Source organism: Calliopsis andreniformis, chromosome 3 (genome assembly GCF_051401765.1).
Source record: "Calliopsis andreniformis isolate RMS-2024a chromosome 3, iyCalAndr_principal, whole genome shotgun sequence".
NCBI lineage: Eukaryota > Metazoa > Arthropoda > Insecta > Hymenoptera > Andrenidae > Calliopsis > Calliopsis andreniformis.
In genome coordinates, this window is record NC_135064.1 from 7,942,484 (window position 1) to 8,086,662 (window position 144,179).

General features: G+C 34.8%; 6 protein-coding genes across 10 annotated transcripts in view; 2 read left to right on the top strand and 4 right to left on the bottom strand.

Annotated features, from left to right (window-relative positions):
- Positions 1-660: 660 nt before the first annotated feature.
- Positions 661-92,774, bottom strand: LOC143188962 (protein kinase C-binding protein NELL1). Its single transcript, XM_076393528.1, has 12 exons — positions 91,494-92,774; positions 28,988-29,206; positions 19,573-19,723; positions 15,657-15,939; positions 14,485-14,640; positions 13,923-14,145; positions 12,998-13,189; positions 11,592-11,852; positions 10,973-11,350; positions 10,450-10,709; positions 10,105-10,347; positions 661-2,614 (listed from the first exon to the last, which is right to left on the bottom strand). Exons 1-12 carry the CDS (start codon positions 91,813-91,815, stop codon positions 1,859-1,861), a joined length of 3,444 nt encoding a protein of 1,147 aa, XP_076249643.1. The 5' UTR covers positions 91,816-92,774; the 3' UTR covers positions 661-1,858.
- A 6,909-nt stretch (positions 92,775-99,683) lies between these two features.
- Positions 99,684-107,172, top strand: LOC143177268 (uncharacterized). Its single transcript, XM_076375132.1, has 8 exons — positions 99,684-99,725; positions 99,952-100,082; positions 102,305-102,360; positions 104,799-105,065; positions 105,898-106,100; positions 106,372-106,574; positions 106,641-106,818; positions 106,903-107,172. The coding sequence occupies exons 1-8, from the start codon at positions 99,684-99,686 to the stop codon at positions 107,170-107,172; spliced, it is 1,350 nt and encodes a 449-aa protein (XP_076231247.1).
- Positions 107,173-109,471: 2,299 nt separating this feature from the next.
- Positions 109,472-117,709, bottom strand: LOC143189052 (mitoferrin-1). The gene is made up of 6 exons (XM_076393682.1): positions 117,580-117,709; positions 115,252-115,534; positions 114,849-115,073; positions 114,172-114,379; positions 112,883-113,069; positions 109,472-109,602 (listed from the first exon to the last, which is right to left on the bottom strand). Exons 1-5 carry the CDS (start codon positions 117,694-117,696, stop codon positions 112,883-112,885), a joined length of 1,020 nt encoding a protein of 339 aa, XP_076249797.1. The 5' UTR covers positions 117,697-117,709; the 3' UTR covers positions 109,472-109,602.
- Positions 117,710-117,870: 161 nt separating this feature from the next.
- Positions 117,871-131,845, top strand: LOC143189051 (BTB/POZ domain-containing protein KCTD9). Of its 5 annotated transcripts, XM_076393678.1 has the most exons (8): positions 117,871-117,988; positions 118,115-118,892; positions 128,980-129,101; positions 129,230-129,406; positions 129,494-129,654; positions 129,761-129,990; positions 130,496-130,825; positions 130,904-131,845. In XM_076393678.1, exons 2-8 carry the CDS (start codon positions 118,872-118,874, stop codon positions 131,018-131,020), a joined length of 1,158 nt encoding a protein of 385 aa, XP_076249793.1. In that variant the 5' UTR covers positions 117,871-117,988; positions 118,115-118,871; the 3' UTR covers positions 131,021-131,845. The 5 variants fall into 5 exon arrangements, with proteins under 5 accessions (XP_076249793.1, XP_076249795.1, XP_076249792.1 ...); XM_076393680.1 differs by lacking the exons at positions 117,871-117,988; positions 118,115-118,892 and adding an exon at positions 127,541-127,791 and having other exon boundaries at positions 129,494-129,555; XM_076393677.1 differs by lacking the exons at positions 117,871-117,988; positions 118,115-118,892 and adding an exon at positions 127,543-127,791.
- On the bottom strand, positions 121,802-127,215 carry LOC143188868 (uncharacterized). The gene is made up of 3 exons (XM_076393361.1): positions 126,965-127,215; positions 122,906-126,738; positions 121,802-122,418 (listed from the first exon to the last, which is right to left on the bottom strand). Exons 1-3 carry the CDS (start codon positions 127,094-127,096, stop codon positions 122,316-122,318), a joined length of 4,068 nt encoding a protein of 1,355 aa, XP_076249476.1. The 5' UTR covers positions 127,097-127,215; the 3' UTR covers positions 121,802-122,315.
- Positions 131,846-144,002: 12,157 nt separating the features above from the next.
- LOC143177269 (uncharacterized) overlaps positions 144,003-144,179 on the bottom strand; it is a 3,801-nt gene continuing 3,624 nt past the window's right edge. The window contains exon 1 of the mRNA XM_076375133.1: positions 144,003-144,179. This exon is cut by the window's right edge and continues 3,624 nt beyond it. Coding sequence (XP_076231248.1) covers positions 144,003-144,179 — 177 coding nt within the window.

Below are 144,179 nucleotides of genomic sequence, written 5' to 3' on the forward strand. Positions count from 1 at the left end.
TTTTTGATCAGAATCTTGTATTCCATAATTGAAATCTAACTTAAATTATTCAATGATATAATATAACTTAAAATCGTTGAGCTTTGAATGGCTTTGACATTATAAGATAAGTGAGAGGGATGAATCTCAAATCAACAGACACGTCTGATTTTCACCGTGAAATTTGTAGATCAGAGTTTCGTTAACCTCGGAGGCACAAGTTGCGCGCGTTCGACGATTCGATGCTTGGATCAGGCATAAACCAGCCACAGTTCGGGAACCAGAGAAACTGAACCGCTCCATAGATCCCTAACGTCGTGATCGTGGTCTCCACGAGATCAGGTTCGATACCCTAATGATTCTTAATTTTACCTTGAAAGCGTAGACTATATTCGCCAGAAAAGACACGAGCTATAGATGATTGTATATAGCCTCTCATTAGTATCGCATCGTTTATCTATATTGTCACGAGATATGATCATCCATAGTAGAATACTTTATAAGTCGATAATGTCGTCCGATTTATCATACTCAACATCGATAGATTCGTTATGTTTCGCAAGTTACTCCGTTGAATATACATTATCATGTATATATAGATATTTTATATATATATAATGTATATATAGATTTGTATATATTATAAGTATATTACGGAACTCTCCTATGTATAACTTTGTCCTTTCTCGTTAGGATTAAGTTCAATTCCTTACGATAATTAGACGCCACGTTTTCTCGTCTGATCCGCCGGCTAGAAAGTACGATTATGAAGTTCTTCCATAACGGAACATCGACAATTTATATACTTTATAAGGCCCAAATATTGTGCGCTACCTGTTCAATGAAATTACGCCGAAAAAGGAATGGCAAAAGCATTATTTAGACTCAGACACGTCTTTGCTCTGTCCGGCTCAGTTTCTCGATTCTCTTGTTCTAAAACTATACGATCTACGCATTAGGCGCCTATCGTTACCGCTAATTTTATGCTTGACCCATCAGCCACGCGAAGGCTTCGTTCGACAGTCGGTGACAACGACGGACGCATAGAGAATTACTTTCGACTCAAGTTCAAATAAAAAGAGAGGAAGGAAACGTCGAATCCGTGCGTCTTAATCCTGGATCGTTCTCGTTCGTAAAGACGGAAGAAAAGCTGTTGGTGTTGGCTTGGCAGGTTCGCGTTTGGCACCTAATTCTCCGCTACGTTCACTGATAATGATCACGCGTGTCTCGCGATCTACCGCGGACATGAACACCAGGACTACTCCCAAATAGCGTGAGTAGACTCACCCGCGATGAATCTTAACGAACGACCGTGATATTTCGCTAAGTACCGTCCTCGAAAACCCTTGCTCGACGAAAGGGACGCGACTCTACAACGGACTAGAAGTTGAGGCCCCAGCTCACACCGATCGTCCTCTGAACTATTCATATCACCGCGTCTTGTCACCACTGTCAGCTCGTGCAGACCACGGGTGACCCTCTAAAGGTGCGTCTATGTTGTCGGACTGAACGATCATCCGTAGAAGATGGACGAGTGTCGAGGTGATCTATGATCACAACGAACCAACAGAGATGTCCTCCTCTTCTGCAGTGTCCACCGCAAACTGGACATTCATGGAGCGTTGTTATCGTTGGCCGTGATCGACTCAACGTTATCTAGCAGGCTTCCACCTAGTTCCTCTTTTTCTCCCGCTCATTCCCTTTTCTCTTTAGTTATGTTTCTCGACGAACCATCCATCGAATTGATCAAATGACCATAAAGAACGTTTCTCCGCTCGCTCCTACGAATCGGGCTACCCCTGTTCTGCTTCTACACCCTCTGGAATGCCTAGCCAATGCTGATTTCTGTCTCTTCTAACTATCCACCTGACCGTCAGGCTCAAGTAGCGCTATCTCGCGCAACAGATTTGGCGCTGTCGCTCCTTCGGTGTCGACTGGCCGAGGATTGGCGGTACGCCGCACCCATAACAACGTTACTAGGCGTGCTGCTGGTCGAATCGTGATCGTTTGAGTCCAGGTCTGTCCCAGAGGACACCAACATGGCGAGTGGAGACAAAGACGACGGGGACGAGGAAGAAGACACGTTGTTTCGATGATTCGCGAGGTTGTTCGAGGGCTTGGCGCGTTGACGATGCGACAACACTTGAGACTTGACTTCGTACTTGGCCGGAGTCTTGGCCGTCGTCGTCGACGGCGCCGTCGGCGATGGTGTAGCACGTTGAGGCGTCGACGACGACGTCGTCGTTCCTCCAGCGACCAATTGATACCTGGTCGTTGCCACGATTGACTGTTGTTGCGCTCTGGCACGACGATCGTCTTTCGGTTGCTGCTGAGGCTTCGGTTGGACTGCGTTCTGCAAGGTCCAGTGCACCTTCCTAAGGACGCTGCCGGCGCTGACGGAGGAGGAAGAAGACGAGGGCGACAAGAGGTAGCCGCTGGCGACTGTTGCACTACCGGTAGGTGCGGTAACCGCTGATAGAGCTGCTTCCTGTGCACCGTCAGCCATCGGTGACCCCGCAGCGTTCGGTAGACCGCGTACGAAATGGTCAGGAACAACGACTGGAGGACGTTGCTGCCCGTCGTCGCCCAGATCACCAGCACAGCCGTAATCGTAGCTGCAGCATAGTTGCCCGTCCTACGGAGAGGTTCGTTGGACATTGGGTTAGCCACCCATCAATAGAACGCGACATTCTTTCATCGTTCACGTTCATCCCGTTCATAATCCCCCTGTCGCCACGAAAAGTCTTGGCCAATTTTGCGAGCGTGTGCTTCCGAATGGTGCGATGTGCGATACAAGAGGATGGGCGGAGCCCTTAGGGTTGCTACGCGAATTCCCCCCTTGTGTATAGTGGAAGAAACCGCGGGTGTCCTATTGGTATAGGTCTGGTCCCTAGACCAGAGTAAAGCTTTAACAACATACCACAATAGGGCAGTCCTTATTTCTATCTCCGTTTCCCAATTTTATCCACTATACCCAAGAAGAGAATTCATGTGGCAATCTTGGGCCAAGATGAAGGTCTCTTTTACTATGAGGATAGAATTTCTTTGGATTGAAGTGCTTGTTTCTTTTTAACTGTTTGGCTAAGCTGACAAGTATTGGTGAATTGAATTTTACTACTTTTTTGCATGTTTACGTGAAATGGCTATATGTATGGTTTGCAACGAATGATGAAGTGTTTCCTGCAAGTGTGACAGAGTATTTGTTAAGCTAACTAAAGCTAAGAAAATATTGCTGTACTTGAGCTGTCCAATGTTTTGTATTACTCATTGATTAGATTATCATCAGTAAACAAATAACAATCGATAATTGGCTTACTGTGGGTCCCTTATCATACACTGATTATCTTAATTAATTATCATTTTCAAAATAAGGGTTTTTCGTAACTCGTACATCTTTCTTTAGCAACAAGATATGAAGTATTTTACATATTTTAAGTAAACCGATGTACAGTGGTGCTGGTGTATCGCTCTGCAATTCTCTCAGGTTTACGGTCCGTTTCTATCCCCACCAATTCTTGGAACTGGCATCTCCGAGTGACATACGACAAACTAAGTAGCGCATAACGAGTTTCAATAACCTCGTTACCCCCTGTTGGGAAATCTGTGTTTCACTTGCACTTAATGTTTCTTATTCTACCTTCCCCCATCTCGTGAAAGCGAAACTGAGGAAAAAACATTCGAGTATTCTTAGAACTAGGACTATCCTCATTAATGGTCCAGATATGGTCCCAACCTACAGATCGTTAATCCGGCACCACTGTACAATAATAAGAAAGGAAAAGCACAAAATTTAGAATTTCTTAATCTATTCTCAATTTTATCCACTATATCTACCTAATGTTTGGTGGAATCATCCTGTACAGCACTTTTCACACCAGATTAGCAATATCTCTCTAAATGATGTATATCTGATCGAGTGAAGGCAGTTGTTATATCGCACAATCGACGATTTGATGGATGGAGAAAATGGAAGCGATAAGGAAATGACGAATCCAAGACTTTTCGCATAGCGAAAGGTAAGGCTAGGTAATCCTCCACATAATATGTAATTCATTGTTTCATTGAACTAACACACGTTTCCACCGTGGAGATAGGAATATCGACGTGAACGTGAATATCTGCCCTGCTTACGGTCACGTGACCCCATCATGATGTCCGCATCTCGGTCTCCAACACCTTTCTCTCTCGATCGCACGTGACTCGATGAAACTTTGTTTTTCAATGCTTTACAGTTACAAATACAAAGACTTTTTAATGACAATCATGCTGTTGGTATTGTGGGAGACAAAACAATGAATTTCCATAGTATGTATTTGACACCTGACGACAACGTGTCTGGGCTTCTACTGTTTCGCTTCGATTCTGGCAAAGTGATTTTTTACGTAAGTGACGTTAGAGGAATATAAGTTTATAATAAATTTGAAAATGTAAACCAATTTAATCTTAGTTAGATTCATTGTATAAATTTGAATACCTTGGAACCGAAAATGGTAAATACAAAATACAGAAATCTTTGTCTAAAAGCGATCCTTTGTTCAGAAATGCATTTTTTCATATTTTTAATGTACATACTCACCCTCGCGAGGAAACAAAAATTTTGAATTTTCTATTCATTGTATACAGTACGCATTATACATAAATTTACCATCTATCATTTTAAATAGTAGGTATTTGAATAAATTTTAACCAATGTATATCTCATAACAATATTATACGAATATAAATTTCTATTTGATTGTTTTAAAAAATATTATGTTTTCAATGTGTGATAGTTTTATCACGAGGCTGCAGTATGTGTTATGTCACAACTCATGAAGTCATCATTTTTTCCTTTTCTCAAGAATTATGCCACAAATCGAGGATACAGGCAAATATAAACGTATAGTGTTCCATATCTTTTCTTGACCACATCATTAATTAAAACATTTTGCCAAAATCGTTGCCGTAAAACACTTGATAGACAGAGAGAAAGAGACTTTTGGTGCTTCTATCGAATCTCGAATGCAGTTCAGAGGAGGGTGCAAAAGAGGCTCAAGTGTAACGTAAAACATAATAAAAAAAGACATAGAAACGAGTCAAAATGTAATCTGTGTGTTTCCTTTTCTTTCCTTGTGTATACGTGTCTGTCACCACGTGTGCCGTGCGCCCCGACCGATACCAAGTAATAAAAACCGGTCAGAAAATGTTTTATATCACCGATCGATGTCAATAGACAGTGCGTCTCGAAGTGTGTGCGAGCTAAGTGAGAAGTTAGTCAAATCGTTTTGTCATGAGAGTGTGAAGTGAGTCGGTGCATGCGAGTTTCTTTAAACGTGCATTTCAGCCATTGTACCCAGAGTAAAAGTTCCATACAGTTCTTGATCGATCGTTCGAATTGCATCAAAATTATCAAATTAAACAAACATTAATACCAAAAAGTTTTAACTTCTTTCTCAGCGATAACTGAAAGAAGTTTGTGATTAGAATCATAGTCAATGGGAAAACGCATTTTAAAACTGAAATTTATTTTTTAGAGCTTAATGAAAATATTTAAATAAATAGAAAAATCTCCGATCCGTCGATCAAGAATATTTTTGTTAAGAGTCCAACGTATGAAACATGCGACGTGCTCGCGATTCACCCTTGGAGTTTCTATTTCTTGGACTTAATGTCATGTTTAGTCTATGCCACGTGGTATATACATATTTCTTTATAGAAATCTTTCAGTTAGTATACAAACGTATATTTATTAAATTTTTACATCTTCTTTTAAACATGTACCCTTCAACAGGTTCGCAGTCCAGCAAAAGCATACCGATTCGTCTCGAAATATAGAGTGGTGTTCGATAAAATATGTCAGAAATTTTAAAAAATGATCCCATATGTCAAAATACAAGGAAAATCAATAATATTAAAATTGCGTTTTAGGCTTCGTTTCCAAGTAATTAGCTATTCATAAAATGTCTAAAATACACGTAAAATTTGTCTGACTTGAGAACACATTCTACTGATAGCACTATATCTCACTTGGTTAAATGCGTATCGGCAGTACAATAGGTTTTCAGTCAGACACAATTCTAGGTGCCTACAATTTTAGGTCATTCTTAATTTTCGTCTTCTTTTGACATGTAAAATTACTCCTTAAAATTACTAACGCCTGTTATCGAACACCCTGTTTAGTAAAAATTATTAAAAATATCAAATGAGAAAAGTAAAGAACATGTATCATTACTAACAAAAACTACAAATTTTTAATTAGAAATTTAACAAGAAATTGATGGCAGTGTCGTCAGAAATTACCATTTAAATTGCTCTATTACACATATAGATTATAGATTGCGAACATGTTAATTTTATTCTTCGTGGTAAAAAATTACATTACTTAATCTCACAAACTCTGTATTGGTGTAAATACAGAAATTGTTGAGTCCCACGAACAGTTTCATCGCTAGTCAAACCCTGTTCTTTATTTGGAACAGTTGAAAATTAAATTTACTTGATATCAGACAGTTGCATTAGTCGCCAACAAAACCTCTAAGTCCAATAACTAATAAAACATTTTTCAAATGTAACTTCGGAGTCACGTGACATAGACGCTCCACCGATCCAACCTAATCCCAAAAAAACGTAATATAGGAAGCCTGGTGACCAGCGTGCGGCGATCAACGAACGAAAAGGTCTCTAAAGGGAGATACGCGATCTACTAGAATCTATAGAAACCAGTTGACATAGAGAAGGAAGAGAAACAGAAGGGTGAAAAGAAGCAAAAGGTTGTATGCGAAATGCAGTATTGGCTACTTAAGCAGGCAGGAAAAAACAAAAGCACTCGAGCTCGAAAATTAATCGTGAACAATAAACCATAACAGTAAAAGACATCAATAATAATTTTAAAAAAGGAAAAAGAACAGAAGAGGCGGGTAAAGAGATTATAGGTGAGGTAGAAGTGACGTGATTACCGATGCACACAACACGCGCTATTGCTCACCAATTGGGCGCAGTACGGCACCTGCAAGGATACCCATCGTTAGGCTATCAGGTTAGTCGTCACGGGCAATGTGGCGGGGTTAAAAGATTTCACAACATAGTTATCAGCACTTGTTATATACTTTCGTATTTGCTCAGCACATCAGCCCACCTCTCCACGTCTATCCGTTCATGGAGCTCAAACTATCAAATGTCTTCACTATTTGCCTCTTATGAAACTGCATCGATCATTGTATAAGCTTTACCTCTATTCCTTTTAGCACCTGTTGTTGCTTTGATGCTGTTTTACTCATTGTTACTCGTTTGCTTTCGTAAACGTGTCGATCATTTTTCATTTTGCATTAAAATTACAAGCTGCCATGAACAGATTGACGTGGTCCAGGTCATGCTACATCGTTCGCCACGAAGTCAGGGTCTGCTCTCGATTAATCGTCATCAGGCAGATATATATTGAACACGATCCATGCAGGGCCGACCCGAAGCAGTGAGATCGCCGATTCCATGTCTTTCGTTTTTTACTCGATCATGCGCGTCTCGTTTTTACACCTCGCGGCAGTGTTCGATCGATTTTCACTTTGTCAACTAACCCGACCATTGATAATATCGGAGGTATGGATTCGAATGCGCTTTCGATTCGTCAGATCACGATTGAGGAAAAATATTGTTCGAGATCGTTGCACTGTTTTCTTCCGAGATATTGAGCTTTTGGTCTACTTGGCAAGTGAGGATTAAACAAAAATGTGTTACGATTATTACTACGAAAAAAAATGAATGATAACAACAATATCTCTTGTAACTACGTTACGTGTCAACGAGAATACTCCGATTATTGGATAGACATGCAATACAAATGTTTAGATACGGTACCGAAATCTAGGATATCTCGTCTTCCTTTACTGTAGGTAAAAGACTAATTGTAATGAACACTGCCGCGTGCAAGGCAGCCAACGAAAGAAACGTACACATGTATGTCTAATTGAAGGCTAGCTTAGGGACGCCCCTGAACGTGTCTCGGACGCTAGTGTTTGCCATAAGAAATGGCTTGGAGTAATTTACAAGTGGTGAATACAGCTTGAGATCGCATAATGGCAAGACTAGCACGACGCAATGGTAGCTGACGCTGAGAGAACACATACCTAAACAATTTGTCTTGGGGTCTCTAAAAATGAATAATCTAGAGTAAACAATTTGTTTAGGATTAGGAACTTGGAGATTTCTATTTGACTACTTTTAAATTAACTAAATTTACATTCCTAGAACCTTGAATAATTGGAGAGGAGTTGGAGTGGATTTGTCATAAAAAGGATTAGGTTGAATAACATAAATACCTTTTAGTTCTGAACGAAATTACAGTTAACTGTTTTTTACTCATTTAAGTTAAGTCTATAATAGATTTGCTTGATATTTCTTTCTCTTTCTATGAAGTAAAATTAAGGTAGATTTCGAGTAAATCCAAAATATATCTAAATTAGCTCTCTTTTGAGTTTCACAAGTGACACTAGTGAGATATCTCATATCAATTTTGTTTTCTTTAGATTATGTCACATAAGTAGCACAAAAATCGATTAAAAGACAGAGCGGAAACAGCTCATTTGTTGAATGTACCATAACAGCCAAGAATTATAATTGATAGAAGTGAAAAATATATGAATTTTAGACTCTTCTCATGATTATCAACAAATGTAAAGGAGGAAAAAGTAGATTTGATTCTATTTATTGATTCAGAAAAGATACTTGTTTAATTATGGCCCTTCTATATTGAATCAGATTTAGTTTAAATATTAGAAATTCGGAAAACTTAGAATATGTTTCATTGTTTAGTTTAAGGTGACTTTTCTCTCAGCGTCTCAAATACCAAAAGTTTAGCGCACAGCTTTATAAAAATCGACTCGCGTTATACACATCGCAAAAACAAATGGCATACTAGAAAGAAATTACAGTCAGTATATAGGTACCTTGTATTATACGAGGGTTACCTACTGACACGATAAATAAATAAGAGAGACGGAAAGAGATAGATAGAAAGAGTGAAAGAACGAGAAGGTATAAATGCTCGTGTGTGTGACTTAGTTTCTTACACGTGGCGGACGTAATAAGTTCAATTAAAAAGCAATAAATACAATGGCGTGTAACAATTAAATGTGCAGCATTGTTTTTAGTTAAAAAGTGAAAAATGTTTTTCGAAGAAAATAGTTTTCTTTTTATTTTACAAAATTTTTGTACTTTTCTTTGAATAAAAAAAATGATCTTTCCTCTCTCTTTCTTTAAACTAAGAATATTGTAAAGTTCACTTTTAAGATAACAAATATAAATTAACCGTAAAATGATACTTATCGCGATTACTTACAGTTTTCGTGCATTTACAAGGTAACGTTAATTGAGGAGTTATATTTTAAGCAAGAGAAGTATATTACAGAGAGAAATCAAGAAAAAATAAGAATGATAGTCATCCGCCACATGTATCATGAACATTAATGTTTTTCTTTTCCGGACGCCTGCCGCACAGCAACTGGTCGTAACCTCGAATTAACATAATGAACGTAACTAGTTAGACACATGACAAATCCACGGTTAAATTGAGGCGGTATTTTCATTTACTGACCTTGAGCTCTTGATTTCGTGCGAAAAGAGAGCAAATCAAGAAGAATCGTTGATCGATATATAACTTACAGTTTTAATATTACATGTATTTACGATAATTACGAGGAAGAGTGTGATTTAAGAAGAACTAAAAGTCTGATATATACAGCTACTGCCGCGGTTATCCAACTGTCAAAGACACAAGTTTGTCTGCTCATAGACGTAAATTTATACAGATTACATTCGAAATAACCGCACATCACTTAGTAAAAGGATAGTTATAGTGAACATTATCTTTCAACCATGAACCTGGAAGTAAAATAGCTTACATGTAGGTACCGAGACAATCTTTCCAAGTCTCGAGGACAAATTAATAAATTTTGTAGTACACTCTTAACCACACTTTTAAATTTGAAGACATTGAATATTTAGTTAATGGATTACCTAGACCTTCGATTCTTCTCTACCCTTCGCCTCTCTTCTCCCACGAACCCCCCTATTCCTATTCTGCGGCCCTTACATGGATAAAGGACCGATGATTCGGCGTCCTTCGACGTGACTGAAGCCTGACGCCTTCCTTACCTTGCACTCGCACGTGGTGCACTTGTCATGGGGATCCTGCCAGGAACTGCCACTGTCATGGATAATCCCAGAGTAGCTGCATGGCCGCGGTCGGGTCAGGACCGACAGGGAGGTACCGTTTCCAGGCAATTCCCTTGCACAAGGATCGTCCTCGCAACGAGGACAACAGTCTCCCTCTTCTGTCACAGGATTAGAGCAGGTCACTGGTGGGCATTCCATTTGCCAGCAGTCTATTTCACCATACTGCAACAGAAAATAATTATGTTGTAAAATACAAAGTATGCTGACTAAGCTAATCCAATGTTACAATGTCTCTTCTTGACTTCAATTGGATAATACTATTACCAGGCATTCACAGGTTTGACATTGGTATATCCACCGTTCGCCGCTTCTGAAGACTAGGTGATGAAGTTCTTGATGTCTGCAGGACGCTGCAGGGTCACATTGTGGACAACATTTGTCCCTGTGACTTCCTGGAGCGCTGCAGTCGCAGATGGGATCCCTGCAGGTGATGACACCGTCCTTACACGTGCATCTTCTGCAAGGATTTCCAGCTGGTGAAAGTGTCTCTCCGTTTTCTACTTCTCGATTTTCGAACCAGCAACCTGTTAATAATAATTCCTAGTTTTGACTCAGTTTAAACATAAGATCTTTTATTGATAAGAAAAGATTTTTCTGTTAACCAAATATTGACACTATTAATTATTAATAGATTAAGTATAGTTTTTGATAGACGACACTGTGAGAATAGAAGGAAGAAGCATCTAAAGTAGGTACCCGACTCGTTATTTAAAGTTTCTAATTGACAGTCTATCAAATCAAATATTTGCTTACATAAAACGTGGCAGAACTATTACTCAGCACTTACTAAGTCTGCATTCTTCCACAGTATGATTATCTTCCTGTACTGGACAGACACACTCATATCCACCTTCAGTATTGACACATTTGGCGCTGGGATGACACGTGTGCCTCCTTTCGATAGTTTGATCGTTGCATTCATCGATGTCAAGGCATTGGGTACCTTGAGTGCTATCGTGGAGGGCGCTTCTGTAACCAGGCTTGCAGCGACAGTAGTACCAACCGGGCATGTTGAAACAGGTCGAGGACTGATGGCATCTGTGAAGATCGCTAGCGCATTCGTCCAGGTCGAGTTCGCAACTGTTGCCAATATAGCCACGTCGGCAAGAGCACCTTCCTGGCGCGACACATTCGCCACCGTTCTGACAAGTCTGATTGCAGACAGCTAAATCGAAAGATGATATAAAGTTGTTAGTGCTGACAGCAAGAAATATGTAAGACAGAGTCGTGTCAAAATGATCAGTAAAACTTGAAAATTTCAGTAACAACAGATAAAATCTGTGTACGAGCGAGTCAATTAGTCTGATTGAAGATATAAGATAGCATATTTATAAGATACTAAGAATACAAGAAGGACAATTCCTAGGATACTGTAACAAAGTTAAATATAAAATGTAATACTGTACGTTTGCAGTTATAGCCATCGCCAGTGTAGCCATCTTTGCAAATACAATAGTAGCTACCAGCGGTATTCACACAGGTTGCATGTTCGTCACAGGCATGGTGACCAGTTGCACACTCATCAAGTTCGGCACAATTGAACTTGTCGACTCTGTGATAACCCGGAAGACATTCACACGTGTAGGAGCCAATCACATTGACGCACTTGGTGTTAGCGTTGCAATGATGGCCCTCGGAACCACCTTGTTGCTTGCACTCGTCTATGTCTGAAGTACCAAGGAATTGTTTAAACTCATATCACTTCCAATTACACAAATAAGGAAAGTGGTGCCTTTTCCGACACGAAATAGGTAATTAGGTTACGAAGTCGCGTGTAGAACTGCAGTAAGCTAGTACAACTGACTAAGTGGATAGAATCCTCGACTGTTAAGAAATTCGGAGAATCTCTGTTCCAAAATAGGAACAGGTGCTGTCATTACCGCAACTTCGTAACCACGATCATCCCAACCGAATGACAATGCGGCTTTTCAATGCGTACACCGAAGAACCGTGTGTACAAACACGTGTCACGTTCTCCGCATGTCAACATCATCGTTTAAATATTTCACACGGCCAGGATCGATAGGAAATTGCACGTGGTCAGCGAAGAATTTCCCATTGACCCGTGGTCGACGCGTGCGCTTTTATCAGCACGGCGAGAGGTTAATACGCGAGAGCGAGTTAAGTTAGAGGAAAGCATTAGATACCGTGACAGTTATGACCGTCCCCCTGGAAACCGATATCGCAGTGGCAGGCGTAGGTTGTCTGAAGGTTCAGGCAGGACGCGTTAGCGTGACACTTGTGGCCCTTCGCGCAGTAGTCCACCCCTGGGTTAAATTGGGTTAGCCAGGCACAGATGAAGAAGAGAGATAGTTAGAAAATTCAATTATAACGTTCAGTTAATGTTTTAGCGGTAGATTGCCGCTGCCAGGGAATTGGATTGCCACTGTCCAGGGCTGAATTTTCTGTTAACTCGACATGCTAGCCATTCAAGGTACTTTAATGGTCAAACGATCATTCTGAATGACAGCAGGGGAAGGAGAAAGCTTGCCTAGGGATCTCCTGACGCGGCATGCATCGCTTTTCCATTTGGTACTTAATTAATTCTCTTAAATGGCGAATGAGTAGAACTCTAACAGTCTAATATTGCATGAATCGTGCGAGATGCCGCAATGATTTCTTGTTAAATAATTAAACAAGCAGTGGCAATGAATGTGATTAATTATTTGTTATTTGCTTTTTCAATGAAAACTGATGTTACTTTGTTACAAGTTATTTAAATACATTAGGCAAAAGGGACATCATTTGATACAAACGGTTCCATTTGCTGTAAAAGATTAGTGTTACGAGTTGCTCGCGTGTAGAAACTTACCTGGACAGAATTTGCAACACTCTTCAGCCACGCTTATTTGTTCACTTGGAGGACAAGGCAGTGGTGGACACCTCGTCTCTGTGTCGAACCTCTGACACGTAAAGCTACCGTCGAAACAGTCGCACTCGACACACTGTTTCGGCGAGACTTTCTCGCCGTGATCATAAATCACTCCGTGCAAATAACATTGCTCTGAAAGGAAACACGGTGCAATGTATATTAGATACGATTCACATACAAATTATAGACATATTAAACATATACTATCATCCATAAGTATTTAGTTATTTGTTGGAACTTGTTTAAGAAGTTCATATGTTTGTTTTAATGAGTGCCTCTTTAAAATTGTTACTTATGTTAGCAATGAATGTCATTGACATTTAAGAGAACTATTACGAATTACTTACTGAGAATTATATGAATAAATGAACAAAAATTATTGAATACTTTACTGATCTTATGTATACGCACTTCGCCAAACAATAATGGCATTGATTATTTAAGGCAATCTATTAAGGCAATTAATTTTTAAAATATTTTTTCTGGAATCTCCTTTTAGCCATTTTATAAAGAAATCCATAGTTGTTTTTCTGTGTTTGGATACTTGACTCGCATTTTACAACTTATTTCATCTCAAATTCTCGAACGGAATTGAATTAATAGTGAAGATCACTGCATACTTTTAAATTCCTTGCTAATTATCATGTTTCTGCTAAGATTTTGAAAATATATCCTGTATCATTTCTTCTAGATATTAGTTAACATTCATTGATGACTATTTATTTAGGAAAACTGGTTGAAATAAGGAAACGTACGTTTTAATCAGGTTTCACCCCAAGTGTCTAAATACTTATGAACGACATAATTTTGTCTTAATTCGGCAACAGACTCCGATACCCCCATATACATATATAAAAAAACTTACTTAGGCAAGTGGGACAACACTGTCCTTGAAGAATCACAGGGTTCTTGCAAGTGACAGGAGCGCAGGGTGTTGGTCTGCACTCGATTTCACCATGAACGCAAGAACACTGCTGACAGCCTTTCTCCCAGGTCGCACCGTCTTCATGAACAGTGCCATTAACCCTGCAGGACTTTTGGCACTCGCACTCCTCCACTTTGCTTATTCTACCCTCTGCAGCGGCTAGCTAAAAAGAAGGATGTCAATCAGCCAAAGTTTTTAACTATTGTTGAGTGTTAAGTACAACAAATACTGGTTCAAGTTCATTCGAAAATACTATCCCTGGAAAAAAGTTTGTGGCTAAACGCAACAATATGAAGTTATTTTAAAATATTGTAGTTTTTGAAATGTAAAATACTTTGGTATGAATATAAAATATATGAGAAAATTAAATGGATTTGGTACGATAGTATTTTACACTTGCAAAAATTACAATATTTTTAAAGAACTTCGTAGTCTTGCATCTGGTCGAAAACTGTTTGCCAGGGGTAGTATTATTGCATCGATATTTTGAATATTCACTCACCCTACGTGTCAGCTCGTTAAGATTATGCATCAGCTGTTCCACCGTGTTTTGTAGTATAGAAAATTGACCGCAAGTGGGACAGGATGAGTCGAGCTGAGGACATTGGGAAAGATAGCCATGGGGACCTGGTATCAGCTTCACATCCTGTAAAGCACCCTGTGGCGCGAAAATAGTGCCAACTTATCTCAGTTCGATGAAGTGTTTATTTGTCATATGAGTGATTTAACAACTTCATTCATTCATTACTCATAAGCTGCTCGTTTCTAATTAAGGGTAGGGACCCATTAGATTAAGGAACTCTACACTGAAGCTATTTATGTACGGTAGCGTATTTTAAGTTTCCATTTTAGGACACATACTGATCATTCTAGAGCATGGTGAACTATTTCCAAGTGTGTAATTTTACGATTCAAGAACATATCAGAGAAAGTGGATTAAGTCTTGTCATTTATTAGTGTTCTAGCTAATTAAGTGAAGAGTTTAGGTCAAGTGTATATTAGATATGTTTTAAATCTAGATTATCTGATGCCCGAATTCGATGTAAGATAGGGATCTTCAATATTAGTGGGATACAAAATTGCTAAAGCCTATATTAAAATATAGATTGGAGAAATACTGATTCTAAATCATCAGATTTCAGAAGATTCGGCTAATCATTGATTAAGTGGTTTTACAATCAGTAGCAATAAATCATAATACTCTAGAATTTAATTGACTTAAATCAAATTGTTTCTAAAAATACAAATGAATCACGCAAATTTAGCACTCATGCTTATCATGATCAATGTTAAACATTATGAAAGGAGCAATTTTATAGTATCATATGTTATATAATCGTTGCATTTGAAATAATCACGAATTCTTGTGAACGAGAATTTAAATATTTGAATGAATAATAGATTGATGACCAATACATTGATACCAAATTCCTCTCTAATTATGCCCAATCAAGGTAAGGTACTAAGGTCTCTTAACTTTGCGTGGTTAAGCAAATACAGTTGAGCCTCACGTATCGGAAGCCCCACTACCCGAATATTCTAATATCCACCACTTTACTATCTGAATATTCTGTAATCCAAACACTTATGTCACTTAATTAATTATTATACGGTAACCTGTACTGAATCTGCTTGGACCTGAATCAACAAAAGGTTTAAATGACCGACCCGTACCTTAAAGAGAAAGTGCCTGACGTTTCTCTGCCCTACCCAAAGCTGAAGCTGTGGCAAGGTAAAATTGGTGTCAGGTGGTCCAGGCCTAAGCAGCCGCCTGTACAAGGGATGACAGTCGACAAGCAGCTCGACCTGCGAGCCGCTTACACTCAGGGCGACCCTGTGCCAGGCGCCATCGGCCAGTCGGAAAGGAAACGCCTCCACGTGGACGGTACCGTCCCGGCGTGATACGTAGTGAAGTCGAAGCTCGTCCTTACGACCGCTGCTCTGCAGCTCCAAATATCTACATGCAACAGTAAATATTCGTTCCTTCTTAGTTTTCAAATATACGCTATTTTGGGGGTAGTATATCTTATCCATACTATTAGCCAGACTTTGCTGGAATAGGACGTGATAATCAACACACACTAATTTCAATAGTAGGTAACTGGTTTGAAAACTGATTAGTAGGATTAGATATGTAAATTTAATTCTTTGCCCTAGAAATACTGGACACTAAACCATCACATGGAAACTTAAAGGAAAGTGCCTCAAAGCCAAACTTCTTATGTACTTATCTTGAAGACATTAACATTAATTAGTCACTTTTGAATATTAAAATTAAAAGTATAAATATGATCATTTTTTACACAAAAGCTCATATTTAGAAATCTTCGAGGTTTGGACTACAGGAACTATCCGCCTTTCTTCTTCCTTCCATCAGTATTATTAGGGGTTAACTAATACACACAGAGTCTCATCACAGACTCCATATCGACGTGTGTTACAGAAACTAGCATGTCTTGTTTGCCTTACGAAAAAGAACACATCTGCTTTCCATGTAATCCAAAATATCATGTCTCCGTTTTCTCCATGAGAAACGTACATTTGTGTGACTTGATAAAGCATGAAAAAATCGTTATGTGCTATCCACTGCCCAAATGTGATCTTTATGGCGAAATGGTGAAATAGATTATGTACTTGTCAAGATAAAGCCGAAATACACTATTATTCATAAAAAGAGATAAAATGTATTTTTTTTCTTGAATGTAGTCAAAATATGCTACTTTTCGTAAGACAAATGAGACGTGCTACTTTTCGTAACACACGTCGACATGATATACCTACACTGTTGTCTCATTAGAAGCTCACTAGAACTCTCAGATTTCCTTACAATTACAGTGTTATATTGATATAAGCTCGATGGTACACTTGTATTTTTTGTAATTAACATTGTAAATGAGTCTTAGACAAAAATTTAATAAGCCAAAAAGATTCTCAATTTTTAACAATTCTTAATAGCAACTCGTGAGTTGCAAGTGAGTGTACTTCTTACTACTGACCTCACCACAAGTTCTTCTTTTTACGTAACTGCAAACTATTTTTGAATAAAAAAGTTTGATAGGTCTCGTTTTTATATAATGGGAATATAATATTACTTTGTAAATATTCTGTAGAATAAAATAATTATAATTGTGTAATATAATTGTAATTAAGGGTATGTATCTAGACAAACACAGATAACAGTAGCAGAACGTAATATAATAGTAACAGTAATACAGATCGACTAAACCTCGTTTCCAGTACGTAATTAAAACAAGGCACATGGAATAAATAGATCACGTGATTGAATTAGAAAGGAACGCTTAGCACGCGTGCAGAATCACGATTTGCATTCCCTGCTTTATCGTCGATTCTAATCTTGGTTAACGACGTTTGTATCTCGATTATGTATTTCGTTCAAGCGTCAAGTGTTTTTTATTGATCTGATAGATCTCATAGATAAGCCAAGAAATCACAGATCCATTATCTTCCGTGCAAATATCTATGATAAATCGGCAATTCGGGACGTTGAGTGAATTAACATTAAATTCCGCTTAAGCTGGCCGTGATTTCTGCTCGACGGGGCGTGTTAATTACCCGTTTAATACGCGGACACGTAGGTGCATGCATCCAATTTGTGTCAGCCGGGTCAAAACGACTAGACTGCACTCCTCACGTGCTAACAGGGGGTGCGACTACTTTGGGGTTAAGTGCTCTCCTACGTCCCGCCTCAACAATTGACACAGTAACTTCCTTCAAACTGGCTTTTCTACCTTTTTCAGTTCGTAGATTCCGTTTAAAGCCTTTCTACCTTCGGGTTACTGCCTGATCAAGCAACTTTATCCACGACATCGACGAAATTTCGGCTACTCTACTCAATAATTGAGAAACTCACAATCAGCACAAAATAGGCGTATGTCAGGATGTGATACATTTAGAGATAATAAATTTTAGAGAAGTAATTTTTCAGAAAAATTTGATATTAGCTTTTGATTTATCAGCTTATTAATATTATATTGCTACATGTGTCGCATGAATAATCAAACTATAAATATAATTTAGTTTTATCTAAAACTTAAATTTTAACTCTTTATTAAAAAGTTCAAAATCATGTCTTTTTTAATCTTTATCACGCCTCAATGATAGAAGAAGTAGAGACATGTGTATAATCATCAGAGTGTGGTGAAAATGAAGAGACCAGAATTTGAATGTATTAATGGAGAGTTGAATTAGAATTAGTAAGAATTTTCAGAAATAACATAACAGTAAATCATAACTAATCGAAACTATAATTACTTTGTTATTCATTAACTATAATAGGGTTGTTTGACAAATATCAAAAATTATAAAAAGTGATTCTACATACTAAAATAAGCCAAATTCAATAACAATGAAATTGCATTTGAGGTTTTATTTGCGATTTATTACTCATTGACAATGTACTTAAAATGAATGTGAAATATGTCTGACTTTACTTATTCTACTGTTTGAGTTTACTGGCATTGCTGTATCTGATCTAGCTAATACACGTCGGCAGTAGAATAAGTCCTGAACTATGCCAGACACATTTCACGCTGACTTCAGACGTTTTTGCAATAATTAATAATTCTGCAACAAAACTTCAAGTACAATTTTATTGTTCCTAATTTCTGCCCTATTTAAACATATAGGATTGCCCTTTAATATTTCTGATACTCCAGTAGCATAAGTAGTGTTTGCCAAATTTTCTTAGAAAATTAGTTTTTTTAACGTGTGACATTTATCACTATTTCACTGACGATGAATGCCTCAATCTTTATTCATCTGAAGTATCTATTATTTCCTATAGACTATAATTTGAAACCAGATAGAATAAATAATAAAACAAAAAATGATTGTCTGAAGTTATAATGATTGCAAATAGTTGGTACTTCCTATCGAGTCATATGAGGGTGCTCCACTGAAATTATTATACTTAATCATTTTTAAGTATAGATGTATATTATGAACAGTTTCGTTTTTGGTTATTTCGAACGTTTTTATATCTCTAAAACCGAAAAATCTCGCACAACACTGTATTTTATTGTACGATGATACTGAAACGTTTATTTTGTTTCAAAAAGCGCACTAATTATTCTGCAAATATGTATGCATTCATGTCCAAAAAATCCGCAGAATTATACAAAATATACAAAATAAAGTATGTATAATATTTAGAAAGAGAATCCAGTTTCTATTTAAACGTCATTTGTTGAGGAATGTTTATAAATATAACTCCTTTTAATTAAAATATTTTACAAGAACATACAACAAAATGATTCTAGTTTTACACAAACCTAATTTTAATACATCATTGATTCACTCTACAGTACTTCTTTTCGAATAATATTCCCCTGAAATATTTTTACAGTATTGTTCGAGATAACGTGAATCGATATTATTCACAATCATACAAACAAACGAGTTGCTCCTATGAAATTAAACAACAGTCGACGTATTCATAATAGTAAAGAAAGAGATAAAATGGGATTTTCTTTACGCATTGTTCGAGTTTTATTATATTGTTCCTGCGAATCATTTTCAAATCTGAAAACATGTTAAAAGACAGAATAAAACGAAATTACATGCTCCGTACCTATTGTTCCCATGTGAAAAGGCGACGATCGTCCCGGAATTGGCCTCCTCCTGTCGTAGAGCGGCAGCTATAGTGAATTCCGGAACCCGCCGGAGTAGCGTGGCCGCTCGTTCGAAGCTCGCCTCGTTCAGTCGGAGCTCCCTCTCCTCGCCTGCAGTAGTAAAACTCAATGATTCCTGCGGCTCAGCCTATTTTCGCGCTTAATGCTAATCAAAATTATCGCAATACCAGTATTACCACGTTATCTCCAGTAAAATGCAACAATAAATTATTTAAATAAAAATAAAACCTTCTAAATGAGTCACAATTAAATTACAGCAACATGATGGTTTTTCAGGTACGAAAAGTTTGTTGGAATTGAAAATTCAATAAATAGAAAAAATTGTGTAATTTCATTGAGACATAATGAAAGAGGAATCGTGTATCAAATTCTGCAGGATAAAATATCTAAGTATTGAATAATTTTGCTTGCACTGATGCTCAACTTTGTCTGTAAGCGAAATTGGACACATTTTAGACTGCTCTTCGAATTTTAACAATAACAAGCAACTGTCTAATATAGTAAAGACTTTGGTAAGCATCGCAGAATGTTTTTGAATTTTTCGGAAGCTTAGAACACTTAGAGAATTAGACTTAATTAAGTCCGACCAGTTTGTCTCTAAAATGTGAGAAATATGTATGCCTATAATAAATTAACTAGTCACAATTTTGTATTCTTGTTTTACAAGCGATATACTGCAAATCAAAAACGACAATGCCAGTGAAGAAAAGTTAGATCTTCAATGCCAACTGTGCTAAAATGACGAAATATATTTTTTGGAAAATTGTTTAGAAATTTTTCTCTTCTATTAATTTCCTCTTTACATTATTTCTGCATAGTTCAAAAGTGGCGAACACGCTCTGATATCGATAACAATTGTGAGCATATCCAGCAAAGTTTAGCAGAAGCTATACATCACCGAAACCGAGCCGATCCAGGGAAGTTCGGGAACGTAGTTCGGCTCGGTGGCTAAAGAATTTGCTGATCTTCGATGTAGGTCAGCCGAAATTTTTGGGGGGTCGCATCGATTTGTCTGAATCACGAGCACTCGCTTACGTAACTATGTTGCCGCGGAAATTTGATTGGCTCCACTAGTGAAAATTCGAGGGGATTCACACACTAACGAACGAAATCGTGGTACGCTTCTCATGCGAAAACATAGTATTTCTCCTTAAGCTTTTGAACTCGGTTGTTAAATCCTATCTCCCACGCGATGTGAAAAGAATATTCCATTTTAGAACATTTCCATTCCTTCCATGAATTATTTTAATCTTTGTTATTCATGGATGTTTTTTACATATCAATGGTTCAAATAATTCTTTAAGATTTCGAAGAAATTATTTAAAATTCCTTGCTACCTTTACTTTAATTATAAAGATATTACAGGATTCTTACTAGATGATTATATGCTTACATGTAATAGTTTTGTATCAGCCAATCTTTCTCGAGCACTTATGTCCTGTTAAAATTCAAACTTAATTTTCTCAAATGAAAGATACATATTTAAAAAATTTTATTTCACACGTGCATTCAAAATTTCCAGTTTTTCGATTGTTCAGTTCGCCCAGAAATATACATGATGTTCGAACTCAAGTGTAAAAAATTTTGTGAAGTGATTCTGAACGCTAAAATAAGACAAAAATGAAGGTAAACGAAATTGCTTTTGAGGTTTTATTTTCGAGTTATTAACTGTAGACGAAAAACCTAAAATATGCATAAAATGTGACTTGGGTCTTATTCTACTGCCAATGTGGTTCAGGTCGGACATGCAGTGAAGTTAGTAGAATAAGTCTAAAAAAAATCCACGTGTAATTTAAGTGTTTTCTTAACAATTAATAACTCGCAAACGAAACCCCAAAGGCAATTTCATCTATCTTCATTTCGTCTTATTGTAGCATGCAGAAACGTCCCTTAAAATGTCTGACATCTGTTATCAAACTCTCTATACTATAGAATCGTAAATCGAGTGAAAGTGCCATCTAATATGAACAAATAATAACTGACCATGGTCCTGCAAGAGACTGAAGCCCTCATCTTCCACTATTATCCTATTTATATTTTTGGGCCAACTATACTGTTGGAAACCTAACATTTCTTGACTAAAAGTTAGTGTCCCGTTACTTTCGTTACTTTCACGATCATAAGCCTAAAGAGTCATACATTATCTTAACAATTTGACCAGAATCTCCTACACCACCTACTCTGTTAAGAGTGCCTTGCACATTTTGCGACAAACGAGTAGCTTTGAGTTAACTGTCTGGTTATCAGAAACTTCTAACAAATAAAAGATATTATGTCTAACGTTACTTAATAAATATCCATAACATCCAACAATACTTCTAATTCCAAAACGCCTTGTATAGTCCGTATTCCTAATTTTTCTCGAACCCCCCTTGTCTGAAATCTCCTGCACCCATAATGGAGCACTAAATACACGAGTGATCGACACTTCGTAACGCAACACCCCCAGCAGTTCAGGAAGCACGCTCTATTAGTATCCACGCATAAAACACGGACGATAAAGTTTCGTTTAACGTGTCATAACGCACGCAGAGTGAAAGCAGCAGCCCCCCTATGCAAAATGGATCCTTTGTCCTTCGATTAACCACGCCAGCCCCCGGCGGAATTAATTTTTGACTTACCCCTGCCCGTGGCTGCGACGCGATCAGGCGGCGAACCGTGTAATCCGTCTAGTGCAAACGATCAGGCTCGAATGCAAACGCGAGCGCACCCCATGAGAGGTGCATGGCCGCGTCTAAAGTGCATGGAACACGCGTCCCGTCCATGGGCTGGCTTCCCCGGTGCGCCAAACAACGCCACGAGCCTCTCTCGCCTCAAGTTTCAGATACGCCGCGAGAGCTTAATAAAGTAACCGGACACCGGGGGCTGTAATAAACCGACCTGACTCCTTCACCTGCGCTCAAGGACCATCGAATGGGTCCGTTCGACGCGTCTGCAACGGCCATGAGCCGAGTCCGATCGATTATCCACGTCCATGGCTCGTTGTAAGCAATAGCAGAAGCAGACCCCTTGGAGGAGGATATAGTGGGTAATTGTTCCACGTGAATTAGCACACGTACCACTGGCTTCTGCTACTAGTGAACTAACGATCTTGGGATGGCTGATAAAATGACCTGGACGATTGATACGTTGAAGTGGAATCGAATGTTGACTTGCAATGAAATTCGAGGGTGAGGTTGCAGGGGAAGGAGTGTGAATGGCACGTGGTTGTAGGTTAATTTGGTCATTTTGAGAATGTACAGTGTAGGATGTAAAGAAAAAATGAAAATTTTAGTATTCTTTTTTTGTTTTAATAAGAAGACTTGGTTTTGGTTTATGAATTAAACTCGTTAAAGATGGATTTTATTGCAGCAATTCTTAACCTCATGAAAGAGGAATTTTTTTCAAGGTTAAATAAAATAATTGTATATTATTTTGTAAATGCATGTATCAAACTATTCATTTATTAAATGTATTCGTTTAAGGTATAGGTATTCAAGCAAGTAGAAGATAGCAGACAATAAGGTATTTCAATAGGGAATCTGTACCCTCAAAAGCTTTCATTGTATCTTTTGTAATTATGCAGGAATTTATGAAAAACCAAAAGTGCCGATCTCCTTCCAAATGTTAACATCCCGCGAGGTTTAAAATTTTGTATTTTTTGTTAGTTTAAATGTAAAATGTATGTTTAAAATTTTATGTTTTTTAATTCTTTTCTTTCATATCTCCTTTTAGAAACTCACGTTGAGAAACGTGAAGTTAAAACTTATTAAGTAATCTATATTATTTGATATTTTTTAACTTTTTCTTTATCTTGTGAAACAGCTATATAATAATACAAATAAATACCACTTCAAAAGATAACGTTCGTTTAATATTAAATACCTGTCATAAATAATGCAAAAATTCTGTTCATATGTTTTGTTTCATCCTAATGCAAAACATTATAGACTATTGGTTTTTTGCTAGTACATTGTCCCAGTATTGGACAGACCTTCGAACTCAATATTTTTCTACTAAATATTAACTCTAGTCTAAAACAAAAAATTTGTTGGAATTACGAAGATCTTAACTATCTCCTACTCACTCTCCTTCTAATAGGTATTAAAAATTATGTTTAATAATATTCGTAATCGTCTTACTCAATCATTAACATTCGCAAAACTGGACATAACAAAAATTTTGAATAACAATATTCTCTTGATATGAATTTGCTGATTTATTCACCAAATCGTAATAGTACACATAAATTTTGCTCTGATGTTTATTGTCTCGTGTCTTCGATAAGACAAAAGTAAATTAAACACACATGAGATGACCTTGGAAATAATGTATGCCTCGCGCTAGAAGCTTATCGTCAATCTCTTAAAAGTTTATAGCGAAGAAACGCTATAGTACATAGCTATTAATTAAAAGCCTATAGCATTCAGTTAAAAGCCCAAATCCTAAATCAATAGCCAACATTAAGTTAGCGTCCATGAAAACTAATTAATGAAAATCTGTGATAGGTATAGGACGCCACTCAACATTAATTCAACATCTGTGAAAGTGGTCAAAGAGAAACTTATTTATTTCAGAAATAAATAGCATGGAGATTAAATCTGTCGACCCTACAAAGAGGGATCCATGAGATCACCCAATTTCGGGAGCAGTGGGCTCGTTCCCCGCTGAAACTACAAAAGGGGGATCGCAGAATCTTGTTTTCCATGTTCAGAGAAAACTGCGACACGTGTCTGTATATAACGTTTCGTGTCCTTTGTCCGAGGATGACAATAGCAACCCTCACAAGTCTCCTCTTATTTGAACAAAATAAACTGAATTTCGGCAATACGTAGTCCTATTCTTTGATGAACTATCTGGAGATGTATTTGTTGAGGGTGAACACGTGACCAGGATAACAAAATCGATATATAAGAACTATGAACTCTTGACACTGAAATGCGTATATTCATGTCTTTTTAGAAAGAAACATTCGTATTTCGTTTACTGTCTTGCGACGACATTTAAACATTTTAAATACTCTAATGGCCAATAACACTGCAAAATTCCCTGTAAGTACTATTTGTTGAATATGAAAGTAATTATAAACGTGATACCAAAATATATTTAAATTGTTGTACACTTATACACATCGAAATATCAAATAAAAAAGGAGTTACATAAATGCTAACAAATAAGATCTTTAATTTAATAACAAAGAACATACATGATTACTTCTCATATGACAGTTAAACCAAAAGTATTGACATTTATAGGGTGGTGCAATTTCAATGGCCACTATTGTATGTTACTGTTCTTTATAAACTAAAAGATATCGCTGTAGCAAATAAAACATGTTTTAGGTTTATACATAGAAACATAGTAAAATACTAGATTCAGAAAATTAATTTCTGCTTTTATTTTAATAATTCTGCTAAGGCACATCATACATAGCTAATACACAGTATGCATATCATTATTATTATTATTACTATTATTATTCCAAACAACTAATAACGCAAATTATACTTGCTTTAACTTATTAGAATACAAGCTTAATCGTCAGCCCAGCGCACAAACCGATAAAAGAAAACAGACAACCAACCGATTGAAACTTGAAAAGAAGCTATTATCATTTGTCGGAAGTTCGCGAAAAGGACTCCCTGAAAACAATACCAGACGATTTCAACCCATAAAGAGGCAGAAGGGCGACAAAAGGGTGTACGTAATGGAAAGAGAAACAGAGAAAAAGTATTCCCTTCGTTTCAACGTAGCAAACCGCAGAGAACGTTCGGTTACTTCTGCGAAACCATCGGCTGGGGGTGCGCAGGAGGGCAAGGACGGGCCGATAATTGAAATTTCTTTCGGGGAAATCCCCTCCTGACGGTCTCACCCTTAAGCCAGCCGACTCACCACCACCTTTATTCGCTTTTCGTGGACGTTGCACCGTCACCCACGCTTTCAGCCCCGCCAGTTTCTCTAATACCGATCGACTGCACGAAAGCGGGGGTTGAGAGGGTGCCACGTTTACGTAGCCAGGGGTTGGGAAGGCCGCAATAGGATACCAGCGATATTACGAAGCGAAACGAATTGGAATGGTCGTACGCGTGTCCTTTAATCTTGCCAGAAAAATTGCACGAAATATTCCTATATCTGAAATTAAAACATTCCAAAACACGTTTCGTTTCCCTTTGATTGAAGGGTTCGTAACAGAAACAACCCTTGTCAAATTTTATAATTATTTTTATGAGAAGTTCTAGTGGTCAGAAGTTAAATTCAAAGCATAGCGGAACTATACAATAAAAGAAAATATGTGTAATATGATGAATATATTGTTAAACAAAGTTTTAGTCTATTGAAGAAAAATTAAAGATATTCGAGTGTCTCTTTTTGTTGTAGTAAAAAGGGACGAATACTGACAAGACTCGTTTTTTGTATGGACCCCTCAATCTGTAATTGCATTATCAACTCAATGTTTGGAATCATTTTCTAAACTGAAGAAAAAAATAGTAACATAATTTAAGTAACAATATTTATGAATTTATTCTATTATATTGGATAAAAAAGGCTGTTAGTATTCTTGAAATGTAAAAAACTGTTATTATTGTTGAATATATTAATCTGAAGACAATATAACTAAGTATCAAATTTTGGGCCAACAGTCTATGCAATATTTGAATCTTCTGATCGTTTCAATTTTGCATGGAAATGACAAGCAAAATTGTTCAAAACGTCCCGCAAGGGAATAAAAAGAAGAAAAGTGAATATTTAATTCCTCACGGTTCGGAAGCTTATGTACTCTGAAGTCACGTGACTTGCACGTGAGGAAACATGGAGCGCCCATCTTTTATTCAGAGTTCAATGTATATTGTAAGAGATATAACAGGTTATATCGAGGTATACGACGCGCATTATAAAGCACTTTTCTCTATCGATATCATTCGATTTCATCCCCCCAAGGGAACCATATTTCTTTGGCAATGTACCGTAACACATGCTACCCGTAATAATAAAACCAAACGGTTCGGGTTTCGAGTTTGCGGGGCGAAATAGAAATAAATCATTTTCTAAAATTTACACGGACCGCTGTGTAGCGTGCAACCTGTACTTTGCAATGCAGTAAATTTTATGAGGGGTGTGGAGCTAAAACGACTTTGACTGGGGGGGTCTCTTAACCCGAATATAGCTCTGATTTACATATCGAGGGTAGTTTCTGGCACGACCAACATTCTATGTCGATCATCACTAACTGTAAAGTTGAGTATTGCTTTTCATGAATGATGCTGTGCTCCTTTTTGGTACATGGAGAGTTAAAAGGCGGTGATTAACTGTTTCAGATGAAAATATAAGTATTTACTGGATCTTTAAAAAATTCTATTGTGCTATTCTTATTATAATGTATTTAATACAATATTGCTATACAGAATGTACGGTTATTATTTAAGTAATTATAGTACTGTAAAATACAAACAAGACACAGCTATAAAATAAATCGACTGATGCAGTAAATGCGAGTGAAAAATTGTAGAAATTTAATTGGAAAAAAATAAATAATGAAGAAGCTCTGTTTTTTAATTTTAAATCAGCCCTGAAAATATTATAACAAAACTGAAGTATTAAATACCTAGTGATGATAGCTCCGCAATTTCGAAAGCAATTGAATCGCCATCTGAATGCTATTGAATAATGGAATTCCTTTAAAATAGATCTGTAGTATCAACAAGACTAAAGTGAAGGGATGAATAAAGACATTACTTTTAAATTTTTCATTTACTATCAAAAATAGTTAGATAAATGAGGACTTTAAAAGCATTCGAGTATGTTTTTTTCTCTTTTAATGAAACTGGTGAAAAATATTTTTGTGCAAAATTATGCTTCGAAGAATTGTATGATAAGCTAACTGTGTTACAGAGAACATTACTATACTCTATGTAAAATAATACAATACATATGTATGACAAAGTGGGAAAACAATTGCTGCTTATCGGTTGGAAGCCGATGGTTACATAACGAGCGATTAATCGATATTGTGAAAGGTCAGTTTCATAGGTCGTGTAGGCGCATCGTTTCTAATCGGAAGAACTCCGAAGGGAATTCTCTGTACCGATAAATCTGTAGGCATTGCCTTTCCCTATTTCTCGCAACTACACTTTCTATTTTCTTCGGAGGCGCAGTCGGTCATTGATTAATCAATTTGAGGTCAAATTTGAATTTAAAGCGCCTTTTTGAGATTTAAAATTTTAAATTTCATTCAACTCTTGAGTTCGACTCAACCATGGTTCGAAATTTACTCAATCTTACTGAATTCTTATCATTAATACATCGCAGAAAGATCACTTTGTCAAAATTTGAAATAATCAGACCGATACCTTGTACAAAAATTTGTTGTTTGTTTGTTGAAACATTTCTGATATGCCCATTATGTACTTGTTACTTGATATGAAGTTATAATCGCGATATTTGAGTAATTCTTTCTGTAGGTTTAATCTTTGAAAAAGTGCCGTAAAAAGGTGTCGATTTGTAAAATGCAAGACTGGTGATCATTTATTGCAAAATAAATCAAAGGGAAGGTAGAAAAATGCAAATGATAACAAGAAAACGTCCATATGAAGGCGTTGTGGATTGAAATATAAAATTTCGCAACATCCCCCTGTTAATATGAGTTTGCACCTACTACTTTATTATTTTTTGAAAAAATATGCAATTTTTTAATGAATAAATTCTGTCGAAATAAAGGAGTTGTGAAAGCTATATTCATAAAATTTAATTTTAGAAATTATTACAATTACAAATTTGCAATGATGGAATTACTTAGTCCTTAAAAAATGCCTAGAATAATGTTGAATTTATTTTAATTAAATAGTATTAGTACTATTTTGAGAAAATTACATCTACTGGAAGCTCTTTTTAAAAATACGACATTTCGTATGTATGAACCTAAGAGATAATCAAAGATTAATTAACTAATGTTGTTTAATATTCTTAAATAGCATATATCCATAAACAACATTCAGAATGACCTGAAAGTATAAAGAAACTCAAATCATACAAATTCCTTAAATAAAGTTAAAAAATCTCGCAATGATTCGATTTTACAATATACTCTAACAAGCAAAAGTTTGAAATTATTTTCTAAATTATTGAAAGTAAAGATTATTTAATCTATACTCATAATAAATATTATCTATGATAAAGTAATCTTTACTTTCTTTAATACACAGTTCGTGTAACAGTAAATTACATTAATCTAATGCTATCATTTGATGCAAAGAATATTGCAATTATTGTTGCTAATTTCCAGCAGAATATACTTTGCTACATAGTGTAACTTCAATATGAATTAGAAAGTGATTCCAAACTTTGGCTGGTAGTGTACGTCATTAAATCTCGACTCACCCTGAAGATAATAGGCTGGTTTTAACCTAACCAGCCCCGGCACCTGTGTGACACCCTGCCTCGTAGTGTTGTGTAACTGTAACGCTGCCAAGAGGTCTATACCTCCTCCAGGATCGCTCCCCGTCCTGGATCTCGAGCCCAGGACGCCGGTGGTCTCCTCTGTGGCGCCAACAGTGGCCACCGCCGTCTCTTCCTCTTTCTTGTTTGTCGTGCCAGATACTGAAAAACAAGCCGAAACGACCGCTCGTTAAGTTTTGTTGAGCCTTACACAAACACCAATTAGGGTACGGGCTGGATTCGTGGACGAACTCATTGCTGCCAAGCTGTTGGCTAACTTCGAGTTAGTCCACAGTAGTTACAAGCTTTGAGTGGATCAACTGTGACAATTCAGATAACTTTCTGCATTTGATGGGATCATAACTAAGTGATAGCATAAATTTGCAACTAGTTTTGACATAGACAAGTGGAGGAAAATATATTCTATGAAATGAAATATATTCTGTTTACAAGCTGATTCGTTCGATAAGCATTGTGGGCGAATAACTTGGTGTTTGTTTTATCTTCGAATGAAAAGTTTTGCTGAAACTAATAATATATGGGGTGGACTAATGAGAAGTACCAATTTGAGTATCTCTAGGACTATGGAAACAAAAGAAGTATGTTTTGAATAAAAATTGATCGATGCGATCAGGCTACGTTGTGGTTAAGAAAATTTATTTATAACCGAAGTTAATTAATAGAAGTTTATTAATAGAAGCGGGTACAATTTGGTATGAAGCTCAAAAATTTGGAGAAGTTAAAATTTGTAAGAAGTTGATAGATATCTCTAACAATCAGATCAAAGTGCAAATGTAGGTACTTCTTGAGTCTAGTTTAAAGGAATTAGCACGAAGACCCAACATTCGTTTAACTTCAATCTAGCTTATAAGACATATCTACCCCAAATTTAATGATAAACCATACCTAGAAGCTTCTATAAATCTATAGTTACAGAACATATGATTATCGTTATCGAGAACAGAGCGTCCAGACGCAGAGTACTTAATAAACAAGCTGTACACCTCCTGTTAATAGATTCTCATAGGAAGACTGAAAGATGTAACGATTCCAATACATCAAACATCGAATTTACTAAGCTCTTGCTCCCCCCGAGTAGCTGTATCGAGTGACAGAGCCTCTACTCGACGAGCAATAAAGTTCAATGGCGTATTTCCACTCTGTCCCTCGAAACGTGGTAAGAGGGGCTCAAGGAGCATTCATCATCGACGCTATCGTCGAGAGAATGGCAAAGGGAGTCGCTGATCGAACGGAAGAAGCGCGATAAGGAAAGAAGAAGGCACGGGCGAGGTAGTCCTCTTGAAACGTGGTGGTATCGATCGACTCTTCAACAGTCGACGGTCGTTATCGGCCTTTCCGCGCTTTTCCTCGTTTCCATGAAGCCTTCAACCCCTTCCTCGCGCCCCTTCCAACCTAACCCCCGTAAACAGCACTCTGCTCTTTATCTGATTTTCGATATATATGAAAAATCCATTTTGCTTCTGTCGCGTGAAGATCACGGTACCGATGATTGAGCCTGTCCTCCCCCTACCTTGTGACAAAAAAGATTTTTCACTGTCCTTTCCAACCTGCCAATATCCTTTTGTCGGAGCACCATCGATGGGCTATCGCCATAGCGATTGATCGCGTTAATAAAAGTATTCTATTTGTCTCGAGCGATGGTTCTAATTTTTTTTAGCATCTACATATAAAGTGTTTCCGAAATTGAGATACAACTAAAAAAGAGCTGACTTCTTGCATAAAAAGATGTTGAATATAAATCAATTCTTGTTATGTCAGAACCCTTTTAAAAGAAGTAAATATCAATATTCGTTGAGTACGCCTGCACTTACAATTAGATAAAATCTGCTTCATCGACCCAATCTAACTAGCCACTGCTACTTCTATTTGCATTTATAAATAATCTGATAGAGATTTGGTACGTCATAATTGAAAAAAATAAGAAGTAGCAAGATTTAATAGTTTATTTATTTTATTTTACAAGATATTGGAAAACTCACTATGCTACTCAGATTTTACATTTCCTGAAACATCTGGGTGATATAATCTTTTTATTCGTGAGAATTTGTGTTATGTTTAGCATAAACTATTTCTTTGATATGACTTTACAAATAAAAATCTAATAATCCTAGGGACTGATTAACTATATCTAATGGCGTATGTATTAGTACATCTATGTTATATACTATATATGGGTATATATTATAATATTCAGCATTTTATAAACTATTAAAACGAAAACATTATTGCATCTTACTGTATATTATTCTCTAAACTTATGCCAAATGCTGTGTCTAAATACAAACTGCTACATAGGTCTAAGAAGACCTACTATTGAAAGGTTATATCTACAGAAGATCTGTATAATCGAGAAATTATACCATCGCTTCGAAAACACTTTGCATATTGAAGTCACTGGTTTTTGCGAGCGATCTTTACAGATGAAACAAATTATATTCGGTATATATTAAGTTTTAATTATGGGACCATCGAGATTCATGTCCCCTGGTACTGAAGTGGTTACTCGTTACTTTTAATACTACTCTATAAAAGAGACATTACAAATACATATGAATCGAAATTAGGTTAATTATCTTCACGATTCTAAGTACTAAAAGGAATAATTATGAAATAATATTATTATTTCATTATTTTGATAATACTTCCGAGTTAATTTAGAAATATGTATCTGCTAGATCAATGGTATCTTATTGCTTAAAGCAGGACATTTTCTACCAACGACTTAAAGATTAAGAAGAATCTTTTTCAAATAAACGCCCTCAAAAGTAATTAAAGTACTTAAAATTTCTGTATTCGCAACTGCAATCATTTTTATGAAGCTGTGCTCTAAATAACGAAAAAAACCCAAGAGGGCACTATTGAAAAATTCCTAACCTGAAAATTCTCAATCACAGAGAAGCTCAATACGTAGTTAATTAAAATCGTTTTCTTCTTGCAATGGAGCCAAGTTTCACGTGTAACAAGTCTAGCAAAACATAAACAACACTACTATTCTGAAACGGTCCGTGAAAGCTTTTTTTAATTGCATAACTAGCAGACGAGAATAAAGCCGCGGGATGTCCCTTTCGCCTCTCGCAAATCGCCTTAAATGAACGATCGGGGATTCCGAGTCCGACGTGGAATTCGTGGACATTAATCGGGGCAAATCGTCCGACAAATTAATGGCGTTGTACGCTCGCATTCATTGCTAAAAGTGGTTCGTTGCGCCAAATGCGTACCTGCTGCATCTCTCATCCATTGGCGTAGGTCTTTCATCGTTACGCACCACTACTGTGTGATTCTGTCGCGTTTGAACCCTTACTTTGAGTGCTGTCGCTTTGACGACTCTGCAAAAGTCATCTCTGAGCGACGACTTTCATGGTCTCCACACTTTTCTAAATGGAAAGCCGATATAAAGAGTGTAACTTCTGATATCGCTAAATGGTAATGTCTCCACTGCGCTTGAAAAACTTAAAACTTTTGAAAACTCTTTACAAACATAAGCTAAAATAATTGCCGATATATTAGAAGATAGAATCAAATTTCTCTTTTAAAAATTATAACTCATTTTTCATTATTAACATTAAAAAAGTATGTAAAAGGGTCAAAGAAAGTAGAATACATAGGACATCAAGAAATGAATTTGTTTAAATAATAAGAATGGAGTATTATGAAATTCTCCAATCAAGTTAATAAAACTTCATGCAGAGTGGATACAAAATTTGTTATAAGCATAATTTGGTTTGGTGTTCACTTCCGTATCATACAGTAGTATCTACACTTAAAAACAGGACTAAAGTATCCATAATATCCATACTTCATTTTCAACAGCTCTATATTTTTCATCCTTTGAAGAAGAATTCCTTACAAATTTACTTGAAGATTATTAAGTAATTCAAAGTGTCCCTCCGCTCTCCAAAGTGTCTATTTTCAACTTATTTAAATTAGTAAGACCAGTAAGACAGTTTTTCGTAGCTTGCAACCAAAAAAAGAGTAACCTCGAGTCGCAAAAGTAGCACATGTTTCATCGATTCGCCGTGCCCGGCACCGACGGGTTAACGAACCAAGGGAATTTCCAAAAGGCGGCGCCTATGCTCATCTAAGAGCCACGAGCACGTACGCTTGCTTGCGTCGTCCGAAAACGTGGACGCGCGCGCCCCCCCTGTCGTTGTGTGTGCGCGAGTGTGCAACCCAGCGAAACAGGATGGAATGGATCGGTGGCAGACTGCCGGGCGTCGCGACGCTCGTTATCGAACCGTACGTGACATTATCGTTTAGTTCGAGACCATGTGACAGGGACCACGTGAAGGGTGGAGTCGAGGGGTGCAACAATCTCTCAAAGTCAGTTCTGCGTTACAGGTAATAATGATTAATAAGCTTGATGAGCCTTTTGCGTATTTGTAGCCCATCTATATACATGTTGTATTTGGAGTATACTTTGAACGATGCTTGATTTTCGTGCGAAGATTAGACGTGTTTTTGTGCGCAGCGCTGATCAAAGGAAAGTTTTAGATCTAAGTGACAAGAGAAATGTAATCATGTCTAAAGAAGAAATCACATTTTTTATTCACTGTCACGTGGTATTAAAAATCACCTAGACGACTATTGCGATGCCAACATGACAGATAGAGTCTAGGGTTAATGTTAATTCATATGTTTGAAACAATATTTATTTCAAACTTTATTTTAGAACTATTGTAAGTACACTACGTAGGGAATAAAATATGTTTGAACAATTCAAAATCTGTGAAATTTAAATTACATATTAACTGTATTGATAACTTTTATAATTAATTTTTTTCAGGAAAAGAAACACTGAACGTGCTAACTGTATGTTACAGGTATAACAAGTGTAAAAATTTTTTATAATCAAATACGTTCCCATCAAAAATTTACAATCACTTTTAAAAAAAATCGTATAATAACAAAATAGTTTTTTATACCAAATTAATTCAAAATTAATTTGTTTAGAGATACGATTGTTTTTATTTAGTTAAGTGTTTTTTGTAATGCAAATCCCCATTTTTTATACTGTATATCTATATTTATACATATACCTGTATGAATATAAAATTTCAGTAACCTACAGTTAGTAGAGTAAGTAGTTATTTTATTTGTCTCAAGCTATAAACATTTTTATGTGTGCAATGTAGACACAAAAACACTCCTGAAGCCACATTTTTATTATGAAATACAAGAATCTGATTTACGCACATAATACACAATACATTTAATTCACTAAGAGGTATTTCCTTTCAAACACAATAAGTATTGAAAAGGTCTTTTAAATGCATTTAATGTCATTGAATGTATACCTGAGAACGCAGCTTAAGTCTACGCTTAGTAATTAGCAGAAGTGACGTCGATTTCAATGTGTTCTTATAAATTTGAATAACTGCATATAAGCACTTATACTACTCTGATAGTGCAACATTCATGAATAAGTCATTCAGTAGTCTTGTATTTGAGCACTCTCGCATGTGAATGTCTCATTTTAGCTCTCGTAGTCGTTACCATGAAAGTTCTACTAAAATTTGAATAATTACACAGAAAGTACAACCGAGCAGCATTATCCTACAATAAGTGACGAAAGGTACGTTTAAGCTGTCTTCCCAGTATTCAACAGCTTTACAAAGCAGTTCTGTTTCCAATTCTCAAATTCATATTACTGTCTTGCTATTATTAGAATTTCGTTTGGACTAATAAGGAACCGTGTGAAACAACAAAAACTGCATCACTTATCTTGGGTAGATCAACTCCAAATTAAGAAATTCTTCCTAATTGCTGAATTCATTAGAATGCATCTGAGTCTAAACTTTCGTGCTAATTAAACTGAAACAACTAATTTATAGCTCATACTTGTAGTTCTTGCAGACATGATAACGTTACTCATAGCTACAATTATAAGTTTTTAACCCAAACTGTCCCATTATGAACGATGAATGCAGGATTCATGCGCGAGAACGCGATCAAAAGGTCATCATCCTTGCGCGATGAACGTTTTCATTAATGAATTACACAGTAGTGTACCTGGCAAATATTTACTGAGTCCATTTTCACGAAATCGAAGTATTCTGTGGGAAAAGCATTTAAGAGGATCGTGATAGACTTTTCTGGAGAGCTATTTACTCTACTTTGAACTCTTTTTACTCTTTTTATTGTAATAATATAGATATATCAACCGCCATGTACAATTAATCAAAGTCTATGGTTGCACATTTTTACGTCGATTCATGTTTTGCAAAAAAATCTATGCACAAAATTTGAAGTAACTAAATTTCGAGGAAACCTAGGAATCTAGATATGCATATTAAAGTTAACTCTTGATAGCGACTTGGTATGAGATTAGTCCACACCAACGACGTACAAAGTAATAAGAAATCAGATGGGTCCTACACTTTTGGGTAGCAATATTTCAGTATATTTTATTCCCGATCTTCACCACTTGTACCACAAAACATTGAATCTTAACCCTTTGTTCTCCTATGTCAATCCTAACCCAACATTAGTTCTCCTTACTTTAAGTCCTACTCGATATTTTTAAAATGACTCATAATAGTAAGCAGTTACTGGAAAGAAAATGTAAAAAGAATTGAAAGTACAAAGAAATAAGACATAACATTAAATATAGTAGACAACAAGTAGCACAACTGCTTTAACTTGTAAGTAGGTACGTGTCTACAATAAATTCACTGTCATTGTCATTATATTTATTCCAATTCCTGCTTCTGTGGTTCTACAGTTTTTAGACAAACGAGACGTGAAAAAAATTCACTCAACTTCCGCAGAAGAGATACTCGACAGAGTCTGGGGAGTATCACTCATCCAGAGCCTACTGCACACCCTGTTTCCTATAATAACGGGGGTAATTTGAAAGTGATGGAACCAAGAATACGAAATGAATCCACAGGTTGTTAGATTCAAAGTTTCATTTGAGGCTGACGAAGGGAACCCTTTTGAGGCTGGCGAAGGCAATCGACCGTGCAACACGCCGCCGTTTTTCATTCACCGCATGGAAGGGAAAAGAAAAGCCGTGTCGACGAATGCCAGGGACTGTACGAATCGATATCGCGCGACGGTCAGACCGCGTGTCCACCTAGGAAACCCGTCCTCGTGGTGCACGACTCCATCGATCGGCGTTGAAACGCGTTTCACGAGTCGGACAGGGGTCGCAACCCCCGGAAACGTCGATGAATTTCGTTAGATACGCACGTAACGCGGCCAGACGCTTCGTTTCGCGTTTGAACGCGCCTAGGAAAGGCTCACGGTTTCCTGGAAGGAGCATTTGTTGTCCCTTCTGCGCCTCAGGGGGTTCAGCTGTCGTCGTGTATCACGCGACAGACGCTGGCAATTATCGTCATTAGCCCGAGTGATTGGATTTTCGTGCATGAACAGCTCCGGCGTTTGCTTTCTCAATCGATCGATACCAAGACAAACTACAGAGGTTGTTCAAATATCTGTGGTTCTAAAAGAAAATTACCTAAGACACGTGTTTTCCTTTTCTGCCCAACTATGGAGAAAAAGACTATCTGCTAAAAATATTTTACTGCTATTTTGCACTAAAACAAGGCGCAAAATGTTCAAGATTATCTAAAATTGTAAAAAACTCAATTTCATAGTTTTCTGTAGTTATTGTTTTTCTTCGGAGTTGGGTAGTATTAATATTTAAAGTTAACTTCAATGCTCTCTTATAGACTTTTCTTCTTCAAGCCTTATTTCTAAATGAAAATGTTCTTTTAATCCCCCTCTGAAAATTGCTTTCTGAAAATATCAATTCTAGATTCTAGATTTTAATGAAGACCTTAATACGAATTTTTTGAAAATGTGACATAGGTTGGTTTGCATTACAACCTCAAATACAGGAATTTTGGTGCTGAATTTCTAATCCCTGTTAATGACCCTGCAGCTATCAGTTTGTCTGCATATTTAATAAAGCAGTCAACAAGACTTGCGGAAATAAATAAAACCAATTTTTGTTTAATTGAGTTGAACTATTGATATGTAGGTATACTACAAATTAAAATGGTCTAGCTTTTACTAATTAATATATGATAAACCTTTTACAAAGTTGCATATTTCGATTTAGAATTATTTCATTGAACTTTGTTACATACATGAACGAATAGGTACCTGTATAGAGAAACTATGTCCTCCATTCATTAATATGTAAACTAAAAAAGCCCCAAAATAAGACATTAATATTTATCGGGAAATAAATATTGATTATTATTTAAACGTTAATATGTTTTTTTTGTAAATAATTGAAAACGTTAAATATGTTTCTCATTTGAAAGAGTGCTTAATATTCGATCAGAAATGCTGCTTTCCTGTGTAATATCGTTAAGCTTTACGTAGTAATTTAAACTATTAAAATATTTAAAAAATAATATAAAATATACTACAATATTTTTCTCACAATTCAAGCTTAATTTCATATGGTACTGTCTTGTTTGCAGACCTGACAAATATATTAGATTTGATACTTTATTAATTATCTTAGCAATAGAAAAAGCTTTTTAAAGTTAATATGATGGAATAAAAAATGCTCAAATTCCTGTGAAAGAAAAATAACTGTTTTCCATCTACTTACTATAGAAAAATAAATTTATGAAGAATTTCTTATGAACAAATTTTATCCTAAGTTTCTGTATAGATCAATATGTTTGAGTCACCCACATAATTTTACAGAATTTTGTAAACGTTTAGTAAAGTTTATATTTGAAATATGGAACTAGAATATTCACGCGGATTTGTCTGTTACGCATTGGAATCATACTATTGGAATCAATTGTAACGAGAGCTTCTCGAGACAATCGATAAGAGGCAATTGAATTTTTACGACGTACCGTTCAGGAGTGTTCATTTTTATTATATAATGACATTTATGCCAAGACGGTGCTCGATTATACAAGGCAACTTTGGTTACTTTATTGTTTACCATAGTCAACAATAATAGCAGTTATACATTATTCGAAGGATCGACTGGACACGAAACTTCCTAGAATGAACAGTTTAGACCGTCCAATTGTACATACCTACATAGATATTGATTCGCTTATTCAGCACGCGATTTTGCTGAAACCTATCATGTACATTCATCAGACATGGTAACTACATCAAAATTCGTGAGAATATTAATGAATGAAACCAGCTTTTCGAGGAAATTTGACACTTAAATCACTGCAAGCTGTATCTATTAGCACTCTATTATACACTGATCAATTAATTGCACTTTATTTTACCTCGATCTAATTATTTCTGATCATATTAATTTACTTTTACTAAGTTTTAATTATTTTAACAATATTTAAGCACTTTCAGCTATTCTCAGTCAATTGCATTTACTTTTAATTATTTAATTTTCATTACTTTGATAATGAAAACACGCTTAAACAGTTAACGTAAACAGTCATAATAAACAATTTTCTACCAAAAATGTTTTCAAATGATGACCAACAAGTACATGCGATAAAAAATAATAAATACTTATGTAGTGCATATTTGTTGCAATTATGATGGAAAAATTTCACGTCTGAATTATTAACATGGACTAAATGGTTCTCATATACAAATGCGAGAATATAATTTTTAAAGTTTTTAAGGTCATTAATTGATCAACATTTTTTAGAATGTTATATAACCTAATTTTGCAAATATCATTTTTCCTAATTATGGCTGAAAATCTCTAAACTTTAGCCATTTTTAGCTAGCAAATATGAAATATGAAGAATTCCTTATTCATCTAATTGTGAGACTAATGCATACAAAACTATCAATTACTACACCTCAAATAAATCAGTGAATTGGAGGGCCATACAACTCTAAAATTAACAATTTTCGAATAATCTCAAAATTGTACCTGGACCTCAGAACCAAAGTGTATTAAACCACATGAAAAAAATAGAGTTAATATACTCTAGCTCTTGGGTTCAGATATTTAAAACGCACAGAATTGCACGTTACGTTCAAATATCTCAAAACCTGGTTTCCCAATTTGTATTATTCTTCAACTCATCGATTCAACTGAGATCTTATTTTCAATGACTCGTTAGGTATCCGAACTCTATTCACTATTCCAACCAAAACCTCACACTCACAAAATCATCCTCAAACATTAACAGTTATATACTCACTGAAGATTGCCCTGTTTTGCACGTAAAATTTCCCAAGCTGCTCATGACACGATAGGCCGATCATCGGCAGGAGCAACCAGAAAAACGTAACCTTAATCAGCACCGCGAGCAAGATCGACATAACAAACGCGAAACAGTTTCCTACAGCGCCTGAACTACGTGGCTAGAGTATCGACACCGGCCAGACGCGTTCGACTGACACGCGGCGAGGCGTTTTCGATTCACGCGCCGCGAACAACCACCCACGATCGTATTTCCACGCAGCGGCCAAACGATCCGTGGCGTGACCGATCGCGCCAAATTTCGCGCGATCATTGAAATTCATCCGACCAAGGAGGACAGAGGACACGTGAGAAGCCGCGGCCACCGGATATCTCTCGTCGCTTGAATTTCTCTCCGCGGCACTGTACCGTGGAATTCCGCCACGCCGACAAAAACAGCCTCCACACGCGAACCACCTACAGTTTGATCACCGCCGAGGGTCAAGGCCGTCATTCTAATTCGATAAGTCGAATCTATTGACTTGGATGTCAAAATTAAAGGCACAGCGTTGAGAACGGTTCAGCTGTAACTTCTGTGTTTAAGAGTGAGAGATTTTGAGAAATCCCTGATATCTTGTATTCCTTAGAATCCTATGACAAGTCTGACCTAATATTGCATATCGTTCGAGCTAGTCGACCTATGTCGAGGTCAGCTTGATATTAGCGATTCCAAGATAACTCATGGTAGTGATTCCAAGAATATTTTTCGTCAACGTGAGAATATGAAGGGGGTCTCGTAATATGTGAGCAATACTTCAAGAGCTGGTTTAGCATTTACAATGAAAAAATTTCATATAAACATATGTCCTATTTCACTTTGTTTATGAGATATAGCGAGTTTTGTGTTCTGTCATGTCGTATGTGATTACCTTCAATAAAGGTGCTCAAAATGAATGCTTTGCATTTCAATGTATGCCTGGAAATGTCTTATACATAGGGCATAGGGTTACTAATAACGATCTTACAGGGAAAGATACATGCCACTTCCACTTGTATACTCCCACTTTAAAACATTATTTATAGGCAATGATGTCTATTGTTTGAAAAAGCAATGAAAACACGGCAATATTTAGGCATAATATGATAATTGCTTAAATAATATGATTAATTCTTTGACAGTTTATCCCGAGTGACACTCGGATATGGCAGGACATCGATAAAAATAAAATAAGAAGTAAAACATGTTTTTCTTAGGCGTGTTACAATGTATAAAAGTATTTTAAAGAATAAAAAAAACACATTTTTCATACCAAAATTTGTAATTTTGATAAACTGTTAAAGAGTTAATTGAAGATTAAGTCTCAAATAGGAATGAGCCATATTTAAGTAATGTAGATATACAATTTCCCGACTTTATTTTATATAACTATTGATATCACGAAATCCTGGAGGTACATTCATTATGACATCCCTTAAACGTATATGTGTACTGAAACTGAAAATTAGAACCTGATAAAGGTGAGTATTTTGTTCTGCAAAAGTCCTCTATGACTACGTTATCAATTGTGTAAAGTTCCTCTCGTTTTTCAGCTCGAAACTCAATGTACTCTTAATTGAGTGCTTCTTATCTTTCCTTTCGGCCGCTTCGAAAGTCATTATTCTCTAGACTTCTTTCAAGTTTTACCTAGTGACAAATCCAAATCGAAAGAAAGGTAGGAAAGATGCATTATCGCTGCACAAAAAACAAGATAAAGGAAAAGCTATGTCGAGCCAACGATAAGAATCTTGATCCAAGATCTCCAACGATAACGTGGCTAGGTCTCAGATAAGGGAAGCAGGAAGGCTTTCCCGCGGCCGTTTCACGGTTAGACAGCGTTGCGTTAACCTGACGCGTCAATATTTGGCGATAGTCGGACCGTGTACACACCGAAGAGATTAGGCTATTTTCTTCTGTGGCCGGCCGTGTACACTTTAGTCAGGTGCTGCCCGAAGAGACGAAGGCTCCACCGGATATTTAAATCCACCTTGTGCTATTCTTAATGGAGATGTACGCTCGATTGGCCAGTCGCGAGGGAATTCAGTGTCGTTCCTTTACGATTGTGTTCCATGACATTTGGGCATGGAAGTTCCCGAACTCGTTCAAAAGCTAATCCAGCTTTCAGCGATAGTAGAAGAGTCAGTAAACAAAATTCCACTTGATCAATTCGGTACTACAGATTCAGGATTATACATCACGAGGAAGACGCTAGTTTTAAGGTGGAACTTAGTAAATCAAAGTTGCTAGTATATAACTGATCTTAGGAACGAATCTCTTCCTTTCCTTAAGCTTCTAACTAAGTTCAAGTTGTAAGTCTATAAACGAGATAATATTATAATCAAAAAACACTTTTTACATAGTTTTTTACATACCCAAAGTTTGCTGATTGTTCGTAGCGGAAAAGAGACGTCGTCTCGTATACTTTTACTTACCTACTGGGTGTAAGACTCTACCCAGTCTGCTGATATTGTATATTCAGGTTTGAATTAAGTGTAGGGAGAGGAGAGGAAGCTATAGTCATGGGCCACCCCTTTAAGAGGTCTAATTTTCTTATATACTTAGTAAAACAAATTCCTGCGAGTACTTAAAGAAAAAAAAAATTATTTTTGATTTGTTAACGATTTTCTTCAAAAGTGACATTTACTGTTTAACTATAGAGTTTACTTTGGCTCAAGAATTGAAAACAATTATCATTCATAAAATCATCTCAAGAAATAGGGAATATAGTATTGACTTCTACCACATCCTCTTCACCCTCTCCTTTCCACCCTTTCCTTTCCACCCTCCACAAAAGTCATAAAATTTCAACTCGACCCTGTATATGACTTAATTCTTTCCTGAGTATCCAGCTTTCGCTTTCGAGTTGTCATTTGCCCAATATTAATATTTAGACACTAAATAGTTTCCATGATTAACAAATCAACAGGATTAAATATCTTACTTTGCCTTGTCCACCTGGTAAATTGTTTCGATTATCACTTGACAGACACAATCTGTACTTACTGTCAGTTTTCTCTCAATGGATTCCGAGTGACCACCTCGAAAGCGGAACAACACCAAATGAGAAGTCGGCGAAGCGAAGGGAAAGAAAAAAATATGTATTTTGGGTTACTGAGGTCCTGTCGAGATGGTTAAAAGGTCAAAGTCGACGTTGATTCGCGAGGTATCGAGGCGCCGATGCCAGGCGGCGACGACGATGACGACGACGAAACGTGGCGGAGGATGCCCGCCGACAGACAGAAAAGAAACGAACAGACGGAGGAGACAGAGAAGAGAATGCGTTTCACGGGCAACAAAAGACTTTACGAGCCAACGACTATTTTTGAGGCGTCGTCCACTTGAACGACGCCGTTTCACTCGGGACAGGACAAGCGACAGACGCGAGATTTTCGGACGTGTGTTTCCTAAAATGAAGGCTTCCCTACAGTACCGCCCTTTCTCGGTTCTGTTCTGCTACTATTAATGGGTACAATGCCACAGTTTGTGATTCCCTGACACCTTTGATCTACGGCGATGGTCAAAGGAAGGCTTAAAGATGAAGAGGTAACTATATCTCTATTTACGGCTCATAAGCCCGTGAAATTTCTCAGAATAGGACAGTGACGCGAACGTTACATATAGTTATGGAAGATTATGTTTTTGTCTGTTTTACGCCTTAACATAATTTTTTAGATAATTCAAGAGCATAATAACTAAATTTCATTTACCTTTGAACAGAGTCTGCACGTCGTACAAACTTTCATGTTTTCATATTTTATAAAAAATGTACATAGCATGCACTCTGCCTCAGGTTCATTTACGAGAATATTTCTAAATATTTTTTCTATAATTGTAAAGGGTGTATGTACTACATAACTTAGAAAGCACAGAATTTTTAATGCCATAATGTTCATTTCTATTCGTATATTACTTCAGTAGGTGGAAATACTTCGTTCCTGAAGGGTTAAAATTTCAGTACCAAACATCTCACATCAGAGAATTATTTCCATGGAGAAAGTGGCTTAATGAAACCTTTATTCAGATCCTCGAGCAAACATCATCAATGAACAAAAGTATTGCATCGATCGTACTAAGGTAAAAATACACTAGTGATTTACGTAACGGGGTACCATAAATTTTTCACGGAGGGCGGATATGTCTTTGCATAACGTAATCGTGGCACGCGACGTCCAAGTGGATTGCCACATAAAAATTCGACTTTGACACACGATCCTGACCGAACCGACGGCCTTCTGGCTGAATTAGTTCATCTTGATTTTTCTTTCTACAATCCACCAATCGTATTTACCTACTTCTCTCCAATACACTTCAGTATAAACATCAGAACTTTTATTGTATCATGGTAGTTTCTAATCTCAAATGAATCTATAAAAAATGCTAGAGAAATGAAACATGACTAATCTTTGTACAGTGTCTTTCGTCTGAATTAATAATGTAGATACTGGTGATGCTATTAGCGATATGGAAGAATGTATCGCATCAAAGGCATTAATGCTACTACAAAGTGATTATTTCTACTTATTGAATTTTTTACAACTTTAACGTCAAAGCACATGATTGATGCTTAAGTTTTTATATTTCAAATACATGTAAGTATTTTTGTTATATAGAGTTAGCCGTTTTGACAAATGAGCGGCTCATATATTGATTAGCAACATGACTTAAGAGCAACATAACTTAAATTGACTGAAATTTATATCTTCCCTAAAGTTACAATTTTTCATAAACAAAATAAGCAACCCAACTTAAAAAATCGTTAGCTATTTTTAAATCTTCAATACACAAACCCATATACATATAGAAGCTACCATATAGCTTAATACAATTTTCACGTGAAATATTCTACATTTTTTATTGATCTTCATGAAATGGGATTTAAAACATTTTAAAACTCGTTATATAGTACTTTTGGGGGTTCTTAAAACTGACACCTAAATTGTTTTCAGAGTTAGAGAAAGTAACCAAAATATGATCAAATGATTGTGTCATTGGCTACCAACTGTCAGGATCAGACAAATCCCAATAGTCCATGCACCGGTGATCCATAATTCGCGTCAGGTGCACGCGCTGTTGTAATTGACTCGTGTTGCTCGTATCGGTTTCAGGATTTGCTCCGTCACCGACACAACAACAGTACATATCGTAAATTCAAGCTTGTCACTGGCAACGAGTAAACCGTTCCACTTTGTATCAGCAATCCTGGATTCATTCGTTTCCCATTTTCCACCAGTTCGGTTATAATTCGTCTAATCCTTTTCCAAGTACCCCCTGTTGGGAATTTGCACATCTCATATTATTTTAAAACTGTTTTACAGTAGTGAATATCGCAATATTCACAACAAGTCTATAAAAACTGTCGTTTTTATGTAATAGGTAGTTAAATTTGCATGAAAATAATTTACGTTAGGAAATTGTTTGAATTTACTACATTTTACTTTATAGAACAGAAGCAACTTGGTTATTGTAAAATCAATTCTAAGCATAATCCTACGATGATCAATAACTATCCCAGCTATTCTCTTATTTCTTTTCTTCATGAAGCCCAACCATAATTAACTTAAACTGTATTTTCATTTTGTCTGTAATTACGATCCGTTCTACTATTCCTATCAAATTAAAGGCCACGCTTAGCTTAACTATTACTTCAGCTGTGTCCACTATTTCCACTTTATCCCTATCAGATCTAGAAACTACCTTCACCTTCTGCTTTTGAAATACAAACGTATCTATTAGTTCGTATACACCTAGCTCATAGACACCTATCATTGTAGGTGTCTAAGATGATTCATAGAGTATAATATGGAGGAAGCTTAACTTTAAGCAATAATTTGATTTTATTGCGTCTATAGTCATTTTTATTTCCCATATTAGGATAACTATAAAGAGATGTATAAAAAAATTGGGATGAATATTGGGTGATCCTAAAATTACTTTATTAGATGCCCAAAACGGCACTTCTACTAGCTATTGGAGTTTCAAGGTTCAAGAACCTTTTATGAGAAAGAAGATGAAAATCTATAAGATTTTGACAGCCCATAACACCTCAAAAATAAAAATTCATGCTTACATTCGTCTATTATATTGCTCCATTTCGTATTATCAATTGCTTACGAAACAACAAAAAATTGGAATCTTGTCAACAGATTATGATTCTGTAATAGAAATTATCGAATTTATTGAATGTCTTTTGTACAGATTAAATGAAATTATTTTGACTAAACGCGAAAATAACATGACATTTTCGTAAACGCGAAAATAGATCTGTCGATAGATAGATATTTCTGAAGCCTCAATAACAAGCTGTAAATATAGCTTAATATATTGAATAATAAATAATCTATACCATTTATATACATTTAGCGTTTCTTCTAGTTTCAAAGCAGGGTCAAGCAATTAGGGTCGTCAACGATAATATTTATGTCACCAGGAACAAATTTTACGTTATGAGCAATTACGCAGAGTTTTACGCGAAGATGCCTGTTCCGTTGTTGGAAATTACGACCGTACACACTTTAACAGGAAAGCACTGCGTACCATCGCGTTAATATAGGTAACGCGGCGCCAAGGCGTCGAGACGCTTCAAATCGATCCAAATCCCGTAGTCCTTTCCACCGTTCACGAATTCGGGCGTATTCCAATTACCTTTCGATCAATGGACAGATAGATATAAATTGAATATACGACAGACAATGTAGAAAGGGCTATAAGGATTTCATAGCAATTTCGGCAACTCACCAATTTATTTGAACCTACAAAAAAGCTTTCTAAATCATCCTGGATATTTATGGAATTGTGTACTTTGTATACTTGACAATTTGTGGATTAGGGGAAAAGCAAAAAGTAGGAAATATTTCAAATCTTCAATGGAAATGTAAAAAGTGGGCTTATCCTGAGAATATTGAATTAGGATATTGATAGTTCAAATGAAATAAACAATTCAACATATAAAATATAGCGAATTATATAATTTTTCCTTTACTTTACCATAAAAATTTGACCAATCTTACTTACTAAAAATAAGTTGGGAAAGGTTAGACGAAATGGGATACTCATTAATATAGTTTCTGTAGATGTTGCTATGTTTTTGTTGGCAATATATATGTTTTTTATATGGTGTATGACGTACAAATATATGAGAAACGATTGAGAATCATGAATTATATGTGGTGGACACGTAGTAAACAGAAGTTTGCAGAAAGTTATAATACCTACTTACAATACTTAAGTTATAGTACATATTTCCTACCGATTTCGTGTAAGAGGATTTTCAGATGGGATTTATCAGTGCTTGATAAACAATATAGAAAAAGTAACTAGTGTATTTCAATGAGAATTTTCCTGATCTTTTAAATATGTATTTAGATTTTCTGTAACTTGCTTGATTAAATAATTCCAGATGTTTTTCTATTTAAAACAGTGCACAATTAGACAAGATACGACAGTGGGTGATCGGATAAAACGGGATACCCTATGCCCTATTGAATAAGACCTATTTTATCCAATAATCTTATTTTTTACTTAAATGACCTTAGACCTTTAGGTTTCATGCAGAATCGCAAAAAGATAGATAATAAGATAAAATAAATGTTTAATGTTATCATTCCTTACTTAAGCTGTTAAGACATTTGTTATTACTTTTTTATAGTAATAAATTACATTACTCCGTCTATAGATTGCCTATAAATCATTTACAAATAAGAATTGACAATGATCATTTTTATATTAATTTGTATTGATTTTGATGAGTATCCCGTTTTATCCTATTGGTTGAAAGAAACGAACAAACTCGCCCTTTTTTAGAAAAACCCAATTTTAAGGAAAACAATCAACAATGATTAAATGAAACCTATTATACTATACACTTCACTGTATATATACGATTAAATGAAAAAATTAAGTCTAGATCGTGTTTGTGGTTTAGAGGAAGCAATTAAAATCTAGGTACCCCATTTTGTCCAACCTTCCCTTGCTAAGAGAAGATTTTTTAACACAATCACGCAATGTGGTATACACGCAGAAGAGAATAGCTTATTATGGGTGAAAATAGCTTTCTTCGTTTAATAAATTAAATTAATAACGATAAAAATGTCAAAGGGATCTCAAAAGCAGGAGAATAAATATGAGATTCTATAGAAGTCTAGTCTAGGTCTAGATGAATGCAATTATGCGTCGACGCGTCGCGTCGCGAAGATACCAAGGGATGACAATTGGAAAATAGAAAAATAGGACAAAGAAAAGATAGACAGAATGATGATCGCAATTTCAGAACAAAATGCCCTTACATCACTCTGACAGTCAAAAGTAACTTTCCATTTTTACAGAGTTGAAATCGTCATCTGAATACAACTCAAAATAGCTATGAAACTTTGCAGCGACTAACATCTAAAAATAATCACTCAATGAGTACAGGATAAATTAAACAGTGTGTGATTCACTAGGGACCTCCATATAACAACGATGTACAGAAAATTTAATTTTTCTTCTATTTTTATATAAGTATAGGTAATGAATATTAAATAGGGACGATAGCAACGATAATGTTGATAATGATAAGAATAGTGCTGAGAAAAATCTTGATAGAAAGTTTCTCCAATGAACGGAAATTAATTTTCAACTTCGAGACGGTGTTCAACGTCCACATAGCGAAACACGATATACTGCGTAATTAATAACTTCCTCGGCAAATGTAAAACACGTTGCTAACATTAGATTTATAGCGACATTAATCTTGAAGTGTTTGTATCGCCTCTTAGCCAGGCTTTTACATGCGACACCTATGTCACTTAGACTAGGTTGCGTTTTCGGGAGAGACATTTTAGATACATCAATCACTTTCTTACACATGCACGGGACTATGAAAGTGAAAACCATGAAAATATCGTAACATGGTTGCTGCAAAATCTATCAAAAGTTTCTTTCACAAAGTACAGAAAATGTTATAAAGGGATGTCCAGAAGATTTATATCTTCTAGAAAGATGTAGTATGTGAAGAAATAAATTAAATACAGAAAAGCTATAAATTAGAAATGTGCCACTAGTAAACTTTCTTAATTCCTTGGTCTGAAATTAACTGCATGTTTCTTAAATTACTTTACAATGTTAGTCAAAAGAAATCTCAAAAGTTGAAAAACAATAGGAATATTTCACAAAGGGGAAATGTAAATATGTCTATTTCACTGTCATATAAATGTAGAAAATTCCGCGAAATAAATTCATAACATGATAAATAAAATAGAAAATTTAGTTATTTTATATATGTGAAACAATATCGACGTTTTACATGCTGTTATTAATATATTTTCCGAACTACTAATGCCTTCTTTAACTGACTGTGCATATGTATGGAGGAAAAATCATGTAGAATCAATTTTACATATTTTTAGCTGAATAGGATAAAATATTGGTACTATATTTGTAACTAAAATCGAATGACCAAACATAAGTATTTTTATACCTTTATTTACTATTAACTACTTCTCAACAACTTTTTCATGCCATAATTAATTTTTGGAAAGAAGAAGAAACCATTTTCTAAAACTATTTCCAGTTTTTACAGAATACCATCAAAAATAAAATGTATTTCAGAAATCCCTTTCTTCGGTTCTAAGAAAAAATATCAGTCTCAACATTTCTTCTTTTAATTAATGACGCTAGAAAGCTTCAATTGTGTCCCCTTAATAGTTTTTTAAGTACATATTTTTCACAACACCGAATGAAAGTGTCTAAGATATGCTGTATCATTATGGTAATGACCCGAATTAATAAATTCACCTTTTAAATTATTTTCAACAAGGATACCTAAATTTATACGTTGATGCATGTTCTGTCTATTTTTTAATACCTTTCAAATATTAATCGCGAAGCACACGTAACGCGTATCGATACGGACATATGTACGATGGAAGTCCGACAGTTGCGCCGATTTTATCCACGGCCTTGCACGAAATGGGAGAACACGAGAGGCTTTCTCATGTTAATGTACACTTTTAGATAAAATTCTGCCAGTGCCCTACCAAGAAACGCTCTGATTAATGGAGAAATCTAAAAATACCCTAGGTAGAGGGCGTTCACGCGAAACAAGGTCTGGTGCTAAATTATTCGTGTTCTTCCTTACTCATAGTAATTTTGTTTTCCATTGATTCAATTCTGTAGCCTTTAACGACTATTTATAAGTACTATATCTTATACCACAGTACATAGTAATATTAACGTAATGCGAAAGCTTAAGTTAATCACAAAGTAGAGCCCACTAAGGACTTTACATAACAGTTGAGTATTCGTGTACAATTCAAAGTATAGCAGAAAATGTTGAACTTAATTTCATTACATACATTTTTAGACACGGCATATTGAACAAAAATAAACTTCTTCAGAAAAACGTAAATTTAATTTGTTACCAAGCTGTTAAGTGAATCATTTAATTTCCTGAAGACATTTGTGAAACAGAATATTCAACTATTTTAGGGACACGAATCGATAGAAATGTTTTCTCGAGGTCCATAAATGAACGTTCAAATTTAGCACAAAGAATTTATCCAAGCTTCATCGATATTTACAGATCTGCACGGTACGTCAGGCAGTGACAGATTACTTTTCCCTGCCGACTGTGAGTACACTGTTGCAATACTTCGGGGAAAGTGTACTTGTATATTAAAAGCCTCCTGTGCTTTAAAGCGGCTCGTTGAAGTACGGCCATTTGGAGTCTGTTCTTGTACGTAAAAGGAAAGCACTTCCGGGGAAGGAGCCAATCCGGAAGTGTGCTAAAAGCCTGCTTGGAAATTGAAGCATTGATTTCACGTTTAAGGGTTGCGTTCGTGGCGTTTAGCATAAAGTAAATTAAAAATTTCACTACATAAAGTTCACAAAAAATTTCACATCAGAACTAATATATCAGAAAGGTGCAAAGTAAAGATAGACAAATTTAATAATTTTATGTAGATAAGTAGTATTTGTGAAACAAATTAAAGATAAGTTTGTAACTCAAAATAAATACTATAATTTTAGAAGGGAAGACCAGGTACAAATATAATTATTTGGATTTTTGACTCAGTAACCTTTAAGTGTCATAGGATTATCAAAAAGGTCGTACGCGACAGTATACCTACGTTATTAAATAACATAATTAGACCAGAAAACTAGCAACATATGACACCAACTTTTTTAAATAAACCTTTCATTAATGTATGTCATTCGTCATTTAACCCTAGGGACGAAAGTAACACGCAATAAAATATGATAGAGGCGATGATAATATCCTACTTAAGTTGAAAAATTTAATTAAATAATAGAAAAAATATTTAAAAATTTAATTAAATAATATCCGGTGAAACAAAGAATATAGAAGAAAGTCGAAAATTAAAATCGAAACAAAAGTAACTTGTTACTACTACTTGCGGTATTTCTCATAAACGTGTTCTACGTAATAATCTAACTATAATAATCATAACAACTTTCATACCAATCTATTGAATACAATAAAAAAAGAGTCAAAGGATTTCATAAAGCCAGAACAAAAGGATTGGTAATTGAAACAGACCCTACAAGTTTATCTTTAATATACTATTTTAATAAAATGTTAAAATACGAAAAACCGCTTATTATCACCTGTTCCCAAAAACTAAGTTGGGGGAGCAATGAAAATTATAACATTTTTTATATTTGTCTTGTGTTACATTTGTCCTTGGTCTACAATCTTATTTAAAAAATTCCTCAAAGTTCAATAAAAAGTCTTGTAACATGTATAAAGTTCTACGCTTGATAATAAGTGCCTTTTCCTTAAATATGTAGGGGGAGTCACGCAATTGGATCACCTGAAATTTCCTGTTAACTATTTGTTATATGAAAAAATGTTTCAAATAAAAATTTGGTTAATACTAAGAGTATGCTCCTCTTTGGTATATTCTTCTCAATACCAAACAACTTTCGTTTGAAATATTTTTTCATACAGCAAATACTTTACAAGAAAATTTAGGTGATACAGTCGCGTGACTCACCCTGTATGTAGTAGAGCCTCTTATATCCGAACCTCCATTATCCGATCCATTATCTACATTCTACTATCAAAGTATTCTATCATCCGATCAGAATGACTTCTCTTTCTGGTACAAATATGTAGTATTCAAATACAGTATATCCTTCCCTATATTTACTCTTCTACGATAGAAATGATAATAGTAATGTATAATAATAGAAATGAAAATAATGAAAATGTGTTTTTAATATCAAAATATTCGAGGTGTCTGAAAAAGAGCTTCGATAATACTCAGGGGGCATAAAAGGAATATAACTTCACAGAATTAGTTATATTAAAAAAGAGAAACGGAAAGAGTCAAAGAGAAACGGAATCCTTAAACACTGTAAAACTTATCAATTTTCTTGATTTCTATTGAAAGAAATAAAATTTAATATCAAAAAAGTGATTGTTCTATTATCGTAACATCCCCATATTCAAACACATTTATTTCCTTATTACTTTGAACATGGGAGTACTTGTCTACTAGACTTTTATTGTCTTATGCGAAATGTGATTCTACAAGATCATCCTCTTATTTTTGTAGAAAAAGCAGGAAACTCGTAAAAATTGCGAAGAAGGACACGAGAGTAGAGCGCTCAGGCCATCGCCCTGTCTCCTCGAGCCAGACAGTATTATCCACGGCGAAAGGGCGCACGGCGACCGACGACGGAGGATGAAACGAGAGTTTGGCCAAGAGCAGCGAAAAATGGGGGTTGGGGAGCGTTCGAGGGTTGCACTTTCGTAAATTCGTACGAATCACTTCCGTTGTTCGTCGCCAGCCTGCTCGCCACCCTCTTCCCTATTTACTGTCGGGAAACTGACGGGTCTTGCCCCTACTCTCCGCCTGCTCCCACTCGCGTTCGATTGATCCTGTGGGAGAAACAAAGAGAGGCCATAGTCTGGCCTAAACGACGCTCGCTGGTTAAAGGTTCCATAAGAAACGTGAAAGTCCCTAGGGAGGACGGAGCGAAGGGAAAAAGGGAAGAGACAATTTTCGCGCGATTCATTCCCTCCCTCGACAAATCCGCCCACGATTCGAGCACCCCTCGACGGAGTAGACTCCCCCTCTTGCTCCTGCAGGACGGTTTTACCCCCGAAGCAGAGGCTTTTTATCCCTTAGAGCAGCCGTGAAATCCCGAAGCGCCCCCTCATGCATCCTGACCACTCGATAATGAGCAATTCGCTCTCCATTTCCCAGCCTTTTGTGCGTCCCTTTGTTGACGCGTGCCGGGACCTCCCCTTCCATCCCTCCGCGGGATGCCTATAGGGGACTCCTTCGGAAACACCGTATGTTCGTTAGGTGAGTTGCTCCTGAAGGGAGGCGAATTTCGGATGGATTACTGGGAATTCTAGGACCTTGGGTGCTTTTGTGTCGCCTCTTGGAGAACTGGAAGTTTGCTTTTGATGAAAGCGTCAATGGCGAGCAAGGAATTTAGTTTGGGGTGTGTCCATCTATGTGTGCGAATATCTATTGACTTATTCGATTTTAATTGCAATGGTAGCAGTAGTTTCATCTGGGGAGTCACGTAATTGTGTATGGTGTAGATGGCGACACTGTTCTTTGCAACTGAATTGTAACACTTCTGGTAACATGTTAGGGTATTGTAATAGATTTTTCTGTTACACTAGATATCTATATTTTATATTCTAGAGTCAACGTATAGTGAGTTACACAAAAGCTCAAGTCTTTGAAGTACGTCATGAATAAATAGAGTTGTAACCTAGATTTGTATCACGTATGATATGTAAATAAGGTAAAGTGTCTTTCCTGGAACTAGTACTAGGTTAAGAAGAAACTTTTTTGAAGGAAACACAAAAAGATCAAAATCTGCCAAGTACTAAGTACTATTTTCCCTACCACTTTCTTCAAAATACCTAACTTCAATATCTATCGTATACAACCATATGAACATTACTATAACAATATTTCTCTTGAAAAATAGATTTATAACTTCTTTCCAAATATTCTATTCTAGACTATAACTGGAACCTTACCAATTATGAATATAATCACTCGAAAACACTTCATTCACTAAATTCACACAATGACAATAAATATAGGTACTGCTATCAGACACATCTTCCAATGATCTTTAATCAACAGTTAATTTTAGTCAAACTATAGAACTTCGATCAGTTAAATACAGATTTAATAGTAATACAGCAACTAGAATAACTTAGGTAGAAAATATTTTAGCACACTTAATACTTTCGTACCTTTAATTGGCATTTGAAAATATTCCTCAATTAGCGAAAGAGTATCTCTCAATTAGTACTATTCAAAATGATTTTACTAATGCAATCTCACATTGGGATTGTACATGCGGATTTGTAGCTCACGATCACACTGCTCCACGAACTAATTCGTTTTTACTGAGCACGTTCTGTGCACATATCTGGTAGAAGGTGGGCCATCAATTATGGAGGGGACAGGTTCGTAGATTATTGAAGGGGTGAGTCGCGGTGGCGTCGTCCTCGAAAGCTTTGTCGATCGTTCTCGTTTGACTCTGGGATGAACAGCGTCGACGACGATTGACAGGTAATCGAAGGGACGTCAGTCAATCTATGCCCACAACTGACTAGATGATTATTGTATATATTTATTGTTAAAATTTCAGTTTCAACTTCATTATTTTATAAGAAAGGAATTTCTTTTCCACAAAATGGGTGGTCATGTTGTCAAATGCCAGTGTACTGACGGGCTGTTAAAAAATTTAAAAACACAGCTTACTATCACTATCTACCGAATAACCCGAGTGCCGCCAATCCCCTCAGGTCAAGGTCGAAGTAATTGGTTAAAATAGCTGTTCGTGCTAGAAAAGAATTTCGACTACTCCCCCTAACTGAGTAAGGGATTTTACAGACCCCAAGTGAAAAATTGTGCTAGTTAAAATTTACGTCCGCGCATATTGAGTAATAGTTTGCTAATTTTTAGAAAATGATCAAAATTAAATGATTTGTGAAGAAATAAAGAAACACTTAAAGTGCTTTTAAAATTAAAGTTGAAATAAGATACATATTGTTTTATTATTTACGATTTCTGGTTGGCCTTTGTGTGATTTTGTTATTTATATCCATTCATCCGTCAGTAAATGAAGCCCTAATTTGGGTGCATGAATAACCCCCCTCAGCACTTATAACACCTGTTCTCAGTCGTAATACCGCATCAGAGAGACGAGGATTCGTGACAGGAAAGAATTGAAAGGTCCCATCGGGCACGTGACAAGAAAAAAAGGTACTTTAAAGGTAGCGATGCGTGAACCTCAATCCCCAGCTGTCTCACTCACGATTGCACTCCATGAAAGTGAACGATTTCACGAGCAGCGACTTTTTAATGGTACTTCTTTAAGTACAAGATTTTACAGTATCAATTGGTTTTCCTTACATTTCTAAAAGACTAAACGCCAATGAATATTAAATATAATTAGAAAGTTTTGTAATACTTAATCAAAAGTAACTTTAACACTTCATATACGGGTGACGGAATATTGTGTGCTTACTTTTACATGTATAAGTGTGTGTAAAAGTAAACACGCAATATTTTGTCACCCGCATATGAAGTGTTAAAAGCTTGATGACAGTAAAAACACTATAGTGTTACAAACGAAATATCTCCCATTGATATATTCCACATGAAGTAGAATATGATAAACTAACATACACTTACATAATACCAACCTGATAAATAAAATCTCAACTTAATCCTTAAATATTCAGACCAGTGTTTAGACACAAGTATGTATAGAGTCTATCGGACATCGATTAAAATATATTATTGTTAAATATTCACAAAATTAATATGATTGCAATTGTTAAGTGGAAATGATATACAACCATTATCTTAAATTGTTATTAGAAATTACCTCACAAATACATGAACAGAACAATTGACAAGGACAATAATCAAAAATATATTACGTGAGGTTCTTCATCATTACTTAAAGTTAATTTATAAACGTAAAATAATCTTTAGCATCTAATCTGTATATCTCAGACTCTTATTAATTCCAATAATATCGATTATAGTTTATGTTACGTCTGAATGATGTAGCAATTAAATTCAAAGTAATAACTCTGAGTAAATCTAGAGTCTTCATTCATAATCCACACGTCTAAATTATTCAAGAACAAAGATTCAATCGTCCTCGTCATTTCAACGTTCGACCAGCTGCGAACGACAGTAATCTTGTGATTTCGATACAGATCAGAATCGTTCGCAACGATTGTGTGTATACCTGTGTGGGTGCGATTGAACGTGTACAGAGGGAAGGGTGCGCCATGTTGTCTGGCCGCCCCGCATTGCGCCAGTGAACTCGGCAAAATCCCGGCACCCGCCCGTATCTTTCCCTCATTCGGTGTTCTTTCTTTCAAAACTGTTTCTTTTATCTTTGCCTCTTCGTTTCCTGTCACCGCTTTTATTTCTGCCCCCACCCCCCAACTAGATTCGATTTCTCTGGCGTTCTACGACGCTACTTCCCTTTGGGAACTGTTCAGCCTACTTTTAACAATATGATAGATCGTTATCGGGTTTTAGGAGATTTTAGTCTCAAAGAGAGTTTACGAATTTTGGTTATACAATAACGATTGGAATTAATTTTTATGAAAATCTGGAAAGAACTTCGGGGTTATTGGATGTCTTATGTGAGATTGAATTGAGTTTTCGAGGAATAGGTTCTCTTGAAATGAGTTTCACTAAAATAAAGTGTTACAAGCCGTTTTCTCGGAGACTGATAAAGATGTCGACTTCATCTTTTTAATTGGAATGGTTTATGGAGGCTAGTTTTTTGAAGTGTAACGTATTTTTGAGGAAAAATATTGAGAGAGAAAAAAGTCGTTTAAATTTTTTAATATTAAATTTTTTGTTATTCGAAACAATACAAGACTTAATAAGTGTTTAGAAGTCCAAGGGCATCATCTAAAACGTTTTATGAAATGACAGTATTCTGATATTTACCGTTTACTTCGTTTTCGAAACTTCTCTATAAAAAAAGAGTTTGCCATAACTCTTTAACTATGCATAATAGGAAAATGGTTCACGTAACTGTTATTTCGTATTACAAGAACTATCCGAATAATAAAAAATTAATATCACTTTCTAGTTTAAAAAATCTAAGGGGCCCTGCTTTTCTCCAAAAAGTCCATCCTGAGCCATTTAATTAAAAAGAATTAAATGGATGCCTCTATTAGTTTCTGAAAAACGAGCTTATCACACTTTATTTGGACCACCATATATAACGGAAAGCACATTCCTGAAGTCAACTCATGCATATGCTACAATAGCCCATTCTGGGATTATCTGAGATATGATTGACAATACACGTAAGCAAAACTCTTTCGCTATAAATAATTTCAGGTTATGGTGGATGTAGCGAGTTTGCAAAAAAAGAGTACCGCAAATAATATAAACCAATGAAATCTCATATACTGGGAAAACTCTTTGATGTGTTTCCCGTTTATTTAATGCGTTTCATATATTGTGAGTTTTAGTCGTTGACCTAGGATGAGAGAGAAGTTACTTTCTCGGGTTTATATTGAAATAGATTCTTGTTTAATTTATATGATAAGATATATATGAGATTTAGCTAGCCAAAGATATTATTTAATAAGTATTTGCTTGTGATTCTTTACAGACAGTGTGTTATCAGGTTTACCGAATTATGTAAGAGATTTTTTATATTGTTGTTTATTACAAGAATAATAATATTTACAGCTTATAAAGTTAGCAGTATTTATTACTACGAATTTCTAGGACCTTAGAGTTGAGAAGTCAATGGCACTAAATATTTAACTACCTATAAATTTATCTGCCTATAAATGGAAATGCATATAGGGTATTAATTTTATAAACATAACAGTAAAAGATCATATTCTAGGTACTGTACTTCTGGCAAAAAGTTGTAGATACTTATACTGTGTAACATTTATTCGTTAATGAGCTTTTGCTAATGTAACATTCATTCCTTAATGAGCTTTTGCTAGTTTATATAATTCATTAAGTCGTATTCACCAATACTCTTTTCTAGAAATCAGCAGAAATTATGCATGTACATAAGTTCTATATTTACTATTTAGATCATTCATGTATAGTCATCAGCACTAAAGTATAACACCTCAAGCACATTAAGTTAGTAAACTGTACAGTCATCAAGGAAAAGCTATACCCAGCCTGACATACATTTTAAACATTATTGTTCCCATAAGTTTCCGCTTTTTTTCATAATTAGTCCTTTAATAAAGCAGAAATCGCAATTCTTGTTAAACACAGTGACAGACAGGGGAAGTTTGCGCAGTCATATGGAGAATGTCCGGAACACCAGGTGTCCTGGCGCAATCTACTTATGTAACACCTGCCTCTGCGTGTGGTACAGTGGAATTCCCATAACATGGATCCAAAAATAATTTTTCCTGGGAATTCATTCTATGCCAGTCTCTCCAGCAAATACTGTAAGAGGAGGGACGAGCAACAACACAAACGACAACCACAGGAGGCGACAACAGAAATCATAGGAACGTGGCGAGTGTACAAATGTGGAGGAGCAAATTGAAATAGGTCATAGCTTCCAGACTCTCTTTGCTTCGCAGGCCTGAATAATCACACCTTCTCTCTCTTTTTGATCCTCAACAGTAGTCCCACAGGAGCTTGAGAGGGAAACGGGGCTTGAATTCATTATTTCCCGTTTCACCCGCCGCTTCTAATTGCATTCGCTTTCGTTCGACCGTAATTTCGCGTGGTCATCTCTTTTCTTCATAATGCCGCACCACCTGCGCCTTTCTCTCCAAAAGATTCTACTAATTAAATAATTTTTTAATAGGCCATGAGAAAAAGTCCAAAATAGTGAAAAGTTTGATTCTTATTGTTTAAAATTATTGTGTAAAATTGAAAAATGTTAACTCTTTTAGTGCTAGTTTCCAAACCACAGGCATAATGAAAATTTCCAAGCAAACGTTTACCTATTTTTCATGCATCAGGAACAAGTTCTGTACTCATCACAAATTTTATTATTAGTGAACTAAATTTTTTCTATAAGTCGTTAAATTCTACTAGAGTATTTTTCCACACATTTAACAATAAAAAGAGGTAGAAGAATTTTAAAGTAACTGATGGATCAGTCCATAGCAATCTTAGCACTGCATCCTATTACCGATAGATCGGTACCTTGGCACTAAAAAAGTTAAAGAGTTAGAGAACATTGGATGATCTGCTGCTCTAGGTCCTTAGAAAATATTCTAGGCGACAGCCATCTTGGATATCAATCAAATATAATTGAAATTAATTTGAGAAACTTCAGGTTACAGAAACAATACGTTTCTGTTCATCCTTGTTTATCAATTTCAATTACAATTAATGAAGGTGAAAGAAAAATTGCAAAAATATGAACCAAGTATTTATCCCACCATATAACGTAGACTATGCAATTTTAATGGAATTACAAGCTGTTAGAGCGAATAATCCTGTTCAAGTAAATTAATCCCGACAACGATTATTGTCCTTACACAGAAATTTTCCCAGTGGTCGAGATCCCTTCCACAATGGACAGCAATCATTTCATTCGACGGAGCAACCTTAGTAACCTTGACAATAAGAAAGAGACTCGATGGAAAATTGTTGCTGACGAGCCGTCAGAGGTCTTGTTTGCTAAGGCACTCCATCGATTCATCGTGTTTTTATGCGTTCTTCTCCCTTGCCCCTTTTCTGGACGATTTTCGCGAAAATCTTTCGCGACTATTACCACCGCGATAGGGATCGTCCTTGATGAGTCGTCAAGAAGTCGTCCTCACTCTGTGAAACGAGATCATTGAGCCCCCAGGGTGCTAGGCTGTTAGGATCAATCACATCCACTTTGCCAGAAAAAATTTCTCTTTCTGAAGAAGATGGAATGAGTTTCTATGTATCCTTTGAGCTGGGTGGGGGAGCTGGATGAATGTCAAGGCTGTCGCCATGATGACCCTTCCCTTTGTCAGATTTGATTAATCTCTTCAGGAACATACAAGTACTTATAGTAGTGGTCATGGAAATTGCACCACCTTAGAAATATCAATGTTTTTGGTTTCACTGTCAGATGAGAAGCAACCATCTGCTTTGTTGGGTATTAAAGTTTGTACTTATTTTTCTTGTTTAAAAGTTTAATTTATAAAACAATTTAATTTACTAGCTGTAACGTAAACCTTCTAATACATAAAGTTTGTATTAATTGAGTATTTTCTAATTCACAGATTTATCATAATTTTTAAGTTTAAACAAGATTTTCACATAAATCTTAAGTAACCTATGATTCATATTGTTGTAATTAAATAATTTTACAAATAGAAATTTTCTTCTCGCTTTACTTAGGATCAATCGAAATGGTGAATCATTCAACTGCATAAAAAAAATTAAGGTAGAGTGAATAGAAAATTTACAATAGTAATTTTGAAAATGTTTATGTAGATTATTTGGGAGTACTGATTGATCGAATTGTTTTTTTAAAAAGAAAGTGCATTTGTATATAACTCTAAAATTAATGTTAGGTTTATTCAAACAAATTGATAGCTTGATAAAATCGTTTGTTTGTTGATTTTATATAACTTTACGCTTGTATTTTCAACGTTTTGCTAAAATAGAGGAACCTTTATTTTTCACACCAATTTAATTCATTCGCTGTTTTCATACTCCATTGGCGAAGAAAATGCTCCACAAATTCGCCTCACGGAGACACTTCAGGGGAGACGGAACGTCCTTGAGCCGACGCGACGAAGACATTCGCACATTCGAAGGCAAGAGAAAAACGGCACCTGCCATTGATCGTCAGGTTTTATCTCGGTTGGCATTATTAAAAATATTTTAAATAAGAATCGTTCTTAACCAAAAGCGAAATTAGAAGACACTTTACGCAATAAAATTGACGTGGTTTAATTCAACACTGTATCTAAATAAAAAATTATATTTAAATTTGTTCGTTCTTAATTTGTTGATTAATACCTCTAAAAAGAAACTTAAAACTATTTTTATAATATAATAAAACAATGGCGGACGTATTTCAGAATTCACTCTAATTACATGAGGGACACTTTGTATTATACTCTACAATTTGGCAGCTGGTTATTGAAAATGAGAAAACAATATCTTACAAAAGTTAGTTCAAGATTATGAAGAAATAGTTAAATGGCCTTAATAATCTACTGATCAGGTATATTACCTTATGTACTGAGGACACTTGAATAGGTACTTATAAACATTTGCATTGCAGAAGCTAGCTATATGTCCCCTTTTTGAGACAGGATGAAGAATACCTCAAGTATCAGGTTTTAAAAAATATAATTGAAATAATAAGGTAAGTGCACGCAACATGAAACAGCACCTAACATCGAACACCACAAGTTCTCAGCATGTAAATAACAAATTCTACCATCGGTTATACGTATAAATTACCTCTATACAATCGAAAGACAGGCTTTGATATTGAACTTCCATCGAAAAGGAAACATTTTAATTCCTATTTAATAATCCTATTTATTCCACTACGAAAATGGTGTTTTACACATCTCATTCACCCCTCTAATGAATGAAAAAGGAAGAAATTAAAATTAATATTCTCAAAGCATTTAAACGTTTATATGTGTAACTATGTACACATAAAAATCGACTAGTTTTGTTACAATTTGCCACTAGTTACAATAAAACCATATTTCTGTTCCTGGTAAGTAAAATTGTACCTATTTAGGTTCTACTACCTTACTTGCACTCGCATACAAAAATGTAAATTCGCGGAAATATCCAGTCCATTAATTTCTAACTAATCTATCAGCAAACCTTGCTTCTTCCAAACAGCAAGATGTTCATAGCACTGTCTAAAGGATCCACCCATCGTCAAGAAGGAACGTCGTCGTCGTGCAAACGAAAAGAAGAAAACGAAGAAGAGGGAGGAGGGCTATAAAGAGTGCAAAGAGAAATGAAGAGAAAGAATCGCGGTGGATCTGTTTATTGCCAGTCGGAATAAAAATCGTGGTGGTCGTTGTGTGGCGCGTGGTTTCGCGACGACGGGCTACGCGCTAATGTCAACGGCACTCGTATCAGCTAGAGAGCCTCTCGTCCTCTTCCGCTGTCTTCTTCCTTTTCAGTCTCTCCTCTTCAAGGTTCTTCTCTCTGCTCGCGAAAGATGCAATCAATTATGACGACTTCGCGATTCCCTTCTTGTCGTTCCTCTTTTTCGCTCATCGCCTTGTCGCCTCTTCACTTCCAGTCGCTTTCCCCCCTTTTTTCCTAATATTGGCGAGCCCACTTTGATACGCGCGGGACAGATGTCTAGCCAAATAGCTAGCCTAAACACAATGTTGCTTTGACACGAGTTTTAATTAAAGTTCCTTGCTGTGTTGCAAAAAATTGATTTAGATCCGTGTTTGGATACGTTGTTAAGCATTAACTTGTATCTAAGTCTTACTTTAATTGGTAATCTTTAGAAATAAGTTTAGTAGTCCGACAACATTGCGAAGACAAGAATAAGTAGCGAATTTCTTTCCTTGTTCAAACTGATGTTTTCATGGAAAAATTGGGGATTCCTCTTATTATCTTTTTTATGTTTTTTATCACCGATAAGTAAAACAAGGCTTTAATATGGATTATTAGCAGTATTTAATGATGAAAGTACGAATTTCAATTTTTTCAGAATTATAAGAATTCAAATCACCTCGAACATGATTCTAAGCCTAAAACCCTTGAAAGTTTTGAAAGATAACTCGAATTCATCAAACTGCCTCTAATACTTTATGCGAATAGTACTATTTACTTAGACAAAAGTACATATTGGAAATACTTCTAAGGTTTTTAGTTGTTATCTACCAGATTCTCAAGACCTGTAAATCTCTAAAAACATTTCAAACTTTCAAGACATTTAAAACTTAAAATTTATCAAAATGTAAGATTGCAGACTTTCAGGAGTTCTAAGATTAGAAACATATTTGAATTTTTCGTCATATGTACAAATTTGAAACGACTCGAAGTGTTTCAGTTGCCATTACTAGGAATATCTCAATTTTCGATTTTTGGTCTTCATTCCCTTCTTCAAACTACCTATTCAACTGAATTTGTGGATTCAGTGTCGCTGTTCTGTTGTGTAAATACAAGCACCGAGATGACAGAACCTGTTTCGTATTGATTTATTCTAATTTTCACCGTTAACTAATAAAATTTATTTTTCTTCACACCTTCATATCCCTCACTGTTCATTCATTTTACCAGGTCCTCATCTTTCAGAAGACATGCAAATTGCTACAGTGTAAACTGATCCTCAAGAAGTTTCTAACTTTCCTTAAACGCCTGACAGGTTCCGAGTCATGAGCTTGTAATGGACAAAAGTAAACAGACCCTTTAATAGACCCTTCGATGATGCAGAAGTGTTGTATTTCAGCGAAGATAGAAATAGGAATCATAGTCTCCCCTTATATTTAATTAGAAAACAGATTCGAGATTTGAGATTAAACAGCAGCGATGAACGAAAAACATAGGAGTATTTATTGCTGTGGAGTCACGCGTGCTCCATTTTTCACGGAAACGTGTCTGGGTGGTCCACGAAGTCGAGATGCTGCTCAGCTGAAGCTTATATTTTTAAATAAATGGTGAAGAGGGAGAGGGACGGTTGTCTGCAAAGTTCTACTAGTAGCGAATAATTTTCACGTGCTGCGACACCGGCGCCGCTTCAGTGAGCGTAGGCGAGCTAGATTTATTCGCGCTGAAACACTTGCGTCTGGACGGCGTCTGGAGCCGCGTCTCGCTCGTAAAATCACCAGAAAATAATCAAGACATCCGTGGCCCATCATCGAGACGATGGTTGAAGTGCCTGGCCGAAATGATTACATCGCTTTTTACGACGCTCCACTTCCCTATTACCTCGTTTTCAGTAGCCTCATTCGAACAGTTTTGCTTCAGCAAGTGCTGAAATCGGTTGCAAGTAACAACAGTATTTTGCAATTGATATTGACATGAGAGGCATTCAGTGCAAAAGAGGACTAAGCCTCGTTTTTTCCCGAAATTGAGTTATTAGCATCAATTCATTACAAAGAAATCTTATAATATTTTGAATTGTCGATTTTTCCGAGTAGCGGATATCAATTTATAGGGTTCACTGCTACTGCAATAATATAGTAATGATTAAACTGCGGATTTTTATGTATTTATGAAAATTTGAAATGTATACAAAATTCGCAGTCTAGTAATGATAGATATTTGTAATATTTAGTGTATCAATGTTACGATATTTGAAATCTTTAGAAAACGTGGATAGAATTGAATCGGTAACTTGAAAAACAGTACAACTAAGTCCAAAATTAGCCATTTTCGAATAATCTCAAAACTGTACCTGGGCCCCAGAGCCAAAGTTTGTTAAGTCATACAGAAAATAAATGGACTTAACCCTTCGACAGTTTATCTCGAGTGAGACTCTGACGCAGCTTCAAGTACTGCTCTGTTTATCAGTAGTGAGACTCCGTATGGCAAGGCGTCGATAAAAATAAAATAAAAAAACATGTTTTTCTTACACTTGTTACAATATGTAGAAGTATTTTACCGAATAAAAAAAATATTTCTTTATCCATAATTTGAAATTTTATTCAGCTGTTAAAAATCAAACAGACTTTAACTCTGAAGTCCAGATACGTAAAATGCACAGAACTAGAGGTTCTAATATAAATACAAGTTCAAATATCACAAAATGTGATCCCAAAGCATGTACTGCTGTTCAATTCACCGATTCAGTTCGACGCAGTGCTTTATATGTTGCATTATAATCTGAAAAGTAAATCCTGGACATTTAATGTTCAGATATAATAGGGTATGTAGTGTTATGGATCTATTGAAAACAGGATTTATTTTTAGTACTTTAAAACTGACTGTGGTAGTTACGTTATATAAATTCTAATTCGCAAGTGATACATACCCAGAGAAAAAGCTCGTTAAAATAGGAACACGCAATAGCAAAGGCAATTTTTAGCCTCAGCTGTTTCAAACGTAACTTTAGTATCCTAAAGAAAACTCTGGAGATCGATTGATTTCGTAGCAGCTTCTAAGACATCGCAGTATAATAATACCCTGAAGTTATGTTCTAATTGGTTTTAAAATAACCGACACCAGTTGAAATAGAATATATTTATCTGTAGATGTATATTGAATATTATATTAACATTTTACTACTTGAGCAAGTAGACTCTTATTTAATAAAGATAACTGTATGTATGTACAACGTTCGATATACAGGTTTACTTGCAATGTAGCTGAGTCTCAAAACCGGTCGCGATCGTATAACGAATAAAGCTGACCACATTTCGAGACAGCATTATGCATACATGTCATAAATGCATGTATGGATATAATTTTCTTCCTATTTCGTTTAATATATGAGGATGTAAATATGTGCACGAAATATCGGAGTACCATCTGTTCGATAGACACTAAGTAAGCTTAGAATTTAACTTAACTTAGGAAACATTCATGAATAATCACATATCTAAATGTAATTTTATAATATACAGGGCTCGTAATCAAACTAAATAAACGATATTAAATACTGAAAACAGTACAAAATCGCGATCGGTGGTCCAAATAAATAGCACCGATATCAGTGAATTCTAAGGAATGATTCCATAGACCGAGATCGACAACGCGTTTAAAATGTGTAGACAATTACCTGTTATTTTAAATTACCTATACTAATTATGCGTGTATTCCTTAAAATGAACAAAATTAGTGATTATATGTATATTGAAGTATGTATCTATAGATACAATTTAAAGTACATTATATTTCTTACCAAAACCTCACAAAGAATAAAAAAATAAAAAGGTTACTATACAAACATGAATTTAATTAAATTACAAAAATCCAGTAATATCATAAATAAAAAGAACGTAAACGTGAATTCATGTAAATCGAAGTATTATTTGAGATACCTATTTTAGTACCAATTCAATGTGAGGCTTGAAATTCACAGTGGAACTCCAGAAAAGTAAATTTTACTAAATCCCACTACACATATCTTCCCTTGATGTTTCTCACCTTCGCTCACAGAAAACAGATAAAGTCTAAGTTTCACGAATTCAATGGTTCCTATTCCTATCGCGAAATCCTATTCCACTCGAGCGTCTTTATCGTAAAGTGACATCGGCTTTGCTTGAAAAATCCTCGTTTCCGTGGCTATCGACCTTTTACGATAGAAATCGAAGGGATGTGGATACACGTCGCTCGACAGACCAGTGGAAGAAGACATCGACGATAGAGGTTCGATGGAAGAAGAGTACTATCGCGTATGCAAGTTACGTGCGTGTAACATAGTGGTCTATCAATTTCGCGGGACTGGACATTTACGAGGAGATCGTAAAGGCGACGTAATAGGCGCATACGGTCGCGTAGGCCAGCGCCGGGTGGCCAGAAAATTCGATCGACTTCGAAACGGTTTACGTAAGCCGAGGTCCTTCGATCGTCCTCCGCGTTGCATCCTTCGGTACGAGGGGCAAGACTGAATAGCCCCGAAATGTACTTATGACACTTCTGATAGCCATTTATGATCTATTTCTAGGGTCAAAGTGCTAAGGTTACGACATTGGATGGCTTTTGAAGATGGTACGTGAATGCAACTACATTGCAACTTTGTACTATTTAGATTCTGAAGGATCATTTTATACATCTCCTTGGTTATGTTACTGATATGGGTTTTTTGATCTTTTTATTTTCATATATAGGGTATTCGACAATAGATGTCGGAAGTTTTAAGAGGTGGCTCTGTATGATAAAATAGATGAAATCTGTCTGACTTGGGACTTATTCTATTGATGGTGTGCGGTCGTTCAGACTCTTCGGGCACAGCGAAGACAGTAGAATAAGTTCCAAATCAGACAGATTTCAAGCGTATTTTAGAAGTTTTCTCAATAATTAATAACTTGGAAATGAAGTCTGCAAAACAGTCTAGTTTATCTACATTTTCACTTTATTTTAGTACGTAGAATCGACTGTATAAGAAGTTCTAGATATTAAATTTGAGAGACGATATCTAGATTCCAATGGTTACTAAATTATTTTGTGCAAAACAGAAATTCTTGAAACAAGGTTTTTCTACATAAACGAGTGATTTCAATCTGGAGATATCAGCAATGACAGTAATTATATAAAATATGGACTTCTATTCTTTCTCACCTACGTAATTCATTATTTTCGAAGCATTTATTTCATTAAAGTAATAATACCTAATATGTGTACATGTATTATGCATATTAATTGAAGAAAGTGCTATAGAATTACCAATATAGGTTAAATCAACTTCATTTTTGTAGAAAAAGATATCCCTTTCCTTTTATTCTGCTAGAAAAGTGTAAACAATGATTGAACAATGTGTATTTCTTTTGTTACAAATTGTAACACAAGCTTTAAATTTCGCGTGCTATTAATGTCAAAAATTTACTTAATTTCCTCAAATTACACATAATTTTATCTACAATATATTTCTACTTTAAAAACAATCCGAAATTCATCGAACTGACTAAAATTTCTAAGTCAATTACTATTTTTAAAACTTTTTAAACTACTTTATTACACTGTTCCCTTTTAGCATGAAAGAATATTTGTTCCCCAACTAGACGTTATTTCAGCGTTCGTTCAATCTGCATTATTCCCTTCCGCTTTTTCCCAAATTGCATCAGCGCCTACAGAGAACTCTGGCATAATTTTTCCATATTTTTCCAGTCGCGCCACTTTATATTCATTACCCATACTTCACACAATGCTGGGGTATCGGATCATTAAAACTTCGCTCGTTTCATTCCACCTTGAAGTAGATTAAAACGTTCAACGAAAGTGAAAGTTAAAATAAAAGTAAAAGTAAAATGAAAGACTCCTTTATTGTAACAAAGCAGAGAAAATTAATGTTCGAATGAAATATTGTATAAAACTTGAATCCACTGTTTTGACAAAAAATGACACGAACATAAAGTTAACGTCATCAATAAAGAATAACATTATACATATGTGACGAAAATTGTGAAAGTAATATACGTATAGTTAAGTCACTTATTGTTCATTTCAAGACTTTCGACGTCTATATTAGAGCGTATTAAAAAATATTAATTTTATAATAACGCAATATATTTCACAGAATACAGAATCTTTTAATGAAAAGTTTATTATCAAGTTTTATGAGTAACTTGTACGAAAATATGACTTTTCTAATTATTGACTTACGATTACAAAAGTAGTAATTTTTATTAACAAAAGAAATTGAAAACAAATATATTTATTTAATTATCTTGTAACTGTAATTTCGCTGAATGAATTTCTATTAATATTCTATTTCAACAAAATATATATTTGTATTATTCCATTAAAAGGGAGTGCTTTTATATGTAATAGTTGAAGAGATAATAATCTTGACAAGCTCTAACATATAACCATTTTCATGATGGAATTACGGAAAGAGTAAAATAAAAGAATAATTTGATATGTCAAAATTCGCATAAATAAAGAATTTCTAATAATTTTATCGATAAAAATTGGCTGCATCGATGGGACGATTCATTTCTCTTATTTTGTAGCGTCTTGTTTGAAATTTTAAAATGAGGTTCTTGTAAAAATCAGAAATAGTGATTTATCAAATTCTTTCCCTGTGGTCTATAATTGGAATCTTCCTATTTTCAGGAATACATGACTGGACATAAAACTGCCACGGTTCATTGCCAAAATAAAAGAGACAACCTCATGTCTACTTACTTCATGACATAATGCAAACTACAATTTGCAAAATTCCTCTATAATATTGAAGGACTCAACTTCATCCTTTGACTTATACCATTTTCATAATTACCGACACATATTAGTGAACTTGTAACCACTTTTAAAATGACAAAAATTGAAATAGACCTAATATACAACACTTAGACATGCGTAATTGAAATTCAGAAACGTAATAGGAGCACCTCAGATCATATTGATCAGATTAGTTTATTAGAACAGTTTGAAGTCACGTGGGCTGAAAGTAGTGTTGGCAGCGCTAGTACAAATTTTTATACACGTACCATATGAGTTGCATCACATGCAAACGCAACAGCGTTTCCGAGCAAAGCATTACCCCATTTCGCGGGCCTACGATTGAAATTTCCGGCTGTTGATACGGTAGCCCATATTTTAACAAAGACTCTGTGTAAAATTCAATGAATACGAGCGTACGTTGCACATAAGATCAAAATATGCGCGTCGAAGAGGCAACTAGCTTGCTAATATTTTGTGGAGACTGACGAGGAACTCTGGCAAGCGGAAGTAGTACTGACAGTCGGGGTAAAAGAGTTTCAATGCAATTCACGAAAACGACAATAGACATTTCTATTTCTGAAACACTCTTCGGCCACCTGCGGAGTCCCATCGCGAGCGTGGGCCGTCGAGACGAGGAAGAGGCGTCAAGAGTAGATAACTCTAGATCGCGAGCAAAATGGCAGCAGTCAACGTGCATAAAACCGAAGCAATGTCAATAAACGATATCTGGTTGCTTTCTTGGAAAGTGTGCTGTATTATACACGTGGAACTTCATCCGGCAAATATTTTTGGATTTCGCGCGATCCATTTCCGCGTAAAGGAATCCCAAATCTGATCCAATCGCAGATGGTGGTACTCCGTTTAAATGCATTTTAGAGGCTTGAAACTTCGAGTTGTTTCTATGACAACAATTTTAACGCCTTATGTTGAGATAATGATTAGCAGAAAGGTGAAACAGAAGGAATATTAAATATCCGCAGTAAGTTGAATAGAGATACCAGAAGGCTACACGAAGGGTCCCAGAAGAGAATATTGTCCCAGTTCAGTACCCAGATACATACATTCAGTTAATTTAATTCTGGCTATACAACTACAAATGGAAATTGACGAAAATGTTTAGAAAATTTTTGTAGGAATTTGAATTGCATCTATGACAATTTTGAAAAGATTCTAGTAATATTGAAACCGCCCTACGTTTGACGTATTTTTTTATCTTCAGAAAAAAGATGGTTTCTCAGTTGGTGCCAAAACAGAATCAGCTCTAAGTAATGATTACTACAGTTTTATGTTAGTAAAAGTGAAAATATTGGGCGCCAAGAATCAAATGCTGATTAGAGTGATTAGTTTTGAATGTGCTATGAGAACTCACTACCATCAAAGGCTTCAAAATCTAAAAATGTGTTAGACCTTACAAAAAAGGTATTGAAGATAACGATGACGAGAGGCAAATTTAAAGATGATTTCACTCTATAAAGTAAACCTCATTAAGTACTTATATTCCTATTATTTGGCACAAAAAGAAGACAACTCTAATATTTAAATTGCTGGTGTCTATTGGAAGTGAAAAATGGTACAGGATTAGTACTCAATAGACGAATTTATTAGTTACCTACGAATATTAGTTAACTATAAATTTATAGCATCTTTGAAAAAGGGCGCAATTTTTAAATGTTCTTTTCCCGATTTATTCAAACTGCCAAAAAGTACTTACTGAATCTTTTACTTAAAATAAATTTTGTTTACTCAAATATACACTATATTTGAGGGCATCTAACAGAATCAATTGTGTTGACTACACACATCTATACGTAAAATTAGTCTTGCTTCCGCAAGATGTAATCCCGACAGTCCTACTAGACTACTCGAGAAACGCCATAACAAGTCATAAGAAAAAACTCATTCTTGTAGTGCTTACCTTCTATTTAATTAATTCATAGAAGGCATATAATAACGAATTATGAAAAGAAATCAGTCCATTTCAATATTAGCTTTGTTGTGGACAAACAGGAACAATCACAAACTCTTTAACTAGTAACTTCAACAATCATAAGGATAGAAAAATAGAATTCTCTAAGAGCTGGGCACGAAACTTCTCGATTCAATTTTCTCAAAGCAGAGACATTTTACAGCAAAAAGTCTCGCTATACTTTCGATTCATTTTTTAAAGAACTCTCAACCATGTCAATAGTCTTCTATTACCCCTTGAAGTCACACTGAAAGTTAAGGCAACATCCCCTAATTAAGTGACACGTATCATGTACTGTCTAATGAAATGGAAGAAGAAGCTAACGAGTCGAGGTTCTCTTTCCAGCGAATGGTACACACACCGCTCTGCGGAAATTTGCTAATTATAGATCGACTAGCGTCGAGGTGAACGCGTTCGCCGTCAACGCCGACGGCCACGACGACCACTCGCTTGGACTTGAACCAATCCTGACCTTCCCTGCTGCGTCGTGTCGACCTAGAAAATTGTGTGCGTCGTATCCGTCACAGTGTGACAGACTTGAGCCATATATAGTGCCACGACCCGACGAATACAGTCACCGGAAGTGTCTCCACGACGTCTTCGGACCATTCCTCTTCTACTTGTCACCATACTTTGGGAAATTTTTTTCTCGTGTACTAGATGCATTCTAAATATTATTCTGACAAACAGTTACTGTTTTAAGTCTGGATTAGGTTCAAGCACGCTTATGTACTAAAAGTTCAAAATATATGTTAAGGAATATTCAATATGGCGATCATTAGTGGACACAAGTTCAAGCTAGGTGATTTACTAAAATTGAAATCTACTGATTTACGAAAGTTTTATTTTTGAGATATTTTTTCTAACTCACCAGATGCATCTGAATGTTATTGTGACAAATATTTAATACCTAGGCACGCTTAAGTACACAAGATTCAAAATATGATGAAACAAACATTTAATATTACCTATACTAGTGGACACACGTTAAAATTAAACGACTTATCAAAATTAAAATGTATTAATTCATGAAAGTTTTATTTCCTATTGCGAAAATGCGTTGGTAAATTTTCTGAGAACTTGCTCGAGGAAATTTAGTCAGATATCCACTAATGAGGTTCGCCACGTGTGGGAGTATAGAATACAGTAAATACCGTAAGTGAAATAAATAGCATTCGTTCACTATATGTTTGCATAATGCATATCTAATGATAGTTGAGGGAAGCCACATCTACACCACGATATTTATCGCATGGAAAATGTAAATCTAGCTACCCTCATGGAGGTAGACGCGATTTGCGCAGAGGGTACGACCACAGCAAGTGTCATAAACGCAAATGCTTATTATGCCCTCGTGACATTACCGTTTTTCACCTTTCTTGCATTCAATTTTATAGGATCGTGGTCTAGTTTCGTTGCTCTCAGGCAATTTATATGTCGCGCTTGCGTAATTCCTTGCCGTGCACCCATCCGGACTATTTAACTACAGCAGATTTCTCGCACTTACAAAACTCTTTGAGTCAATTTTTACTCATTGTCATCATAACTCTTTCTTAGAATAATTTAACTAACCATGAATAACACATGACAGCAGTGAACAAGAGATTATCAATGATACTCTGTATCATTCTTCTATAACCTTAACCTTTGTGCACTGTTCAAATAACTATCAATACCTACAAGTATAATCGAATTAAGTTCTATCGCATAAAATCGTGTAAATGTATTTCCATATAAGAATACACATCTTCAATACTATGCTTAAGAGTTAGCAAATTTTATGTACGTAAATTGAATTCTTTTTAAAAAATCACTAGAAATTATAACTAAAAATTAAAAATTTCTTCTATTACTATATTGATTTCAGCGATACATTTTCTTGATTGAACCTCAGCTTCAGATCGAACCCGAAAAGAAGTAACGAAATTTCAAAATTACAACAGATTTATCGACCCTTTATATTAAATTATTAGCTAAAGGAAATTTTTCTAAGAGGACACGCCGAAAGTAACGAGAGAAATTGAGAAAAATGATGGCCGAAGGAATCACGAGACAGATGTCCATCTTCGATTTCCGTGATTCCCTAAGTCTGACCGAATTCCTTCCCCATGAAAATTAATTTCCGCTCGGCCGTGTTGGAAATCGTCCAGGCCCGTGGAGGCTTATGAAAGAAAAGGAACTGGGTTGGAATGGAGTGCGCCGCGGAGACTGAAATTTCTGAAGCCTCGCGACCGTGACCTTACCGAATGCGTGTGCCACGAACGAGTGTGTTGGAGTGCACGCCAGTAGCAGAGGCCGACGGAGACAGAAACGAGCCTCAATTGACGAGAATGCGTGCTCCGGTTAATTAACGACAATTGGCGTTACCCGGCCGACGGCCATTAAATATTCGGCCCATCGATATGCCACCACGTGACCTCTGTTCACGTTCGAAGCCCTCTTGAACCGCCAAATTGGGATCCCGTCAACGGGCGTAAAATGAATTTCAGAGGAGGGTTCGTGGGATCTGAGGTCCCGTCTCGTCTGATCTATTTCTTTTTTTCATTTCTTTGTATCGCCATCTGCTTCGTGTGCATACTGATGAAATGTTCATGATATGATATTTTTTCTTTCTGACAAGTAGCGTGGAGGCAAAAAATATAGAGTATTCTCCTTACATGCTTTGAAAAAATTGGAATTTATGCTTCGATTGAAGTGTAGAATATGAGATTTCTATATTTATCTCGGCGAAAGTTAAGTCAAAGAATTAAAGAATTTTTCTTTGAAAAAAGGGTAAAATAATTTAATAGTTCATACTTTATAAAGAGAAAGTGATGTTCAATGATTTACACGTTAATAGTCGAGAATTATATAGTTTCGTATCTACAATCATATGGAGAAACTTGAAATAGAAATTGTATTCTAGGAAATACGTGATGTACTTTGACAGATATAGATACTTGAATCTAGTCTACTCATTTTCTTAGAAATGGATTTTTAATGCGTTAAAGAAATAACAGTGCATAATTATTCAGTCCCTAAAAATAGATATATTTATATAAAAATAGATATAATTATCTAATCTTATATTTTGTATTATTTTAAAAAATAAACTTGTAAAGATGTCAAAAGGCTGAATCATACGTGAGTTACAAATATGAGAATTATAGATAATTATGACAGAGGATAAGTTCAATGGCTTACATTTTAACTGCAACTTATATTTCCATATCATCAATTAACTTATTTACATCGTTTATTATAATAGTTATACTAGCAAACCAAATAACACAGAATATCCTAGAAACGAAAAAACTTCCACAAATTTCTTAAAAAGTTGAATTAATCGAACTATATTTGATTTTGGAGAATTGAAGTTCTGTATTCAATTACCTTTCTTGTAGAAATCAAACACGTAAAGTGAGGAAGAATGTAACCATTAATTAAAGCATTCTTACAAGAGAACAGAGTACCCATACCATTACTCTAAATTCTGGAATATAAAAGAGGAAGTGCTAACGATTCAGGAGAAAAACTAATTTCGATGGAAAGTGAGGTAGAGCCTCGGTAGGTCGAGCCGGAAATGGAATAAGAGATGAGGGTGATAAAGCCGTGAAATGAGAATTCAGTGTTTGTGCTAGATAAAGAGAACGACTGAGGTTTGATTTACCGAAGGATCGGAGGAACCTCGGCTACGGAAGCGTTGGAGGATTTAATCCTGGATCTGAAATAAAATGAAAAGTAACGGCAGCAGATACGTTGTAACGAATGAAATTAATCTTCTGGCGGAGTAATCCATCACCAGGAAAACTCTTCAGTAAGAGGCTTAAAAAAATTGGTTAACGAAAAGACCCAAGAAACTTAGTCTTGAATAAGAATCTCGCAAAATCTTAGACGATGAAGCCAGACCTGGTCACATCCTTACTCGCAAATAAGCCCAATTGAAGTAAACGAATCTAATCCAACGAACCAATCCTCGAAGAAATAGAATCACGAAGGAAAGGCCTCGAAAATCTGCTGAAACTTCTGTAGTTGACGAAAGCTTGATAAGCGAGTATCTCCAAGAGACAAGACCAGAACGAAATCAAGAGAAAGAACGTGAGGATAGTCGAGGTAAGAAAGCTTTCGGGGTTTCAAGGGGATAGAGAGGCAAGATGGCAGGTGTGGGTGATTGGGGGCGATCGATGAACCCCCGAGAAAAAGCTAGGCTTGCGGCGGGGGTTCGGGGCTAGGTGGGGGTGGAGAGGGGCGTGTGCCATGAGGGTGCCACGAGGAGAACAGTGGATGTAAGGGGTGATAGGCCGGGGGCAGGAGGTCACTCGACTCTAGCTATGTACCTCGCCTGTGCAACTTTCTTCGATTCAAATACAGTTAACTCTTTAGGGGTTGGATTTTAGTGGGATTGCTCAGCACTCTGAATAAAGCATTTTTTGTTAGAGGAATACGGTCCTTTAGTTGGGGAGGGTGCGAGGATATTAATCCACCCTTTAGAGGATTGAAGTTCAAAGTTTGCAGAAAGCGCTGGCTTTTAGAGTGATTTTCTTAAGATAACTTTCCCCAACAAATTTATACTAAATATTTGATAGTCACTAATTACTTTTGAATTGTTTGGGACTATAATTTATAATGGACGAAATCACGCACAGTGAAGCATTATCTGAATACATTTTTTTAATAAATTTTATTTTGAATGATGTTTCAACAAAAATTATAAATAAAATGAATTACTCACAAATCACGATTATGATTGAAATTGAACGAATAGAATTCTTTTGATTACATTATAATTCAGTTATTATGAATATTATGAATAATTTATCTTATTTGTAATTTTGATTAATATACTTGAAACAGATTTTACTCGAAATATTATTTGAGTAAAAACTCAGTTCAATAGTACCAAAACATAAATTGAAAATTGTATTATTAATCTTTCATTTAAAAAATTGAATTTGATAATGAGTGTAACTATATCTTTAATTACATATATGTAGATACTTATTATATTAAAAATTTGTAATATCCGTGATACCAACACGAGTGACAAAATCTAGATTGCTATATAAAACTGAATTTTATATTTTTTCTGATACTACCGACATATCGACTTTTTAGAAAATCTATTGCAAATTTATGAGTACCAACCGTTATTCTTATACCTACAGCGGTGGATAAACTTCTGCTCTATCAGATTATTCGTCATTTTGATTATACTATTTCACACAAATGAATATTGATTGTCATTTTTCAAGAATCCAATGCTAATTCAAAACTCGTTTTGATCGTCCGAGTCATGAACGCCGCGACTTGAAGTCACGACAAATTATAGCTAACTACGACGAAAAATCAATATGACGAATTACCAGGAAGAGATCGATGCACGTGAAGGTTGAAAACAAATTGTACGATAGAAATTGAGTAAAATTTCAAACTAATGGTTTTAATGATACTTTCTATCAATTACTCTTAAAGTACCTTGAAACATCCCGTATATGAAATAAATATCTGTATATGATATCAATTAATACACTCTCTGTCAATTACGTATGATGAATAGTGTTTCAGTAAATTGTCACTTATATCTCTGATTGCGAAGCAAGATGATATGTCACGTGTTTTCAATTTGACTTATTGGTGCTTAAAATTTTAAGCATCAAATTTAAATGACGAACTTTTGCTTTATTTTATCCTTATTTCGAAGCGAAAAGAGTTGATTAAAAGTTTTTTACATTAATAACAAATCAATAATACTACTTTCAAAACTTGAAATAAACAAAAATTCAGCATTTCTAAATAACATTTATGACGATTTACCTTACGACTTTGTGTTTAAAACACACTGTCACTTATTTTTCAGTCAGTCATTCAATAATCAAATAATCATTCAACATCGTAAGGTAGATTTCTAACTAGACAATTTCATCATGCTAATTTTGTTTTGAAATTTGTTTCAAAAGTGTTTTGAAATTTTTCTAAAGATGTAATTTGTAAATTTATAAGTATCTCTTAAAAGACTTGATCTTGATACTTAGAACTTTGTTCAACTTGAAATAAAGTAATACCAAAAAATAAATTTTGAAGTAAACTAGAACAAAGTACTACTAAAACATGATAACCAGTAGACTTGACATAAACGATAAAAAAATGATTTAATAAATAGTGTCCTGATAACTTACAATTTCTTGGTTTATTAAGTACAGTAAACTATTCGTGAATCTGTTTCATACCAAACAAAGAAAGTTAACTTGGTATAATTACTGAGTCTCCACCATAGCAACTAAAAAATAATTTAAAATTTACTGCTTCTAGAATTATAAAATATATTCACTAAGTAAGAAACAACTGTTTACTAGGATATTACAACTTTTGATTATAACACTGTCAACCTACATCGTTTTCTCAACAGACTCTACACTAATGCTTCTTAGCAACTCTAATCCATATTTTATAAATTTCTTATGAGTATCGAATTCAAAAACAATGCCAAAATAACGCTAACCTGCGCACAATAAAATACCCTTATAATAAAACAAAATAAAATTCAAAATGTATCATTCGAAAAACTTCTAGAAATGCCTCTAATATAGATGAAGTAACTTTACTTTTAAGACATTCCCCAGCTATCACTACGGTTAATACCGACGTAACCATACCTCTTTTTAGCTCGTGATACAGCCTACTCAATCAATTCTGCACCTAATCGAATCTCCACCTAACGATTTCGGCAGACAGAGGACAGACTCCTCTCAACTGTTTCAATGAGGAATTAAATTCCTCTAAATCGTGAAACCGTAACGTGGCGTGAAAATCATCATGATCGACGCGTGTGGTCGTCCCGAGCCATCGGCATGACTCTTAACAGGACAGTCCGAACTTTGGTGGTCTCGAAAAAAAAGAGACCGAACGTTCGTCCGTTCGCGACACAATCGACCTCTATATAGCTGTCCCCCGACCTCCGTATATATACGTCCTCGCTGGATGTCATATCACTTATTGATACGAACGGAATTCGATGCGTTGCAGAGGGCGCGCCGCGACGTTCTTAAATGGAAATAATATTGGCCGACTGATTTGGCAATAGATCAAACCACGGACTGGCGGTGAATCAAGTCCCCTTTGTGTCGGCGTACCGGCGACCGTTGCCGCCACAATTCGAATTCGAATTCCCCGCTGGTGATGTCACCAATTCGTATTGGCAATTTCGCAGCCCGTGAGAACACCCGAACACGCGTCGGCCCTCCCCGCGTTCTTGGTAGACACTTCTGTGCCCGCGATTGGATTAATCGACCCCATCACTTTTGGCTTTCCAACTGGCGGAGGTCTTCTAGAATCTCAACCTAATGACACGCAGACGACGCTTTCGGTGCGAACGAGTTGGGGTTGGCTACTCCTGTTGAACGATGAGTCAAGGCTTGTCACTTGATCGCGTCAATGGGCTGTGTAGGATCTGTCTCTTAGTTTAATTAAAGGTTACAATATGGATGGACTCTACGGGATGGATACATGATTGTGTTTGAGAATTTGAAAATGTACCCTCAGGTGGTAGTAGTATTATGTTATAGTGTGGTGGGGGTGGGGTTACTACGATTCTATTGCGCGGAAAAATTTATGGTAGAATATAGGAAACTTTGAAAGTGTTTGGTATATTTACCATTAATTATTGATATGAAATATTGTTGGATGAGTGATGCATTTCTTACTCCCTAACTATGAGCGATCTTGTCTAACTATGAAAGACTTTTTTTATAAAACTTGATAATGTATGAGGCTTTCAGAAGCAAAACTGATGAATTATTTTTCTTACTGTATTTAATGTATGTAATGTATGAACTTGTCAGAAACCGAACAATTTAGCTACACAATTGTATGTTTTCATAGAATTATAAAGCTATGTATGATTGCTAAATAATATTTAACATTATATCTCCATGAAATGCTTTTCGTTTCTACATAGCAATTAGGGTGCGAACACATTCTGTCACGTCATATGAAATCACGTTACATATTATAGCAAATTTGTTTCACATTGTAGCAAAATAGGTCTAAAACAAGGGAAATCCTCGGCTCACACTATGAATTTGCTATAGCATATAATGTGATTTCACATGACGTGACAGTAATGATCAGTTTTAACTGAAGTCTCCGTACCCTAAAACTGAGTTTCCATAGCCAAGAGTAACCCTTTGCATTCTAGCGACCAGGACACCAATTTTAATACAAATTTCGAATACTTGCAATGAAAGGTTTAATTTTTATAAGTTAACTATAAATATTTTACAATCGAAATGTAAATTAAGAAATACCATAAAGTATTCAGTAAAAGTGAAGTAAAAGTACAATACAAAAAAAAGTATAATAAATATAATTCGAACAATAATCTCTTAAGTTGGGTAAGTTGAAACTTTGATAATATTCTTAAAAAATTACTCGCGCGTATTCTTTAATGTCTATTATTTCACAGAGTTCGAAATATTAGAAACAAGGTTTCATAATTTATGACTTAACCGCCCCAGAGCGTGACTCTCAATTGTTTTCAGTTCCATTCTCGTACGAAACCGTAACAATAACTATTCTTTTCTCAAATCCTGAATTTTTCAACAAACACGCACATCTACTCGACCATTATTTATCTTCCCAAAATAATGAAACCCCATTTGGCAAGGTAAAGCACAAAATAATGAATCTTTATGACCCTTAAATTCTACAGTGGCGCCGCTTTATCGATTCACCGAGTATTATGATAACGAGAAAAGAAGACATAAATAAGGAACTTCAAGGAAGAAAAAGAGACCTGTACCAACCTCTTCATTTCCGCTTTTAAGCTGGAAAATGTCGAGGGATGCTGCCTTAAGGTCCGCTAGAAAAGTAGAACGTTCTTCCACATAGATGACACATCAGTCGCAAGGAAACCGGATAATGTTATTCTTTCTTGACAAAATGGAACCGTGCAACGTAATCAGAAGGGCATTGACTTCGCAGAGCTTGTAAATCGCCTTTCAGCTTGCAAATCGACCGTGTGATATCACGTTTCGCAGCCCGTGACAAAACGAACTCGCGCTCGAGCGAACGAAGCGGATAAAATCGATCTGTTCGAGGCAGCTATCGTATCTCGCTGAAAATTCATCTAGGCATTACTCTAATAAAATGTTGCTTCTTCGCTATAACTATTATTCAATTCAACGTTGGATATGTTAGCCCTTTTATTCTACTTCTTATAACATTTCGTCATCACTCCCTCGCGTTTCGAGGAGATCGTGATAGCTTCAGAATAAAATAAGCATTTTCGTCCCATTCGTATTCGTATCGATGGAGAAGTAGCAAGTCACGTGAAGTCTACGAGGATCCTGATTCCATGCCTAAGGAAATCTAATCTTACGTTGCATAATTTTGTGCTGAGAAAGAAAACCACACCGTCATTATCAATCGATAGGTCTGAATTTAGGAGTCTTTGAAAGAATTGAGGAGTGGCCTTACTTGATACAGTCAAATTCGCACAAAGTTGCTTCTACCTCCAGTAATGTCATGAGCGATTCTGCATTCTAGTTACGTTACATTTAACTACAAAAGAAAGTTACTCTTCATACTCCAATTCTGGTTTAGAAAGTGAGAAATACCTAAATTGCACCAGGTGCAATTAATTTCTTTCTTTGCATTGGTATTTAAATGGCGCCAGAAGAATTGAAAAATTATAGATCTACGTGCTTTCGCGTTTGCTAAGCGCATTAAGGGTGTGCAAACAGGAGCAACGACACTGGCGGGAAGGGTTGAAGAGAAACGAACGGGCGGAAACGCGTTGCAGATATTCAACGCCCTGAAAGCTACCGCTCATCACGTTATACAACCCCCTGTTCGACAAACTGCAGCATTATCCACTGTCTGGGCATGATATAACTTCGTGGAAATAGAAACGTGTTCGAAATAAGCATCCCGATACAACGATGAGTTTTTCGCTTCGAACAAGTGATGGTGGATCGACACTTATTTCAAAGGAGAATGTTGTACTTAACCCTTAACTGTTGTATTATAAAATATATAAAACAAATTAGGATTCCTGCTATTCCTTAGAAAAATAATTTACAATGTTACACAAAAAATTCACGTTTGAATTTATCAATTCCTGGAAGCTACTTGCCATACTTCTGTAATTGTAATCGTGCATTTAAACCAAACGAGGAAATGCTCTTTCTTCTCCCACTTTAACAAAATTTAAGTGACACGAGTATTCTTTCATTTTAGTTATCAATTTTATTCATTCATAATAATTGAATTTTGTTGAAGATGGGAGAACAATAAGCATTTCCTTGCTTGTTCTAAACGCACCATAAGACAATGTATCCTAAAACATGTGCTTTTGTTTTCAAGATATTTGCATTTAAAGTTTTTAACTTCAATACTGTCTATAAACTTGTGTTCTTTAACCCTTATTTTTTAATAGAAAAATTTATTTAATGACCTTTCTTCTTTCTGAAAATATAGATTCCATATTCTAAATCTTATCTAAGGGCCTAACTCAAATTTTTTAAAAATGTAACATAGATCGTTCTGCCTCATATGTAGTCATAGATTTTACATACTAAATATTAAAAAATAAACTACTATAAGTACTATGACGTCACCATATCAGTTAAAAGTTCATCTAAATCAATTAAAACCTCCGAGTTTGTGAACTTAATCTCCAATGAAGATTAAAGAATATAAATATTGTATTAGAAGACAACTGTTCTGCACCCCAAAGAAATGGCAAAAATTGGTATCGTAGAAGAAAAATGCAGCGACCTAATCGCGCGGAATTCAGAAACTTCTGGTATGTCTGCTTCAGTAAACACACCGAAGACTCATTTTGCAATTGCGCGTGCAGCGTAATCAAACGAAAACTACGGTTGAGCGAGCTTTCTCGTGGTAATCAGAGGGTTCGAACGAAAGAAGAGCAACCGGGAACCGATATTAGCAATGGGGGAGTAGCAAAGCATAAGAAACGTAATGCCGTGCAAAGTCAACGCCCTGGCGGCTCGATGCTCGGTGTATTATGCAACCCTCCCAGAGCGACTAGTCGAAGCGCCCTCCACCACCACCGGAAGCATCGCCACCATCACCACCACCACCACCAGCAACTTCAACCACGCCACGATCGCATGGCCACCTAGAATCGCGAACGCGTCTGAAGTGACGATATGATCATGAATGTTCATAGCTGATGTCCTGCAAAACTATTGCCGCCCCTTAATTTACAGTTAACCAATTTTCAGTATTGGAGAATGTACAGTATTCTTTTGTCACAAACTGGACGTTATCTCTACTTTATGTCTCAAAAGTATTCCCACCTTTTCATCCATTTCTACCTTTGGTGAAACGAAAATAAGTTCCCAACTGACTTTATATGTTTATGAAGACACAAGCCTCCCAGCCCTTGTAAACTCATTTCGAGGATTGAGTTCTAGGTTCATAACGGATACAGAATTCCTTTATTATAAGTTTGTTGATAATTTTAGTACCTATGTCTTGAAATTATTTAGAGCAAATGAGTTCTACATTTTACCTGCATACACTGTCATATATTTCACAGAATTGTAGTGAGTTATCAGAATATGAGTTGACCTTAAAACCATGTCCCAGCTATTAGGTCGTTGACACTGAGCCATGAGTCCGTAACGAAGAAATGTTACAAATATTTCTCTCATGTATACCGTTACGATCAACTTTGTAAGTAATTCCTCTTCTTACTTCAGTACCTCAAAATCAGGTTTCCAACTGATTAATTTGAAATGTTGAAATTAGTACAGTGGGAGTTTTTGGAATGTTAATTCGAGGGAAGAAAACTTTTCATCTGTTACAACAAACAAGATTATTCTGCATTCAAAATATTTCGTCAAACCTTGCTCACGAGCAGTACTGTACAATAAATTCCGATCCCTCGGTATGGGTCCGAGATACTGCTAGAGGGGATGTTACCCGATATCTATGCGCATAACGTCTAACTCTGTTGCAGGAGGCCTAGCAATCACGAGATGGACAGTAATCTGGCCCAGTGGCTAGGATTGTATCGAATCTCCGGTAAACTGAAAGTTTGCTCACTACTCGACCTCGATTGCCAACCGTTTTTCTGCAAACTTAACGTTGCTATCGCTCATTCTGCGTTAATACTTCGGAGTTATCTAGCAGCGATAGGTGATTAATTGACTTTTGCAATGTTTTCACGATAGGACAATAACTTATTACTGTAGGTATGAGGGAAGAAATTTACAGAAGCCTATGGTTGTTAAGCTCTACATTTCGAGTTAGAAATAATAAAAGTCAGTGGCTAAACTAACATACATATGCTGAATCCAATCCTAAGGAAATTTGTAGTGAAAATTGAATATATACATCAGCAAATATTCCTTAAAAATATTACTCTGTTTTGCCTATAATACACATAATACTTTTAATATTTAAATATTTATGATTGTTTACTATTCTACATATTCCTTTAAGTATTGAACATACAAAATAGTATATTCTAAAAATAAATCATATGTACTACTTTTTAGCAACACTTACAAATGGATCGGTCTGTTTCAAAGTGGTGCAAGTGTATTCTACTAGTTATTGAAAATGAAAAATTTTATCATTTTATAATTTATCTATTTTAAATACCTAATATAATTTACAAATCACTTTAATTGGGCATACAGTATCATTCAAAAATATAGAATCATTTACTAACTTCAATACAATAACAATGAACAATTATGGATATTAATTTATTACATTATAATAAATCATAGTGAGCATAGCAATTATTATTAAAACATTAACTTGAAATTAAAAGTACGTTGCATGTACAGTACAACTTTAATGAGAATCAGCAAGTGTTTCCCAACAACTTATATCATAACTTGAAAACCAAAGCCCGCATAATCTACTTTTATATACATTTACATATTCCTCTGATGAAGGTTCATCCCCCAAAATTCTAACGCCAGAGAACTGTCCCATGACAATGGTAGCAATAGCGGAACAGTCGACTCTATTTTCTGCCATTCGTTATGAAATCAATTTAATCGAATAATCGATAACCGTAGTCGCATGAAGCATCGAGAAATTTAGCACGAACGCTGTCGTGCCGAAAGAGGGGGGTAGTCGGGAGGGGGTGCATCGAGCACATGGTCAGGGCACCACCCCGTGACAACAGCTGCATGCACCAGTCGCACCACCACACGTACTCGTCGCCTCTTTTTTCGACCTTTTCTCGTAGTTTCCACCACGTATTCACAGGTGTCTGCCTCCACCCCGTCGCGCCCTTGCATACCCGCCCTATACCCGCGTCCGCTTCTTCGTCCCCCTTCGAGCTCGTGTCATTTAATTAATGGCGGGCGTGGAGAGGTTCAAGGCCATTTGGTGTGAATCACTGGCTAATTGGGATAGAGAAATACGGTTCGGTTGATAAGCAGCGACGTGTGCGCCGGCACAATTGGGGTGGAAGATCGTTTTCGGAATGGAAATGGGAACGAATGCAACGGAATAAAGCGTATTTATTGGGGAACGTGCGGTTTTCGTGATGAAACGTTCAGAAGCTTGCATTTCTAATGATTCGCGATCTGATGATCAGAGCAAGGGGGTGGAGCTTATCGCTGTCAAGTAACGATGCATTCTGTGCACTCCGCTGTCTAAATCAATGTTAAATTTGGTTCACATGAAAGGGATTGAGCTGTAGAGGCCTATTCAAGGTTTAGTCGGCACGAATGTGAAGAATTGAGTAACTGCTCCATTTAGCGTTCACGTTTCGAGTAAAACTGAGGACACAATATTTGCTCCTTGTGAGTTCGTAGCTTTAGCAACAGAGCTTGTAGAAAATAATGAAAACATTTTTCTTAAACAAGTTACATGCTGAGGATTTACTTCTCTTTTGTAATAATGAAAATGAAAGAAAATAAAAGCGTAAGAATACCATTGTATATATTGTAACCTAAAACATGTTCTATTATCTTAGATTTTTGTCTTTCGTTTTGAACATAAAGATTGAAGGAATTATCATTCTACTTCTACAGTGATGTAATTTATTAAATTTAACTAATTATAGAATTAAAATTAACTAATCAAATATGAGTAAGTATACAACATAAACTAGATACTTTATACTTTATTTAGCAAAATCTGATAAAAATGTAAGAATACGGCACAAATTTATTTTCATTGTAGTACCTATATCTCATATGCCTGAAGAAATCGAACAATCACTATAATTGATTGATATACGTGCAACCAGTTATAAAGTACATGAATATCACAATGCAGTAGTGCGAAATATTGTGGACCAATTACACAAATTCTAAAGAGTCCATATATTTTTTCTACATCTTAAAAAAAAACATGTCTAATTCTTTAAATGAACGTAAGTAACCTCGAATTATACTGAATACATCAAGGTACCAATTTTGGCCAACTAAATTTTAGCAACTCCTTCTTTCTCTTCCTCTTTTCTTACTGTATTTCTCACGTTTTTACATCCACATTATTAAGTTCAGGGGTTACAGTTACGTCGAAGGTAGCATTAAGAGCATGGTCCAAATTTTGTTAAGTATCATAAGGCAATTTGCACGGCGATACAGGTTGATTATATGTATTTATTCGCATTTCACGGTTGCATCCTGCGTTCACGTATCGAGGTCGCGTGAACCCACGAATTCAATTCCTGAATTTGGGTCGCTGTCTTTTGTACAGACGGGAAAGGGTTGCCCTTTATTATTTTGAAACCAGTTCAGTAGAAGGCCTGGACGGGACGCGACAATGGAAAAAGCGGTTCCCTTCGCGTAGAATGAAAAGCCGCGGTGACAGGTACGATAATGCCTCTCTTTCAGAGAAAGTAGTCCCTCCTCCGCCACCTAGCAAAAGTTACGCGCCCCTATTCCGTCCGCGGGAATTTTTTAATCGGTTATGCATCTCGCGATAGGCAACCTGTGACCGCTAGAACATTTCGAATTTCGTTTCCTTCATAAAAATCTCTGCCAATAATTAAAACAGACAATGGATAATATTCAAGGAGATTAATTTCCAGCGGGTGTGTCAGACGATAAAAATTATTTTTACAGTACGAGTATTGGTGAAGTCGTGATTTCTAAAATGCTGACAAGTCGCTGAAAGTTAAGCCCGCATTGAATTGACGTAATTCGAAGTGATCCCTGCTGACATGAGGACTAAACCAAACGCCCATGATCGCGATCTATTTGATTATGTAACAAATTATATTGCTCTAAGGTAGAAGAGAAAAACGATAGAGCTTTCAACAATATTTAGTAAAAGTGGATATCTGCATAGACTGAAATAAGATAGTTTATTCATAATGTTATTGTATAAATATTACCTCCAACGTAATGTCTAGTAACATAGCTCATCCAAGAATCTAATCATATCACTAGTTCAATGTTGATGTTCGTATAGAAGTCCCAAACACTGATAAACTACAAAAATATCAGTTGATTATTAAGCTTCATTCACACTGCTCGCTCGTATTTAATCGCCTCTATTATGATCCGTTGAATTATGCTCATTCGCTTATTCAGTGTCTCCCATTTCGCACAGAGCAAAGAATAAGGACGACGGAAAAGTACAATGATCATACTGTAAATGTGAACCATTACAATAAACCAGTCCCCATTGAATAGTCTGGCGCCTAGGAAGGCACAAAGAGAACCCTCAAACGTATCGTAAAAAGTTCAAGAACAAGGAACATTTGTTGATCATCAGGAACACTTAATGAGTACTTACACTCTGTTTAGAGTTTAATGCTTAAAGTTATATAATACTAATTTAAATGATTAAACTTTCTCGAGTATCTCGAGTATTTCTCAAATTGCGTCTAGAGAGCTTCGATTTTGTATTAACATCAATTGCATTAGTCGTAAAAACGGTAGTAGACACCAATTTCGAAATGATTATACGTTCAGAAAATTGAATAAAATCCAAATTATATTAACCTGTTAATCAGGGAATTAACTTTTGTTCCACTCGTTTCACAACGAGATATTTCATCATACCTAATTAACAAGTTAAAATATTGCATTTTTAAATATCCCAAGGTATTTACTAATGAACACTATTCTAGACGTGTCTAGCGTCATCATTAAGATATAATATAGCCTGACACTAGTTTATAGTTTAAATTCTAAAGTGATCTATTTGTCTCTTGCCTTCCAATGAAGAACATGATCACAAAATTTAAAAAAAAAGGATATTACCCACCCCTTAATAGCCAAACCTACCAATTACACTTGAATTGGTAAGTTGAAGAAGAGTACAAGTTCAAACTGATTTAGCTATTTTCAAATAATCTCAAAACTAATGTATGTAGGACCCCAGACGCAAGAAAATTAAACATAATACACTGACTCCAGAGCCCAGATATGTAAAACGCATTGAATATTTGGAATCAAATATCTCAAAATATGATTTTTGGGCCTGCACTGTTTTTCAACTCACCGATTCAATTAACGTCCTCGCATGTGACTTACGCGCACGTATTTTTAAAATTGTAAACTGATCTTTGGGGTGCTAACGCTTGGGTAAAATTTCCACGGTGCGCCCCTCAGGGATTGGTTAATAATATACAGGATGATTCAGGACGAGCTGCGACAGAGGTGAGAAACAGGCGATTGAGCGACGATTTAGTGTTCGCCGGTGGAAAAACAGAATTTCCCGTTTTTGCCCCGTCGCGTTTTGGCGCCACCCGTGAAAGCAGGCCGCGTTAAACTTTTCAGAATGATGGATGCAAAACAACTGCGGTGAAGGAGAAGTAACCGGGCGAAGGAGAATCGGGAGCGTCGAGAGGTGCGTAAACTTTGTTCCATTTTAACGTTTCACGGTCCGACCGTACGATGATGTCGCGCCACAGGGGAAAGAATCGTGTAAATTATCGTCATTTGCACCGTCGCCGGGGAGGGGAGGGGTGGAGGATGTTATTTTAACAACAGGGAGACACACGGGCGATATATAAACCGTTTTACCGCTACGATTTGGTGACATCGTTTTGGCATATCGAAGATGCGATCGAAACTCATTTTATAGAGTCTCCGTGCAAATTGGCTCTTTCGAATCAGTTGGAACATAGTATTACTAAATTTATAGCTTTCGACAATTTTAGTAATATTGTTAACACTTTACGTGTACTATAATTTGTTATTTTCCTGTGTGTGACAGAGTAGTTAAATTATAGGATTTATCGTTATTTAATTTTCCATTTGGAACATATTAGCGTTCATGTAGACGGCGATACAATCTCTCTGGGGTACATCACTCAAACCCAAATGAATCATATTATCTATATACGAAGGGGTAACGCTTAAAATTTGTGGCGAAATTAAAGAGTACAACTCAACTTAATAAAACCACATGCGGTAACATCATCAAGTATACTTTGTTCTAATCTGTCTAAAATCAAACCTGTCGACATGAAAGCCTAATATGGGTAGTGTAAGCTCGAAGGGAATTAGTCTTTTCATTAAGAATGATCAAGAATTGAGCTGAAATCTTAAACTAATCAGAATCACACGGAAGCAGACACAAGAAGAGATCAAATGGAAACGAAGAACGAGACAAATGAATATCGATCTAGGGTCTACGACCTAATTTACGGGTAAAGTAAAATCGGGAGGCCGGGGATCGTGTCTCGAAAGACGGGAACACAGGGGAAATGGTGTCTGACTCACCCTTGAGCGGGAAAGAATTACGACCGTCGAATGTGCTCGCTCTCATAGAGAAATCCGAGGTTTTTCTTAGAAGTCTACATTTACCAGCGTGCTCGAAGGGAACTCATGCAACTGGCGAGACCCCGGGGAATAATCGGGATGGTTTGATTACGCAATGCTAATAGAAAACATGACATGGTTATGAAGGGAACCCAGTCTATTTATACTTGGAGACTACATACAGAGTGGTGAATTTCATCGGGGATTTGTTAAGGATTTTAACTTTTTTTATGTTTCCAGCACCTAGGATATTGAGACCAAACGTGGCCAATGTCTCATAAATGTTTACATATTTCAAATTCACGATAATTTTCTTTCTTTCTTACATTTAATGGTTCATATACATATATGTCTAACATGTATTGGAAGATGGTTAAAGGTGATTTATTATATCTATCCATGATCATGATTGGCTGATCACGATTGTTTTTTATATAGAAATTTTAATGTCAATGTATAATAAACTATCAGCAGAAAATGCGGAGTCTGTACTTGGAGTATTGCGAACAATTTTAACAATAGAATGACCAAAACAGTCAAAGTAATGAAATTGAAATTTTCTTGAAACATTTATAAGTAAACCTGAATATTTATAAACATTCAATCATCATTAATGTCGAGAAAAATAATGTAAAGCACCAAATATATAATTAAACTGTAAAATCTTACTGTTTTCAGAGAAATGTATTTGAAAATACATACATAAAAAAATCACACGATATTCAACGTGTTAATATTTTTTTTATTTACTTTGCATTAAAACTAAATTTGTAGGTAGATACTTGAGCATTACGTATTTTTCTAGAAACGTATCATTTTGAATACTTCGAGAGAAATGGACGTATGTTAATCCCTGGTAACATTAATAGATTCTGAACAAGATTAACATTCACAATCCAGTTAATTATTTAAGAATGTACCTTTTTGTATAAATTGGATGAAATAGAGATCAAACTGCAGTCAATAATAATACTCGATTAACAAATTTTTCGGTAACCCTCCAATATTAATTTTAAACGTAGACTCAATATGCCCTGGAAAGAAGAAACGCCTATTCTTTTCCTTCGCAAGGATATTCTACTCTTCCCCACATTTCCTAGTCATCTACCCTATAAAATTGCACCTCATAAATCTAATCTCGAACAACACAAGCATTCACAGTAAATACCAACATCGTGTAAATACCTAGTACACCATCACAAAAGGTCCAAAAACGATGGAGTCAACAAGTTCGATTAAAGTGTCACAGAAAGCATGAACAACCGTTCCTAAAATTCAGCTCCCATGCAATGCATCAATGCATCTATGCATCAGCCAAAATTCGTCAGAATTCGGAAAAAAACTATGCAAAGTTTATCGTTCTCATGGCCTATCGAGGGAGCAACCGGTAAACGTGTTCCTCCGCAAGAATATCTAAATTTAAGAAGCACTACCGCCCGTTCCCTTCGATACGATTCGGCCGTTTCCTTCTAAATCGTGGAAAAAGTCTGAGGTGGACGAAACGGAAGAGAAGGGAGACGGAACCGCAGGAATCAGGATAGAAATAGACGGCAGAATAGACGAATAGAGAAGAAAGACGTTCGTGAGGGAGGTAGGGGGGAGAGCAAGGGGGAGATGAAGACGGACCGCGAGAAGGGGAGGAAAGGAGGGGAGTGGTATGCGAAAAAATACACTCTTGGCACTTGGCTTCGGCAGACGACGAGATAAATAGCGCGCGTGGGTGCGGCTCGGCGATGTCTACGGGCCACACGCCACGTTTCGACCGGAACGAGTCAACCACGAATCCGAGAAACAGGGAGGGAGGAAGGGAAAACACCGCGAGGAAAAGGGACAAAGGGAAGGTTTCAAGGGAAAATGCCTTGTTCTCGGCGACCTCCCCACGAAGTGGCAAAATGGGTTACCGATAATAAGTTCTAAAAACGAATTGAACTGATATATATGTACAATCACTGTGAAGTAAGCTCTAGCTTACTTCATAGTGTACTATGATGGATAAAAATTGTAGGAGGAGACATTACTATGTAGGTAACATTACCTAGTAGTAATATCACTATTCGCAATATTTTCTGAAAGGAGACATTTCTGAAGTCAACTCGTATAGTGGTAACCTCATGTAATCTCATCAAAGATATGTGTGATAGCGTACAAGAGCAAAAATGAAGCAAAATTGAACTTATAGTAAATTTACTGAACTTGTAACATGGAAATATTGTATTTGCTTAATACATTATTGTTAGTGTAGCAGCGAAAATACCAGAGTGATTTACGAGTTATTGTTCAACTTACGTCATCTTGTTTACTAAATGACTATTAAACTTAAGTAACAATATTCAGCCTTGAAGTATCATCCTTCCCCTACTTCATTCTTAACAAATATGAGTAAGTACACTATATTAGTAGAAACATTTTACTCCAGCTTTCGCATTGGTACCAATAATGATATTAAATAATTCAGAAGATTCGTAAGTTCTATGAAATAAAGTTAGTATAGTAATTTAATATACAGCTACCATTTGCTCTAGATTCACTTAACCGATTCATCACCTCGAAAGATGTCCCCAGTGATGTCCCGATTAGAAGAGTAAATTCAGCACTCTTTAAAAATATATAACCAAATAATTTTTCCCTTCCCATTCTTCTTACTTAGCAAACAATATAGTTTCAGGCAGATCCATTCATTTAGAAAAATTGATTAAACGCGCTATAGGACATTCAAGCGAACTGAATCTCGCGCAACAGTTTCCTCGACACTGGATTTTGACGCAATGCGTCATGTGGTTACTGTCAGACATTCTATTTGAGTGTTCTTCGAAAAGAAGCCGACCTAAAAAGCTGAATATGCATACCTATCTTCAAAACGCGAAATCACCCGCAATTAGTGTCCTACAATTTCCTCTATCTCCCTCCATCTTCTTGCTTTCATTTTAATTAATGCCCCCCTAATTTTACCAATATTTTCTTGTCATACTAAAAGAACTAACATTTTAGAAAATTGAAACAAATGAAAAAGCGAGCGAAGAGCCAAGGAGAGGGGGAGATGATGAATCGCGAAACAGAGCAGTAGCACTTTAATAATACACGTATATGCATGTTCGAGTTGACACGTTGCAGCCGCCGTAATGCCAGCATGCCGTGAATATTTTTCTTATTTTCCCGACGAGCAAGTCTCACTATTTACTTTTCGCATTTCGGCCATTCACTAGGCGCTTTGCTGTTTCGTGAAACCAAGAACCGTAAATCAGCATTATCATCGGTATCAATATTTTATACTTTGAGAAGGTTGAAGTATTCTAAGTCGTAGAATGAACATAGAAATAAAAGAAGTACTCGATATAAACAAAAAATACGCTTCCCATCCAAAGATTAATTACTCTGAACAAGAACAAACACAGTGGCTAATTTCAGACCACATGACACACCCAGGGGTTATTAAATAGGACTACGATCAGAACAAGACCGTGGTCAATCAGAGTCTACTAAAGACTATCAAACACTATCCCTCGCTATGAACCTACCGAATTAACCCTCAAAGAATCGAACATTTTGAACTACAGAAGCACTGCATATTAGGTAGCTTTCGTAATCCTAAGTTGAACGATATAAACACGTTTAACAATTACTGAAAGAGTATTAAGAAAAATTCTCAATTAGAAGTGTGACATGATACATAATATTAAATGCACTTAATGATGACACATGAAAAAATGGGAGTACAGTACACAAACGTCGTGCTGAAAGGGGTTGAGAGGTGAAAGAAGAGTACTTCTTATACCAGTCCCCTAAACTAGATTCAACAACTAACCAACGTTACTCCTCAGAGTTGGGTGTTTCAACCCTGCAGAAAGAGTGAAGGCTTACCCGGCGAGATGGCAAGTGCGAGGAAGGCAGCGGCAGTGGCGAGCAGGAATATCCTAAGTGCATTTCCACCGAATCGTCTTCTTCCTGGCCTCTGACCCGCGTGACAGGAGGTATTATAGCAGGCATCCTTTGCCGGCCTTGCTTGAACATCGAGGACAACGTATGCCGGTTCCTCCCGCTGGAAGAGGAGTTCCTCGTCGGCGTCCGCATCCTCGACGACGCTAGACGTCGTAGCACCGCGTCGACGTGGTGATCGCGGCTGCTGAAGGTCGCTGGCACTGCAGCTGCTGCCGGTACGGTCGATTACCGGACCGTAATACATGGCCAGCAGAAGCGACGACTGCCGTGCCACCGGGGGCTGCACTCGTCAGCGTATCCTTCTCGCAACACCCTCGTACACAGCCGGGACTGCACCTGCGGCGTCCTTACCTACGACACCCAGCGATCCAGTCGATCCGCTGCTGCGAGGCATCACCACGACCTAAGCCGAGATCCCAACGATACCACCAGCACACCCCCGGCACCAATCACCGCGATGTATTCGTTTTCTTGCTGAATCCTCTTGCTCTCTGTCTATCGAACCAACTCGATTCGTGTTCCCCGTCGCCCGGCACCGTCTTTCTTCTTTTCACAGTGTCACGACGCGTCGTGTTATCGAGTGTATTCGGCTCTGTTCACCAACCGTGCCCTCGGACACGACTATACGGCAACGGCTGTCCCGTCGCACCCAAATGTTTATGATTCAGCAACATGCGATCGTAATTTACCGTTCCTGGTGTCTACAGCTTCTTGGTGTCTTCATTTTTGTTGTTTCCTTTCTGTTTGCGTTTATCGACGGGGCGTTTGAGGATCGGACACTGAAACGAAGATCATAGGACGACGACCCCTAGAGAACGATAATCCTGTCCCGTTTCCCCCCGGCTGTCAGATCTTCCCGTGTGCAACGGGCGCGTGGAACGTTCGTTTCACTACGTCAGTCGCAAAGCAGACGGAAATCACCCCGACGAGACTCAACTCTGAAGAGGAGCCACCGCGTGTACTCCGGCGCTCCTACGCGCGTCGACGTCGGAGGGAAGAAACCCTCTAAACGAAAGCGCGCACGCTATATTACCGGCGACACGTCGTTCCTCGGTACATAAGCGCTCGAGTATGCCCGTGTGAGTGTTTGTGTTTGTGTTAGTGTGTGTATACGAGTGTATATGCGTATGTGTATGCGTGTGCAAAGGGAGGAAGGGTTCGTCGCACTCTTTCCTTCTCGTACCCCCTTCTACGCGTCCTTGAATTTCCCGACGAGAGAAACAACCACTAACGAACCGAGTTCACCACCGCGCGTATCACCAAGCACCTTCTTCTTCTTCCTCCTCTTCCGTCCCCTGCTCGTCCCTCTCTTAATCCTTACGACGCTCGATGAACAACGGCAGCAGCAGCAGCGACCGGCTGCAGCTCGTGTGTCCAGCGCGCCTGGACACTACCACCGTCCGGTAGGAAGTGTCGACTGGCACGAGGTGGACACCTCTGCGAGGCTCTGCCAGCGGCAGCAGCACCAGCGACGGCAGCAGAGGTCGCAGCAGCAGCACCGCCGGTGCTGGTAGCAGTGGCGGTAGTAGCGGCAGTGGCAGCTGCAGCTGCTGGTGCACCGGCGCATCCGCCTGCACCTCGCATTCGCGCGACGTGTTGTCCACACGTCGGTAGACTTCTTCACGCTCCTCCCTCGCTGTTTTCGCCGCCACCGTTAACTTCCTGCGGTATTATCGTGACTACTCTCTATTGCGAGCGTTCGGATCTCGCTTCGAGCCGGCTGATCTGTCCCCGTGGACTCGTCGACGTGCACTGAGACTCTCTAACGCGTTTGTTCGTGCTACAGCTGCCGGTCGGTCAGTGGAGGCAGTAGCGGCTAGCAGTCGAAGCCTGGCAGCACTACGACGCGGTGGTATCCTCGCGCGACTGCCTATTCGGCTACCTCCGTGACGGGTTCGTGCGACCCGCGACTCTCTCCACGCGCCTGACACACGCGCAGGCGGCTTCTCTGCTCAGACAGCCTTCCTCTGGTTTAGAGAAGGACGTTCGGAGACGGTGCTAGAAGCGGCTCTGCCAGCCAAGCAAACGCTCTCTGCAAGCTGCTTACCGCCAGTGGCGGCAGCAGCGCCACGACGCCGGGGACGCCCCTCGATACCCCACCGATGCCATCGGCCTGGCCCGAAATCGATGCCCCGCAACGCGACGTCTCGAAACCACCCCCGCAACCTGTGCCATCAACCAACAGCGCTAACCTCTTTCTCTCTTCTTTTCGCCGAGTCTTTCTTTCGTTCTCTTCCGATCTTTCTTGTTCTTTTCTTCCGAGCCTCTTCTATTTTTCTCTTCAAAGTCTTCAACCCCTTCTATCTTGCTCTGTTTCTCCACTGCTGCATTTTGTACGCTTTAGAATTCGCAAGACGCATGAATTTATTGCACTATCTTTTCCAAGAGAAAAATATTTTAAATATTTTACGACACATGGGGAGTGAAGTGTAGATTTAGTATTATTATAGAATTGATATTTTAATCATATCTATGTTGTCTATATCAAGGTTGTAAAAGTAGAAGTGTAAGCAAGGTTACTTGTTTTGTATTTTATGAATAAATTTTTAAGAAATATTGTTAAACTGTTTTCGATCACTTTGTAATTCTTGCAGAAATGTATCCTACTTTAGCAGGCTTTGTCTATGTTCCTTCACTGGCTCATGTGTTCCTCGTGCATGAACGGATACGCATTCTCTTTTTACAGTCCAGTGCATGAATGGTGTCCCATGAACGGTGGTATCGAATAACATGGATCGATCACGGAGACTAATAGCGTGTATCGATAGAAGAATTGTGCTGGAATCGGTGGTCTGAGTTGACGTTACAAAATAATGAAGGTACAAACGAGACTGAAATAGATTACTTACTTCTGTATAATAAACTTATTTTATTGTACTCCCCTTATGAGCAATGAACCAATTAATTACTCATGAATATTTCTCTTTTGAAAATTAACAACAAATTTGCAAAATAACATGAACGAGATTTTAATATTGTAAGGTAAATCTTCATAAAAATATAAATAAGAATATATTATAATGGTTAAAATAAATTTGTTCTCCGTTTTATAAAGAAGTTACATTGATGAGTATTTGCAGTGATCACTTAACAAAAAGTTGATGAAATGAAAGAATGACTATGATTTCTTGTGCAAAATAGAATCGAAAATGAAACGTAGCTCCATTTTCAAGAAATTTGATAAATTTTACAAATTTGTATTGATTCTTGAATCTGGTTCTAGGTAGTGGCTTCCGAAAGGATTATTACTGCGGTGCACTATTACTCCTCAGTAAAACGCGACCTATAAAAATGTACTACATCTTCTTGCCTATTCCACTCGTTGGTACTGACTCCTCGGCGCAAGTAAAAGTTTCTTCTTTAAACTATTTGGTAACGAATTTGAAAACTTTACGAAAGTTCAGTAAATTCTTTTAAGAACACTTTCAAGAAATTAAGAAAAAGATTTAATGACCAAATTCTGTTGTACAAACTTTATAAAATAAATACTTATAATAATTCTATTAGAAGTTTAATTACTGTAATAACTTTTTATTTCTCCAATAGTAATTAGGAAGCAAAATCAATGAAATGTACGTATGTATAGGATCTATTGTTAATCTCTTAACTTTTGACTTTCTTTTTTTTTTATTAAACTCCATATTTTGTTTTGCAAATTTTTAATAAAATCCAAATTTTTACTTGAAACCAAATTTTTAGCGTTTGTTTCAAGAGATAATTGTATAATATTCACACTTATTGAAATAACTGAATAATATCACATTAACTAAAACCTTTGGATACATAGTACAAAAAAAATAGGCTTCAATATAATCAACTAAATTTGTCTAATGTACATGAATAAAAATATGTTTCTCTTACATTTATTTAAACGTGTTTTCTCAACAACAAATCATTGAATCAATGCATATAAGACTACTGTTGAGGGTATGTGAGTTATACAATTTTTAATCTTTTTCCTTTTTATTCAATTACGTATCCCCTCATATGTATACATTCCATCAATATCTAGTGAACAATAATCTTTTCTTAAACTTTGGAATCTTTTACCTAAAGCAGAGAAACGCCACGCTGCTCAATTTCCAATATAATATGCATCATCCTATCATTTTCATACTTGAAAAAAAAAACAGCGACTAATTAAACCATTTTCGGACTGTCAGACTATAGGAATCAAAATTGTCGTCTAAGGCCGACAATAAATCACAAGCACAGTAACATACAGCATATCTTTAACTTTAGTGGTAAATCACCCTTTCCTTTTCCAAACAATAGCCAGAGAAGTCTACTATGTCGCAGAAACCTGAAAGACCAGCATAAGGATCGAGTCTTCCACAAAGATGTCCACTCGTTTGGGAGCAAACACTTGATGCCGCGGAAATAGTTCTGGTCACCCGTAAAACCCTACAATACTGATAAAACGTAGAGTTGTCGGTCGAGCAGTCACTTTTCCTATCAAATTTCGTTAAAACGAGAACAGGAAACGCGGCTCGTTCCTTCCTTCGTCACAGTCGCCTTGGAGATGCTTAGAGAGGCGGCAGCGTGGAGTCAATAGACTCCACGTTGCGGCAGATGTACGTATCGATTTTGGAACGTTGATTCGCGTGTGTTCCAGAACGATACCGTTACCCTCTGCGCGACGAAAGAGGACGAGAGAGAGATGCTGGCGGCGACCACGTCTCTTCAAGATCAGTCTGCCTTGTCGCCAGTCTTCCCTGAGCTGGCTGTGACGTTGTTGGCGTTAACAGCAGGCATGCGGGACGAGACAGGGGGCTTCAAGAGCACCTGGAGGCCACTGGGTGGCCGGCATCACCCTCGCCAGGTGGTTGCAACTTGTTGTTGCGGCTCCCCGCGATCCGCTTTGGCTCTCTTCTATGCCTCCTTTCTTTTCCCTTTCTTCTACGCCGCTCTAGGAAATCGCCGCGCTCACGTGCTTGACCTACGGACAGTCCTCTCCCATCCTCTTGGACAATTAATTGATAGGTGATTTATATCGGAGACAATCTGTCTCGAAATGCGTTCAAAGCGTTTAGCTAAAATGCTGGAGTTACAGTATTCATTTTAAAGGACTTATACGTTTGTATATTTCTGTATAAGTCCTTTCCTTTTCCTTTTATATAATAAAATCGCATCACAATACATTATTGTATGTTGTAATATGTTGGTATAGCAGCACTATATGAACTGAGGACTGAGGATTGAGCTTGATAATTGTTGGCTCGCGATCAACAGTGATCAGCCCAATCATGGACTTTTATAAATACTGTTCTTCTGAGCGTTTCTTTCTTTTTAGTTGCTCCCTGGCCAAGTAACACAATAAGCTACTCGATAAGTAGTAACAATGCATGATCACCCGCCACGCAGCAGACTGGTCTTTTCTCCTTGCGTCGGGTTCATTAATCTGTTACGTTAACTGCGGCGCGGCGCTGCCCTCTAGAGTCCTCTTATCTTCATATTGTTGAATCCTATGTCAGCATAAATAAAATTTGTCTCCAGAATTGTTTGAAATATTCTAGATCGAAATTTACGTAAGATTTACGTACAGAGATGTGGGATTTACAAGAAGGAGGCGATTCACACGTTAAAGGGAGAAAGTTCGTGGAAAGACACATGCAGCTGCGTTCATGGATCATTTACGGTGCCCGTTACCCTTAGCTTGGGAGGTGATACGTTCTACGAATACGACCCCCATTGTACATGGTGAAAGGAATACGTGGACGCTCGTGTCACGTGGAACAATCTTCTACAAAATAAAGGATCCACCGTGTGGTCACCCTTCGCGTGGCACGCGCCACGATCCACCTTTCTTCTCCTGCATGACCAGCCGTCGCCTTTTAGATCTGCAGGATAAGAAATTCTCCCCTACAAAACCAGGGAGGGGGAGAACTCTTTAGAATGTTACGGTTACTTTCTACGAAACAGAAAGACCGACGAGTCCTTCGGCATCTTTGATGTTTTTGCAACTATGACCATGGTATCGCACTGAATGCGTCGGATTTTTTTGTGTTCTTACTTCCTCAGGGTTACTGTTATTAAGGGGTATTTTCTATAGAAGAGTCCAATGGAACAGAATTTTTAGGGAAATTTTTAAGCTATTTATATATTTGCAATATATATATGTTATAAAACAAATTCCAGACTAGAGTCCTGTTCTTATTCGTTGAGTGAAAGGTGTCAAATTTATATCTGTTAACTTCATTATGAATTACATAAAAAAGTAGAGTTACCTTCAATGTACGAAAAAAATACGCACGAAACATTAGACACGATTTCTTTGTAACTATATTTTTCAAGTTGATGGAAATTAAACTTTTAAAATTAATGATGTTGTCTTAGAATTCTAATAACATTTAACAAACAAATTTCGGTAATCTTAGTACTAAAATAAATTAACGAAATATATAAAATACATTTTTTATAATAATTATCTCTATTTTTCGTAAAATGTCTAATGCATTTCGTAAAACCTCACTATACTTAGTTTTAAACAAAAACAAAACATAAATTTTTAACAAAACATTAAATTTAAACATTAAAGTAAAAAACGTTAAACAAAAATTTTGTTAAAATATCTGTTTCTAACAAGACAAAGATGTGATATTAATTTTGTCATATTTTTTACAAACTACCCTCAGTGTTTCCTTGAGAGCCAATTGCAGTCATATTGCAGAATAGAAATTGCAATATAACAAACATACTGCACAAATTTGATATTAACATTTCAAATTGTTCACGCTTATATATATTTTGTAAAAAAATCAATTTTTGATTTTTAAAATACTGTTCTTCTGATTTAATTCAAAAAATCATTTTTGAATTTCTTTGAAAATTTTCCACTTCAAATAAATTTGGCACTTGAAATTGTGCCAATGAAATTCCGAAGTATACTTCATATATGAATAAATCTGCGTGAGAAACTTCAAGGATATATTTTTTATAATTTCTAGAAAAAGATCTTTTTTCAATATTTACAATCACAATAAAATATTCTTTTATCCCTTAACTACCGACGTGTAGCCTCATAGACGTTCTTATATGTGTATTTACGTCGCAACAAATTCGTTCTCTTTACGTAACTGTAAAATATTTTCTAATAGAAATTTGTAAGACACATTATGTCACACTCGCATAGCAAATATTTAATATCTTAACACAGTATACAGATAGTTAATAATAATAATAATATGTTTCGAATTTGGCAACTGAATGTCAATAGTTGAAAGTAAATAAAAAGAGAACATTGACCCCCACTTGAATTAGCATTATGAAAAATAGTTTGTAGCACTATTATTCATAGATACTTTCTACATCAAACATAAAAGGAAGAATTAGCATAAATAATCTGTAACTCCTCTAACTAATGGCTAATTATGCAAAATAGTTATACATGAAGAAACTAAATTGCGTCAGAATTCACTAGTACCACAGTTAAAGTTACAAGTTTCTTCGGAAAGCATTCCGTCCCTCAAAGTTCGCGAGCAAACCAATCTCTTCAGTAGGTAATGGTACTTTGTATTAATATAAGCAGCAGGGATCTGCTTGTAATTAAGCAAATAAACGGCGAGCAGCGACGAAAGTAAAAAGAAACAATGCGTGTATTATTCTCAGATGCACCCCCGCTGGTCAAACATAGCATCATATTTCGATATCGCTATTCCAGCCAGGGGGTGTTTTCCGAAGCCACCCTTGAGGATTCAAAGAACCTGGGATAAATGGCACCCCGCGTTGCGCCTATTGCGCAACCCGGATCACGATTCGAGCATCAATGATTGAACGTATAAAGAAAGACAAACAATAACATCTCGAGGGGCAGGTGAAAAAACTGCTGTATCTAAGCCGGCCTCCTACCGTCATAATTAATACAACAGAGAGGCAACAAGAAAAACACACGAACCCTACTTAATTTCTAGTATATCTTCAAACATGTGTTCTTCTCGTTCAACGTTGAAAAAGATTCCAAGAAAATAGAACAATTTGAATGAGAACGATAACAGACGTTCAGGAAATCGAAGAGAGAACGGTTGATTGGCGAGACCTAGAAAGATTCGTGGAATAGATTTAGCGTCCTTAATGCCAACTCCTTCATTCATACCGAACCGATCAATCGAAGGAATGACGAGGAGGGCGACTTTCTTACACAAGAACGAAATGAAAGTAAGATAGAGGGGGTCTCCACGTTGGGGAGGTGACCGATACAAGTGGGACATTCAAGAAAGGGGTTAGGTCCCATACGGTGACAACGGCAAAACTCGAAACGACGTCGTCGGACTTGGCTTCCGGCCATTTCCCAGCTATCGATCCACGAAGCGTTACGACGAAGCTGCCCTACGTGCAATTATAGGTGTATCGTGTGTATAATACGACCCTAGTACGTACATAGCCACCGGCTAGATCGTCGTCGACACACAAGGATGATCTCCAAAATTTGGCCGGTCACATTGGAATCGCGAATACTTCGGTGGTGCGGGACACATTATTAAGGACGACTGTTACATCAACGTTTGATGCTAGGTAAAATAGAACAGTTCGGGGAAGATCGTGAAAGCGGGTCAAAAAATTGGGTCTTTGGGCGCTGGTGAAGATGATTAGGGGGTCAGGCTTTTTCTACAGTTGCGGAAATTGAGCGGAACATCGAGTGGAAAGAGTACTGAATATTCAATGGAACAATATTCTATTTCTACGTGTAATTCAAATGCTCTTATCTTGAACGATGAAATTGTTTTCATGGATTGAATCTGGGTTATGACTACTTTTATCTAGAGGAATCGTAAAAATTATACTTTAGGAAAATGATTTTATAAAACTATAATTTTTAAATTTGGATTACATCCTGGTCACGATATGATTGAGTTTAACTTGGAATTAGTTACTAGTTACCTACATTTGTGTCATATTCGAATTAGAATTTAAATTCAGACTAACTTGAGTTAAAGTTGGATCATAATTTAATCAGATTCAGTTATAAAACGTAATGTTCTTTATAAAGGCACATCATGATTTGTTTGAGGAAACTCGATTGAAATTTCACGGATTTGTATAATTGAAAATTTTGATCACAGTTGCTATTTCTCGTAACATATTTTGATGAAGTGGCGTGGAAGAAATATACACGGTTTACCCACCCTACCGAATGCAACACAACGGTGCGTTTCCACGTATGCGTGGAATCGATAACTGGGAATTAGTCTGACATGCTGTCTACCAGAACCAAGTACATACATGCATCTACGTTAAAAACCTTGCCAATTGTATTAACGTTACTATACATATATATTACAGTGTAAGTCGTACAACTACTGCTTACACTTGCTATTGCATGTAAAACAGTTAAAGTAATATTGTTTCTGAATTTACAATTTACTAATCATAACTGTATTTTCATAATAAGATACTACCGCCCTGAATAACCCAAGAAGACAAATTTTATCTCGAAATAGTCGATAATGTCTGTATTTTGATTACCGATGCAAAATTATATTTCCATGGAGTATGCATTATTCAGATTTCATAATAATTTCAAACAATGAAACCATTTAAAATTTCGCGCCCTTCAAAAAAAATGTTCACATTTAAAGTAAAATTTATATGGGCGTTTCTCTATGTATATTCGCATAAATTTATATTCACAAAATTAAGATTCTATTTTCAAATTTTTGTTTCATTTAGATAACAAATATTGAATAAAAACGAGAGTAACCTCGTCTGTGGTAGAAATATTCAAATAGACACATCACCTAATGGTCTTCTATGTCCAACTGCCTTACCGATCTAGAAGTTTAAAGCTGATTCCAGCGTCCTCTACTGGCGAATGACGGTAAATTTAAGTAAAGAGGGAATATAGAATGTTTTGAATTGCAAGTATAATAATGCTACGCCAGTAGAGTTACAACAGTCACTCGTATTCCACTTTAAATTTACTTACTCTAAATTTACAAGCTTAGTTCCTAAATTGTACCTGTTTGAAATTTCAGAAAAATAAAACAAAACTTACATTTATCTTCACATTCCAACGCGTCGTGATGAAATCAATTATAATAAAAAAATCTGTAACAGATAAGGAACACAAATTTAAAATACATGAATATATTTACATAAATACAAATGTGCTATACAAATCCGAAATATTCTACAAAAAAATATTAATTCCATTCAATAATTCGATAAAAAAATAATTCAAAGGAAGATATAAATATATTAACTCATAACGACAAGTAGAAAAAAATCACGAAGAATGCATTTTTAATTAAAAAAATATGCAAATGTTAGAAAAAATTAGATAATTATAGAATATAAATATAATAAAAATATGTAGGTAAAGTTATGAAAAAATGTAGATAAAATTGTCCGTGTAAACACAGTTTGAAACAAGTTGAAACGACAATTTTGGTCAACTTAAGATTGATCAACTCTGTTGTTCGACCAAAAGTTGCCTAATGTAATGTGGCGAAGACATCTTATATCTCTCCTGCCCACCGAACAAATAACAACCTTTCATCGTTATCAGGTAGCTCGCAAAGTAGTTCTTAGATAGGGGAACTCTGCCATCGTTCTAAATTGCATTGTTCTGAATACTCAGAAAGCCGCTGAACGTTTCGAATGTTTACAAAACGCATTCTTCTAATACAGTCAGGCAAAAGCAGAAACAATAAATCCATAAAAATAACTAAAAAATAATGATAAAATTCTGTTATGATCTACTTTTTAGCACATTTTCAACATTGTTTATGTTTTAGACATCTACATTTCTATTGTTTGGAAGTCAAACCCGAATGTTTCATGCAATTCGAAGGTATGGTGAAAGATAACCTCACTGTGTAATTACACGAAATTATCTCATGTGCATTACCTCCGAAACATACTAAAATCTGATAAATTCCAGAATAATACTAAATAAAACAGTGAAAAACTTACCTTTGCAATGAGTTCTACATTCGACGCGCCACGGTGTCATTCTGTTCGAAATGAACTGCGCGCGCAGCTTTAAGAATATCAAGAATATCCTCAAGTTGCCGTAGTATCGGTTCCCGCTCGCTTACGATTTTCTATCACACATTTATTACATACAATGAATACAACACAAAATATAGTAGAAATTAACACAATACATAAAATTCTACCTATATTTTGCATTAAAAACTATTTAATGTGATTATAACTTATAAAATGTATCCTAAAGTTATTCATTTCTGCAAATATCAAAAGCGTTATTTGAATTTTAGCGCCATTAGATTTGACTTGGTTTTGAATTTTCTAACGATCTGCCTCAAGCAATATTGAGAGGTTCGGAATTACCGAAATTGAAGAAAACCTAGGCTACATTAGAAGCCCTTGGACATGGTCGTATAGACAGGTACAGAAACTCTCATTATTTTCTTTAAAAATTTACAATTTTTTATTGAAATTTTTATTTTTGTATCAACTTGACTAATTCTTCTATGATAAAATGTTCGTTAAAAACAAAACATAATTAGTAATTAGATTACATTTTGCCCAACTGTAACATGAACGTTTCATAACAAATTGAAATGATTTGAAACTGGACCTTGATCGAACACGGTAGGTAACCCAGCAGCATCAACGCTGTTATCACAACACACTGTAATAGTGCCAACGTAACACAGAAATAACCAGTTTTGTATGAAAATGGCGGCAACCAATCAAAAGGTGGCTTGCTGATGACCGGACTCTCCCTTGAGGGAGTCTAGGCATGATTTAAACGCATGTTTTTTCGTTAAAGAAGAAAGCACAGTAACAATAAATAAACAATAAATAAAATTATTGGTACCATCACTCTCCCGATTTTCAATTGAAACATCTATGCTTGAATAATATAAATATAGCTCTTAACTCGCGTTACAGTTTGAAATTTGAACCTGCTGAAAATTGTCGTTATTTTCGTTCCGAATTATAATCCTCTGTCAATGCTGTAACTACAGAATGTAATTTCGGAACGAGTAAATATTCAAATGTTCAGTTTCAGCAGTATTAGCAAGCAGTCTTAGCTAATTTTGGAATGTACTCTAAGATATGTACATATGTAAGGGTACGAACCAAAGTGTGAACCAATAGGAACAGAGATCTGCATTGAATTTATCAGAACTAGACAAAATCGGTATAGGGAATTTCAAATAAGCTAGTACTCATCCTGCTACAAATACGTATAGTGAAGTAGACCTTCGAGCAGGTGCCGCCAGTGTCGAAATCACGGTTAGGCAGCGCCATTTATTTGATATAGGTATAAACTAACATACTGACATTCTATTTCAAATCATTTTAAATTTAAATCAGGTTATATTTTAATTCTGCGTGTACTTCAACTTTTGTAAAGTTGACAGATATCTGATATTTTTATTTTATTTTTTTGTAAATGAATATCATTTTTCCTACTTATTTGGTTGAAGTGAGTGTAAATATATTTTCAAGGTTTTAGTAATTTAGCCCATTATGAGGAAATACTATTCGTAAAAAATAGTATCTCTCACAACACCAACAATAAAAAATTCTACGTAATTTCGTATTATAAACTACTTACAGTATCGGCGGAAAGTATCGCAATTTTTGCGTTTCAAGGAGTGAAACATTTAAATACATTATTCTTATTTATGCTCCTGTAACTTGTCGCAAGCTAGACTTAATCAGTCATATGAAAAGCGACCTTGTTAATTAAAATAAATTTTTGAAACATACGTCTATTGTTCTTTAAAACTACACCAAATGTTTACTGGCGTCATTTAAAACCACAAACAGTAGATTATATTTATATAAATATAGATATTCGTATATGCACTATAATAATCAATAATCACTATAATAATTGACACTTTTTAAAATTTGAACTGGAATAAGGAAGAATTAAATTTCAATCGGAGGCCAAGTAAAAAGTTTCAGAACACTGTAATTTAATGGTTTATTTATATTTTCCCATACATACTATAGTAATTTTTATTATTAAGCTAAATATAAAATTATACATATATATGTGTTAATAATTTATACCTTTAAAATTGTTAATATTTCTTTTGTTTTCTTGTTTGATCTGTCGTTTACCTTTTTACTATAATAATCAACACATGCGTTCGAAAAGGTTAAATTTCTGGTACAATTTAATTTTCTCATAATATTATATAAGATGTGAAAAGATAGAAAAAAATGCGTAAGCTACGGCATTCTTACATACTTCACAAATAAGTTTGTATCGCATTCTTGCATTAAACGAAATTATTACAGATCACATAAATTCAGTGTGTACCGCAAAGATATGCTCGAATAATACTATGCCAACTGCATCGAAAATTCGAGCTAATCTTGGTCCATCCTTGGCACAAGCATTCTTCGAATATAGTCATTATGACACGAAAACATTACTGGATTTAAAAGAACCATTAAAATCGCCGAAGACCTGTTTTCCAGAACTAGAAGAAAAAACACAAGATGACAAGGCATTGCCATTACATAATGAACTTATTAAAGCAGATGTGCATCAAAATATATTAGGTAACATTAAATTACAATGCTACAACTGGATGTTACAGTAAAGACTGATTACGCTAGAGACGTTTATGAATATTTTTTTAATTGTAATGGATTTAACAGCTATTTTAGATTATGTTTCATGTGTGCAGAATGTATACACATGATATTTGATAACATATATGACAGAAGTCTTATGAGGTGATTCTACATGTTAAAATACGACGAAAATGAAGAATAGTAAAATTGCGTTTGAGGCTTCATCTTTGAAATATTAAAGGTAGAAACACATTAATATCGGCTCAGATGAAATCAAATCATACGCTATCACGTTGCATATTATAACAAATTGTTTCATATTACAATAAAATATATTTCAAACAAGGGAAAAACGTCGATTCGTGATATTAGCGTGCTCCTACCTTAATTGCTAAAAGAACACCTGAAGCGCGCGCGAAATGTGTCTGACTAGACTTAATCTACTTGTTTCATTCTACTAACGTTGCCTGCGCCTGCACCTGATCTGACTAATGCACGCCGAACGTAGAACGAGTCTACAAATAAGACACATTTCAGGGACATATTAGGTGTAATTATCCCCCCTTAAAGAGAGTACCACATTGTACGCTATACAAAGTAGCATGTAAATAAAATATCGAACGTTTCCGAGCATTTGTGCACATGAACTTTTTTCATTGTCTTCATGTCTAAAATTTATCCTTCAAAAATATCCTACATGTTTGGAAACACTCCGCACATATAATATGTTCAATGTAACATGTAGGAACAAGTTTTTATAAAACAATCGTAAGATTGTGATGATTTGATTAACTACAGTTTTAAATCATTTCACTAGAAATAGGCGAAAGCATCCTCCAACGTGTTCAAAAGCAAATCGAAGAAAGTCTGCGGGAACGCATTGAGAAACAAACGCAAGAAAAGTTTCACATGTACCAAGCAAAAAAACGATTGGAAGCCGAGCGTTACGCAGAAGAATTACACGCAAAATACGATAATTATATAAAAACTGTGCAAAAGGAATTAGAAAAACAGCTTAAAGTAACATTTCTTTTAGCAATACCTTGTTTTCACTTATTCAAATGTGTATTCTTCATGTAATTTACATTAGAAACCTTGGAATAGAATTAAGTAACTACTTAACGCCACTGAACAATTGAATTATCTCCATTACTGTCTTCGCTTTTTTATATAAATTACATACTCAATGTCTTTTAAGAAAGAACTTTTCGTAGCTATTCCAATTACAACACTGTTAATCTTATTTGAAGTATGCGTGTTTAGAATTAGATTTAATAAAACTACATTCCAGGTTGAATGGGCCAAAGCTGCTGCCGAATATGCCAAAAACACGCAGAAAGCGGTCGTACAGGAACGAATGAACGTAACTCATGACATGATGCGAAAGATGCGACTTGAAATGACTTATGTAATAGGATCACTGTACAAAGAATTCGAGGAAATGTTTATTGCTCAGAGAGATAACATAATTGCCGATTTTAACAGCATTATGAGGTACATCATAGCTTACACGTGTAGTTTAAATGATACTCAGAATTAATCTCCCACAATCTCATACAGAGAAAAGCATGTAAAAATGGTTAAAGAAATGCAAGAATTCGAAAGAAAAGTGAGCATGGATTTATACATTCAGAAACACCAGCTCGAAATGCAAAGTACCGTAGATATAATCTACCTACTTTGTATGGAACGATTACGGAGCTGTACAGAAAAACATGCTATGCATATGCATTTCCAAGTAAAATATTCTTATCACATTTATACGTACTATTGCAATCAAATTGTTTTATAGTGAATCTGATACTAAATTATGTGTCAATAGAAACAAATTCACGGATTTCACGAATTAATTGATCGCCTGAACAATGTCTTAACTGTAATGAGAGCAGAGATAGTTCATTGTCACGTAGAACAGAAATTATTGGAAGAACAGCTTTCTGATGTGATTGAACAGTTCCAGAAATTCATCGATTTTGTATTTTATGCTGTACCGGGACAAGCACAGTTTTTATTGCCATTCAAATTACAACGATTGAGTAGATCTAATACGAGTAAAAAGGAGAACAGTCAAGCGAAAAATTTAAATACGTGATTAGAAAATTCATAATGTGAAATGTATAGAAAGTGTCGTTTTGTTAAGTAGTTATGTATATTATGTTATCAAATAACGTATACATGTGTTGAAGTTGTGTATTTCGAAATAAAAGACATAATTCTTTAAATTTCTTAAAACATCAAACTTATAACAAATAATTTAATATAGGGTAGCTCACAAGGTTAAATATAGAAACTGCTCATTCTTAAGAAGATATTCCCGTTTGGTGGAGTTTAGAAAATGATTTTTTAAACTTATATTTTCTTATAATGTTACATTAAGAATATCTACATATTCCCAAAATTTTATACCAAAATCCGATTAAGTGACGAAGTTATAGTAATGGTTTCAAGAGAACGCTATACGATGTTGGTATTGCGGACATTAAACTTTATGAGGACATACCCATTTAAAATTTCAAAAAATCAGTTTTTTTACACATTATATGGACTGGCATTTTAAGCATATTTTAAAACAAATCCTATGAAAAAATTCGAAGAAATGCGAAGTTACAGAGGTTTAAACGCATTTTTCCTAAAACTGTGTTTTTCTAATTATCTGTCCTGATATGTCAAGAATGAATTGATAAATATTCTCCAAATTTTACATACCTGTTAAATAGCTGTTCATTTATTGCGCAAACTAAACTTATTAATATCTACAAATCTTTTTTATTATCTGAAAAAATAGACAGTTTTATAATTTTGTACTTCATATCACTGTCATTTTGTTGAAAAAAATTGCTTCATTTTAATTCAAACGATAGCGACTAATCTATAAATTAAAATCGTGTTTGAATTTTTTATTTCATCGTGACGAAATTATACTTTATGCAGATTGGTGCTAGTTAACCGATAGGGTAAAATTACAATTAAGATTCCATAGATGAGCATATGGTATTCAAAATTTTGTCAGCTATACACGATGTTTTACAGTGCAGAACCAGCTATCAATTTGATAAACGAAAACAATGAGCCTTCACGATTTTCTAATTTGCAATATCTATGCATGTAGACGAGCAGTCGAACAATCGACTTCTGGGCGCGTTATTCAAATACAGAGGTGCCGACGCGAAGCGACATGTCGGTTCATGATTCGGGACTATATTTAGACTGTTATCACGGGTGATAGTGATGGTAGTTCTTTCTATATAGTAATCCCCAAGTGTTTTATTTCTTCTACTTGCTCATCTCGGGACGGGGAAAAAGTAAAGTGAAACATTAACTACGAGTGAGATATGAATACCAGACGCGAGAGAGACAGATTCTACAAGAATTTTTAGATGTTTATTTTGTACGCATAATGTATTTTATATTGTATAACGCAGAAGCCATACTTTGCATAGTTATAGTTTACAAAATTAGTGGGTGAACTTCGAAGCTACACGCTGGTACCTCTCTAGATATCGTATGAATAGATCTTTAGATATATGAAAAATTAGTGAATGCATACATACATGTGTTGAAAAATAATTTAATATTTTCTTTTACAATATTAAAAATATTCTGCATTATAAAAGCTGATTTAAAAAAAAAATAAAAATTCTATAAAATGTATAGTAGACTATATAAAAATATTTACAAAATACCTGTTCTAGAAAAATGATAGTGATTAAACTATTACCTTGCTGTCACAACTTATGTTATAATAATCTTTATGGTAGTAACGTGGTTTAATTTTTCATAGATAGAATATTAAATTATGTCGTCATTGCATAGTGTTGGAGTACTTTGAGGTGGACGATACCATTCTGGATCTCTCTGGAGACTGGATATTCTTGGATGATAAAATTCACTTATTACAAGACACTTCCTTCCAACTTTGCTTCGTGGAGCAGATGGATAATCAGATAATCGCCATCCGTATACCCAGCTTGTACAATCAGGATAATAATGGCGATCTTCTGGAAGTTTTTTTAGTCTAAAATAACCGCGAAAAATAAGAACATGATACAAATATCTTTACTTTGTTAAACGACACCTAATGCTACACAGTAGCTAAATATATCTTTAAATAATTAAATGTGATAAAGTGACCAAACTGCAAAAATAAAAAGGAGATTCCCCGCTCTATCACTTTTGCAGTTTGGCAGCTTGGTCACGTTTCATTTTTTAAAGATATAGCTAATGTCCGATTCTAGGTGCCATCCGACGCTAGGGTAACTCCCCCTACATATTAGAAATAATAAAAAATTGAATATTCTTGAAAACAATCAAATAATTTGTATAATTTATTTTCGTTGCGTTTGCGAAAATATTATTGTTGCATACGAAACCTTTCGTGAATATAATTATCTGCGGCAATGAAACTTGGTTCGTTTTCATACAAAAGTGCTCTCACTGCTGGTTCAATTGGTTTCATAATGTCTATATTGATAGTACCATCAGGTTCCATTGGCCTCCAATTAGGCAACGGTTTTAAATGTATCTACAAAATAGGAGATTACACTTAATTCTTAAACTATACAAACATTACTCTCAATGTGTAGTATGTTCGCATACAACATCCACGCTCGGTTGTTTTCGTTTTGGCTCATGTGTGGGTGATAACTCGACTTTCTTTGCAATTTTTGGATCTTTAAGACGTTCCAATAATTTTTGTTGATTTTTCAGAAACCATTTAATGCGTAAAGATTCTTCCTTTTTTATCATTGCAATGTGAAACGATTGGCAACGAGTATCGCAAATCCCGCCTCGTGACATGTTTTAATTTTATTTCTTAATAATCTGAGCGAAAGAAACACGAAAATTAAATAAATTTTAAAAAATAGGTTTACAACAAATTTTTGATATAACACAACTATGAAGTGAGACTATAAATCGCGATGTTTGTATGTTTATTTTATTTTCCAAGAATTCCTTTTATCGATATAGTAGGCAAGAGAAAATATTCGTCATGTATGGTTTTCATACTTTATAGAATCGTTTTATTTACATTGACCTTACAATATTACAATACGCCTTATCGTATGTTGCTCAATTACTTTTGTGTGCTATCATTATTAACTTATGTAATAATACCAGTGGGAGCATTACTTTTCATACAAATTAATAATTAAAAGATTAGTCGACTTCAGAAGGCAGAAAATGCTCTGCGAATGAAATTGATTCCCGAATGATTTTGTTCAAGTTTTCGAATAAATAAGCCATGGGAATTGACTGATTATTGTGTTCTCCACGGAACATTTATTCATGCTTGGAACTGAACATCAATAGAAACCGAACGGTCTGTATGTATTAGTTTTTACAATACACAATGTGAGTATTTATTTAAACACTTAAAAAGAAATATACATGAGAAATTTTGCGCGACAATCGAATTAAAAAAACCACGCTAAACGCAATAAGTGCGTCCATTATACACCGGACAAGATCATTTGAACACATAGTGCTGTGTTTATTCATTTGGTACACTTAGGATATTCTTTATACATATATCGCATATATGTATGTGAGTGTATGCACAAATATGCAGTGTGTCAATAAAAATCTAGCTGCCAAATTTTACCATAAAATTTTTACAAAAGATCGAATTTTCGCAGCGTAGAAATAATTTGAATGTTTTTTAAGAAAAATAGTACATATATTATTATCGTGATGTATCTATAAAAAAATATTTGTAAAAGAGCGTCTTCGCGTACACTTTTTTACGCACATTAAGATGCATCGATGTATGTTACAGTATCAAATAATGATATATCGGTAACGATGAATAAGTATTACAGTGTCGTAATAATAAATAAATATGGCGTGAAATATGAGTTCACACATGATATTACTCCCTCTTAAAGTCAACATCAAATGACCCAGTAATCACAGCCATAGGAAGCAATATTGTGGTACGTCATAAGGCTTAGATGCAATGTCGTTTATATTACAAACTGACTAAGGAGCAATTCTTAATTTGTACTTGGGTAATCAAGACGAATTGTACCTATCGTACAATAACATTGCCATTTTCCTTTTCTAATCTGTTTCTTCGTACTGTACATACTCGAGTAACATTAACTTATCTACATTGCTCTACAAAATAATTACTTTACACCATTCGCAGTTGGTCTAAACAGTTTACTGTAGCGAATAATTTTCGTTTTGTATTCATCTAAATTCTATTTTTCTTTACGCAAAACTTATAGATTTTTTTTTATTTCAAAACTGACATTATACCGTAATAAATTTACAATTTGCTTAAACTTAGAGCGTGTATGATAGTTCATATAAATATCAAATACTAAAATTTCACACTTTTGTCCAAAGCATATGAACATTTTTAATAGTGAATTTGTAAGTCAGGAATTATCTTTCAATTATGTTGACTTAATTATACTACATTCACTTCATTAATTTTTTCCATGCTTTCCACTGTTTTCATTTTTAACCTAAGTATATAGTACAATATTGTATATACTACATAATCTAGTTCAGTATTCAAGTGAAGCACGTTTCTTTTCTTTAAACCTAATGTTTTAAAAAATGCTCGTATTACATTTTTTTCGTTTTCATAACTTCTTCAATATAATTTTACTGTATTCAAGTGAAATATTCTTAACAGTTTTCTTTTTGTACAAAATACGTACATTACATATTTTTCGACTCAAAATTAAATATGACTCACTCTAATGAATTCATTATGTTTTAATTTTCCTTTATACTTTAAATATTTTGTGAGCGTCAGAAATAGGTCCATACAAATAGGCTAATGTATAAATTAGTGTATAACAAAAAATACATAATTGTTTTATAAATAAATTGAATAAAGTTCACATAAAATTCCTTGATGGTTCCAACATTTATTATATCCTCAAAATAATGAATGTTTATTCAACTTTCATGATAAATTTTTGAAGTTATATGTAAGTAATACAGTAGAATAGTAGATAATAGCAGTGTTATTATTGAAAAATGTTTACTTTTGAATTATGATATTGCTCATTGTCGATTTCATTTTATTTTTTTAGTAATATATTAACACATTGTACGTCGATATCGTTATATAACGGAATTTTTTAATCGATACTTTTTATTTGTAGTGTGAGTAAATAAGTGTAATGTGTGTAATAGAATATATTGAGCTGTGTAGAAATATTAAATCGTATAAGCAGGTGAAATAATCATCATTACAGGCACTCTGCACAGTTTAATTTTTGCCGACGTACGATGAGTTAATAATGATTCCTTTTAACATAATAAGCTAAATATTCAGATTTTGTAATATCAAACAAAACAAAATAAGAATATTTTTGCCTAGTGATTATATTATGTCACTTTCTCTGCTTTCAATTTCATATTTTTAATAATTGATGTTTCGTTTTTGATGATAATGCATTAATTTTGTGAAATATCGTGTTCTAACTCTTTTCGACTTTGCTTTTTTCTTTTTAAAAAAATGCAATTATCATATCGTAGTTGGTAATATGTTATTTGAAAGAAGTACATACTAAGAAAGAAGTAAATTAGAAGATTTTCTGGCATATCTTCTATACTGACGAGCCTGCGTCCTGCACTTGGCTCACAGATGAATTTCTGATGGTATGTACTTCATCCTTTATGAATTATTATACACATGTAATAATACCATAGTAACAGATGAATTAACAAAATATCACTCGTCATCGATAAACTCTCGAAATACGAAAAACGGACGCTTGTTCCTCATCCAACAATGTCTTTTTAATGTAAAGATGACATATTAAAAGATTCAAAAATACCTAACTTGTAGTCACATCGAGTAGCACTGAGGTGGGGGCGGTTTTGTTAAGGTATCCAATGCCTTGGAAACGACTAGACCTAGAAGTAGTTTGGTTCTGAGTTGTTCCGCTTGTGTCATTTTCAGCTTCTGGTCCACTATATCCATCATCTTGTTTCTCATGGAACATGTATTTCAAAAATTCGTATCTAGACGGTTTGTAGAAAAAATGTCATTAAAATGACTGTATCATAAACGATATCCATATAATCAATTATACATTTAACTCTTCATGGTAGAAAATTAGAGCAATTCTAAGTATACATATTTGAACTGTATTAATTACTTATTCTCTGATACATTTACATTCACTGTACAAATAATTGAAGTATTTTTTTCACAGCAAAACCACAATTGTTCATCACAAACATACTATAATAGATCGAATGAATAGAAGTTTACTATAAAGGGCTAAAATTGCAAAATAGTTTAGAGTTAAAGATTTTTTTGCAAGTTCTCCTATGGAGGACAAAGAAACTTATTTTTGCATTTCAAAAAACAATGTTAAAAATAGTTTTCTACTTTTTACTTGACCTTATTACATGGAATAAAAAGAAGTAGAATAAAAAAAATTATAAACTTATTTACATCAGAAAACGCAATTCGATAAATTTGTCTGAGACATATTACAGATAATGGAAAATATATAAAATATTTATTATTACCCCAAACGACTTTAATCAATCTATCAGAATGATTTATAAAAAAAATCATTAAGTACTAAACATAAATATCTGTACGTTTGATACAAATATGTAAATTTTATACTCAAATTAAAATTAAATCTATTCTTAAACATTGCCACTTTTGAATTAACGAATTAAATTACATAATGAATGGAATTAATCGTTATAAATTAAGTTACAGCTAAATTAAAACATGTTTTTGAAATATATTACACTGCATGTAAATTCATTTACAGTGAACAAAATGTTCTGTAATATCCATAGATAAAATTATGTGGTTACTTTAACCTTTTGCAGTCCATGTTAGGCTGCCGTTACAGTGGATGCATTTTCTGACGAATACGTCTGAATTTCTCTCAGAAAACGCATCCACTGTAACCGTAGCCTTACTTTCGCTGTTTTGTTCCATATAGTCCGCGTTCATTTGTTTACTTTCGATTTAGTTGAGTCAGACTTAGTATAGGACCGGCTAGGACAAAATGCAGCGTCGAGTAAACTCGACACAGGACCGCAAAGGGTTAATATTATATTTAGAATTTTTAATTTCGTTATATTATATACTTACGTTGACCAACAAATAGTAGTCGCAGGCATTTGATACAAAACACGAGCATATAAACCACGGAAATAACCACGTATTCCACCGTATTTATAGACTTTCTGAAAAGCATCTACCATACCATAAGCTCGTATACCATTTTGTGTATTTAAAAGTGTTTTACAAACGTCCAAAGGAGTTGTTAATGCAGCAGCAATAGCTCCTGCTAATGCACCTACAATTGTCATACTTATAAATTTTCATTTCTATACAGATTTTCAGAAACAGTTTATTACTTAGTAGATTAACATTTTTGAGACTGTATTTTGTGCTGAAGCTTCATGTTTTGGAGTCCATTATTTTAAGTAAAAACTGTATGTAAAATCATGTTAGTATTTACAAATATAAAAAACTATAATTTTTAAACTATGAAAAATTACGATTAAAACAACAATTACTTGATATACAATATAACAGTAGATTCTATATTATAGTAAGCATGATTATGTATTATAGTAGCATAATTCAACATTAAGCATAAATTCAGAAAAAAATTCAACTTTCAATGAAGACAGAGTATTATGTCATGAGGTACGACATTTAACTTTCAAAATGGTATACTAACGTCACCAGTCGTCAAAATGTTAATCTATTTGAAATCAGTTGTAATACTGTTGTTGGAAAAAGAATACATATATACATACCAGATTTCATATGTGCTGCAGGATGATAAGTATGCTCTGGATTTGTGTAGCTTTGTGCAACTTCATAAGTAATAAAATGAATTACTTGGAAGGGTACATTCATGGTCAGCTGAGTCGTATAACTTCTATAGAATGCATATGCACCTTCTTCTCGGTAGACATTCTTTATACATGTTAAAACATTTCGATATGGAGAGTTATACATTTGTAATCGTTGTTTAACCACTGAAACAAGATAATTTTATTCTTCATTGGATATGATTCTAAAAATTGTGAATAATATTTAGCAAGCCAGATTTCCCAAGAATGAAAATACATTCTCCATTTCATATAACACATGCAATAGTAATATATATAAAAAGGGTATACATATTGTATTGTAAATCAATTAAAGGCTTTTTACCTTCTGCTGGATTCATCACACCATCATGAAGAAGTGTGGCCACAGAACCAGCCATTCCATAGACCATCATATTTAATTCAGGAGGACCCCTTGAACTTAATAGCTTATTTTTAATGAATTCATAGCATGAAAAGTATAGTGCATGTGCAGGACCAGCTCCCACTACCATTACACTCATACCACGAATTGGTCTTAAAACACCTTCTTGTCGTACCATTTTAGTTAAAACTTCTCTTACTCCTCCTCCACCACCTGGCCCTGGTACCAGTGCTTGCATTCTTGTCTAAATACATAGAAAAAACCATATACGTGTAAATAAGTCAAGTAAATGATATTTTTAATTAATACCATAATTTTATTCAAAAGTATAGGTACAAATTTCAGTAGTTAATAAAACTAAAGGAAAAGAAATATTTGTAATATATACAGATTTATAAAATAATTAACTTTTACATATTCTATGTCAGAGGAAAAATATCTTACAAACTTTCATAATATTATTAAATTGCCAATCTTATTACGTTTGTATTTAATTACTTAATGGTTTATCCAATATTTAGTTGCTTTAAGTATGTCCTGCTCATGTGTTTCATATAAAGCTTTAAGAGCAATGAATAATCTGAGTATAAGACATTTCAGTTCATACAGGATGTGTTCTTAAATTATTTTTATTATTTTTTTCTTTCTTTCATTATAATACTTGCTATAGGTAAAAAGCAATTACACATAAAAAAATTACAACTAAATATAATATTAATAGATGACTTTTCTATACATGTTTTATATTAGAAACATACCAGTACATAATGCTTATAAGCATTTCACATAATATTACTTAAATGGAGTTTAACATAAAGAATAATTTTAAGTTTTGGTTTCTAATACTTGTAATCATGCAAAACATCTAAAAACTAATAAACCATTCAAAATAGATACCTAATTTATTTTTATTAAGCTCTTTTTTTTATTTTGTGAATATTATCAACCTTATTAAATTCATGTTTGTTGTCTGAAGCATTCTATATGTACAATTAATTCAAGATTGTAATCATATGAAGAAATATATATGAATGAAAAGTGTATAATAGTATTATAAATTTTTACTGATTATTTCCTGATGATAAAAAGATACTTGGCTGTCAAGATAGCCTTAAATATCATGACTTGCAAGTATTCTGATGTCTAAAGTATGACTAACTAATAATTTTCAAAGAACATGTCATATAGATAATTCATAATAATGGAAACAATTACATAAATGATAATGTACTGCAAATGACACAGAATTCTAGGTCATTGAACTCAACTTACTAATTATATAATACATTATTTAAACGATATATTACATTGTTATGTTCTATGTTACTTAAGTTCTATCAAAGATACATGTTTCAATGATTTAATGAGAAAGTAAATACTGATATAGATTGTAGGCTTAAAGAAGACCAAAAATAGAACCTACTGCAACAGTCTTAAGACACATGTTATATAATGAATGTTTGAAACTCATTCTGAGAATCTTGCATGTTTAATATGCAACCTTTTGTGTAAAATCATTCAAGTATGAATATTATACAACAATTTATTATGAACAATGCTTCCATAAACTTATTATTCAGTCATTTTTTATAGTTAACTTTAACAGATGCATCTATTAATATGACATGATATATAGAATAAAGTAAAAATAATTATGTGAATTGTACAAAACGCAATACATTTCCTTCCTTACATAAAGTTTGTTTTATTCAGTACTATCAATTTGCATAATATGTATCAATATACAGTTACATAAACAAATTTATAGCATAATTTTCCAAATTTATAACTTTAAAAAATAGTTATCAAAAGCTCACTGAGTCATTGTCACCGAAAAAAAATGATTGCTAAATTATATGATGACTGACTTTCGTTTTTAATGCAACATGCTAGTGTCTCGAAATAATTACGAAATGATGTAGCACGAGAATGCGAAAGCAATCATGAGATCTCAAAATCGGCGTATATAAAATGAATTCTAGAAAACGCTTGTAAATCATAGCTATCTCAGAAATACAAGTACTTCGTTATTTACTCAAGATTACAACGACCGCACGCAACAGCCGATTCTCAAGTTTCAATGAGGAAAACGAGGAAATTCTGCGAATTACTTAACGTCATAGCGTCAAACTCTTTATGATTCAAACACCGTGCTACTTGCAATGTCACGGTATTAAATGTCATCGAATCTGTTTAAAATGTAGCCGAGGTCGAATATCCGTGTCAGAGTTCGTTGAGGTTATGTAAAATATTGTGATGTAAAAATACGGAGAAAATAGGTAGTATTACCTTGACACTGTCAATCGGGTACATTACGCAGTGTTCCATAATTCCAGCGAATGCACCTGCTGTCATGTGTACAAACACGGAAGACGTGGGCAAGCTTTCGTATATATCCGTATTCATGTTTTTCAACTCGCGTCAAAGCAAATTCCAGTTCACGGCTTTAAAGTGCCGCGATCGTTATGCACACACGCAACACGCTTTCGGTAGGCTAACCGATGCCGAAATTACCGATGTTGGTATAGTAGCATTTACTTTACGATCATTGAGACGTCGTTCGTTCGAAATAATTCGAAAAGGAAATAACGTTATGCCCGTGTGAGGTGACGAGACGTAATCGTACACGTTGATCGTGTCTTAATGGAACCGTATTGGAATCGAAAAGGCTGCTACCCCCGACAGACAAATTTACAATGTAGGTATGGTCCCCTCCACGCACTCGTAGCGGACTGAAGAAATTCTTGTCGCCGGTTTCGTGACAATAATGCGCCTCGAATTGCACAGGTGCACGAGTCTTACGTACGATTGTTTGCTCCAGCAGTTACTGAACTCGCTGCATATTGGCATTCTTTTGCGATATGGCCACGAATTGTAGCAACTTGCTTCTCGATGAGGTTAGGCTTGCGCGCACGTGCCGCGCATGCGTCGTGCTCTACCACGTGTTCGTGCGTGCAGTATGCTACGCAGTAGTTCATAAGTACGCAGTACGCAGCAATGAATTGTTTGTGGCTACTGCATAACAGTAGTTGTTATTCAGTATAATTCAATTTGTACTTCATAAAATATTATAGATTATACAGTCTATTATATAGTTGCAAAATAGTTTATATAGAATGAATAATTAAACAGAAATGTATATAAGTAATTTGGTATTCGAGGAATCGAATCTTATAGAGGTAGTATGCAATTTCTGAGGAGCAACAAGCACAGTAGTTTCATTGAAGCTTTGTAACGACACAATGTTACTATACATAGATCATAAATTAGAAAATTGCCAATAAAATGCTTTGTGAAAGTTCGAATGACTTGTTGTTACATATATAGGTATACTCAAGATTTGGTTTTATTTGAAAATATCTTTTGAGTTTTGAAATACTTGTAACCTAGGTTCTAATACATGTTATAAGTACATACTTGCGAGTATTATGTATATATCTAGTTATGTTTCTAAAAAATGTGTATATATATGTATACGTATAAAAGCTTTGAAATTATCCAATCGAAATTAACCTGTAAGACACTTAATCCTATCCCAACTGATTACACTGCACTAAATACACACACCTACATACGGTGAGATGCACAATTGTTTATCACTCGTGAGTAATACAAATGGCTTGCATATATTTAGAATAAATTCAAGGTTTCGTTTTGTCAGTCACGAATTTTTAACGTTTTCTATACTTCATTACTGCGATGTATGCACATATTTATTTATAATTCATTGAATTCGTTTATTTTCAATGCATGATGAAATATTACAAATGGGAAGGTTATTTTTTCAACGATAGTGTAATTATATAGAATAACTATGTAATTATTATGTATCATATTATTTTTATTTAAAGATATCCTTTCAAAAATCTCGAATAAACGCTAGAGTGATAAATTTAAATATTTGTTAAGGATAATTCTCATTCATTACATGTTTTTATAATATACGAGGTAACGTACTATGTACATGTATGTAATTTCTTGCCGTTCCTGAGGAAGATACTCTTCTGAGTTGTGCCACTTTTGAAATACATGTACGATATTGTATGCATGTGTGGACTATGTGGTACCTTCCAATTTATTACGTTCTGAGATTTTTATTTCTATTTATCTTGAAGTATCCTCACCTATAATTTAACTTAAGTTTTACTATACCATTATGAGTCACATTACTTATCAATCCGTATTCCATTATGAGTCACATTACTTATCAATCTGTATCACAGCGAAACAAAGTAGATCACGTTGCGAAGATAAACGATCAATACCATTGGAAAAATGTATTTATCATTTATGCACATCGATTTGAACTCAGTGCTTTATAACATTCTATGAATGATTTTACAACATTCTAGACAATGCGATTGTTATATATACATACACGTGGAAGGATATACGTCGTGTATGATAAATTGTTCACATCAATCTATTTATAGGAAATTGGGATTATGAAGTTTTATGTATTTGTATTCGTAAATATTATAATTTTTTCGATACAAATTCTTTTATAGTAATAGTACTATTTTAAATTTCATATTCATTATCTTACAATACGCTATTTTAATAAAACGCGAAAGTCTTTGACTATGTTACGAATTTACTATAAAGAGCAGTTGAATAGTAAGATCGATTGATAATACGATATCACTGAAAATCGTGTAATCTCTGGTATTCATAAAATCTATTCTTAAAAAAAATGCTCAAATTGGAAGTTGAATGTGAGTTTAGTCTGAGAATAAATATTGAAACAATTTTTTCACAAGTTACAATGACAATATAATAGAAAGTTTATAACTCATAAAAATTAAATGAAAATTGTTCATGTTAGTACAAGTGTCATTTATATTTTTAAAATTGTTTCTTAATAACTAAACCAAACTAAAATAAAGATGAAAATAAAGTGGACCAATATTATTCTAATATTTTCCAGCATTTATTTCTAAATTAATTTTATCTTATAACATTTGATGAAACAATTGTATAAACAAAAATTTTACGAATAACATTTCACATAATATTATATGACATTCATTGTAATCCCACACAAGTTAAAAAAAAACAAAATGATTCAACAAATAACTGAATTTGTAGACATGTGACTCAATTATCCAATATAACTGGTAATGAGTATTATGACGTTTATGTAATCTTTTTCGTTCCCGTGGTTGCGTATCTGCTGTTATCATACACGTATATGATTATGCGCGATTTCATTCCTTCTTTATCATTTGTAACACGTTTATTAGAAAGACCAAGTTTTTATTGTGCACTCAAGATGATTACTTATGTCTAATTGAAAAAATCTTTGAATAAAACATGTGGTTATACGATAAACTTAATCTTTTTTTAATCATTACTTTTAGGGGAAGGTTTTTAATATTTATAAGGATCTTATAACATGTAATACAAAAGTCGCTTTATTTTAAAGCAATTATAGTAGTAATGGATTTTTATAAATTTTAGACACTATATTACATATGGCAATAAATATTTTAAAAAGTTGAAAAAAATATTCTACAATATTTTCACAGTAATAAAGTGTAATATACTCCTGTCTTTTGTATATACACGTTTATACAAACTTATACATGTACAGAATTAAGAATATGCTTATTAATAAATGTAACATCTTGGTAAAAATTTAATATTACAATTTATCCACGTATTGAAGTGAAAAATGACATGATGTGTAGCAGTTATTGAATGTGGCAAAAATGAATGATTTCGCTGTATTAAAATTTATCTGTTGCTGTTATTTCATTGTCTTTAAAAAAATCATGGAAGCTATTGCTTTATTTTTATCTTAACATCACAGAATAATTGGTTTCAATATCTGTCTCTTTTCTAAACTTAATTTTTAGAAAATATTACTGGCTGAATACATCACAAAATTGTAAATGAAACTGTTATTATTACTAAGAAATTGTCATCCGTACATCATGAGTGTGAAACGTTGGCTCAAATATAATGATTTCTCTTGTTTTTATCTTATCAGACTCTGTTCTCTGACATATTCTTCATCAACTTATCAACTTTGAAAAGTAACAATTTAAAGGAAAATTATTTTATACATGTATAAAATGTCTATAATCACATATAAAACTTACTTTAAGGTATGAATAATGCGTATGTATTGAATAATGTATATGATTATCTGTCTAATATATAGGTTTATAAATATGTTCTGTACTCTTCTTTAATGTCTTGTTTACACATATACATTAATGAAAATTGCACAGTGTTAATTGCAGATTTATATGTTATTCATACTAAGTTGAGCTTTGTACAAAATGTTAAATATAAGCAACATGAAAAAATATTTTTAATTTTTTTTTTGTTATAAATAAATACTACATAGAGTAGTAGCACTGAATAGATTTTGAAATGTAAATTAAATTACACATTATTCACATAATAAGTTTCCACATGTTTTCTTGAAAAGATAAAATTTTACAATGAACTTGAAGAATATTTAATAACTATACAGGAAAATATAATATGTGAATATACCTCATAATTGCTTACATTCTCTGAATTTTCAAAGTACAGTATTACATTACTCTTGAAATAAGTATCTTTAAAAAAGGTTTGTCTTTATTTAAAAATATTTCTTAAGTGCATGTTTATATAAATTAGTTATTATTAAGGCTATAACATCCTTCTTGAATATCTGGTTCTTCAAAATATTTTATATTTCTCCTAGTTAAGTGCAATGCCAATGTTTCTTTAGAATTTTAATAAATTTAAAGAATATTAACTAATAGGAATTTTCAATTTTTTTAATATAACATATTTAAAAAGACTTGATTTTCATTAATTTGAACTTTTTGCATGTAGAATAAGTTTTAAAGATACTACAATATGAGTAATAATCTACAGACTTTGATTGGTCACACCAGTATTTATATTGAGTTCAAAAATATTCAATTCAAATATAGTGTAGAGTATATTACTAGAATCAACTAGAACTTACTTTTATATTATACAAAGTAAAAGATAATTTAACATCTGAAACTACGTACTACTAGCTATGCTTGATTAGATCTCCTACTTCTGCGAGAAGAACTTGAAAATAATGGACGTGGTTTGTATAAGTCATCACTTGAATAACGTTGACTGCTTCTATGCCGGCTGAAATTACATAATAAACTAGTTATGACATGAACAGTAAAGACAGATTCACATTTCAAACTGTATCATATTTTAGTATCACTACTATCAGAGAGTGTTTTTATTATACTTTTTATGTTAGATATATATATATCAGTTGTTTTTATCAATGAAACAAAATTAAGTATATAAATATTTTTATTAAAAAATTTGTTTGTAATAATTAACAAATTACAGTAAAAACAGTTAATATACCAATAAAAAATGTTTATACATAATTTTTTTTGTCAATATAACTTAAAAACAGGTAAATCACAAGTCGATGGTTTAATGCACAAATGTATGTCCACTTTTGGTCAAATGTAAAATTTTATATTATGAATAGATTATATATTATAAATAGACTTTATGTTATAAAATCTCAAACTTGACCAAAAGTAGACGCACAATGTTTGTGAATTAAGCCATCAAAATGTTGTCTATAAAAATAATATATTATTCTACGTACCCTTTATCTTCTTTAATTAAATTTGAGGATGGTATTTTCTCACTAGTTGCAGATACATCACTTTCTGGACTCAGGGGCATAACAAAGTTTTCACCATTTAAAAGTCCTTGTGGAGGACATACATTTGCCTGAAGTCTCTGCTTTTTAGGTGCAACCAATTTCCTTTTCTTTATACTATTTAAAGCATCTTCATTAGGTAAATTCAGTGCTTTTTTATGGCCATCGTTGTTATTATTTGAATTATTTAATAGTATGTCTGACAATGGGCTAGATGAATGTTTACGTTTTGGTAAAGGTGGTGCCATAGCTTTTGGCATCGAAAATACAACTTGCCCTCCTAAGCTTTCTATTATATCCTCCAAAGAACTATTTTCTATTAGTTCCAACGACTCTAGGAAACTACAGAATTTTTCTGACTTTTCATTGTCTGCTTTAAAGTAACGACAATCCTCAGTGTCTTCAACTGTCCTTGATGTGGATTCTATAACTTCAGGTTCATCCTTAATTCTTGTTGCCTGATCCTCAGGTTCATCCTTAATTCTTATTACCTGATCTTCAGGTTCATCCTTAATTCTTGTTGCCTGATCTTCAGGTTCATCCTTAATTCTTGTTGCCTGATCTTCAGTTGGACTTGTATCTTTAAAGTCGCTACTGTTTTCAACATCCTGAGAAATATTTTCTTCTTTAATATTTGACATGTGTAGTTCCACATTCTGTAGTTCTTCATCTTTCAAAGGACTTGCATCATCTACTATACCATTTGCTGTATTCAGCTTTTCTGACATATCAGTATTAGAATCTTCAGTGCTTGAATTCTCACATATACTTTTTTCTAACTGAGATGTACTAGCTTCTTGCTTTACTATTTGCTCTTCAGGATACACTTTTATACAATCATCTATTTCTTCTTTCTGCAGAAGATTAATTTCTGTTGTTTCTGCTATTATAGATGTTTCTTTATCTTGTGGTTCTTCTTTCTTCTTATCATTGGACGTTATGGTTTGTGCATCAGAATTCTCTTGCTCTGAAGGTACTTTTTCTGATGTTCTATTAGGAAGTGTTTCACTTAGTGATTGCCTTATGCATAGTTCCATATCTGATAATTTCAATTTTAAGTCAGAATGCACTTCCAATAAATCTTTTGCACCTGCTTCTGTTTGTAACATCATTATTGATCTTTCTTCTAATGTCAGATTACTATGCTTTTCAGGATATGGTTCCTCATATTCCTCATCAGGTATTTCTATTATTTGAACACGTTCTTCATCTGGCACGCTTTCAAAGTTATCATTATTTACAGAATTCGATTGCACTTGATGTTCTACTTTCTGTTGAAGCTTTTTCTCCATCTTTTTACTTTCTTTAAGTTTTTGTTTTTCTATTTGTTTTCTAATTTTCATTAACTTCTTAGCTTCATGTATATTTTTTGCAAATTTTGGTTTCTTTACTTTTATTTCCCCTAAAGTGCCACTGTCTTCACCAAGCAATGGTCGTTTCTTCAGAGGCAGATTAGTATCAATAGATTCTGATCCTTGTTTAATATGTGTGTCATAACTACTGTTGCTATCTGTTTTGTATTCTACATGCGATTCTGTAATTTTATCCATTTTATTATTTGACTGTTCTAACAATAATTTCAATTCAATTGTATGTGCTTGTTCAGTATTATCTGATGTTTCACTACCAGAATTACTCATATGATTTGCCTCTTTAGATAAACTTGAAGCACTCGATTTACTGTTTGTAATGTTAGAATTGGAATTATTAGGTTGTGAGTTTTTACTACTTGACCCATTTGATCCATCTCTATCCGTAGAACGCCGATCGTTAGAATTTTTCCTCAAACTAGAATGGTCATCTTTTGACTTTGATTTTTTCTCTTCTTTTCGTTTTTTATCTTTATTTTGTGAGTCATTTTTACTATCTTTTTTACCATCTAATTTTTCATTTCGTGCTGAACTTTTATTTTGTATGTGATTTTTTATATCCTTTTTACCGTTAATTTTTTCACTATTTGATTTAACATCCTTCTTAATTTCAGATTTTTCAATTTTTTCTTCTTTTTCAATTTTAATAATTTTCTTTACATCTTGTTTTTCAGATTTTTCTGGTATATCTGATTTAGTATTTACATGGTTTTTAGATTTTACATCCTTTGAACTACGTTTTTCATCTCGTTTACTCTTATCTTTCGATTCACTTCTCCTTTCTTTTCCATCAATTTTGTCAGATGATTTAACAGTCTTGATTTCATGAGAACTCAATGAAGAATTTTTAGAAGAACTTTTATGGTCCTTTTTAGACGATTTCTTATCTTTTGGAGAATCTTTTTTATCCTTATTTTCTTTATTTAGTTTTGTTTCTTTGTTATCTTTATTTAATTTTTCTTTTTCTGTTAATTCCTTTTTCTCTCTAAGTTCTCTAATTTTTTCCTTATATAAATCTTTTAAATCCTTTCCTTCCTTACTGATACTATCCTTCTTATCTGTTTCCTTCATTTTATCATCTTTTACCTTTGTATAATTATCTTTCTCCGAATCTTTACTCTTATCTGTGTTTTCTTTTGGTTGATCACTTTTGTCCTTGGATTTACTTTTATCATATTTATCGTATTTTGAATTACTGTGACTTCTTTGCTTTTTCTTTTCACTGCTTCTATCCCGATGATGTTTCCCATCTTTCACATGATTTCTTTCTTTTGATTTTGATTTAGATTCACTATCTCTGCTTCTTTCTTTGTTATTTTTATGCTCATATTTATCTTTTATACTGCTATCTGCTGCATCACGAGAATTTTCTTTAGAGGATAAATTATTTTTCATATTTTTAGAATCTTTAACATCTTGTATATCTTTAGTTTTATTTAATTCAAAAATATTTTTACTTTTAGTTTTAGATTCATATTCTCTGACAGCTTTAAAATTGTCTTTAATATTTTTAACATCACATTTATCTTTATTGACTTCATCCTTTAGCATATCCTGTATTGGTGTCGATGCATGGTTTGAAGAGCCAAAATCTGTTACAATTGATAACCGAGAGTCTGAAGAAACTTTACTCAACTGCGAATCTTGATTACTGTAGTCAAAATTGTCCCTTGATAATTCATTACAAAAATCAGGACTCCTAGATCTATGACTAGTTAATTCAGATATCCCTGATAAATGTGAATCATTGGAGATGTTAGATTCATTTAAGTTCATAATATCTATTGGTTCAAAAGTAGGGCTGTCTTCTTCATCTTCTTCTGTTTTATCATCTGATCTTCCAGATGTATTTAAATTTAAATTACTACCAGTCTTATTAAAAACTTTTCCATTTTCATCTAACATTTTTTCCTCTGATGAAATCTGTCCATTCTCCAAGATATTACTTTTATTTTTCTCATTACTATTCTCTTCCTCTTGTAATTCTTGTTCATGAGACAACTTCTCATTTTTCTTTGCATCCAAGTCATCCATGGCATCCACAGACTCCAAAGACACATCTTTTAAACTATTTTTGTCAGATTCTGGTGAAACAGGATCTAAGTCCTTAGGTAACAAGTCTTTAAGGCCACATGCACCATTTTTTTCTTTTGCCTTTGGTCTTTCTATGCCTAGAAATTTGTATACTACATCTTCTATTTGATGCATAAAGACAGAATATACTTTTGGATTTACTACTTGATCCACTATACGTTCTACACCAGCATCCAAATATGGAGCTTCGTGTATGTGTTTGCGTAAAGTTTCCCTTAACTGATTTTTGTTTAAATCTGGCTTCCATGATTGTTTGTTAAGAAACGAATTTACGGACCCTTCTACTCTTGTACGTAAATTTTGATATGCTGGCTGTAATAAAAACAATATATTATAACAATAAGTTATAAGCAACAATATTCCTAGCTTTAGTTATAATAAAACTGTTTCCTGAAAATGTTTCCTTTCGCTCAAGATTTTTAAATATTTTGCATCTACATATAGTATTTAAATATTATTTTAAACAATAGTACAGATGATTTTATAATTATATAAGCTTTAAACGAGTAACGAGCAAGTTAATTAACCCATTGCTTACCTTTGTATCAACATCAGCGATACATTCTTTACGAAATTGGTCGAAAATTCCTTGAGATTTAACTTCTCCAACGATATGATCCACTAATCGTGGATCACCCGCCAACAACGTGTTGGATAAACCTAATTCCATACTAAGGAATCTGTTCAAAACAATTGTAATTCACTTGAATATTAAACAATTATTCATTTTCGTCACTAAAGTCATTCCGCGAGATAGTACGCAGCCATATCCTTCTACCTTTGCGTCTAGGTTAAATACAGTGCCTCGTATCCTTGTATGTATGAGTATGAGTAAATGAATAATAATCAGTGATACCAATCCCTTATACCTTTGACTGTGGAAATATAAGATAGATATCCAACTCACTTATATAATAATTTACGTCTGCGATAAAAACAAAGTTACTAGAAATTTCTACACATTCACATTTTCGTTTTATTTGATATGTATTTAATATTTTTACGATATTATATTATGAATTTTGTTAATACTTACATAATCATAGTTAAAGTTATACAAAGTGTGTTACAAACTCTTTCATAACGTGAGGCTGTGAGAGATCCATCTTCTTGTAGCATGCAATGAATTTATTGTATATAGTATACCATCTATAAAATTCGTATGGTAAAATTTATGAGCCGTACTCATATGCCATATTTATACGTGGCAACTTGTTTGGTGTCAAACAGAATTTACTCGTGTTCCTGTCAGATTCTTTAATATACCTTGTTGATAATTTTTTTATCGTAGGTATAGAATTGTAGTTTTATCTAGTCATGAAAAGAGTAATTCTTTTTGAGAATGGAACCGATATAAACGGCAAGGTGGCTGTACTTTTTTGTCTTTATCACGAATTGTATCTTGCTGTCTATTTTATTGTTTGTTATTATATTTCTACTATGTCATTGTAGACTAATTTAATATTTTGTAAAACATGTCATTTATATTTTTTACACTTCTGTATTAAAAAAATCTCCAAGTTAAATTAATTCGTATATTTATGTAAAATAGGTACACTTGTATTTCTATACTGAAATAGATGCTCTATATTTGACAGTGAAAAAATTTTTCTTTTCCTTTATCTTTACAACTATTATCACTTTCTGTATTTTAGTGTTATTTGCTCTTATGGCTTTTCCTTCTTATGTTTAGCAGACAATGAGATATAGCGATTCCCATTAAAACAAAAGGGTCCTTAACATTTCTAACAATTGGCGTTATGGTAACTGTACAAGGACTCAGAAATAAACCACTGTATTTTTTCTTTATCTGTGCCAATTCAGAGTCCTAAAGCTAAAAAAGAAGGCAATAAATCCTTATTCCTACAAAATTTATTATTGAACAATTCATTATCATCAATATATGATTGTCAGTTAAATATTTTAAATGATAAAGAAGGTGACATAGAGAAAAATATTTGGCACTTCAGGGAAATAAATGTTAAATAATGATTTTTTATTAATTTTTACATAATTACTATTTAATTAATTGACACTGCTATATTGAAGATAATAAATGATAAATATTCCTTTTGCCACCTTTGAAGCTTAGAATTAATAGGAACGAATAAGAAATGCGGTCGTTCATTTCTGGATTTCTGGTTGACTATCATAACATTGATTATTAGAAGTGTGAAGGGCAGATACTTTGCTGTTTTAATAGAATTATTACAGGGTATAATAAATATATGTTGAAATATTTTATGGGGTAGTAGAATATTTTAACTGATTCATAATGTTCTATGATGTAGTATTTTTGTAAATGATAGTAAGTAATAAATCAAGAAATAAAAAAATTCATCTGTTACCTTAGAGCAGTCCAAAGACCCATATTATACTTTAAGAACTTTTAAGAAAATTAACACATTTTAACATTCAAGAAATATACAATATTATTTGTTAAATAGGTGAAAATTTTGTTCATAAAATATAATATGATGTTATTTTGATTAATGATTCATTTCTTATATAATAAATTTGTCTAATAAGTATATCATTATTTGGCTGTAATAGGTATTTATGGTGACTTATTCATTGGACGAGTTGTTAACAGCTGCTAGTTTAAAATTTAATATAACTGCCAAAAGAATATTTACTCCTCAAGGTGGAGAAATTGATGATATTAAGTTAATTCGGTAAAATAATTGATTTACTAATAAAAATAAATGTTTGAGTTTATATATACATTTATTTTGATTTGTAAAATATTTTGGTATGTTATTTTTAATAGGAGTGATTTTAATCTAAAATGATGTCATTACAGAGACGATGATATTTTATATGTTACGAGTGGGGAAGATTTTATTTCGAAGGACAAAATGCCTATTCAGACTCAGTTGAATAAAAATTCAGAATGGATTACATTAAATGTTGGTGGAAAATATTTTACTACAACGAGAGACACTTTAACAAAAAACGAACCAGCGAGCATGTTGGCTAGGTAGGTAAATATTATGCTCTAGTGTACTGAGCTTTAGTATGTTTTGATGCATATATTTTTGATATAATGTAATAAAATCATTTATAGAATGTTCACTGAATCTACACACAGTGAACAAAGAATTGTTCCCAGTAGACAAGACAAAAATGGTGCGTATCTAATCGATAGAAGTCCTACATACTTTGAGCCACTATTAAATTATTTAAGACATGGACAGATCATACTTGATTCTAATGTTAATGCAGCAGGTATTATTTTTATTTCACAATTTATCAATTGATAGTAAAATAACTGCTCATTTCGAATGTATTTTAAACTCTTGTCTATATTTTCCTTAATCTATTTATGTTTCAGGCGTTTTAGCAGAAGCTCGGTTTTATGGCATAGATGGTGTTATTGAAACGTTGATGGAAATTGTTGAAGAAAATTATCTACAGAAGTGTGCGGCTGGGGTATCTTTAACTCGAAAAGATGTACTTAAAGCGATAATGTCAACATCAACGACTTCAGAACTTAGGTTTCAAGGTGTCAATTTCATTGGTGCTGATTTATCAAAGTTAGATCTTAGGAATATTAATTTCAAGGTGACTAAAATAGCGGTAGTTTGTTGTTAATATAATGGGTTTTATTTCATCGCAGAAACTCGAATACCCGATGTTCGAAAACTGAGAGCGATAAATTTGGCGCTCAAAATTAGACGTTTAATAAAATATTAAAATACTTACTTCTCGCTAGAAAATATTCTATGGCTAATACTTTAACTATAAAACTTTAAATTTTTAGTTGCGGATGGTGTATCTTAAGCATTGGCCTTATCGCTTTCGGTTATCGCTTGCCAGCACATTACTTTGATTCGCCCGTTTACTCTCCTTGTTACATAGTTTGGACAAGGAACCGATTCAAGCATATACAAATTCGTTACCTTCCCTCATTAATTGATCACAGATGGATTTACATGTTGATCAGTTAAAGAGGATGTGGTGTATTGTGATGGATATTATGATGAAATTTATTGTGTATGTTTATTTGAAAATAAGTAAATGCAATTGTTAGCAATATAATTTTTCATAATTATTATTGTTCTTGCAGTATGCGGTGATGCGTGGTTGCAGCTTGGAGGGTGCTAATTTATCAGGCTGTTGTTTTGAACGAGCCGATTTGTCTTATGCAAATTTACAGAGTGCTCAGCTCGTTTGTGTAAAAATGTCATGTGCAAATCTTGCAGCTGCCAATCTTCGTTCATGTAATTTTGAAGATCCCAGCGGTTTACCAGCAAATATGGAGGGTGTTAACCTCAAAGGTGCCAATCTCGAAGGTAGCAATATGGCTGCTGTAAATCTTAGAGTCGCAACATTAAAAAATGCTATTCTAAGAAACTGTGATCTTCGATCAGCTGTATTAGCTGGTGCTGATTTAGAGGTAACATTGTTCCACTATTTATCAGAGGATATTAGTTTTTACTTAATAACGAATACGAATTATTTATATTTGTTTCAGTGCTGTAACTTGTCAGGGTCCGACTTACATGAAGCAAATTTACGCGGTGCCAATTTAAAAGATGCTGCGTTCGAATTAATGTTAACACCATTGCACATGTCTCAAACAATACGATAAAAGTAAATGCAGTACCCCGGTCATATCTAACGGTGGTCTAATTTCTGTAAACTAGATATTTATTTAATTTATAGGGTAAGGATTTACGTGATAGTAGTTTTGTCTCGAAAAAACTATAGACTGAACAATGTAATGATATAGTTACTCTAGAATGTACAATGAAATTTATTTAATGGAAAAATACCATTTTCACTTTTAAAGCAACATAGAAGGGAATTAATAATAGGCTATTGAATTAATGCGAGTATTGCTCATTTCATTTGTCATTTGTTTATAATTATGTGTTCATTTATTAATATTTCTGATTGATCATACGTCAATATAACTGTTACAGTGTTGTATGTTAATCATGAGGAATGCTGTTTACATCTTCCGCTAAACAATTAAAGTAATCTTTTATAACAATAATTAAACATTAGTGGCTAATATGTACGTATTAATTACACTTGTCGTCCGTTACAAAAATATGGATTATATTCTCTTATTTCTGCAGTAGGTATATATATTTTACAAAATTCATAACAAAATTTTTTAAAAACGTTTTGTAATCATATTATTCATGTATAATTGACATCTTATTTAATTACTGTTTCAAACGTATTTTTTGTTGTCAAAAGTTGCTTGAATTGAAATAGTAATGAAACTTACTCTTGTATACTCTATATTTGTCCAAAAGAAATGTATAAACAGAGCTTTCTTCTAAATATCTACACGACAAGCCTAAAAATTTAGCCTATGTTAACTAAGCACATGTAACTTAATTTTAGGTATTTTACTTAAAGTAGTTTAAATGAATTAAATTTTTTATGGGGTATATATCTAGGTAAATATTTTCTTATTGTAAGTTTTATTTATGTATATATGTAATTAATACATAAACAAATTGTATATTTTAAAAAATATATTGTAAATTTCTGTATTTAAAATTTAGTTTTTGATCATTACTACTTTATACATTATCATTATTACTTTATACATTACTAAGTATTATTATTAGTACTACTATTTTTTATTATTATAACGCTTCCAAATACATTTATTAAAAATTAGTTTTTATAAAATCCTGACAATTAATAGTTGTGTACATACGTATTTAGTTATCGACGGAAAGTTCTCATTCGTATTTATAGAGTTTTCAGTGATGAGTGTTTATACATAATAGTAGTCAGCTTATTTAATTTAATTGTTAATTCAATACCTTAACTAAATACCTGTCTGATAAGTACACTAGTGTAACGCATATCTGCACCCAGTACAGGACCCGCTAGGTGCAGATACGTCTTACATAAACACTAATTTCGTTAAAACGATAAAATTGCTTAAGCTTTTTTAAAAATAGTACGAATGAATCCCTTATATTCTGCCGATAAAAATGATACTAAACACAGTACAATTTGGATCACTTTCGATCATCTGTATCATACCGTTCGATGCCCGAGTGCAGTTAGGCATTACAGACGGAACTGCGATTTAAAAATTCGAATTTTTTGTAACAATCAACGCTATTTGTATCATATCATAGGAAATATGTTCAAAATATCTAAAATTTAATTTTTGAATTTACAAAAATTAGGAGGAAAGAAATTAAGAAATATCAAAAATATTATATGAACAAAGTTTATATTGTTGTGCATATTTTTATAGAAACACTATTTAATTTTCTTATTACACAATACTTTATTTTAAACATCAAAATCATCTCATAAAAATATTAGTATTATTATAGGTACAACAGAATACTTTTAATGAATAAGAATTCATTTTAAATGGTACAATTATGCAATGGAAATAGAATTGGTAAGATATTTTGTAGAATGGTATGTAGATGCAGAAAAACACTCTAAGTACTTACGACATGTGAAATATTGTTGAAAAAGTTTTGGTGTTTTTATTATAGTAGGTTTTAATAGAGCAAAGAAAAATTCGTAGAGTATTTTTTAAAAGAGAAAAAAGAGCAATTTAGTACGCCAGTACTTGAAAATTTAAAGCCTAAGAGATACAACAAATCGTATCAAGACCTTTCTAGGTGATAGGAGAATTTTTGATCAAATTGGTTTACCTTACCACCTCTTTAAAATATTAGAACGTATATTTATTACATCCCGTATAAAATGTTTTTCCTGTAGGTATACAGGGTGTTTTCAAACATATGGAACATTTTCTGAAGATAGGTTCTACATAGTATGTGAATTTATGTCTGAAAACACTTAGTTTTTTATTTATACACTATTTTGTGCTGTGTAACACGCTGATTTAAATCTCGCAAAAAATAAAAAAAACGTAGGACGCTTTTGTAGGAGAGGTTTTAGACACAAAGACAATGAGAAAAGTGCAAATGCACATATGCCCGAAAGCGCATAATTTAATAGTTATATGCTATTTTATATTGCGTAAAACGCTGGCCCATTTCTTGCCAACGCGGCGTGCTATCTTCTTTAAGTCCTATTAAACCCAAAGTTATTCTGGCCCTTTAAATGAGCGGCGCATAGTTATGGATCTTAAAGAAAGTATCACACGATACGCATTATAAAATAGCATATAACTAAAAACCTAAGCCCTTTCGGACATATGTGTACATGAACTTTATTCATTGCCTTCGTGTCCAGAATCTATCCCCCAAAAATGGCCCATATGTTTGGAAACACCCTGTATATCTGTAACCCACAGAGATTAGAAACTAAAACTAATTTCGTCTATGATCCTGAATAGATAACTTGCATACGAATGCAATTTGAAATTTTAATATTTACAGAATTATTACGAAATTTGCAATATCGACGAAACTGCCTTTCGACAAATATTCAATCGCCGATTATCGATGAATAGGATCGTGTGCAACGCACCCGATATCGATAAGTAATTCCATGGTTAAGAGCAGTTCGAAACTACTTGCTTTGTTCGCTAAAGCTTTCGCCAACGAGTTATCGTAAATTTCGTCACCGGTATCTCGGTATTTATTCAGTGTGCGAAGCGAAGCAAAAGCTAGCGCGTGCAAAATGTTCATCTCGAATTTAATTTGCCCGTTACCAAGAACTGTTCGCAGCCGTGCAGTCTGAATCGATAGAGGAAGGACTGTCGTACCTGCAACTTGTTCGCACAGATTTGCCCTAATCTCGTTTCCCGAAGTCCACGTGCATTCACGCTGCTCCAGAGTTATCTGCGCCCCTAACGAAATCACTATAACGAGGGAACCGTGGACGTTCCTGGTTTCAACGGGAATAACGTTTCTCGGAAGCCGTTGGTTCGTCTTCGCGTGGCTCTTCTGACGTTCAAATCTGATCCAGGATGAAAATGTAGCATTTCAGAGATAAAAAAGTGTGTGAATTTGTATGTACAATTTTTTATGTTCTAAATCTTAGGCAACCTGCTGAAATTGTTAGACAAGGTTCGAGTAAATTAGTTTTGAATAATCTTTATAACACATTAATTTATATTTAGAACGTAAACTATACTTTCCATAAGAATTGGACACATTGTGGAATTTGATTAAAACATTCGTTTCTATTTTGATGAAATTATGCAGTGGCTATACATACAGTGACTAGTCACATACATACAGTGAAGTCACGCCTTCACTCGATTTAAATTCGATAGAGAAATTGTACAGTTTGACAAACCTAGTTTTACCAATTACCTTCGTCGATTGTTGTTAATTTTTGACAATACTCTCACCGAGAATGTAGAGAACAAAATGTGTCTCACACAATATGTGAGAGTGCAGAAGTAGAACAGTTAATGAGGTATCAATAATTGACAACAATTGACAAGTATAACAGGCAAAACTATATTTATCAAACTGTAGGATAAAATGGATCATAAAATTCGAGATAAATGCTCAAAGTGGAAAAAATATCTGTGACACTACAAGTTGTATGGACGGGGACTTAAGAAAGAAAACGTTCAAATTAATTAGGTAATTGGCGGTAATCACCAATGGTTGGCCATAAAAAAGGAAAAAAGTAAGAAATGGTTAACCATAAAAAGGAAAAAAAGGTGACCAAAGGCAAAAGGTCAAGGACTAAAGGCAATTTTTGGAAAGGGTCTTGATAACCAAAAAAAGGAGAGGACGGACTCATGGTTCACGATAAAGACGATTAAGGGTGGAATCGTCAAACGAGGCATTTTATCAAGAAACGTTGAGGAGACAGGAAACAATCTGTATTTTGAAATATACGTGTTCAGTAACATGTATACGCACGTAGAGTTAATTAGTTGCTAGAGTGGGGTCCGTCTATCATATTTTTTTTCTGTTTTGTACTTTTTATTTTACACCGTTGTTTGAAATCATTAATAATATTTATTCATTTTATGATACGATTTTTAAGCAGATAACTCGTATTAGTTTCTTTAGACGCCAATAACATTTATTGGTAATGTTAAGCATATTTAGTTAAAAAAGCTTTCAATAGTCTTCACTATTAATTAATTTGCAAATTACATATAGGTAAACAAATCTGTGGGTTATTGTACATGGATGAAGACCATATAGAAAAATACTGATAACTCCTGAAAGGTAGGAAACATTCGAACCCTCTGCAAATCCTTATCCCACCTTTTGGTCGTGGTTCGCCTTGGTTTGAACGTTTGAAAACGCGTTCGCTAATCAAGTATCCTCAGTCATTAGGTATTATTATTATGACTCCTAATGACGCGTAAAATTGTCCAGATGATCATACTTAAAATATTCAAGAAATAATCTAGGTTCTTTTAATAAAAACTAAAATCACCTTTTTTGGTAGGTTTCGATTGTAGTTGTACTTTCTCTTTTAAAGAAAAAGTACAACTACAAGTGGGACTCAAATTTTTCCGAATTATGTTGTTTGATTTCAGTTTTATCAGGGAAATTTTGTCAAATCTTTTACTAACTACAATTAAACGATAGAGCAAATGAGAAACAAAATAAAAATCTGATTAATCACATAAATAAAAGCTTATGTTGGGAACTAGTTCTACTTTAGATATGTGTAGGTATTTTAATGTTATTTTATGAATTAGAAATTTTCCAAATATATTCTATTACAATCACAAATTTTACACTCATATTTTGTTTCATCGAATTATCATACGGTTTTTATTAAGGAAAACGAAGTAACGATGAATTTTAACAACGACGGACGAATTCTAATGAGTCTCTTTTGGATACCGAAAGTCTTGACGTACTCCTCTGCTTTTGTTTCTTTGTCAAACGACAAACGACTCTCGCATGGGGTCACATTGGAGACTTCTTTGATGTTAAATTGCTCTGAGAAACGAGGCTGTTAACGATTTTAGCCTGCATTTTAAGCTGCAGCTTAATTGTGCCACGGAACTGTCCTTCTATATCTTGACTATGCTCCTGAAACAGGGGTTCTCACAGCATAAAGCAAGGATAATATACATATGTATATCTAAGCGATAGTCACAGAGTAAATCATTCCTCGTTGATACGAAATATTGCTATTGCCAACAAAACAACAATCTTTTTTTAGTTAATTTTCCGTTTGAATTGGAAGTTTAAAATTAAATTTAAGAGTTCTTTGGTTTCTTTTATACTTTCTATATGTAACAGTAGCAGTAACATGCTCTTCACAAAGTTGAAGAAATAAAATGTGAAGTTACACATGCAAACTTTCAATTATTGATTATTTAACTTTATTATTTAATGAAAACTTACTGAATGAGTAAATATTTCAAACATTCAATTCGTAAAATTTCTATAAATACGTGAAGACTCTTTAAAAAAATCTATTCTCTGCACTATATATACTTCTATTAATTGAAATGTCACAATGAAAAAGAGTTTTAAGCATATATTTAATAATATTCGAGAAAAAACAAATTGGAGATTGCACTGTTTCCTGCAGAATCAATAAAGTTAGAAATTTGTCTTGTTTCTCCCATATTTTAAACATCTAATCTACACTTTTTATTTAACATTCTGCAGTATAATAGAATTATTTGAAATTATATCTACTATATTGTCTAAGAGGGAGACTTCGTTCATATTTTAGCGATAACTTAGTTATTATCAATATGTGTCTTAGATTCTTATTCACGGTTAGACTTTAATTGTTTTAAAGATTAAAATTTGTTAGACCTCAATTCTGATAACTTCTTCTTGATGATCTAGGTAGTTGGACAATTATTTAAGTAGGTTCTTGACCTCTGTAAACAGTTTGAACGAAATATTTAATAATAAAGCAAGTAGATACTAATAAGAAGTGTAAATGAAAGCAAAGTCTTGGTATTAGTTTCTAAAGCTAGAGAAAGTTGAGAGCCGCAGTCGCGCTGTAACACTAAATTGTAGACTCTATATTCAGCCCGCATGAAATTGCATAGGTACACTAAATAGTAGCATTTTAGCACGACCTTCCGCTAATAAGATCTTTCGAGTGATACTCACGGCAAAGTGTTTAAAGTTGAACGTTAACTCTGATACCTTGTTGTTGGTATGTGCTGTTTGTCTCGCGCAAGCTTGTTAAACGCAATTTTAGATCGGACGAACAAAAATATATTTAAAACGTTTATCGAGGAAAGGGGACAAATGCTTTCAAGGTATTTTATATTTGGCCACCAAGAGAATGCTTGCAATGTATACATGTGTATTACATTAAATATAATTATCGTGCAACAAAAGTAGGTCGCATTTAAGGAAAGCAGCTATGAAAAATGTCGAAGTTCCGTTCTTGGTAAAATGAACTTTAGATTTTCAGAGGGCGTTTAGCATACCCTTTTAAGGAGGTTAACTATATTTCATATGAATATTTTATTGCATATACGTGTTTTATATGTTTCTATTGATATCTATTCAGAGAAGATAAATACAAAATTTGTTAATTCATAAATTACCATGAGTGAATTAATAAGTAAATTTTAGGTATAACGTCGCAATTTCAGTTACTTACCTATTATTAGCATTATCGTTAGTATTAATATTAGTAACATTAACATATGTTACTTAGCCATTGACACCTTAAAATTGCAAGGTACTATTTTATTATAACTAATATAGTTTAAGGTCAAATAATTATTTTTTAACTTATAGCAGTAGTAGAAACAGTTGACAAAATAAATGGTAACAAAGAAGTTATAATTTGATAATGCGATTATTCCTATCATATAAAGTGATAGAGTTCTTCATGAGAAGTCAATTATTATACTACTATGTCAGCGAAACATTTAGAATTTAATTTCGTAAGAATTTTATAAATATATATTTCGTTGATGAATTTAATTACTAAGTTGTATGATATACACATCTTTTATTTGTGATTCTTAGATTCAGAATCAAAAACTAAAAACTGGTATTGATTTTACTTTCAAATTTTGCAAAAGATCACTCTTTTGTTGTATAATAATTATACACAACAGGAATTGTGAGTATATAAATTGAAAACCAAGACTAATGGTGTTTGGGGTTCGTTCCTGAATTATTACAATAATATATTTAATAACTAGGATACTTGTCCACAGTTCTATGTTTACTATTTCTGTGCCTTCGGATTGAAATCATTCTTAAAATGAAAATTTTAAACTTGAATAAAAAAAAAATTCCTCAATTTATGTTTAATAGTTTAGTTTTTATAAATGATTTTAACCCGAAAACACAGAATTATGTACTAGCACAGAAATATGGCCAAGTACCCTAGTTGTTAAAGATTTACTTACCTAAAATGTGCAGAAGTGTCTGACCTGGCACATTCGGCTGACTTATTCTACTGGCGACATTGTACTCGACTTGGCTAGTGCACATCGACAGTAAAATAATACCGACTAGTTAAACACGTCTCACGGAAATTTTCACAACAATGAATAACTTTGAAACGAAGCCTCAAATGTACTTTCGTTATCTCTAATTTTCGTCCTATTTTGGCGTTTGAGGCTTAGTTATGCGATTATACCAATAGCGATTCTCCTGTTATCTACTTTCTATTTCTGTGTGCTGATTCTAATAACATTTCCAGTCATTTTTCGTTCTATTTCAATTTCTTCAGCATTCTTGAAACTAATTCAATAAATAGTGATAGTAAATAAAATTTAATGTTTAATAGAAAGTATTAAATTAAATTTTACAGCATTCTTTCAGACGCGCAGAATAACTTTACCAAAGTTATCATTTACAAAAAGGGCGACCTCATCGATTTTGGTGATCTTGAAATATATGTCAGGGCCATCATTCTAAGCAAGTTTTCACTTTTAAGTTTTGGAACAAGTGGTTAACACTGGGCGGTGTACGTGGGAAGAAGGAGAAGGTAGTACGGTGGATCGATGGGGATTCTTCCGGTTCTTTCGAAGTCGAAGTGGAAGTCGAGAACTGAACCGATTGAATCGGTTCCTATTACTAAGAACCTCCAATTTCCTACAAAGCGCATCGCAGAATCACTTACTCGAGACAAGTACTGTCGAATTTCGCTGTGACTCTATCAGGTAAGTCATTCGTTGTTTTAGTAGCAATGACCATTCAATTCATTCAGTGCGGTCAAGAATGTAAGATAATCTGTTTAATTTCAGGCGGATTTGATGAAATTTTTAATTGCATATACTTAAATAATTAAAGAAGCCCTAAACCCACTATTAGCGTTCTTGATTTTTGTTGTACTTTGCCTTCTAGAATCGTACCTTAAAATTTCTCCGACTAGAGAAAGAGTAGCTGAACAATCTGTACAATTATATAGGTACAATTAAAATATGATTCGTCAAGTGAGGTATAACACCGTTTGTGTTTGTAACCAGTATAAATAAATAGTAAAGTTCTTGAAAGCCTAAATCAATTATTACAAAATATTTACTACTCATTCAAAAAGTTGAAAAATTAAAACACATTATCCAGGCTACAATATTCACATATATTCTTTGTTCCGTTCGAAGAGGCAAACGCATTTATTGCTGCCAGATGTGGAAATCCGAATTCTTTAAGGACTTGCTTATTCATTCATATTTCTAAAAATCCACATCTGGCCGAATAAAGTAATTTCGTGCTTTCTTCGAGCGGAGTGTTCCTCCCTAATAACCATCGAAGGCCGTATTGCCCCGCAATCGGTGCCTTCGCCAGCTCATCCTTTTCGGACTTGTAGGATCGGAGCTGACTAGCGGGACAATACGGCCATAAAAAGATTCGGAAAATACGCGCGTGGGCCCGCTCGAGCCACGCTATTCCGGGGTTCGTTCTTCCTCCCCAATCTTCGCGGCCTTCGACATGAAGGCGAGGTCTCCTCCACCTTCATCGCGAGGAGATCGGGGGCGGTTCCTTTGCCCCGTCAGGGTGACAAGGAGGATCGTCCTTCTTTCGGTCGAAGGCCAATTAATATCGATTTTTGTTTCATCGTGCAAAATCGGTGACGCCCTTAGAGTCGGGCGTTTTGGGGGTTGTAAGGGGATGAAGAGCGAACTCCGAAAAAATCGAAACCAGAAGATCAAACGTCGTCATTCGGACTAGTTGATTTCAAAAGAGAAGATCAAACGTCGTCATTCGGACTAGTTGATTTCAAAACAGAAGATAACACGTCGGCATTCGGACGAGTTGATTTCTAACGTAACGACAGGGGATCGCAAGTCATCGTTCGGACTTGTCGATTTTTAACCTAACGAGTCATCGAATCGGACTCTTCAACTTTAGTCATATTACACTTTATCGTCGAGGAGTATCCGAAGTAATTTGAAACAGTTACTCAATATTAATTTGGCGAGTGACAACCCGAGATTCGCGAGACGAAATCGCGAACCGTACATTCTTTTTTATTTTAGATAACTATAAAGCTATAAGAGAAAAAGAACTATACTAATGAATGTTTTCATATCAGCAAGTCAGATATAATTTTCAATTTGTATTGTACTCTGAAATGAAGTTATTTCTTCATTTTTTGAAAAATGATGATTTATTAATTATGTTATTGCTGCAGCAAATGAGCGATATGTAATGAGACAAATATGATTTATCAATATATCGCACATTCCCTTCCAAAATGACACAACTCAAGAATCGTAGTAACTATAAAGTAGTTTGGTGTAAAGTATATTTTGGCAAACGTACTTTTTTAGTCGTATCATTATTGAAACAAGTGTGCGATATGAATTAATCTTAAAAAATGCATCTATGATATCCTATGTTTGTTATTGTTAATGAACTACCATATTACTATGAGTAGTGATTGTGACATTTTTACTATAATACTAGTTTGAAAATAATAATTTATATCAGACAATTCTACAGGATAGATTCTATAATTGGATGGCACAGTCCTTCTTACAAAAACAATGGTGCATCTGCATTATGTTGTTTCACCCGCAAAATAATGAGAAAGTTCATTTATATAAAAGGAAAATATACAATTCTTTTTGAAAAAGAGTTGCAATTATTCATTACAGAAACACTGTTACGTTTGCTGAAAGAATTTTGTCATAGAAAAATAGATTATTTTAAAACATTGAATCTTCTATAATTACAACCAGATGAAAGACGTGACTTGGTCCAACTGCATAATCCATCCTGTTATAGTTTAATTTTATACTAAAACAATATTAAATTAACACAATAATCACTGATACTTCAATATTTTTGTACCACTCTAGTTTACCTCATTCTTATATCTCATAGATCTTTCAAATAACATATTCCACAAAAATTGTCCCCAGATTGGCATTCTTCTTACCAGCAAACTCTAAAGGGACTATTTCTATTCTCTCGCTAAGTTCAATCAAATTACGCAATTAGTGAACTCGATGAATCCAGCGCGAATCAATTTTCCAGCTCAGCTTTCACGGAGGGTGAAAAAGTAGCTAAAGTAATGGGTCAAAGGTGAAGGTCGTACTCTTTCGGAGAATTTCAAATTGTGCACGTGAAGAAACAACTTTATCGAATAGGGTAGTTTCGAAGTAAATTTGACGAGAAATCATTGCAGATCCCAGGACGATCAGAAATCGACACGAGGTGGCGGGAAAAATTCGATTTGTTACATTCACATCCCTTGACGACGAGGGTCGAGGTCGGAAGGTCAGGTACCGTTCGCTATTTAGAGCAGGACCTTGGGTGGCGTTCTTATCTTGAACGAAACGAGAATAGGGGAGGGGGAGGGGATAGGAGAAAATGGAAAGAGGTACACGCGATGTCGTGTTGGTGGTCAAAGATACAAGGGAAAGTTTCTCGGGTACAAGTGGTCACGTACAGGCTTTGTCAGACAGCAGCTATCTCCTTGAAAGATCTAACCTCGAAAAATCCTACTTTCTTAGCCACACTGTGTTTCCGTCTCTCTTTCTTCACTATGCTTTTCCTGGCGCCGCCGCGCCGTGACTAGCGAGCAGTATTCCTTTTCTTTTTCAATCGATTTTCTTTAAACAAGCTCCTTTCGTTCGCCGAATGAGGATGTTCGTTTTCCTTAAGACGAATCTGCGTCTTTCTGCTGGAAAATTAAGCGCGTTAAAGTTGGATTTTCTTTTATAACACGATAGTTCGAATCCTTTGGAATAATAGACGAAAAATTTTGCTGAAACACACTCAGTAATAAAAATGTAATGCTAAAAATAGATCTCCGCGGCACAGCATTCTACAGGGTGTTTCTGGATTAAATGAACAGACCTGAAATATGAATTTAACCCTTTAAAACAAGAGAATTTTTCCTCTAGAAGTATGCTTTCAAACGCTTCATTCAAATGATATTGACTTTTGAAATTACCAGGCGATAGGAATATAGTAACTTTCCAGTTTCTTTAGTTTTCAAATTCTCTCAATTTTACATCAAATGTATCCAGTCCGACATTGGTGTTAATGAAATTTTGGAGAAATTTCAATTTACAATTGCTAGTAAATAATTTTATATTATCATGCTTTTGTAAATATATTTAGAAATGGAACTGGTTTTACTTTAATTCAACATTCAACATACTATTATCTATAAGAAGCTATTAAATAATAAGAATATAATTTCTTGCCAAAATTTCCACATATATAAATCGAATTATTAATTCTCTGCTCATTAAAATATTTATTTACTTTTCTAAGATGTTACAATATGTACGGTTCGCGATTTCGTCTCGCGAATCTCGGGTTGTCACTCGCCAAGTTAATATTGAGTAACTGTTTCAAATTACTTCGGATAGACCTCGACGATAAAGTGTAAAATGACTAAAAGATGGAAGAGTCCGATTCGATGACTCGTTAAGTTAAAAAATCGACAAGTCCGAACGATGACTTGCGATCCCCTGTCGTTACGTTAGAAATCAACTCGTCCGAATGCTGACGTGTTATCTTCTGTTTTGAAATCAACTAGTCCGAATGACGACGTTTGATCTTCTGGTTTCGATTTTTTTTCGGAGTTCGCTCTTCATCCCCTTACAACCCCCAAAACGCCCGACTCTAAGGGCGTCACCGATTTTGCACGATGAAACAAAAATCGATATTAATTGGCCTTCGACCGAAAGAAGGACGATCCTCCTTGTCACCCTGACGGGGCAAAGGAACCGCCCCCGATCTCCTCGCGATGAAGGTGGAGGAGACCTCGCCTTCATGTCGAAGGCCGCGAAGATTGGGGAGGAAGAACGAACCCCGGAATAGCGTGGCTCGAGCGGGCCCACGCGCGTATTTTCCGGATCTTTTTATGGCCGTATTGTCCCGCTAGTCAGCTCCGATCCTACAAGTCCGAAAAGGATGAGCTGGCGAAGGCACCGATTGCGGGGCAATACGGCCTTCGATGGTTATTAGGGAGGAACACTCCGCTCGAAGAAAGCACGAAATTACTTTATTCGGCCAGATGTGGATTTTTAGAAATATGAATGAATAAGCAAGTCCTTAAAGAATTCGGATTTCCACATCTGGCAGCAATAAATGCGTTTGCCTCTTCGAACGGAACATGCTCCCCCCGTTGATCAATTAAGTTGATCAATACCTTACTCGATATTCTACAATAAATCGGAACTCGAACGGTCGTTCCGTTATGCAATGTTAAACGGCGTATAATACAAATATATTATTAATATTACTTATCGCTAAAATATCGACTAATAATTGTCTTTATCCTGATGTCACATTGTGGATTGGAAGGGGTGCCAGACGTTTAACGTTTCGACGGTAAATTCCGGTTGACGTCTGAACGGTGACCGTACGAATGATGCCATCTTCGCCCGGATGGACCTCGATGATTCGCCCGAGATTCCATTGCAGCGGTGGCAGATGATCGTCCTTGAGAAC

Coding starts and splice junctions, on each gene's coding strand:
- LOC143189052 (XM_076393682.1), bottom strand. CDS start 117,696: ATGAATACGGATATATACGAAAGCTTGCCCACGTCTTCCGTGTTTGTA. Junction 115,535..117,579: donor ACCCGATTGACAGTGTCAAG/GTAATACTACCT, acceptor CTATGTATTTAG/ACAAGAATGCAAGCACTGGT. Junction 114,380..114,848: donor TGCAGCACATATGAAATCTG/GTATGTATATAT, acceptor TGACAATTGTAG/GTGCATTAGCAGGAGCTATT.
- LOC143188962 (XM_076393528.1), bottom strand. CDS start 91,815: ATGTATTACGGTCCGGTAATCGACCGTACCGGCAGCAGCTGCAGTGCC. Junction 11,351..11,591: donor CGATGGCTATAACTGCAAAC/GTACAGTATTAC, acceptor CTTTCGATTTAG/CTGTCTGCAATCAGACTTGT. Junction 10,710..10,972: donor TGTGGAAGAATGCAGACTTA/GTAAGTGCTGAG, acceptor TATTATTAACAG/GTTGCTGGTTCGAAAATCGA.
- LOC143189051 (XM_076393677.1), top strand. CDS start 127,744: ATGAAAAGAGTAATTCTTTTTGAGAATGGAACCGATATAAACGGCAAG. Junction 129,655..129,760: donor TTCTAATGTTAATGCAGCAG/GTATTATTTTTA, acceptor TTTATGTTTCAG/GCGTTTTAGCAGAAGCTCGG. Junction 129,991..130,495: donor TTAGGAATATTAATTTCAAG/GTGACTAAAATA, acceptor TTGTTCTTGCAG/TATGCGGTGATGCGTGGTTG.
- LOC143177268 (XM_076375132.1), top strand. CDS start 99,684: ATGACGAGGAGGGCGACTTTCTTACACAAGAACGAAATGAAA. Junction 99,726..99,951: donor TACACAAGAACGAAATGAAA/GTAAGATAGAGG, acceptor GTACGTACATAG/CCACCGGCTAGATCGTCGTC. Junction 105,066..105,897: donor TGTGCATCAAAATATATTAG/GTAACATTAAAT, acceptor TCATTTCACTAG/AAATAGGCGAAAGCATCCTC.
- LOC143188868 (XM_076393361.1), bottom strand. CDS start 127,096: ATGGAATTAGGTTTATCCAACACGTTGTTGGCGGGTGATCCACGATTA. Junction 126,739..126,964: donor TCGCTGATGTTGATACAAAG/GTAAGCAATGGG, acceptor TTTTTATTACAG/CCAGCATATCAAAATTTACG. Junction 122,419..122,905: donor TTAATTAAAGAAGATAAAGG/GTACGTAGAATA, acceptor ATGTAATTTCAG/CCGGCATAGAAGCAGTCAAC.